The 143,793-nt window shown below is 49.3% G+C and overlaps 2 protein-coding genes across 2 annotated transcripts; both read left to right on the forward strand.

Moving 5' to 3' along the window:
* Window positions 1-13,543: 13,543 nt before the first annotated feature.
* On the forward strand, window positions 13,544-89,534 carry ANTXRL (ANTXR like). The gene is made up of 18 exons (XM_065407860.1): window positions 13,544-13,800; window positions 33,228-33,299; window positions 33,427-33,498; window positions 35,739-35,820; window positions 35,928-35,961; window positions 38,126-38,205; window positions 38,589-38,657; window positions 38,839-38,919; window positions 39,024-39,084; window positions 52,002-52,100; window positions 54,569-54,638; window positions 57,828-57,906; window positions 61,361-61,456; window positions 63,235-63,273; window positions 65,013-65,111; window positions 66,733-66,900; window positions 68,016-68,096; window positions 89,313-89,534. Exons 1-18 carry the CDS (start codon window positions 13,544-13,546, stop codon window positions 89,532-89,534), a joined length of 1,761 nt encoding a protein of 586 aa, XP_065263932.1.
* Window positions 89,535-111,911: 22,377 nt separating this feature from the next.
* On the forward strand, window positions 111,912-131,160 carry ANXA8L1 (annexin A8 like 1). The gene is made up of 13 exons (XM_065407728.1): window positions 111,912-111,939; window positions 113,970-114,016; window positions 119,322-119,412; window positions 119,685-119,779; window positions 120,687-120,800; window positions 123,033-123,123; window positions 123,849-123,928; window positions 124,554-124,613; window positions 124,938-125,031; window positions 127,323-127,418; window positions 127,633-127,691; window positions 128,643-128,765; window positions 131,101-131,160. Exons 1-13 carry the CDS (start codon window positions 111,912-111,914, stop codon window positions 131,158-131,160), a joined length of 1,038 nt encoding a protein of 345 aa, XP_065263800.1.
* The last annotated feature ends 12,633 nt before the right edge of the window (window positions 131,161-143,793 follow it).

A 143,793-nucleotide genomic window follows, 5' to 3' on the forward strand; every position in this document is an offset into this window, starting at 1 on the left:
ACACTTCATCGGATGCATGAAGTGAAAAATACAGGAGCAGGTATAAATACATGAAAGGCTGGGGGTTGCTTTACCAAGTGTGAGGTCAGTCTAACAAGATAAATCAATTAACAGCAGGATACCAAGGGAGGAAAAATAACTGTTGAAGTGGTAAGAGATTTATCTCGTTAGACTGACCTCACACTTGGTAAAGCAACCCCCATCCACAAGGACCCCTTTTTGTTTTTGCTGATACAGACTAATACGCTACCACTCTGAAACCTATGCCAAAGAAAGTTCACTAATATTAAATGGCAATTAGACCCTAGATACAAGTGCCTAAACCATGATCCTTTTGTTTTGAAGGTCTCCAGATAGTGTTTGATGAGCTATTGTGGTCCTAAGGGTGACAAGAAAAAACAAGGGGAAATGATTACTTAAACGGCTCGACGAGAAAACTGTCAGCCTGCTGCGGGGTGGGGGCGAGAGAGAATGAGAGTTGGCTAAAGATTCATGGAGGGAGGGAGTTAAGATAGGTTGTCTTTGTGGGTAACTTTCCCAAGGTGCCTTCTTTCTGCCCTGCGAGAGGAGAGAGGAGATCTTGTTTGCACAGAGAGATGTGCTATAAAAGAAGCACGTAGCTCTGAAAAAAACACTCCCAAGTGTAAGGGAGGTGAGCTAAGTTGATCGTCCTTCTCTGATCATTTCCCCTGCTCCCCACAAGTCACACACATCGGCCCCTGTTGAGATCTTATCTGAGATGCAGGGAGTTCCGCCCCCCCCCCCCCCCCCCACACACACACTGTTTTAGATGACTTAAACGGGCAATTCCAAGGAAAGGCCAAGGGAAGGGAAAAGCTTCAGAAGAGCAGCCCTCTGGCCCTTTCCTTCCCTGCCCCTGCTCAGTGCAGGGAGTCAGGGCTCGTTCACACGCTGCACACAGCCCTTCCCAACCCTCCTGGAAGACCAGGGTCAGTCCCTCGAGGAAGCAGCACCAAACCCCTCCTGATCCCGCAGTCCCAGGTGCGGGGGAGTTCTCCCTAGATTCCCTGATGCTCTGGCTGCTCAGCCGGGACGCTGCCTCCAGCCATGCGAGCCCCAGACAGCTGCCCCCTCCAGCGCCGGCAGCGAGTGAGACCAGGTGTCCCAGGGGCAGGCTCCGGGGGCTGATCCCTGCCGCTCGCCTGCTAGGCAGCTGCTCCGCACGCGCCCTAAGCCGCCCATCCCATGGGGCACTGCCAGCGGGTGGTCGCAGGAAGGGACCCGGACCCCCGCGGACCCCGCCAGGCACGGACACACGCTGCCATGCCCCGCGGGGAGCCCGGAGCGCAGCGCCTGGCCGGGGGCTGCCGCCCGCCCATCTGCCCCCTCCGGCCGCTCGCTTACCGGCTGCCGCTGCCGTTCCGAGGGGGAGCGGGCAGGCGCTGCCCTCGCAGGGCTGCCACTCAGCAGCGCATCCCGGCTGCAGTCCCAGCCGGACCGGGGAGCGCCACGGCCCCGGCCCGCAGCGCGCCTGGGGGAGCTGGGTGGAGCGGGGCTGCCGGGCGAGGGGCCAGAGCCAACGCCGTGCGCTCCGGGCGGCGGCTGCAGCCTGCGGTGCCTGCCCCTCGCTCGCCCTGCGCCGGGCTGGCGGCACTCAGCGGCGTGACAGCACCGGCCCTGCCCGCCCCTGCACCCGCCCTGGTTCCGGCCCCTCTCTCCTGCACCCGCCCCTCCTACTGGACACCACCTGCTCCCCCTCCCTCTTGGGACCGCCCCCCACGACACAGCTCCACCCAGAAGTCCCCTGCACCCGCCCCCCTACGGCACACCCCCTCTCCCCCTCCCTTCGCTGCATCCGCCCCCTGCACTCCACTCCCCTGTACACACACACACACACACGGCACGGCACAGCCCCGCCCCCAGGCACACACCTCACTTTCCCCCTGTTCCCACCCGCCTTCCCCCGGCACATCGCCCACCCTCCCCCTGGTCCCCACCTCCCCACTCCCAGGGCACATCCCCCTCCCACCTCGCCCCCCATGCACCACAGGTCCCATCTCCTGCTTCCCTAAATCTCTTCCTACCCCCATCTGTGGTTTCCATCTTCCCCACTGCCTATGCTCTGCCGTGCTCCCAGCCTCCTCCTGCCGCGTTGCCCCCCCATCCCCATGACCCAGTCACTGTGCTCCCCATCACCACCTGTGCCCCTCCCCTGCGCCCCATCTCCACTCCCACTGCATCCCGCCCTCACCCTACGAATCCACCCTCACCCATCACAGCTCCTCCCCGCCTCAATTCCCCCCGGCCCTCTCTGATTGTCTTTGTGCGGGAGGCGAGGTCCCCTCTACAGTCTCCGGACAGACGCAGGGCCACCGGGGACAGACAGATACTTCCCAAGGAGTGATCGCTGCAGCTGGTAGCCTGGCACTATCATCATCTCAAGGAGTTTGATAAGCATGGAGGTCCTCCGAGCCCCTTCCTGGCCTGATCCCACTGGAATCCCGGGACTCGCCCTTCCCAATACCACACCCCACTGAGAATCCCTGCCCCAGAAACACTCCCACGAGCTAGGGATTTCTCCCCCATATGCCCCTTCCCAAGAACACTGCAGCCTTCTCGCCAGAAATGCCTTCCCTCAGGTCCCCCCTCCTTCTCCCAAGAGACACCCCCTGGAGACCCACCTCTCCCTCCAGGAACTAGACTCCCCTACCTGCCCCCCTTCTCCAAGGAAACTCTCCCCCAAGAGCCTTTTACTCCTGGGGGAATTCTGCACCACTGCGCATGCACAGAATTTATGTCCCTCACAGATTTCTTTGCTTCCCCACAGAAAAATGACTTTCTGTCAGAGAACCAAAGGGAAACCACAAGAGCAATCATGCAACCATCCCCAGCAGTATGTTTTGGGGGCCCAGGGCAGCTGGCAAAGAGATAAATCACTATGGTGCAGGAGGTGGGACTGGGGAAGACCCAGCTGGTGGCTCTTATCCTGCGCTGTGCTCAGCTGCTAGTCCCAGCTGAGCTGAGGAGGCTGGGACTGCCTCTTCCCTTGCACAGCATCCAGGGCCAGGTCAGACTCACCCTAAATTTCTCCCTCAGCTGAAGGAAGCTCTGCAAACTTCCCCACCACCATCCGCCTCCTGCACTCATTGCTCCTCAGCTGCAGGGGGAGGGATCCTTGTGCAGGGAGCTGCTCCCACATCCACCCAATCCCTGTGCCTCCAGACCCCCTCATACCCAGACCCTCCTGCCGAGCCTCACCCCCCTGCACTCAGACCCCCCCTCCAATGAGCCCCACTCCCCCTGCACCTGGACCACCCCGACGAGCTACCCGCACCTGGATCCCCACCCCACCGAGCCCCAACCAGCTGCATCTGGACCCCCCCCCCCACTGAGCCTCCCACACCCAGACCCCCTGCTGAGCTCTATCTCCCCCACACCCAGATGACCCCCTGCTGAGCCCCAACCACTTCCACTCGGACCCCCCTGCAGAGTCCCATTACCATTGCACCCAGAACCCCCCAACAAGCCCCTCTGCATCCAGATCCCCCCCACACCCAGATCCCCCACTGAGCCTCCTGCACCCAGATTGCCCCACACAGAACCCTCTCAACCCACACCTGTATCCCCCCACACTTGGATCCTGCCTTGCTGAGCCTGCCTGCCCACACCTGGTGCATCTGGTACAGAGGGGCAGGGCCTTGGGGTGTTTCTGGGGCAGGCCCAGTCCTTGCACTGTGTCAGGGTTGGGTGCAGCCTCACCTCTGAGTCCGCATCCCCGGGGGGAGCTGCACAGTGATTTCCCACCTCTGTGCAGCCAGTGGCCTGTGCTCCCCAATGCCATGCTGGAGCCTCCACATTTATTTGACAAATACAATTTGCAGAATTTTGCAGAATTTCAAAATATTGTGTGGAGAATTTTTAATTTTTTTGCGCAGAATGCCTTCAGGAGTAGCCTTTGTCTATTACAGGATGCCAGCATACCCAGCCTTCCAGAGCAGCTCTGGGGTGTGCTGTCACATCTCCCCTGGTGCCATTGCTTTCCCCAGTCCTGCACTGGTTAGACTGTGTCCTAGGCACACACCTCTTCCAGTCTGCAGAAGATTAAGGGGGTTAGAAAGCAGGTGTTTATTAAATAGTTAACTCTTGTGGGATACTAGGTACTAAAAACGCTGCTCAATTCCTCTGGATGGGACTTGGAAAAGGGGGTTCGTTTGGGTGTTTCTTAAAAATTTCCTGTGAATCAGTCTCCCGCAATCTCTGCCTGAATGCTCTGATTTACAGGGCTATTCTAGGGACTGTGGACACTTCGGGTCTGATGGTAAAAAATGTTTTACAATAAAACAATCTTTGCCTCATAGGAGGCACTCACAAGAAAGAAAGTATGGATCTATTTGGGGTATCGAACGATTTCTGAAACAGCTGGTATGTAAAATATAACCATCAGCTGTCTTGTCATGATCAAATATTCCCTATATCTGGGCTAGCAACATTGCTTTTGAAAGATGTCGTTCCCTATAAATGCCTTTAACGCCTGGTAGAAAATTCTTGTGAACATGTTGACAAATGAAATAACCCGGGTTATTTGATTAACGTCCATGTAATCTAAATATTGGCTTGTATTGAGAAATGTCAACTTTGTAATGCTTTTGAAAGGAGGGATTTTCGCTGCAATTCAAGAGTAATCTTATACCAACAAAGGAAGTGAAACCTACACTACGCGAAATATATTGAAGGGATTAAAGAGAGGATAGAGCAGGGATTTTAACTTTCTTTAAGAATTCCGATCATGCAGAAAGGAACATAGATAATCTGGTAACGGGTCCAAGCATTACATACAGCTATTATTCCAGCGGCTAATCACCAATCAAGGGAGGGGTTTATCTGATGCTGGGGCCTTTTAAAATCTCTTTGGATAAATTTTCTGAAATTGGATGTATGTGGCACATAAATGAGATCGGCAAATTCCCATTGCCGGAGCTGTTTGTTTATATTTCGCAATTTACATGCAAATAGGTTAATAATATACAGGGAACGGGTTTTTTTTAAAAACCCACCTTTTGCATTAGGGCGCATGAACCATTACAAGAAAATGTGCTAAGATTATTTGTATCGATTCCCTAATGGAAACAGGATCTAGAGGTTACTGTCAGATGAGCTGATGGGACTGGATGCAGTTGGTTTGGTTTTATTTTGAGCAATGCATGAGCAAATGAACATAGGCGTTCTTGTCATTTTCAATCGTGCAGCTCCCCACCCCACTCCCTGTCCCCTCCCGCCCCCGCTACACCCCCTCCCCAGTTTGATTAGACAAAGGGGTTAGACGCCATCTCACCTACCCACCAGTAACCGGAGTTGTCAAGTTTGCACAGGGCATGACGCAATTAACTGGGCATCTCTTTATGCTGATGCTGATCTTATACCCTGAGAATGTGAACCCTGGAAATACCAAAATGTGAAACAAAGCTATAGCTCTGCAGAGCTGGAGTGGAGCAAGAATTAAGTCAAAAATCTCCTCTAACCACTGTGCTGTGCCCTGGCACACATTGGTATTTAAAGTCTGAAGAAATCATTACCGAGTAGTTCTGTAATATCTGGACACAGCAAAGGGGGAGGGGGAACAGACTTTTAATTCAGAATGTTCTTGATTCTCAGTTCAATAATTATAATTGCATGATTATTATACTATTCCCAATTTTATACAAGCCTTCAAGTATGCCCCACTGATGTGCTACAGGGTCCCAATGGGCATGAATAGATAGTCACTGGGGTGTTCTGTTTATTGTCTTTCTGCACGTGTACCCCGTGCATATAAAGGAGCAACGCAATCGATTGTTTATGAGGGATCCGGAATGAAAAAGTGATACGCTGCAGAACGGGTAAGAAAAATGGTGAATGTGCACGAGCCACTTAAATGTCAAAAGATACGCGATGCGTACTATAGTTTATTTCAGGTTGAAAAGCACGGTGTGGGGTAATGCAACACGGACAGGAACCAGATCTTTGTCAAGCACCAAAGGGATCCGAAGCGATGAGCATTTGGCTTTGATTTTAAAAGGCAATTCACTGGATTGATTTCAATGCATGTAGAGGGGTGGAAATCTGTTTCTGATCTGCGCTTGGCACATTTGCGCCTCGGACACGTCTGCAGCAGCCCGGGAAAGAGACATTTCCCCGCGAAAGGACGCCTAGTGGGCAGCACTGAGCTCTCAGCCTAGGGGCGGGGATTCTCATTGCCCTGAAGTCACTTGTTCATTTTTTGTGTGTCTCAACACATAGGATGTGGGTTGTTTTTATTTCCATCTCCATGATCTAAGTTAACCATTGGGGCTGAAATGGCCAGGGCAGAAAAAGTGGCTAACACAAGCAGTGCATTCAACTTCAGGCGGGCATGGTTTATAGGGGGCAAATTGTCGGCTAAAACCATTTGATCCTCTTTCTTGCTGAGCCGCCTACAGCCAGGGGCGGACTGATTTTCTGAACTGGGTCCAGCGAGGAAACGTGAAACGAAAACAGAGCCGGTTTGCTTGTAGCTTTAGCGTTGGCTCAAGATTTACTAGCAGTAACTTACACAACAGAGGGGGGAGGTGTGTGTCTGCGCCCATATGTGAGTGTGATTGTCTTACAAGTGTGTGTGTGAGGGTAGGGGTGTGTGTGTGTGTGTGTGTGTATTTGTATGTGTTGATGTGAGGGGCTGTGTGAGTGCGTGATTAATGTGTGTGTTTGAGTGAGCGGTGAGTGCATTTGTGTGTGTAGGTCGGAGGGCTGTGTGTGCAAGTGTAGGTGGGAGAACTGTGTATGTATATTTGTGTGTGGAAGAGCTAAACATGTGAGTATGAAAGCTGTGTGTGTATTTGTGTGTGTGTAGGCGAGAGGGCTGCATGTGTGAAAGGGCTGTTAGTGGGTAGGCGGAAAGGCTGTGTGTATGTGAGGGCTGTGTGTGTATGTGTATATGGGGAGGGCTGCGAGTCTGTGTGCGTGTGTGGGAGGGCTGTGTGTGTATTTGTGTGTGTAGGCAGAAAGGCTGTGTGTATGTGTGGGTGTGAGGACTGTCAATGTGTGTGTAGGTGGAAGGGCTATGTGCGTGGGAGGGCTGTGTGTGTAGGTGGGAGGGCTGTGTATGTGTTTGTCAGGGCCGGCTCTGGCTTTTTTGCCAACCCCGGCAAAAAAGCCTCCCGCCGCCCCCCTGCGGGGAGGGCAGTGAGCCTGGCCGGGGCCGCTCTCCCCAACCGGCCGGAGCGCCGGGAGGAGGGCGGCGAGCCCGCCGCCGCTCCCCTCTCCCCGGCGGCCAGAGCGCCGCGGGAAGGGCGGCGAGCCCAGTCGCGGCCCGCTCTGGGGCCTGAGCGCCGCCCCCCTGCAGGTGCCGCCCCAAGCACATGCTTGGTAGGCTGGTGCCTGGAGCCGGCCCTGGTGTTTGGGGGGGGGGTGTAGGTGGGTGGGTGTAGATGGGAGAGTTATTTGTGTATTTTGTGTGTGTAGGCAGAAAGGCAGTGTGTATGTGTAGGTGTGAGGACTGCCACTGTGTGTGTGTTGGTGGGAGAGCTGTGTGTGTATTTTTGTGTGTGATGATGGGAGAGGGGTGTGTGTGTGAAGGCTGTGTGTATATGGGGAGTGTGTAGGTGGGAGGGCTAGGGCTGTGTGTGTATTTTTGTGTGTTGGTGGGAGGCCTGTGTGTGTAGGTGGATGAGTGTAGGTGGGAGGGTTGTGTGTGTAGGTGGATGGTGTAGGTGAGAGGGCTGTGTGTGTATTTTTGTGTGTGTTGGTGGAAGGGCGGTGTGTGTAGGTGGATGGGTGTAGGTCAGAGGGCTGTGTGTGTATTTGGGGGGGTGTAAGTGGGAGGGCTGTGTGGGGGTATTGGTGTGAGGGGGTTGTGTAGGTACAGTTGTGTGTGTAGGGGGGAGGGGCTGTAACAGAGCCGGGGGCGGTACGTTTCCGAGCCCCGCCTATATCTGCGCGGTGCAGAGACTTGCTGGCCTGGTGTCCCAGCCTGGCCGGGCTGCGGCTGCTGGCGAAGGGGCCCGGCGTCCGCCGTTTTAGCTCGCTCCCCCTCTGCCCCGCCCGGCCGGGCCGGACAGTGCCAGCCCGCCGGGAAGCTGGGGGGAGGGTGTGGGCTGCTAGCCTCGCCCCGTCGCTGGCCGCCGTCCCGGCACAGAACTAGTGCTGCGGAGCCCCGGACCCGGCGGCAGGGGCGGGTGGCCCGGCCTGGGGCAGGCGGGGCCGCTGCTATGTGAACACACACACACACACTGCTACACCCCACATACAGACACACAACACGCACAACACATGTACCACAAGATATGCACAGAGTCCTGCACACACACAACACACACTCCTGCACATAACATCCCCCACATGCAGACACAGTCACATAGCACACATACACAGCAACACAGAGAGAGTCCTGTAAACACACAATTCACCCTCCTGCACATACACATCTCGTATACACAACACACTCCTGCACACACCTCACATACACACAAAATGCCCACCCCTACCACATCTACACACCCTCCCAACTACAGACAGACACAACACACACTCCTACACACACCATACACAACAGTCCTGCATGCACACCCCACATACGCACACAACACACACTCCTCTCACACACCCCTATACATACGCACCAAATATATACACTCAATACACACGTGCATGCTCCCATATGGTCACACCAAACACCTTTTGCTTCCCATCCATAGGCAAAGTCAGCCGCAAACATACACACTCTCTTGCACCCATGCACCTCACACAGAAATACACACCATGCTGCATAGAGGCGGCACTCATAGGTACACAAAGAAACACAACACATCCATACACATTCACACACCATAGATATACACCAGGTTCATATTTTCAATGGCAAATCTGCCCCCCACCACACACGAGGACGGGCATTGAGGCGGCAAGCAACAACACAGAGGGAACATGCCCTGCGTAGCTTCCCTATAGCAGTGGGTTTTGACCCTGGGGGTCCACAGACTATGTCTAAGATTTCCAAAGGGGTCCACACCTCCATTTGAAAATTTGTAGGGGTCTGCAAATGAAAAAAGTTTGAAAACCCACTAGATCAGAGGAATCTTTAGCTTGGATCCCGCAGGATTGGAGGTGAGAGGACCAAACTGCCCTTCTGATAGTTTCAGCACTAAAGAGGCAAGTATCAAGGGATCAGCCTATAACAGTGAGAGGGATTTAATTCCCACCCCAATGCACACTTCAGCTCAAAACTTTGCCTCTGGCGCTATCTGTTGTCCAGGACAGGAGATGCTAATGTGACACTGTGAAAGGATTGCTTTGGAACTTAAGAACTGCCATACTGGATCAGACCAATGGTCCATCTAGCCCAGTATCCTGTCTTCTGACAGTAGCCAATGCCAGGTGCCCCAGAGGGAATGAACAGAACAGGTAATCATCAAGTGATTCATTTCCTATTGCCCATTCCCAGCTTCTGGCAAACAGAGGCTAGGGACACCATCCCTCCCAATCCTTGCTAATAGCCATTGATGGACCTATCCTCCATGAATTTATCTAGTTCTTTTTTGAACCCTGTTATAGTCTTGGCCTTCACAACATCCTCTAGCAAGGAGTTCCACAGGTTGACTGTGTGTTGTGTGGAGAAATACTTCCTTTTGTTTGTTTTAAACCTGCTGCCTATTAATTTCATTTGGTGACCCCTAGTTCTTGTGTTACGAGACGGCGTAAATAAGACTTCCTTATTTACTTTCTCCACACCAGTCATGATTTTATAGACCACTATCATATCCCCCCTTAGTCGTTTCTTTTCAAAGCTGAAAAGTCCCATTTTTAATCTCTCGTCATATGGAAGCTGTTCCATATCCCTAATCATTTTTGTTACCTTTTTCTATAATTATTAGCTAAATTGGAAAAGATGGGGATCAATATGAAAATTGAAAGGTGGATAAGGAACTGGCTAAAGGGGAGACTACAAAAGGACATATTGAAAGGTGAACTGTCAGGCTGGAAGGAGTTCCTCAGGGATCAGTTTTTGGACCAATCTTATTTAATCTTTTTATTACTGACCTTGCACAAAAAGTGGAAATGTGCTAATAAAGTTTGCGGATGACACAAAGCTGGGAGGTATTGCTAATACAGAGAAGGACCGGGATATCATACAGGAAGATCTGGATGACCTTGTAAACTGGATTAATAGTAATAGGATGAAATTTAATAGTGAAAAGTGCAAGGTCATGCATTTAGGGATTAATAACAAGAATTTTGGTTATAAATTGGGGACACATTAGTTGGAAGTAACAGAGGAGGAGAAGGACCTCGGAGTATTGGTTGATCACAGGATGACTATGAGCCGCCAAAGTGATATGGCCGTTAAAAAAGTTAATGTGGTCTTGGTGGGGTATTTCCAGTAAAGATAAGGAGGTGTTAGTACCATTATACAAGGCACTGGTGAGACCTCATCTGGAATATTGTGTGCAGTTCTGGTCTCCCATGTTTAAGAAGGATGAATTCAAACTGGAACAGGTACAGAGAAGGGCTACTAGGATGATCTGAGGAATGGAAAACCTGTCTTATGAAAGGAGACTCAAAGAGCTTGGCTTGTTTAGCCTAACCAAAAGAAGGCTGAGGGGAGATATGATTGCTCTTTATAAATATACCAGAGGGATAAATATCAGGGAGGGAGAGGAGTGAAGTTCTGGAACAGCCTTCCAAGGGGAGTAGTGGGGGCAAAAGACATATCTGGCTTCAAGACTAAGCTTGATAAGTTTATGGAGGGTATGATGGGATAGCCTAATTTTGGCAATTAATTGATCTTTGATTATTAGCAGGTAAATATGTCCAATGGTCTGTGATGGGATGTTAGATGGGGTGGGATCTGAGATACTACAGAGAATTCTTTCCTGGGTGCTGGCTGGTGAGTCTTGCCCACATTCTCAGGGTTTAACCAATCACCATATTTGGGTTCGGGAAGGAATTTTCCTCCAGGGCAGATTGGCAGAGGCCCTGGAAGTTTTTCGCCTTCCTCTGCAGTGTGGGGCACAGGTCACTTGCTGGAGGATTCTCTGCACCTTGAGGTCTTTAAACCGCAATTTGAGGACTTCAGTAACTCAGACATAGGTTAAGGGTTTGTTACAGGAGTGGGTGGGTGAGATTCAGTGGCCTGCGTTGTGCAGGAGGTCAGACTAGATGATCATAACAGTCCCTTCTGACCTTAAAGTCTATGAGTCTATTTTTCCCAATTCCAATATGAATTTTTTGAGATGGGGCCACCAGATCTGCATACAGTATTCAAGATATGGGGTGTACCATGAATTTATATAGAGTTAATGTGATATTTTCTGTCTTATTATCTGTCCCTTTCCTAATGACTCCCAACATTCTGTTAGCTTTTTTGACTGCCACTGCACATTGTGTGGATGTTTTCAGAGAACTATCCACAATGACTCCAAGATCTTTCTTGAGTGGTAACAGCTAATTTAGACCCCATCACTTTACATGTACAGTTGGGATTATGTTTTCCAACATACATTACTTTGCATTTATTAACATTGATTTTCATCTGCCATTTTGTTGCTCAGTCACCCAGTTTTGTGAGATCCCTTTGGAACTCTTCGCAGTCTGCTTGGGACTTAACTATTTTAAGTAATTTTGTATCATCTGCAAATTTTGCCACCTCGCTGTTTACCCCTTTTTCCAGATCCAGGCTCCTCTTTGTCACTGAGAGCAAGGAAACAACCAGACCCCCTCCCCGTCCTCAGAAAGAACTTTGTTCTCTGCAGGGGGAGCATCTCTCTTGGGGTTGTGATGAGAGACAGGTTAGGAGTCCTTGGGACAATATAATTGGAGCAATTTGCCTTCTAACCCCCATGATCGCTGTGGATTCATTCTCTGGCAATGAACCTTCCCCCAAAGAAAGAGCAACGTCAGTTTCCAACTCTCTCATCCAAAGTGACTCTACTCGCATCCCTCTCTGTGGCTCTAGGCATTAATCAGGTCATATAATCCCAGTCCCTTCTCAGGAACTGTGACTGGTGGGCGATGGGGGGCGGGGGGAGAGAGTTAGTTCCCAGCTTGGAGATGGGCGGCTGGAAACTGCTAATTATTCAGATTTCATATGCCGCATCCAGATCAATGCGGGCGTTGGCCAGTTCTTTAAGGGCGATTTTTTGTGTGTGTGGTGGTGGTGGTGATGGTGGTGGTGGTGGTGATGGGAGGTTGGAAGTCCAAGTATCTGTTGTTGTGTAAAACCTCAATTCAGTGATTTATTTTAACCGTACCTACACTGTACCCACGTATATGACACCCACAATACACAAGTCTCTCTCTCTGTGTTCGTTTTTATCATTAGAAGAAAACATTTAATCGTGGGGTAAAAAAGGTGGGGGAAAGCAGCAACCTGTACTACAGCAACCGGGCATTTTCCTTTGCACGGGGATCGAAAAGGCGTGTGACAGGGGCAAGGTGGATTGATAACAACGGTGGAAAGAGGCACCGATTCGTTATGTTTGGGAAATTGCAAGGCTGCCTCTCCGATGTAAAATGTTCGCCCTCATCCACCTCCCTGGGAATTCTTTTCGCGACTGGAAATCGCGAGGCACAGAGGGTAATGAGCAGCTAGGGAGCGGAGGAGTTTACTGTTATTGACCAGAGGCATTTGGGCGACTAATAGATCTGAGGGCTATCTGGATTGTTTTAAAAGCAGCGCTTTAAAAACAATGGATAGCTCGGTAGGAGCCCGAACTGTTTTCATGACACTTGTGAGAGTGGGTTAAATCGATTCCTCTTTAAACAAAAAGGCAGCAGCTGAATAAACATCCGTGAAGCCAACAGCCCCTTTGCACTACTCGTTCCCAGTGATGCGGTCCAGACAGATCGCTACAATTCGTTCGCCTGGGGTCAAGACACATCGCTTCGCTACAATTCTTCCTCCTAGCCCTTTACCCTGTTGCATGATTCCAGAACTGCTCCCCGGCCGTGCCCATGAAATACACTCAATAAATAGCAAAGCGGTGACCGGTCCTAGTTGCTTTAGGGTCCCTAAACACAGAGCATGGTTGTAAAACCAGCTGCCTCCGACGGGAACAGGGAGGCTGCAAGAAGACTAGAGTGAGAGACTTAAAACAGATTTGCCAGCAAACGAATCCAGAGCTGACTCTCAGGGAGGGAGAGCAGGCAGACCCGAGCTGTACCCTGGGCATAGCTCTGGTGTTTTGGGTGTGGGGGACGGGTGTGTGTGTGTTTGGGGGGGGGGGAAAGGGGGGTGCATCTCTTGTTAGTTTGCAGCCGTGCTCTCCTTTCCCCGCTCTGGAGCCCGGAACAGGAAAGTCCCAGCTCAGCTTCCCCACCATAAGATCCTGTCTCCCCCTCCCTACGAATCTGTTCGCTCCCTATGGGAGGAGGCACGCAGGAAATTGGGGCTGAGTTGCTACTCTAGCAACTAAACCCTGTTAGCGAGGGGCGGGAGGATGGGGCTTTAGGTACCGTCCATCCGGACTCCGATCCAAGCCCCCCTTCCACACAGAAATCTCCCCCACCCCCAGCAGCAACTCTGCCCTTGCATGGACCAGTGGGGTGGGGGAGCCGAGATCTGGTTCTGCGCATGTTTGAGAGGAGATCGGAAACTTTTTCTTTGCTTCTGAACAGACTCCGAGGGCTGCGGGGCGGGGGAGGGGGCCAGAGATTGAGGAAGAAAATGGCGAGTCGTGGGAGTTGCGTGGAGAAAGCGGCTTTCCTCTGCGCCTTCCTGCTGGCCATTTGGAGCCTGGCGTCCTGCGCCCAAGCAGAGCCGGAGGAGGAAGGGCGAGACGACCAGCGGTCCTGTCACGGGGCCTTCGATCTCTACTTCGTCCTGGATAAGTAAGTGACAGTCCCATTTAAAAGCGGTTATTCACCCTTCACTGCCTTTGCCCTGCTGCTGCAGCGGGGATCTTTGCTGGTCTCTGGGCGGATCGCCGGGGCATGCCGCCCTCCCACGCTGCCCGCGCCCTGTACACAAAGAGAGCACTGTGCAAAGCAAAGGCACCCCCAGCCAGGGAAGCTCAGGTCACACACACGGGGCACAGGGCTTTTCAGAGTCTCGGTGGCCCAGCAAAGGCAGCCACGCTCGGGAGAGCCCGCTAATGCGCGGTTAGTAGCGCATAATGCGCGACTTGCGTTAATTCTGGGATGTTAAGGGATTTGGTCGGTTCTAGGCTGTAACCATTTGCATTTAATTAGTTCTAGGCTTGAATCCAAAGAATTTGCTTAGTTCTAGGCTATCACCCTTGGCCTTTGGTTAATTCTGGGGTACAGTATAGCCTGTGCATTCTGGTTAATTTAAAGAATCCAACAGTTGTTTGTCGCAATTGTTTACAGGCCTGGTTTAACGTATTTAAAAACGTGTTAGCTGGTCATGGTTAATCTCTGGGGGGTTGTCTACACTAGTGTTTAAAATATGTTAGTTAATACATATTGGCTAACAAATTTTTAGATACTACCTATTATCCTAGTTTAAATATGGCCTAAGGTATGTCTACACCGGAATTTGTAGATGTGTTTTAACACGTGGTACTCAAGTCAACTGTAAATTCTAGTGTAGACACTACACAAGTGTTAGAGGGCAGGGGTGCTCGTTCCTAGTTGTGTTTAACTCTAGCATGCAGCCTTGGGTTCAACATGACAAGCAAGAAATGTTTGTGTCCCGCCTACAGTAGAATTTACAGTTGTGCTAGTCAAGACGCTTTAGTTAGCACATGTTAAAACATGACTAAAGATTGGAGCTTTTTTCAATGTGCATCTGACCAGGTGATGGCTCTGTGTGTGTGTGTGTGTGTGTGTGTGTGTGTCTAGCGAGGGAATTGTTCACTCTATCAGGCCTTCTGCTGAGCTTTGGGCCAAAAAGCACCTTCTCAACAAAAGATGGTGACTTTGTTTTGCTCTGAAAGCAAAAGGATGGAAAGACTTCCTACGGCAGTTGTTGTTTTCCAGGAACATGCATCACAAAATACCCTCCTGCCTACTAAGGTTTATTACAGGGCTTTTTGACTCCAGCATCAAATGCACTTGTATCAAGATTTTGAATTGTTATTATCAACATTATCATGCTGTTCTCCAGGATGTAATAAAAAAAATCAGTAAAAATGGATATTGGTGTTTGAGATTGGGGTACTTTCTATGGCAGGATAGGACATGTATATAACTTCATACAATGTAATTTCCTTGCCTTAAAATGTCATTATTATATGCCTAGTCAAATCTAAGGCTTTAGATATTGGTTAAGGTACTGTCAAACCTATACATTGAAATTGTGATGTAACTTGATTCTCTGACTTGATTGTGATGGTGGTATAGATGATCTATGTGTAGGGTCCAATCCTGCTGCCATTAAAGTCAATGGCAAAACTCCCATCCACTTCAATCATAGCAAGATCAGGCCATGAAAGTCTGCAAGAGAATAAAAGCTGAACTGTTTGGAATGAAAAATGCGAAAGAGGTAATTTGGCCATTTAAGTTGAAAGAGTTTCTTGTGGTTTTAAGGTCTGAACTTGCTCCCACTGAAACCAATGGTGAAATTCCTGTTGGCCTTTCGGGAGTAGGACATTTACAAGAAAGAAATCTGCAAGGATTATGTGAAAGCCCCACAGTCTATGGTCTATGTGCTTCCCTCGTGCTGTAGCAGAATGTCCAGGGATGTCGGTGGGAGCTGTGCGTACAAACTGAAGTTGTATTTGGCCCTTACTGCTTTTCTACGTGACTGGTGGTATGGCAGCAAGGGGATTTCTGAGGACAGATCTCATGGATGGATGGATGGACTCTGGCTCTTGGAACAGTTTAGCAGGACAGAGCCAGATAATAAGTAAGAGTTGACAGGGTGGGGGGAATCTCTGAGTGTTGGAAGGGAGGATGGCCAATCAGAGGGGAATGGGTGAAACTGAGACTGTAACATACACATTTTTGGAATCACATTTATTCAGATGTGAATCAGGGAGCATTTCTGGGTCCAACTTCTAATGGGATAACCCCCAACAATATAGCAGCGCTAGACATTGTATGCCACCAAGTGGTGCCATCACATCCTATACAGGACATTGTGGATTGCCTTCCTCCATTGTGCCTGGCCAGTTTGGAATTAGAGACATTCAGTCTTAATTAGATGGATAACAATGGGGTTGAAATGTTGCCATTATATATGGAGATATACCTATCTCATAGAGCTGGAAGGGACCTTGAAAAGTCATTGAGTCCAGTCCCCAGCCTTCACTAGCAGGACCAAGTACTGATTTTGCCCCACATCCCTAAATGGCCCCTTGAAGGATTGAACTCACAACCCTGGGTTTAGCAGGTCAATGCTCAAGCCACTGAGCTATCCCTCCCCCAATGAAAAATCTAGGCTTGAGTCCTATGGCCTGTGAGGTCCGCTCTGAATGAATGACAGGGCGTGTCTGAGAAGTCAGTCTGGGTGAACCAGAATGACTTTAATAAGTCCTTTCTGTTACTTTGCTCCCTTGTGGGAAGATGTTATCTCATATCAAAAGCAGGCAGACTGAAGGAATACAACAAGTTTCTTCCCTTATTGGTGCAGGCACTGTACATTACCGCAATGACTTTGTCAGGGCATGATTTTCTTTTTCATCCTGCCAGCTGGCATCTGCAGGGATCAAATCCTCAAGACATCAGCCGGCAGAGGGGAAAAGATCATGCGCTGGTGAAGTTATTGGTATAATATATGGTGCCAATTAGAAAGAGAAACTTGCTGAGTTTGTGCAGTTTTTCCTCCTTCTGATGTAGATTACATCTTCCTGTATTAACTCTATGGGATAGGCAGCTTCAGAGCAAAGGGACTGAACCATGGGTATATGAAGGCCTGACATGGGAAAAAAGCAAAGACCTATCTCAGACCTCCTAGAGGGTGTCATTCCACACAAAGCAGAAGGTCAGGGCAAAGCTCTTATAGCTACCACAGGTAGATACAATCTGCCCTCTGTATTCTTACCATGGTATGTTGTGCTGGAGCAGCATTAGAATCATAGAATATCAGGGTTGGAAGGGACCTCAGAAGATCATCTAGTCCAACCCCCTGCTCAAAGCAAGACCAATCCCCAGACAGATTTTTGCCCCAGATCCCTAAGTGGCCCCCTCAAGGACTGAACTCACAACCCTGGATTTAGCAGGCCAATGCTCAAACCACTGAGCTATCCCTCCCCTGCAGCCTTTGTTGGTACTTGGAGGGGACACCTTCAAGTTATGGAAAGTGGCTCTGGTAATTCAGAAGGTAGGGCTCTTCTGGTTCAGACTGATGCTAGGGGAAATGTTGTAAGTGTAGGGCTCCCTTACTCCAGTGTGCTGGTTACAGGGGGCTAGGGGACTCAGAAATCAGAGGGCTGATCTCCAATTGCACTGATGTTTATATAGTAATGTCCTGGTTTTCAGAGATGCTGAGCACCCACAGTTCCTGCTGTAGGCCATGGGAGCTGTGTGTGCTCAGGAGTTGACACCAGACTGGTGCTTAGCCTCTGCTGAACCCATTGGCACAGGTCCCTCAAGTTTACTAATTCACAGCTTCTTGGGGTAGTGGCCTCCCGGCTGCTGCTGACAGCCCTCAGGCTGCATAAGAATCCAGCTGCCTGTCTCTGCGCTACATCCTCTGCTCAGGGGTTTGGTCACTTGACTCTGTTCAGATCACATGGTGACATCCTTATGTTGTGTTATCCCTCTCTCCTCTGCTACATTGCTGTTGACATCCACCTCTTGTTTGCCACTGTGTTGAAATGCACTTGCAAAAAACAACAACTGACCTCTAGTGTTTTCTAATTATAGCGGCGCCTGGTAGCATCACTATAATTGTCTATCAGTGCAGCAATTATAAGTCCTTAGTTTAAAGGGGTTTCTAACTCTGCCATGAACATCTGCTCCTGGCTAGTGCTTGACATGACAGGTCTGAGCCACATAGCTATGTGTATTTTAATGTACTGAATGTGAAAAAATCCTTTTGCTTATTTTTAAACTATGTGGACGGAGAAAGAAGGAACTTGAGATTTTCGGATATATTTCTGCATTCCTCTAACTGGGGCGTTTCACAAAGATCATTTATATTTTAAGCAATATTGAGTTGGGCAGACTTGGGGGTTGCAGACTTCTGTTTATCCACAGGACAGACAATGGCTGTGCAAGCTTCCCCTGCAGTGTCCTTGCCAGCATGCATCAACCCTGCTCTGGAAGTGCCCCGTCTCTGCGGTGAGATGGGAGATTGGCCTTCATGGCCCATTCCCTCCTTGGCCTCTCTGCTGACACTTCCAACAAGGAGACCAATTAGTCCTCTGGGGAAGTGATTAAGACTCATTACATCCAGGCCACACAGTCACCAGATGGGAAGGTCTTTCCGTAATTATTGCCCCGGGTCACTTTTGGACTGATGACCTAAAGGTTGCTGCAAGCTATTGCCAGTCCCCAGAGTCACCCAGTCTCTACACACTGGGTGCTTTATTTTCAAAAGCCCAGGTTGGCAAGGACATTGTATGTGCCAGGAAAGCCAAAAACCCCATCGTTTTGTTTTAAACGTTCTGAGTGAATGTAGTACTCACAAAAATGATGGAGTACAGGCACTGGCTAGAGCAAATAGGAACTGTGCAGGTTTCCACCCCCCAGTCCTCTCTATGAATCTTTGCCCATCTTGCCACATTCCCGCTGTTCCAGTCCAAGGACTTGACCTAAGCACAGGATATTGATCTGTCTCAGGTACTTCTGCCGCATCTCTCTGCAGGGGGTCTCAGCACTGATTGCTGTTCTGTGTGCTGATTGTGTGCACTGGATCAGAGGGAAACCCACTAGATTTAGGTCAACATTATTTAAAAATGGATGGCTAAATCCAGGCTTGGACACCTAGGACAGCGGCTAATGGGAGATGCTGGGATCTCAGCACATTTGAAAATCACACCACTATTTTAGGTCCCCCACTATGGACTCAGTCACCTAACTTTAGACCCCCATTTTTGAAAATATTGGCCTCATTTCGCTCGTGGCCTATGTCAAGATGGGAACCAACCTCTCTGGAAGACCAAGCACTCATATGCTGTACAGTAACTCCTCACTTACCGTCCTCCCGCTTAACGTTGTTTCAAGTTACGTCGCTGCTCCATTAGGGAACATACTCATTTAAAGTTGTGCAATGCTCCCTTATAATGTCGTTTGGCTGACTTTACAAGGGAGCATTGCACAAGTTCCTCTTCTCTGCCTCCTCCCGCTCCCTTCCTCCCTCCCTCCCAGCACTTCCCCAAACAGCTGTTTGGCGGCACTTAGGACTTTCTGGGAGGGAGGGAAGGAGCGAGCGGGGAAGCTGCCCCCTCCCCGCGGGCAGGGCCACCCGGAACGCAGGGGCTTTAGAGGCTGCAGGGACCTGTGATAAGGGGGCCCTGGGGCCCTGGCCTGCAGCACTAAAGCCCCTTTCGGAATGCGGCCCTGCGAGCACAGGCTGGAGGACTCAGGAGGAGCAAAGGCAGCCGCGCAGCCAGTGGCCGGAGAGAAGCGTCGCTTTTCCCTTCAAAGCGCCGCTTCTCTCCGACCGGCTTTGAAGGGAAAAGCACCGCTTCTTTCCGGCTGCTGGCTGCGCAGCTGCCCCTGCTCCTCCTGAGTCCTCCGGCCCGTGCTCGCAGGGCTGCATTCCGAAAGGGGCTTTAGAGCTGCAGGCCAGGGCCCCGGGGCCCCCTTAGCCCAGGGCCCTGAAGCCCCTAAAGCCCCTGCGTTCCGGGTGGCCCTGCCTGCCGGGTGGAGAGGGCAGCTCCCAGAATCGCGGCTCCCAGAATCGCGGCCATGGGGGCGGTGCTGCGCTGTACAGAGCCATCTGCACACCCCCTGCACCAAACAGGAGCTGCCCCAGGTAAGTGCTCTGCACCTCCTGCCTGCCCCAGCCCTGAGCCTCCTCCCGCACCCCCACCCTGAGCGCCCTCCCGCACCCTAACTCCCTCCCAGACCCCACACCCTCACCCTGAGTGCCCTCCTACACCCTAACTCCCTCCCAGACCCCGCACCCCACCCTGAGTGCCCTCCCACACCCTAACTCCCTCCCAGACCCCGCGCCCCCAGCCCTGAGCCCCAGGGGTAAGCCAGGGGCACCTCCCCACCACAGTACAGTACAGTACTGTACAGTATATATTGCCTTTTGTCTGCACCAAAAATATTTCCTTGAAACCTAATCCCCCGCATTTACATTAAATCTTATGGGAAAATTGGATTCGTTTAACATCGTTTCACTTAAAGTTGCTTTTTTCAGGAACATAACTACAACGTTAAGTGAGGAGTTACTGTACCGCCTAACCCTGATTCAACAGTACATCTGGGATCTGATCGTGAGATCCTGACGCAGAAAGATTCCACTGAAATCTGCGGGAGTTCATGTAAATAAGGAGAGCTGAGTTTGCCCCTTAAACTTAATTGATTATAGCAGGACTAAATTTCTGAATATGGTTGTAATTATCTATCTATCCACCCCATACACCCCATCTATCCATCTCCATACACCCCATCCATACATCTATCCATCCCCATCCACCCGATCCGTTCATCTATCCCCATAAACCACATCTATCCATCCCCATACACCCCATCAATCCATCCCCATCCAACAGATCTAATCTATCTATCTATCTATCTATCTATCTATCTATCTATCTATCTATCTATCTATCTATCTATCTCCATACACCCATCCATCCATCTATCCTCATACACCCTATATATTCATGTATCAATGCCCATGCATCTCATGTATCCATCAATCTATTCCCCTACACCCCATCTATCCATCTATCCCCATACACCCCATCCATCCATAGACCCATCTCCATACACCCCATCTATCCATCTATCTATTTGTCTATCTCCATATAACCCATCTATCTATCCATCTATCCCCATACACCCCATCCATCCATAGACCCATCCCCATACACCCCATCTATCCATCATTCTATCCCCATCCACCGTTCCATCCACCCATGTATCTATCTATCCCCATACAGCCATCTATCTATCACTCCATATATCCATCCCGATAAACCCCATCTATCTATCCCCATACACCGCATCTATCCATCTCTGTATCTCCATGCACCCACCCATCCACCCATCTATCAATCCCCATACACTATATCCATCTATCTATCCCCATAAACCCATCATCCATCTACCCATTTCCATACACCCCATCTCTCCATCCCCATATACCATCTATCTATCTCCATCTATCCATCCATTCATCTATCAATCCCCATCTGCCCCATCCACCCATCTATCTATCCACATAACCCTATACATGCATCTATCTATCCCCATACATCCCATCTATCCATCTTTCTACCATCATACACTCCATGTATCCATTTATTTATCTATCCCCAGACACCCCATCCATCCATTTACCCATTCCCATATACCCCATCTATCCATCTATCTACCCCAAAACAGCCATCCATCCATCCCCATACAACCCATCTATCCATCCCGATACACCCCATCTATCCATCCCGTGCACCGCATCTACACATCTATGTATCCCCATACACCCATCCATCCATCTATCTCTCCCCATTCACTCTGTATTTCTATCTATATATCCCCATACAGTGCATCCATTCACCTATCCATCCCCAAACGCTCCATTTATCCATCTATCTATCCCCATACACTCCATCCATCTAATTATTCCCATACACCCTATATATGCATCTGTGTATCCCCATCCATCCCATCCATCCATCTATCTATCCCCATAAACCCCATCTACTGATTTATCTTATCCCCATACACCCTATATATCCATCTATGTATCCCCATATACTGCATCCATTCATCTATCCATCCCCGTACACCCCATCTATCCATCTATCTATCCCCATACACCCCATCCATCTATCTATTTATCGATCGCCATACACCCCATCTCTCCATATACACCCCATCTCTCCATCTGTCTACCCCTTCATTCATCTATCTATCTATCTATCTATCTATCTATCTATCTATCTATCTATCTATCTATCTATCTATCTATCTATCTATCCCCATAGAACACATCTATCCAGTTATCTATCCCCATCTGTCTCATCCATCCATCTTTCTATTCCCATACACCTCATACTGTATATCCCATACACCCCATCTCTCTCTCTCTCTCTGCTCCAGCTCCAGGCAAAAACCTGCAGCTCCACTGCTCCGGAGCTGCTCCGTGCTCCAGCTCCGGGCTCCGCTCCAAAGCCCTGCCCATACACTCCATATATCCATCCCGATACACCCCATCTATCTATCCCCATACACTCCATCCATCCATCTACCCTTTTCCATACACCCCATCTCTCCATCCCCATATACCATCTATCTCTATCCATCCATCCATTCATCTATCTATCAATCCCCATCCACCCCATCTACTCATATATCTATCCCCATACACCCCATTCAACCATCTACCCATTCCCATACACCCCATCTATCTATCTATCTATCTATCTATCTATCTATCTATCTATCTATCTATCTATCTATCTATCTATCTATCTATCCCCATATTCCCCATCTATCTATCTATCCCCATATACCCCATCTATCCCCATATACCCCATCCATCTATCTATCCCCATACAGGCAGCCATCCATCTATCTGTCTATCCCCATACACCCTATATATCCATCTATCTATCCCCATACAACCCATCCATCAATCTATCCCCATTCACCCCATCTATCCATCCACATACACCCCATCTACCCATTCCCATACACCCCATCTATCTATCTATCTATCTATCTATCTATCTATCTATCTATCTATCTATCTATCTATCTATCTATCTATCTATCTATCCCCATATTTCCCATCTATCTATCTATCCCCATATACCCCATCTATCCCCATATACCCCATCCATCTATCTATCCCCATACAGGCAGCCATCCATCTATCTGTCTATCCCCATACACCCTATATATCCATCTATCTATCCCCATACAACCCATCCATCCATCTATCCCCATTCACCCCATCTATCCATCCACATACACCCCATCTATCCATCCCCATACACCCCATCTATCCATCTATCTAGCCCAGTGGTTCTCAAACTTTTGTACTGGTGACCCCTTTCACATAGCAAGCCTCTGAGTGCGACCCCCTCTTAATACATTAAAGACACTTTTAAAATATATTTAACACCATTATAAATTCTGGAGGCAAAGTGGGGTTTGGGGTGGAGGCTGACAGCTCGCAACCCCCCAGGTAATAACCTCGCAACCCCCTGAGGTGTCCCGACCCCCAGTTTGAAAACCCATGATCTATCCCCATCCACCCATCTATCTATCTATCCCCATACACCCCATCTATCCATCTGTCTATCCCCATATACCCCATCTATCTATCTATCCCCATACACCCCATCTATCCATCTGTCTATACCCATATACCCCATCTATCTATATGCACCCCATCCATCCATCTCGCTATCCCCATACACCCATTCCATCTATCTATATATCTATCCCCATGCACCCTATATATCCATCTATGTATCCCCATACAGTCTATCTATCTATCTATCTATCTATCTATCTATCTATCTATCTATCTATCTATCTATCTATCTATCTATCTATCTATCTATCTATCTATCTATGCCTCTCTCTCTCTGATTCTCATAATCTGACCTAGTCATTTATACCAAATATATCACTATGTTTGAGGTCAGATTAGATGATCACAGTGGTCCCTTCTGGTGTTAAAAACCCATGACTCAAGGAATCTGAATGCCCGCAGGCAATATTGTGTATTATTATCAAACCCTGATCTGCTGGTATTTTTTCCTATCTGTCTTTCTTCACTGGGGTATAGTGTAGCTGATGTTTAGATGTTATGTAACCATGGACAATAGCTGGCAAGTTCTGCCAAATGTTTGCTTTGTTGTGGACATAACTTTGTTATTGGAAGCAGGTTGTGTTTATTTGTACTTTGTCCGATATTACACAAGCAGAGCTGCCTTTTGGCAAAAAGAAAAAAAACAATTAAATCCAAAAAGGAAAAAGCGTAAAGACAGTACAAAGCGAACCAATGAACAGTGATTTTGTTATATGGCTCGTGTATAACTAAAAGAGTGAAGAAAAAAGCATCTCATCTGCAATATTTAAATAAAGGCATATATCTGTATGGAACTGCATTTTATATAGTAAGAGCCTGAGCCATAGCCAAGGAAGTAAATTGAAAGACTCCGATTGACTTCACTGGGTTTTGGGTCATGCTCCATAAGCATATAGTTGTAGGGAGTGAGTTATCACTTCTGGGTGTGAGCTTGCATGCCCTGAATCTCACAACGTGAATTTGCACAAGGCATGCAAGGACTGGGTCCTTTATGCACAAATGGAGAGAAGAAGCATGGCTGTTGCACATTACACTCAGCAGAAGTGCCTCATTTTGCTGCCTCCTGGTCAGTAGAAGTGCCTCCTGAGTGACGGAGAGCAGCGAGGAGTAAGGGCCTTGGCTTTGCTGAATAGAACCAGAACTGCTTAACTGTGTGTCTGAGGCCCTGTACTGGTAATAGCAAAAGTTCTAAGACCAGTAGTGGGCTGACTGGCTAAATTCCGTGTCTGGCTTTGGGTTTCCTTTCCCCGTGCGCTGCCCATTTCTGTGGCTAGATGTTGGGGAAGTTGCAGGAGGGAGCTGGCTTGGTCACATGGTCAGACTGATAGTGATCAGACCAGTGGCAGCATTTCGAGGGAGGCACACATAGTAGATAACAATGTGGAGCTGGGTAATTTTACAGCCATTTTATTTCATGGGAGAAAAGCTCTCAGTGAGGGGATAGTGTCCTGGCCTGGCACTGGTCCCACTCTTAAAGCCTTTTGGACACAGCTACCTTGAGAGGCAGTGTGCATCAGCAGCTAGCCTGCTGGCCTGGGCCCTAGAAGAAATGGGTTCGAATCCTGACCCTCAGCGAGTTGCTTTTCTGTGCCTTTGGTCCCCCTCCTATCCCTTGTCTTGTCTATTTACGTTGTAAGCTCTTTGGGGCAGGGCCTGTCTCCTACGATATGTTTGGACAGTGGGCAGAATAGCACAGTCGGATCTCAGCTGGGGTGTTTAGATGTTATTGGAATACAAATGCCGGTCCCTCTTACCTGGGTGATCCATCCACAAAGGGTCCTTTCCAGGCCAGTGCTCAGGAGAGGAGGAGTCTTGTCACTTCCGATACTCTGCTGGCTCAGGAGAACAGAGCCATGGGACGGATGGATGTGCATGTGCATGTCTGAAACCACAACAAACTCAGTGCCCTGAGGCTTTGCTGTAATTCCAGAGCCACTAATGCCGATGTGCAGAATTTCCCTGCTGTCTAGAATGTGGTTGTGGCTGCAATTAGCTCTCGCCAAATAACAACCAAACTGCAGATTTCAGAGCAAAGGGCTCTACTGAGACACATGTTCATCCCTGTGACGGGCTGGGCCAGCTTTAGCCCCGGGGTAAGCAGGCACTGCGCTCCGGGAGTGCAATGGCCCAAGCTAAGCCCAGCACGTCTATAGAACAATGGGTTAGAACGGTGGAGTCCGTTCTTGCTTTGAGACCATCCTGGAATTCTGCCTTCAGCCTGGAGCGCCTCCCTATCAGATATAGGCAAATAGGCAGAAACTCAGCAAAAAACCTGCTTCACCGCCCCCCCTCCCGTTTTCAACCTCAGTAGGGGAGAGCAGGGCTTTGGCACTGCCATTTATATGTATCTGTTGGCTGTAAATGCAGCAGGAAGAGGGACCCTTTAAAGTAGCACAAGAGGGGTGTAATTAGGAGCAATGGGATGAAATGAATCAAAGGAAACTTCAGGCACAATCTTCCCGGCATTGATATCTATTGTGCGGTGGAATGAACTCCACATGGAAGTCCATTGCTTGGGACATTTAAAACTAGCCTCCATGAAGCGCTGGGAATTACATGCCTGATGCTGCATTTACTGATATCTAAAGCAGATTAGCAATGGATTTTAACGGCAGCAGGATTGGGGATGGGATAGATGATCTGCAGAAACAGTCCCTGTTCCTAAGTGTGTCCTATTCGTCATAGATGATCAGATAGTATTGGAAATATTTACTAGCTAGCAAGACCCAGGGCATCCACTTTCACTGCTAAATTATGGAGCTTGTATGCACTGTACCCTATTGATCTACTTGGTCTCTTCAGGGCAGCCCCTGCCTCTATCTTGAGTCACATACGTTCCAGTGCAGATTCTATGCTGCGCCTCTCAGGAGAAGCAGAGGTAGAGGGGGGCAAAGATGGCTTTATGGAGAGGGGTATGGGGGCTGGAGCAGAGATCAGCCCCTCTGTTTTCTGCATGTTGCTGTAAATCGGCCATGAATGATACCTCTTCTGTGCCAGTTTTGCCCGCCTGGTTTCAGGTGGGAATCGGCTTACACCACCCCTTGAGGAGTCGCGCTCTTGTTGTGATCCACCCAGTCTCACACCTGATTGTCTCACAGACATCCCTAAGGTGTCTGTGATAACTGTCACCCCAGCTGTGACATGGATATAAAAACTACATTGACTTAAAAGGAGTCACTCCTGATTTACTGCGGTGGAAGCAGGAGCAGAATTAGGCCCTGGTTGTCACAGCTTTTCGGTTCACCCCTCTGAGATGCTGATTCACCTCAGCCCCATTTCCCCAGAGAGGCATCAGTGGGAAATTCAGGCAGGCAGCTGCTGCTCAGGGCTCCCGGATGGGACAGGGAGTGCATTCTTTGCTAGGCTGTGGTTTGCTGACTCTTCTTTTTGTGTCTTGTGTAACAGAACGGCGTTCCCAGCATGGGGAGCTCACTCACAGTGCATGGCTTTTGTGGGTTTTGCATTCGTTGGGCCTTATCCTAATCTGGTCCCGGCCGCATTAGCCTGTGATTTCATTGGGATCACTCTGGATTTACAGCAGAACCTGACCCGGAATGTCTCCTCCGGCATGTCACTGCCCACAGCAGCTGCTCGCTGCCTCATCTTCTGCTCCCCCATGAGTCTCAGCCATGGATGGGATGGATTGGGGGGAGGGGCAAGGCACCCCCTGTGCCCGACACATTGGGTAAAATGTTGCCTCCTGGCTGATAGGCTGCTGCTGCGGGTGAGGCCGAGTCTCCTCCCCTGCCCAGAAAGGCAGCGACATAGGAGCTCTGGTTGCTACTGCTACCAGCTGGGGGGGCACCGCTGCCTCCCTGGGGATCTCCATGTGCGGCACGTGGGGGAGGGGGGATGCTCTGGGCATGCTGTAGGGGAGGGGGCACACCAAGGAGCCGGCTCTGGGGGCACCATGGGGTGGGGATGCTGAGAAGCTGTCTCTGGGGGCACCACGGTGTGTGTGGGGAGATCCAGGAGCTGGCTCTCGGGGGGGAGGGAGAAGGCCCAGGAGTTGACACTGAGGGGTGGGAAGGCCCAACAACTATCTCTGGGGGTACCATGGGCGGGAGGCCCAGAAGCCATCTCTGGGGGGAGCTGTGGGGTGCGGAATGCCAAGGAGCCATCTCTGGGGTGCCATCGGGGGGGAGGCCCAGATGCCGTATCTGGGTGTGCCATTGGGGGGGAGGCCCAGATGCTGTCTCTGGGGGAGCTGTGGGGGTGGGGAGATGCTGAGGAGCTGGCTCTGGGGGCGTCGTGGGGGACGGGGCAATGGTGGCCTGGGGAACAGCATTGCCACTGCCAGGCCTTTTTTACTGATACGTCTCCATGAGCCACAGAGAATATCGACTTACTGGGTCACCACAGCTCCCTGTGGGGAGAGAGGGGGAGTCAATCAGGCCTGAGGCCTGGCTGATGTGACCACCTCACCTGGGCTGACACTTGAGTGAATCAGGGACCTTCAGAGCCAAAAGCATCAGTCTACAGCTTGAGCTGGAGACTCAGGCTGTAACAGACTCTCATCCTCTAGTTCAAGCACAGAGAGGGACCCAGAACACTCTGAGCAGTGATCTACAGATGCACTGTATGATCCACCACCAGTCCAAATCCCCAGGCCAGGGACTAGCAGGATTTCATGTCTGCTGCATCTCCGCATGCCTTCCACTGGGGTCTATGTGGGGCTAGGGACTGCATTGTTCAGCCCTGCCATCCGTTCTGCACGCTTAGCATTGATTGGCTCCATTGCCAGCGTTCAGGAACCTGACTCTGTCTTGGCTCTCTCCTGGAGGCCTGTGAGAACTGTGTCATTTCGCTGATGGTCTGGCGCTTGGACAGGCCAGGAGCTCTACCTTTCTATGAGGCGATGATGGCTCAGGCATTGCAGGACAATAATCCAGCCTCGTCAGTGGCAGTTATCCAGTGTTCATTTGCTGCTTATTTAACAGACTCTGATCCTGGCCTGAATGATTTTAAGGGACTGACAAAAACAGCCTAAAGCAACAACATTCCAGTGCAGGTCCCGATGTGCAAATGTCCATTTATACCCAGTGGCGCTGGAACATTTTTAGCAGAGGGGGTGCTGAAAGCCAGCCCCCTTTCCCCTTTCCACCCCCCTGCCTCCCCGAGCTGGGGCTGGGAGCAGGGCTGTGTCTCCAGGAGAGGGGAGATCCAGACAGGGGTAAGGGGCCAAGGTTGTGACCAGAACTGGGAGTGGTGTGGGGCCAGGAGCGGAGCTCCGGGCAAAGGCCAGCAATTGAGACCCCATGTGTGGGGCCAGGAGCAGAGCCCCGGGTGTGGGGCCCCGGGAGTGGGGGGCCGGGCATGGGGCCTCGGGAGCGGAGGCCTGGGAGCGGTGGGTGGGGCCGGGCACAGGGCCAGAGGCCGGGGAGCATAGTCCCGGGAGTGGGGCCCTGGGTGCGGGCCCCAGGCACAGGGCCAGCGGCCGGGGAGTGGGGCCAGTGGCCGGGACCCGAGCCCCAGGTGCCAGGTTGGGGAGTGGAGTGCAGGGCCAGCAGCCAGGTAGTGGGGCTGGCGGCCAGGGCCAGTGGCTGGGGAGCGGAGTCCCGTCTGAAGGGCCAGTAGCAGGACCCCGGGCGCGGAGCCAGCGGCTGGGGAGCGGGGCATAGAGCCAGCCCCCGGGACCCGAGCCGGGGAGTGGAGCCCTGGGCGCGGGGCCAGTGGCCCTGCATAAATCCTGGGGGTGCTGCACACTGCGCACCCCTACTTCCTGTGCCTATGTTTATACCTGCAGTACTCTCATTGATTCATAGATTCCAAGGCCAGAAGGAACCACTGTGATCCTCTCATCTGCCCTCCAGTATGACACAGGCCACAGAACTGCCCCATTATAATTCCTAGAGCAGAGCTTTTAGAAACACATCCAGTCTTGATTTAAAAGTTGTCAGTGATGGAGAATCCAGCATTCTCACTGTTAAAAACATACACCTACTTTGTGGTGCTAAGCATCTTTCAAAGGCCTGCCCCTTCACTATCCTCGGGCATCAGGAGATGGGTTCAGAATGGGTTTTGCTGGCCTCAGACAGACACTCTAGCTAAGACTTGCCTTACAATTGTTAGATGCTGATAGAAAAACGTCACTGATTCTGCAGAACTAAGGACCCACATCTGGCAGCTGCTGAGTACCGCAGTGATTTCAGCTGGAGTTGAGGGTGCTCAGGTCCTCACAGGAAGCACTCAGCACCTTGCAGAATGGGGCCTTAGTGCATAGTCTAGCAAATGTTTTACCATTGTAAGCCCTGTTCTTAGTTGTATTAAAACTGTCATTGATGACAATGGTGCAGGATCAGGCCTTTAGGGTAACAAATAAGGATATATATATATATATATATATATATATATATATATATATATATATATATAATACACACACACACACATCTGTATAGACTTACATATGAAAAAGCAAGCAAAAAGACATGGCAAAAACAATGCTATATAGGAAACAAACGGGTTCTTACCTAGCTCGGCCCTCGCAGACCAGCTGTCTGCTCCAGTCGGATTTTGGTGGGTCTGGCATCACCAATGTCGCCCATACTGGGGCATCACACACAGCAAGAGATGACAAGTCTGAACTATGAGGGGCGGAGTGGGGAAGATCCTTTGATGTTAACTTTGTGCTGAACACTCCTCTGGCGCTGTTTATTTGGAGGCATCCACCAGCTGATTTCCAAGCAGTTGGATTTCCTGACACCTATTTGCAGCCAGCCCGAGCGGTGCTTTCCAGGTGGGAGTGATGGTGTAAGGGACGCATTGTATGGAGGATGCCTCACACCCGCTGCCTTTTGGACCGCCTCCAGCCGATGGGTGGCAAAGCACAGGGATCTGGCACAAACCCCTTTTGGAGCATTGCCGACCTGGGAGCATCAAATATAAGGACTCCAGCCCACGACAGATCTCACTTGCTTTTCAGAGTTAATCCCCCCTCCCCCGCATGAATCTGATCACAGTCATTTCCATTCACATGCCCCTAGGTGTGCAAAACTCCAACTGGTGTTACATGCTCATACGAATTCCAGAACTAGGGCCTTCACTATAGGCAGAGCACATAGCAATGCCTAGCACTAAGGTTGCCTTGCTTAAGTATTTCTATTCTAATGGGCTGTTTTCAGTAAGCTGAAAAATTTCTCCAGCTTTCACCTTCCAGGCTGATATTTACAGGTCTGTTCTCTGCCAGGGGGTGAATTTTTTTTTAAGATTGAGCAAAAACAGTTCCGCTATTTTTGAGTAGGCAGTGGGTGAAAAAGATACATTTTTGGCACAATAAAGAAAATCTGTTGTGATCATTCTTTTCAAATCGCGCTAACCCCACAGCGGTTTGTGGGTAGAAACTTGAAATCCAGCCCGAAATAGTCTCTAAATTGGACATACTAATAATAGAAGGGATCATACCTAGCTCCTAGATAGTGCTTTTCATTAGTAGCTCTCCGAGCACTTTACAAAGGAAGGCAGAATCATTGTACCCATGAAGAAACTGAGGCATGGGGTAGGCTTGTTCCTTGCAAAGACCATTGGAAATCTTTTTTGGATTTAGCTGAGCTATCATCGCTCAGAGTGGATTTTCAAAGGAGCCTAATGGAGTCAGAAGAACATACATTTTTTAATTCTAATATATGGAGATAGACCTATCTCCTAGAACTGGAAGGGACCCTGAAAGGTCATCGAGTCCAGCCCCCTGCCTTCACTAGCAGGACCAAGTACTAATTTTGCCCCAGATCCCTAAGTGGCCCCCTGAAGGATTGAACTCACAACCCTGGGTTTAGCAGGCCAATGCTCAAACCACTGAGCTATCCCTCCAATCCACAGGAAAGGGTTCCTCCACTAGCACCACCCCACTGTTCTAGTGACACTGCACATGCATGTGGGGCGGGGGTGGAGTGGAATTTCTCTTTCGGCATGTAGGTCCCGTGTGGAATCTGATCTCGAGGATGCGCCGAGGCAGAGCTCCTAGCTTGGCGTGCCTCGTTGCAACATTTATTTGTATCCCCACTGTCCAACGTGGTGCCTGCTATTTCGTTTACTACATGGCATCCGATTTGTGCAGTGAATGAGGCAGGGGTCGCCCAGAAAACAATAGCATGTGATCATAGGGGCAGGGCTACATAAGGAGGCCCGTTCTGTCTATCTTAGGTAGTTACATGGCCCCATTACCTTGATAATGGATTTGTCTTCACATCACCCCTGTGAGATAAGACCAGTCTATTACCCCTATTTTACAGAGGGAGAACTGAGGCACAGAGAGACTAAATGACTTGCCCAAGATCACACAGAAAGCCTGTGGTGGAGTGGGGAATTGAACCCTAAATCCTAGGTGTGCACCCTAACCACTGGACCATGCTTCCTCTGTCAATGCCTGCTTTTTCCATGTTCTGGCAGAGCACAATGGCTAAGGTCAATAAGATTAGCACTTAAGGTAGAGAGCAGTTTATCATGTCTTGCTTGGTGGTGGTTATGCTTTAGTTTGGTTACCTCCTTGTATTTCCCCATTGCATAGCAGAGGAATTCACATGGTCTAATAAGCCCTTGCTCTGTGATCTTTCGGCAGATGTTGTTGTTTGTTTATGTAACTTTCTGCCTGTGGTTTGCATCTCCTCTGCTTGTGATTCAGTGCCTGGGACATGGAACTCATGAATTTGCCCGGCAAAGAGAGTGAATCCAAGTGTGATAGACAGTAGAGTCCAAGGCAGGGCTCCTAAACACTCTGATATCTCACCCTTCAGAGACTTTATAATGGTCTGAAAATGTTCATTGCTACAACATTGGGGCAAAATACTCCTCTCTGACCCATACAGTGGAAATGTACTTCTTATTTGCTTTACAGTAACACCTAGAAGTCCCACTGTGCTAGGTGCTGTACATACATTTAGTATGTCTCTGCCCCAAAGAGTTTACCGTCTAAATGGATGAGACACTGGAGGTGATATTATCCCCATTTTACAGATGGGGAGCTGAAGCACAAAGACTTTTAAGTGACTTGCTCAAGGTCATATAAGAAGTCTGGGGTAGATCCAGGAATTGACCTCAGATCTCCCAAGGACTAGCCCTATACATTAGCCACAATATTATCCTTCCTCTCCAGATTACTTTCAAAGTCCACTCTACCTAAATGAGCAGGAATCCATGGATATTTTCTCCCATACATGCTGGGAGAGCAGAAAATCAAAGCTGAGATTCTTCAGTGCAGCTCTGAAAGCAGAATTTCACCCTGGGAAAGCAAATCCTTCATTTCATCACAAGTCTTAGCAAAATAAAATAAAAAGAAATTACAGTTTTAATAAAGGGACAGGAATATTTATACTGTAAAAATGAATAAAAACAACTGGCAGAACACTCTCTTCATGGTGGCTTAAAATACGCTATGTACAGTAAAATAATTATGACCCAATCCTGCTTCCCTTTAAGTGAGTGGGAGTTTGCCGTTGATTTCAATGGGAACACGACTGGGCACATTGTTAAAATGTCGAATTGAATTGTTGCACTGTAGAAGGGTGTCTGGTGGCACCTTAAAGACTAACAGATTTATTTGGGCATAAGCTTTCGTGGGTAAAAACCTCATTTCTTCATGCATCTGAAGAAATGAGGTTTTTACCCACGAAAGCTTATGCCCAAATAAGAAATGAGGTTTTTACCCACGAAAGCTTATGCCCAAATAAATCTGTTAGTCTTTAAGGTGCCACCAGACTCCTTGTTGTTTTTGTAGATACAGACTAACACGGCTACCCCCTGATACTTGTAGAAGGGTGGTATTTTCAAAGGAGCTTCAGCGAGTTAGTTGCCCAACTCCCATTGATTTGATTCTAACTGCCTTAGAATATCCCATCCTAAATATTCAGTAGGTTGCAGTCAATTCCACTGCAGGGGGAAATTAGCCTAACTGGTTATAATTTGCATTTAGGTCTGGAAGCGTCAGAAACCACTGGACAGAGATCTACTCTTTTGTCGAGAGCCTGGCTGAGAAGTTTATAAGGTAAAGTTTTCACAAGAGGAAACTTGAGTTACAATATACATAGTGTTTCACCTGCTGCTTTCTTAGAGGCTGCCGAATATGCTGAGACAATCTTGTGTGTGATGTGGATTTGTTCTGTCTGTTTCAGTCCAATGCTGCGCATGTCCTTCATTGTCTTTTCCTCGCGAGGCACTACGATCATGAAGCTAACAGAAGACAGGTAAGTACTTCACCTCCTTCAGCCCAATAGAGCTAGGGACTCCTTAACAACTGCAAGAGCTCAGGACTGGCTAACGTTAGTCTTTAGTGTGGATCCGCTCCTGTGCCTATTGGAATCAATTGCGGCGCTTCCATTGGGAGCAGGATTGAAGGCCATATGTGGAACAGCCCTTTGATATCCCATTTGCAGCCTTGTGGCAAGCAGATAGCTCAATGCGCCGGCGCTCTATCAAGCTGCATTTCTAAGGCAAGCCCGGCGCTTGCAATCCGGAAGCCAGTTGCCCGCTCTAGGTTCACCAGCACCACCCCACTGATTTCAGAAGGGCAGTTCTGGGGTAAGAGAGAGCAGGCCCTGGCGCCGCGTGCAGAAGACACTGTGTGATAAAGTGCTGCAGTGTTCTCCAGGAGCAGTCCAAAGCATTTCAGCAATCAATCCTGCATTGTCCTGGACCACTGCTAAAAGATATGTCTGGGTATTGTTTTGCAAGAAGTGCTTCCTACTCGCACCATCTGCTTCGAACACCATGCTGCTGCAAAGCCAGCCAGAAGAGAATTCCATCCTGTGCACCAGTGAGAGAAAGGGGAGAAGCTGAGACTGCAGCAAACTCCCTTTTTCTGCCCCCCTTTGCAACCAAATTCTCTCTGTTGATTGACTTAGGGCTGAACTTTGCCCTCACACAGTCTGTTTCCCTCTCTCCTCCGCTATATCTGTCACACTGGCCATCTCTCCCTATGTGTCCGGTGCTGGTAGTGCTGTGTGCCTACATCAGTCTGAAGCACCTCTTAAAGGGAGGAGAGGGGGATTGGAATAGTCTAATCGACATCCGGAGACAGCCTCCCAGATCCTTCTTCTGCATCTTCTGGGGCCTGGCCCTGAAGCCTACTGGAGTGTTTCCATTGACTTCACTGGGCTTCGGATCAGGCCCCAAGTGGGTGTCTAGGGGCTGGAGCTAGCTTGTGTTTACCTTGCTCAGGTGGATTTGCCCTTTGCAAGGTGAAAGGTCGATGCTAACCCTGTGGCGATGTTGGAAACTGGCATTAAAACATTCCCTGATCTAACTCCCCTGCCATATGCTATTCCCCGAGTGCCATTTCAGCTCGTCTTACACTTTGAAAGGGCAGAATGTGCTCCTCGCCCCAGGGACGTCCCTTCTCAGAGCCTCAGATTTCACCTCTGTCCCACAAAAACTCACACTGCCTCGCTGTTTATTACTGTGCTGGCCAAATGGCTGGATCACCAAACGAAGGCTGGGGAGAATGTTCCGGGTGTTTATGAATGTTTCTCCACAGCATCTGACTTTTGGGCTTCCTAGGTCCTTCCTTTGGGGTCTTTGTTCCACACTGCTATTATTAGTGGCCTCAAGACAGGATCAGGGCCCTATTGAGCTAGGCGCTGTACATTCACAGACAGCTATGATTCTGATACCCTCATGTTGAGTGGCACCTTCCATGAGTGGACTTTGAGTGAACCCTTCATGGAATAAGGTGCTATTCAAGATGAGTGACAGTATCAGAATCTGTCCCAGGATAAGGAACAGTTCGTGCTCCAGATGTTTATCGGGGGAAAGAGGGTTGATCACTTTTCATTGGGCCAGATTAGGAAGCCCTAGGGTGACCAGATGTCCCGATTTTATAGGGACAGTCCTGATTTTTGGGTCTTTTTCTTGTATAGGCTCCTATTACCCCCCACCCCCATCCCGATTTTTCACACTTGCTGTCTGGTCACCCTAGCCAAAGCCCACAACATTCGGACGCTATTTTCATACACTTTGGCCTCTTATCGTTATTTTGGGTCAGACCATAACTCAAGATTTAACCAGCCCTGAGGGCTGTCCAAATCATGAGTTTTGGTTTGCACTTTATAGTGATTGGGGCCATCGGAATGAAGATTTCAACCCTGATTGAAGTTTGCCAGAATTTATATGTTTTTTCTTTTTAATTTGGTCTGATCCCTAATTACAATATACCCCCACTGCAACCACAGATCAGGATCCTTCAAATGTGTTTGCCATGACGTTATATCTTGGATCCATTTCTATACGCCATTGGGTGCAGGGCAGCTTTCAGAATGTTGGGTTGTAGTGATGCTGTTGGTTCCTGACCCTTTGGCTCATGTGTCTGTGGTGGTGCATTGTTCTATTCTGATCAAGTGCTCTCGGGGGCTGCATATCTTGCTGGGTTTCAGGAATGTCTCAAAGCAGAAAAATGAGATTTTTTTTTTTTAATTCTCCTCTTTTCAAGGGAAGCCATAAGACGGGGGCTTGAGATTCTTCAGTCTGAAATGCCTGGAGGAGATACATTCATGCATGAAGGATTTAAAAGGGTACACACTATGGAACCTTCTCGCTTTGATTTATACTTCTTAACTTCTGCTTCTCTTGCCCCTGTTGGACCTAAAAAGAGATAATAACTTTTTACTCTTTGTTGCAGGCAACTGAACAGATTTACCATGAAAACTATGGAGGTAGGGACACTTATCACTGCCATAATTTATTTTCATTGAGAAGCTGGGGAGGATGGGGTTGTCAGCATGACCTGTAATTAACCCGTGGGAGAAAGAAATGTTGGGGGAGGAGCTAGTATTACACTGTCTTTCCATTCCAGTTTGATTAAAGCCCTGCTTTCAAATTCATAGATTCTAAGGCCGGAAGGCACCACTGTGATCTTCTAGTCTTGACTTCCTGCATAACACAGGCCGGAGAATTGCACCCAGTACTCCGTGCAGTGAGCCTAGTAATTGTTCAGCTGATTGGACGCAGTGTAGAAGTATTGGGCTTTACATGTATCATTCCATTTTGAAGCACCCAGTCCTATCTGCCTGATGTACCCAAAACTCTCATTTGACCTTCAGCATTGCTGCGAGTGCGACCTGACACCCATTGCATTCAGTCGGAGATGTCCCATTGATTTCACTGGGCTTGGGATCAGGCTGTCTGTCCTTCTGAACTTAAAAGTAACCTAACGTGGGGGTGTGGGAATATGTTTTTGTCCTTTTTTGATTCTGTGCATAAAGGTGGCTTAACATTTAAAGAATGTATTTTTCCTGCTTGCTTTTTACCTTGGCTATATCAGGGATGTCAAGACTTTTCTTCCCTATGTTGCTGGAGGTCTCCTGGGAGGATGCAGAGATATGGGTTAGGCGCTCACTAGGCTCCTAATTGAATTAGTGGTGGGTTTTAACAAAAGTGCCCTTCTCCCAAGTGTTTCTCTGGTATTTGAGTTAAGCAGGTGTTTAGAAAAACAAAGATCTGAAGAGCCTGCATAAAAATGGCCTCTCCTCTCATTCAGTCAATGAACCTACTAGTTTTCCAGGAAAAAAAAGTGTCGACACGATAGCTAAAGTAAAATACCAAGAAGAAAAAAAAATGTAAAACATAAAATAACAGCAACGATCTTTCCAGCCTTCTTCAACTATTAAAAAAAAAAAGCGAGGTCAAGACCCATTTTTCCCAGCTGCAGGTCACCTTTAAGGCTTCATGTGTATGCCTATGACATGACATGGCAAGGACTGCACGGCATAAGAAACCTGTCAAAACTCATCAGGCTCTTTAATTTCCAGTAATACTGGAAAGACATTTGAAACAGAGAGAAATTATTGTAAAAAACAACATTCCTGGTCTCCCCCGCTGCCCAGAAAGCAAATGCTTGTATTGTAACTGCTGGACTTAAGAAGTGACATCAGATGTGTGTAATTGACTGAGCCACAATTTACGTACTAGTTGGGAGTAATTTTGCTAGAGCGCTATATTTGGCTGTATATTGCTCTGCTGTATACTGGGCTACTCACTGTGGCTAAAACTCGCCTGGAACAAAGCCGGCACAACCCTTAAACCCTATTTTGAAGATCTAGGTAGGATGTAAGGAGTGCATCAGCCATGTGCTGGATCTCCACGCATGGGTGAATTTTGTCCCCGTGGCCTGTTCCTGCATTCTTTGCACCCCTGGAATCCCCACTGACTTCAGGGAGCATTCTTGCACAAGGAATGCAGGAGTTCTCACACAAATCCTGCTCACTATACTCAGCTTGTGGGGGAGAATTGCTCCCCTCTGACCTGCAGGAGGAGGCGTTGGGATGGCAGGATGCGTTAGGGAGATCACCCCAGCTTGCTCTGTCATGGCGCAGGAATTGGCATCCCCTTCTATGAATGAACCCCCCTGAACCACAGATCCCTGCTGCCTTTCTCTGCAATGGCCACACTCAGAAATGCTTGTCAAGGGGCGATTCCCCCCTCCCCTCTCCCTCTGGTCTCACCCCACCACAAGGTTCACTGCAGGATCCTCAGTGGGATCCAAGCAGGAAAGAGGGCTGACATGAGGCAGCAGGTTCCAGGGAGGTCTGTGCATGGGTGCTGCTGGAGCAGTACTCTTCTGACTCGCACTGATTCCCTGGTGCTGCTTGTGTGATGAAGACAAGTAGGATTTGGCTCATAACACGCTGTTCTGGGTCAGATCTTCAGCTGGTGTAGATTGCATAACTCCATTGTGGTCATTTTAGATCAGCTGAGCCTTAGAGCTCTGTATTCATTTGTCAGCAAAGAAGGATGCATTGCCTAAACTTATTTATCCATTGTCAAAGCTTCTGTATCATCCATACCTACCCCCAGCCATTTTCACTCTCACCCCTGCAGGACTCCGGACAGCTAGTGTGATTATTGCTCTGACAGATGGGGAGTTGCAAGAGGTTCAGTTTTATTATGCAGAAAAAGAAGTAAGTCCTCATTGAGTTTACCCAAGTAGCTAAGGGTATGTCTACACTGCAATTAGACACCCATGGCTGGCCCATACCAGCTGACCTGGCCTTGTGTTCCCGGGGCTATTTAACTGCGGCATAGACGTTTCGGCTCAGGCTGCATCCTCAGCTGTGGGACCCTCCCACCTTGCAGGGTCCTAGAAACCGGGCTCCAGCCTGAGCCTGAACGCCCTTCGTTCAATTAAACAGCCCTTCGCCCGAGCCCAAGTCAGCTGGCATGGCCAGCAGTGGGTTTTTAATTGCAGTGTAGACGTACACTAAGTGGTTCGTGTCAAACTTGTGAGCATCTGCTCTTGGTTCCAGTTTACCTGGCTTTGCATGTAATGGTGTCTTTCATGTAGGCTGACAGAGCCAGAAGCCTCGGAGCTATCGTTTATTGTGTTGGAGTGAAAGACTTTAATGAAACTCAGGTAATTTTGGGACTTTTTTTTTGGTTCTCCCCACCCATTAACAGCATCAGATGAGGTCATTTACTTAATTACCAGTGCATGAATCCATACCTGTCAGAGCTCTGCCTGTCAGCAAATAGGCTCAGTTTTAGATGCTGCAATTTTGTTTGCCTTGTGCATTTATGATGGTCTTTCTTTGCAGCTGTCTACAATTGCTGACAGCATTGATCACGTTTTCCCGGTAACGGGCGGCTTTTATGCTCTAAGAGGCACTATTGATTCGGTGAGTAGGGTATTGCGAAAGTGAGAGAAATGCACCCTTTCCCACATTTGTTAAGTGCCAAAAGAACACCGATGATCAAAAATCCCATTATCTTCATCTCTTAGATTCTGAAGAAATCCTGTATTGAGATCCTGGCAGCTGAACCATCCAGTGTCTGTGCAGGAGGTGAGCTTATATTGAAATCAAATGAGATGGCAAATTAGAGTGAAATTACAAAAATGTCTCATAGCTCCCTACAAAAGCACCAGATCCAAAGCCCATGGAAGTCAATGGAAAGTCTCCCACTGGGCTTTAGATAAGGCCCAGTGAGTCTGTGCTCAGCTTAAGAAGGAAGCTACAAACATAGAGATAGGCTCAGCTTTTCAAAGCCACTGAAGGGAACTGAAATTAGTAGGAATTGGGGTAGTGTTTTCAAAAGCACCCAAGTGACTTAGGAGGCTAAGTCCCATTTTCTAAAGCAACTCATGGCCAGATTTTCAAAGGTGTCTACAGAGAGGCACCTAAGCACAGATCCTCAAAGGGTTTTAGGCTCTTTACTCCCATTGGCATCCCACCTGCATAGGTGCTTTTGAAAACCCCACTAGATGCCTGTTTGTATCTTTAGGCACTTATATGGCTTTGAGGATCTGGTCCTTAGGAACTGAATTCTAAGAGAAAGGCAAAGGGATTTAGGCTTTGGGTGGTTACGTCGTTTTGGGACCTAGATTCCTATAACCCCGAGCCAACTTTGAAAATTTCAGCCATTTATTACAATATTAGGATCTGCTCTTATAGCCCTCATATACATAAGCAATCTTTACTCACATGAGTAGTCCTAGTGACTTAAATTGGACTACTCAAATGAGTAAAGATTGCTCTGTCTAAGCTTAGAAGCCACACCCATCACTGTACTAACTGAGTCATTTTCAGGCTGCTTGTTCCCGCTAGCCCAGTTCTGGTTGCCTCCCATCCACAGACTGACGAAGGCCCAGCCTTGCTTAGCTTGAAAGTTAGGCATGAGTAAAGCACAAGGTGATATGATTTTGTATGCATCAAGGGAAGAGATTTACACAAGGAAGGGTTTGCAGAAAGAGGGCATGCTCAAGTGTTACAATCATAAAAAGATTTTGGAAAGTACTTTGCATGAAATTATAGTATCATGTGGCTTAAATCCTACAGTCATTACTCAGGAAAAATCTCCCTTGAAATCAGTAGATGTTATACCTGGCTAAGGACTCCAGAATGTATTAAGCTGGTTACGAAGGTCAAAAGATTGTGAACCATTTTTCAAAATTGTTTCTTAATTTATTATTTTTTCAAATTCAAACATTTTTCACCAGCAATATAACTGGTCAATTAACATAGGGACATTTAATGGCAATTTTGTTTACATTTTTCCTGATCTTTTTCCAGCATATTGAAATATTGTCAAAATTTCAAAATTCAAAAAATGGTGACCAGCTCTGATAATAATGAAAATAATAATGAAGACACCTCATATCTTGCCTTTCATTTGAACAATGCCAAGTGCTGCTTATTTTCTGAACAAAAGACCCACTTACTGTACCAATAGATTGCAACCTGTGTCACAGTTTTCAGGAAATATTGGAGTGTTTGGCTTATTAGAAACTGCAAGCAGTCAAAGCGATGATTTTATAAAACGTACACGGATGTTTCAGGTTTATGGAAAGATGATCGGAGCTTTACTGAAACAGAAATAATGAACTGCATAGACCAAGATACCTGGTGGTTTGTAAAGTGTTAGCATTTTGCATATTCATAATGAAAGAACTGCTAGTGTGTTTGGTAAATGCAAAGTATCCCCAGGGGAGCTGGTGCTAATGACATGCCTTTCGTGTTTAGTATATTGAACATGTAACCCTTCTGGTTTGTGTTAGCAATTCATTTGCTGTGTTTTTGTCTATTTAGAAGACTATTGCAGCAGAGTAATAATGACACCATAAGTTTGCTGTAAGGTATAATTTACAGCATGGTTATTTAGAGCTTATGCTACTGTCTTGCATTCATTTGCTTATACATTACAAAAATGAGTACATTCAAAATAGCAGTGGTGTATGAAAGCTGATCTGGAGCATGCCAGACCAAAGATGTAATTTGAGGAAAATCTAGTAAATATAGCAGAGAAGAGAAATTTTTGTTCAGTCTTCATTCCCACATGTCAATTGCTGGAGGATACTGCATTACATATTTCATTTTAAAACATCCTCTGGTGTTTCTGCTGTCTTCTGAATATTCCCAAAGGAGAAAAGGCGGAGAAGATATTTGCCACAAGACATTATCCATGAATTATTAGAAATGGAAGCTTACTGATTAAAAAAAAAAAGTCCTGGTAGAGCTGGTCAAAGAACAGGGAAACAACTTGGTGAAAAATCATGAAATTCCAAAGTTGTTTTCAATTCATAAGGGTTTGAAATGGACCCATTTTTTGTTTTATTTATTTTGCAAACATTTTCAATATAAATGTGTATGGAAATGGTTATCAGATTTGTTTGTTTGCTGAAAACCTGGTTTTTGTCAAATGAAAAATTTCAGTAACCATTTCAATAACATGCTTTTATACATTTTGATAAAACAGTTTTGAAAATTTAATGAAAAATGAAAGATTTTGCAAAGTTGATAATTTTTCTTGAACGAGTTCTCTCTCTCTCTCTCTCTCTCTCTCTTTTTTTAAAGCCATATTTCAAGAAAAATTTCTCCCAGTTCTCCTTCCTGTTTTATTAGTTCTACAACTTTCCCCTTTTTGCTGATGGAAATAGATTAAAAGATTAACTGAAATATATATGTGACTTTTGAGATGAGCAAAATGTTTAATTAGAGCCAAAATGATTTTTTTTTAACTTTTTGATTTGCTGAACATTTTGAAAAATGTTATTTTTGGGTCAGCCCGAAACACTTTTTAAAATTGTCAGCAAAACAATCAGTTATTTGCACAGTGCTGGAGGGTCGTTTCACTGAAGTGGGGGGCCACTGCTCGTGGTTCTGTATGAGCTCTGTGCCTATTAATAAATATTTGGAGGATCCAAAAACCTTGATAAAGTGGAACATCCTTACCTGCATCAATATCCCTGGACAACAATATACAGTTGTTATTTAGTTTAAACACAGTGTAATTTATACAGTTTATTACTTCATCTTCGTTAACGTCTAACTCATATATGCACACACACAGAGAGATATAGTACAGACAGTGAGATATATAGATACACACACATGCACTAACACACACACGCACTAGCACACACACACACACACACACACAGATGTGTTCATATAAATTCCTATCTCTAGATCTTTTGGAAGTTTCCTTAAACCAACAGTGAAGCTTGTTTGCTTTCGGCTCTGAAATATGCACATCCTGGAGCCAGCCATGCATTTTGCATGAAATTCACCAAAGTGGGGGCGTAGTGGTTAATTGGGGGCTTATTAATAATTCTTACTGACAATTTTAATATTTATTTATAATGCCAGGTTTTGTGTTACTAAGTCAATGGGACTTTTGCTTGAATAGGGACCACAGCAGGTTTTGGCCGGTTCATTATGAATAATAATTACCATTATATGTGTATTTACTATTTAGCAACGATCTCAGCTTCATTTTTGAGTTGCCAGTGGCTTAATAAATTGCTGAGGAAATGACTTCTACGTGGCGTTAGCTGAATTCTGACTAGTTCCAGTCTGGGGGTTGTATGTCTGAGATGGAGCTGGCTGGTACATCCATTTACAAATTGATCTAGCTGGGTTATGACAGCTCTCTGATGCTTAATGCTTTTTGACCCTGCAAATTTATAGTTCCTTATGTGGGGAAACGTACTTAGGTCTTTCTGTTCCCTCTGATTGAAAGTGACCAAGACATGCAGCCTGTAAACAGGCGATCAGTGTGGAATTGGAGGTGCCGTGTCTGCTGTTTGACAGCATCATTGCTTTGATTAGGCTCTCGGTACACAGATGTGATTGAAAGGTTTTGCTGGATGTGGCATCCTACTGGCCCCGTCAACTCCCAGGTGTGGATGCAAGCAGTCAGCTCCTCATCAGAGTCAGAGAAGCGAAGCCGACAGCACAGCCACCGCGCACCAGCTTCAACCCACCATCTCGCTGCCAGCGCTGCCCAGTTATTTCACTGCTGACCTTTTTCCCTTCGCTGTCTTGTCAAAAGCTACAATCTAGAATCTGACAGTAACTAAGAAAGAAAAGGACGCAGCCAGAGCCAGGGCCCAAAATTAAATAGAATTAGCCATTTCAACAGGCCATCATCCCGAATATATTAATGCTCCATAGCATCTGACGGGGGGACTGCTCAATAGCAACAACACAATCCAGCCTCGACTGTTTCCATTTCCATGCAAGACTGTTACTGAAACTATATTGTTCCCTTGTGCTCATGTGGACAGATTATTATGGGGGTGCTGGGCTGCTTTAGCAAGCATCTGTGCAAAGTTGCAGTGACAGTGAGAGGAAGGGCAGGACGGATAAACTGCCTTGACAAGATTAAACTTCCAGATGAGGCCGTTACTGTGATCATTTTGTATTCAGAGTCCTCTGTATTCACAGCGATGGTCGTTTTTTAAAAAAATCACTAACATTAATAGTAATTACATCTTTGTGGCTGCTTTATTTGAAAGCCTGTTCCTTCAGAAAAGCAAACAGCTGTTTCGTTTTAACATGTTGCTTTTATGTACGGACAAAAAAAATATCATCTTGCCCAGGTGGCGAGATCATTTTGGAGTTAGCGGGTGAAGAAACATCAGAGTGCAAGACTTGGTACGCAAGGTTATACCTGTACAGCTGCCACTAGAGAGTGCCGTGCGCCGAGAGGGGAATGTAACCCACATTCACATTCTGGGTCAAACGCTGCTGTCAGTTACCCTGGTGTCAAGGAGAAGGTTCAGATTCTGATCAAGAGTAACTGCAGTGAAGTAAGTTGGTTTACATCAGTGTAAACTGGTGCACGATATTAATTAGGCTTGGAGTAACTCGATTATCATCACTGGAGTTACTGCAGGATTATACTGGGGTAACAGATAGTTGAATTTGGCCCTCAGTCTGTTTTAATTTATTTTAAGGAGCATTGTTTGCTGATGCGAATTATGACATAATAAACAGGCCCAGTTCTGTGCGTTCAGCTCCCTGATTCAAACCATCCTTCTGCAGTAAAGCACCAAAGCACATGCTTAACTTTAGACATGTGCTTGAGCCCCATTGTCTGAAGCACGGTTTAAACTTCAGCATGTATTTAAGGGGGAGGTTTTCCAACGTGCCAAAGGGATTTAGGTGCGTCAGTCTCATTGGACTTCTGCATCTAAATCCTGTAGACACTCTGGAAATCCTCTCTCTAAGTGCTTTGCTGAGTTGGATGGGTTTAAGCCCATGCTTAAATTGGGGCTTGAGAGTACAATTTTCAAAGGTGCCTAAGTGACTTAGGGGCCTGTCCCATTGACTTTGAATGGGATTTGGACTCCTAAGACACTTAGACACCTTTGAAAAAATTGCCTTGTATGACTTTGCTGGGAGCAGAAAGTGAGTAACTGATGGTAGAATATGGGCTACACGCGTTAACACACAGCACTGAAGCTGCTGCAGGTATTTCCTGTGTGCAGCTCTCCTTTTGCGGATGGGCTATTCATTACAGGAGCTCCTTTTTCTCTCCAAAATATCTTTCCAGCTCTTCACGTTCCCCTAAATCTTGCATTGTCTCTGTAGAACACCAGAGCAGAAAACTAGTGTCCTCTCCTAGCATGCAGTCTTAGATCACGGAGTCCTGATCCACACTAATTCCTAGCAGTCACCTGAGCCACTGCCTTTGCAGATCCAGATGGAACTTGGAAGTAAGCACAGGAGTCCATATATGTCCATAAGGAAGTGTGTCTTTGGGCCTTAACCTTTTGGTTGCAGGGCTAATTTGCTGTCCTAGCTGAGGACCATTTGCATCTGTAGTTCTTGATACCACATTTGAAATATATTTTATATGAGACACCGGAGCCCCATTGCCACATTGCAAAGACTTAACTGAGGACAGGAGGGTCTGATCCTGCTCTTGTTTGCGCCGGGGTCACTTCATTAACTTCAGAGGAGTCACTCCTGATTTACTTCAGTGCAACTGAGAGCAGAATCAGGCCCCATGAGTCTGGGCTGAATAAGGAGATTGGCTTGGAGCATGTACGCTGGTTTGCAGTTGCTGACATAAATGTCCTGAGGAAATTGTTTAATCCATTAATAAATGTGGCAAACAAAGATATCTTGGGCCTGATTCTGATCTCACTCAGACTGGTGTAAATCAGGTACAACTCCACTGAAGTCAGTCGGCCTGATTCTCATCTCATTTACACTGTTCTGCCCCAGGGTGACTATTGGGTCCCATGGATTTAGCCCTGATTTATGCCAGTGTCACAGGAGAATCAGGCCCACTGATGTCAATGGAATCACCCTGAGCCTGGCAGGCAGATTCCATCCTCACCCCCCACCATGGCACCCCCTGGGCCACGCTTGGCTATCGTGGCATGGTGCTGCTTCCCCTGAGCAGTGTACCTGAGAGGGGGATAAGCTCGTGATGGGTTGGGGATTGGAGTTCCTGAGTCAGACTTCACTCCTACGCACCGAAGGGCAAACCATGGTGTAGCAATGGGATTGGTTGGAGACTAGAGGGAACGGTCTCATCCATGTCCATTTGGCTGTGGTTGAATCCGATCCATAGCCTCTGCGCATTGCGTCCTCCCTGTCACAACTGACGGCTCCTCAGATCTCCAGCCATTGCAATTCCAGCAGGAGCATAGACTAGTAAAAGGATAATTCCTGTCTCATCCAGGTTGATGCCCGTGCCAACCTGCTACACGGGCAGGGGAGTATAGTGTGGCGCTGGGGCCTTTCGCTTGTTTGTTCTGTGGATGAGGAGTATTTGCCATATTGGGTCTTAGCATTGGGATTCTGCCGCTAGCAATGGCCTGTGCTGGATGCATCACAGGAAACCCAAAATCACCCATTTGCAACCATTGGGGAAGAACCTCAGCTGGGGTAAACCAGCATCACTCCAATTAAGTCAGTGGAGCAATGCTGATTTACACCAGCTGAGGCTCTGGCTCTGAAATAAATTGTAGCAAACTGGTGCGTTTTTTCACCACAGAAGCTGGTTGCAGCTCAGACACTGAAGCCGTCCCAGTTGGTTTCATGTCCGAGCTCACAGGCAGTAGCACCATGTTACCCTGCTGGGTTTCTCAGCCTGCAAGGGAATGTTTGAGTGCACACCACTTCAGCTAGTGTGGAGGGCAATGCCGGGGTGGGCCACTGAAGGAGCTATGAGTTTCACAATTAAAAGGATTGAGGGGCCCTAACACCCCATGCGAACGGCACAGGGAGTTGCACTACAACCCTGCATCCTGCTCCTTCTCTGAGAGTTGCATTGCACCACTTGAACCTCATCGATTTTAAAGCCAGAAGATAATACAGGCCAGGGAATTTCACCCTGTGATTCCTGCCCCAAGCCCATATTCATCAAGGCATAGATGCCATAGCTTGGTGGTTGAGCTAGAGCATATTTTTTTAGAAAGAAACATCTCATCTTAATGTAAAAACTTCAAGTGATGGAGAATCTGCCAGATCCCTGGGTAAATGGATTGCATGGTTACTAAGTCCTTCCCTCCTGCACATCACCTGCATAAAGCCTGATTCCTTGGGTTTCATGCAGGAAAAGTGAACTTCACTCACTAGGTTTTGTAAAAACTTCTTTAAAAAATATAAAATAATCTCCTGTGTTTTAGGTCTAAACTGCTTGACTCCATTAAAAAAAAATCAGCATTTTGGCTAATTCTCTTTCCCCCGGCGTACCCTGGCTCAGAGTTTAGCTGCAGAAAGAATCTTTGGTGACAAGTTTGGGATTTTAGCTCCAAAGTCAGTTTCCATACTCATAAGAATGGCCATATAGGGTCAGACCAAAGGTCTATCTAGCCCAGGGGTAGGCAACCTATGGCACGTGTGCCAAAGGCAGCATGCGAGCTGATTTTCAGTGGCACTCACACTGCCCGGGTCCTGGCCACTGGTCCGGGGGGCTCTGCATTTTAATTTAATTTTAAATGAAGCTTCTTAAACATTTTTAAAACCTTATTTACTTTACATACAACAATAGTTTAGTTATATATTATAGACTTATAGAAAGAGACATTCTAAAAACGTTAAAATGTATTACTGGCACGTGAAACCTTAAATTAGAGTGGATAAATGAAGACTCGGCACACCACTTCTGAAAGGTTGCCGACCCCTGATCTAGCCCATCCTGTTTTCTGACAGCGGCCAATGCCAGGTGCCCCAGAGGGAATGAACAGAACAGATAATCATCAAGTGATCCATCCCCTGCAGCCCACTCCCAGCCTCTGGCAAACAGAGGCTAGGGACACCATCCCTGCTCAGCTTGGCTAATAGCAGTCCCTAGTAAACCCAAGCAGCAAGCGATAGTGTTACACTATTAGCAGGGCCGGCTCCAGGGTTTTGGCTGCCCCAAGCAGCCAAAAAAAAAAAAAAAAAAGCCGCGATCGCGATCTGCGGCGGCAATTCGGCGGAAGGTCCTTCGCTCCGAGCGGGAGTGAGGAACCGTCCGCCGAATTGCCGCTGAATAGCTGGACCTTCCGCCCCTCTCCGGAGTGGCCGCCCCAAGCGCCTGCTTGCCAAGCTGGTGCCTGGAGCGGGCCCTGACTATTAGGTGGGTCTCTCATTCCTATTTAGAGGCCTGCTCTCCCCATAGAATTTGCATTGTTATTATAATGGGGATTAATTTTCTCTCCTTCTGAGTGCACGACTGTCTATGACAATGAAAGTTTTGTGCGCCCAGCGAGAGCAAACTGGTCCTTTGATTGTGCAGTCTGTAAGCAGCTTCCATTTCTCATGCACACACTGTGAGCCGGTCCTGTGTTCAGTCGTGCTGTCCTGTGGATTGAAGTGGGAGAAACAAATGAAAAGAAAGACTGAAAAAATCCACCCTTCTTTTCCACTGCATTTAGTTAAGAGCGCTAAGAAGTAGAGATGGCTGCATGCTGCAGAACTTAGATCCAGAATTTTGGACATCCCAAGGTTGGGGAGGGTTTGGCTGGAGGTCTTGAGTCAGCGCCTTGTATATATAGGGGCCACTTGCAAGATCTAGAACTGTTTGTGCAGCTGGATTACAAACATCCTCTGAGATCAGGGGAGTTCAGGCTATGGGTGGGTTAGAAAACCTGACCTATGAGGAAAGTTTGAAAAAAAACCTGGGCATGTTTAGTCTTGAGAAAGGAAGACTGAGAGGAACCTGACAACAGTCTTCCAATATCTTAAGGGCTGTTATAAAGAGGATGGTGATTAATTGTTCTCCATGTCCACTGAAGGTAGGACAAGAAGCAATGGGCTTCATCTGCAGCAAGGGAGATTTAGGTGGGATATTGGGGAAAACTTTCTAACTCTAAGGGTAGTTAAGCTCTGGAATAGGCTTCCAAGGGAGGTAGTGGAGTCCCCCTCATTGGAAGCGTTAATCAAACCCCTGTCAGGGACGGTCTAGCTTTACTTGGTCCTGGCACAGCACATGGGGCTGGACTTGACTTCTCGAGGTCCCTTCCATTTCTATGATCCTATGACTGGGTTTAGCCCATTATAAAAACTGGGGCTGTCTGCAGATCTAGGGTTCCCATTTCAAACACGCCAAAGTCTGCGTGCCTTTCAGATCAGGCCCTGTTAGAAAACAGAGGCTGTTTATTCCCAAGAGATCTAGCTGGGAAGTTTGAAACTTCTGCTGCCTTCAAATCCAGGTTTGCTAATGGAGGAAGGCAACCCCCCCTTTCAGTATGTACATGTCCCTCATCACTGGAGTGTCTGAGCATCTTCCAGGCACTACTGCCGGGGAAGTGCGGTCCCCATTTTAGAGACAGAGAAGTGAGGCACTGAAGAAGCGACTTACCCAAGATCACGCCAGCAGCTTGTAGCAGAGATGGAAATGGATCCCAGGCCCCTGAGGCCCAGTCCAGTGCTGTGACCACTAGACCATCTTGCCTACCTTCTTCTCTGTGCTTGCTCAGGTGACAGGTGGGGGCAATTGAGCTGAAAAGACTGAAGAGGCATTTCCTGCCAACGGGAGCCAAGCACAGTTACTTATGAAGGAAAAAATCACAGGTTGTTTTTTTTCCCCCTTCACAACAGAAGCTGCACAAGCCAGAGCAGATGCTCCGGGGCAGCTTTAGCGTGTGCTAGCGCTCTGACCAGCAGACAGCTGGAGTACGTCTGATGTGGCTGGCCTTTTCCTGGACCACCGTTTGTTTCTGCTGGGGACAAGGTGCGGGAGGGAGGGAGAGAGAGTGTGAAGGAAAACGGCAGCTGCCAATCTATTAGTAACTCCCATGATGCTCGCACGGGTTGGCCCTTGTGTGGATAGAAAGGTCATAGGTTAGAAAAGGTTCAGAGGAGGGCAACTAAAATGATTAGGGGTTTGGAACGGGTCCCATATGAGGAGAGATTAAAGAGGCTAGGACTTTTCAGCTTGGAAAAAAGGAGAGATATGATAGAGGTATATAAAATCATGAGTGATGTGGAGAAAGTAAATAAGGAGAAGTTATTTACTTGTTCCCATATTACAAGAACTAGGGGCCACCAAATGAAATTAATAGGCAGCAGGTTTAAAACAAATAAAAGGAAGTTCTTCTTCACAAGTTGACTGTGCACTGTGTGAAGAAGAACTTCCTTTTATTTGTTTTAAACCTGCTGCCCATTAATTTCATTTGGTGGCCCCTAGTTCTTGTATTATGGGAACAAGTAAATAACTTCTCCTTATTTACTTTCTCCACATCACTCATGATTTTATATACCTCTATCATATTCCCCCTTAGTCTCCTTTTTTCCAAGCTGAAAAGTCCTAGCCTCTTTAATCTCTCCTCATATGGGACCCGTTCCAAACCCCTAATCATTTTAGTTGCCCTCCTCTGAACCTTTTCTAACCTATGACCTTTCTATCCACACAAGGGCAACCCGTGCGAGCATCATGGGAGTTACTAATAGATTGGCAGCTGCCGTTTTCCTTCACACTCTCTCTCCCTCCCTCCCGCACCTTGTGGAACTCCTTGCCTGAGGAGGTTGAGAAGGCTAGGACTATAACAGGGTTTAAAAGAGAAATGGATAAATTCATGGAGGTTAAGTCCGTTAATGGCTATTAGCCAGGATGGGTAAGGAATAGTGTCCCTAGCCTCTGTTTGTCAGAGGGTGGAGATGGATGGCAGGAGAGAGATCACTTGATCATTACCTGTTAGGTTCACTCCCTCTGGGGCATCTGGCATTGACCACTGTCGGTAGACAGGATACTGGGCTAGATGGACCTTTGGTCTGACTCAGTACGGCCATTCTTATGTTCTTATGTCATGTTTCACCAGGGTTTGTACCAAGGCAAACCTCTCCTCTCTAATCCACGTTGTGGGGGGGAGGAGTCTCCATTCTGCCATCTCTCCGGGAATGGAGCTGCTGCTGGGATAGAAGCGTATTGGCGAGGTGATCTCCCATGCGGGTCTGGGAGGAGCATTGTGCCCTGGGTTGTCACACGTAGGGCCTGGTGCCTCCCTCATTCACATGGGTGTCAACCAAAGTGGAGTTACTCGGGAGGAAACCAGGACTAGTGCAATCCAAATCAGACCCGTGATGTTATTGTAGCACCTTTCGTCTAGGCATGTGGCAGAGCCACATTTTCAAAAGTCACTAAATGCCAAACAGTTGGTCTTGGTACCTGGCACTGGCCTGCTAGAATCCTGGCCCTTTAAAGATCACCCTCTGGCCTAGCGGGGTGAACTCCATTGCATAGCACTGAGATCTTGTAGAAGGACCCTCTGTCCTGGTTGTAGTCCTAGTTGACATAGTCCACTGTCAGCAGTCAAGAGTCAGCTGGGTCAGGATATCAGGGATCAGAGGCAGGAGACAAACCAGAGATCAGAACCACAAGTCAGAGGTCAGGAGCCAAGCCAGGTCAGGACGCCTGGAAACCAAGCTGGGGGAGCAGAAGCAGGAGGTACCAGGTACATAGTCCAGAGCAGGGTGAATCCCAGGTGTTTGGACAGCTTCCTGTTGCTGGCTTAAGTAGGGCTGACGGGCCAATCAGCTGCTCTGGGACTCTGCTAACAGGACGTAAGATGTGGAGCCTCAAACTGGAGCTGGGCTTCATGTGTCCTGGTCAGCAGGCTGCCAAGTAGAGGGTTGAGGTCTGGCCCTGGGTTTGAGGCCCATGAGTCATGACACTCAGAAAGATGAACTAGGTGAGAAGCCTCCATCTTCCCTGACTCAGGAGGATCTAATGGCCCATGGCCGCCTTCTGCCGTGAAAAGGAAACAAGTTATATACATCCATCCACTAAATGAAATACTCAGCCCTCCTCTGCTGTGGGACAGAACTATCCTCCAGGTCTCCCCAGGCATTCTGAGTCCAATTAGCATCCGCTGGCTTAGACTGTCAGCTCCTTGGAGCTTGTCTTGTACAAGGTCACATGCAGCGGCCCTGACTCTCATGTACACCACTCCAGCAGCACACAGGGGCCTCAGTGTAAATGGGGCTCAGGCTTTGTGGGTGCTTAGCTAATAAGGATCTGGATGCAAAGCCCACATTTTGGATGAATATATTATAGGCTAGCTTCCCAGCTGGTGTAAATCAGGGTAGCTCTGTTGATTTCAATGGAGCTGTAGCAATTGACCCCAACTGAGGATCTAGGCCTGTGTTTGGACTGACATATTCTTTTGATCTTGAAATATTGGGGAGGAACAAACCCTGGGGAAATGAATTCACAGGAGGCAAAACATGACGCTGTTGAGAATGTTACAAGCAAATATCCCTTAGGGGACTAAAAAAAGTCTTCCACTATTCTACAGCAATGGTCCATAAACCACTAGTTTGCACTAGCGACCCTGCACTGCTTTGGGCTATTACTGCAGAGTAGTGTAGTCGTTTATAACAGCAGGGTCAGAATTAATCATTTGATTCAGACAGAGCAAGAATCAGCTGCTGTCATGTCGTACTTCAGATCCCACTGGGATTAGACTGAAATGCAGTCTTTGAGAGGGGAGAGGAAAAAGGTCAGTCATTTGTGTTCGTTCTATTTACCATTGCAGAATCCTTTCAAGTTGTGGTAAGAGGAAACGGCTTTTATCACGCAAGAAACATCGATCAAGTTCTCTGCAGCTTCAAGATCAATGACACCATAACAATCAGTAAGTTGATGGGCTGGCGATTTTATGCCGTAAGTTGCACGAGGATCCCAGCTCCTCTTGGAGTCAATGCGAGTCTTTGCATGGACTCTGGTGGGCGTTCTTTAGGGCCCTAGTCCCATACTAGGGGTCAAATTCATCCCTGTGCAATCCCAAGACCTGGGAATCACTTAAGTCATACTCTGAAGTTAGTGCCCAGGCTTTGTGCTGGGTCTTTCATCCTCACTGCAACAGTGGAGATGGTTTGACTTGCTGTCCACTCAGATACAGCCCGCCTGGTACTGTGGGGGGGGAGATGTGAAATTGCCCTCCACTCTCGTGTCTGTTAATAACACAGACTGATGCTGTCCTGATCCTGGGATGCTGTGCTCAGACACATGTCAGTTTCACTGGCTCAGGAGGAGTGACCAAGGGCTGGTGCCATTGGAGGCCTGTTCAGTCCCTCTGTGAAATGAGTTGGTCTAAAGTATCATAACACAAAACCGAGCACAACTGTGCTAAATTGAGCCCCTTGCGGGCAGTCTCGGCACACAAGCTAAGGCTTGAATGGGCCAAAGAGATGCCCCTCTCCCCACCACGTCTAGAAGTTGCTTAAGTCCGTCATGAGTGATGCACATGAGTCGGGGAGTTTGCCCACTTCTGCTCATACCATCATTATTGGCTGAACACAGTAGGGACTTTTATACTCTGTGGCTGTCAATCAGGTGGCTGCCTTTCTCCAGCAAGAAAAAACACATAGATTGCTGCTCCTTTTCCTCTTCTGGCTGTGTGCTTGGACGTGGCGGTTCAGGAAACTGGTGGTCTCCATCCCAGTCCACTTTCAGATGCCCTGGGCCTGAGGCAGTCTGTTTCCTGTGGGGTTCCACGTGGTGCAGATAGCCAGATGTCGACATCTCTCGGGCTTTCTGACCATTCCCCCTATTGATGAAGCACCTCACCTGTTTGTATTTGATCCCGGCAGAGCTGGTGCTGAAGTATGCATAAAGAAAAGCACCCTACCTCTGCATCCCTTCACTGCTGGGCTTCCCTTGGGCCAGGCCCTCAGCTAGTGTCGATTGATGTATAGCCACACTGATTTATCCCAGCTGGGGGTCTGCTTCTTTCTCTGCAGTCAGCTTGGCCCTAAAACTCAGCAACATTATTTCCCCCTTGGAAGACTGAGCAGGGAGGGCCAAGGAGCACATGGACTGTGGAGAACACAGTTCCTCTCTCAGTTCCAGACAAGTAGGATGTTGCACGCTGGCCAAGGGACTGTGTGGGGAAACTCACACAGCTGCTGCTGCTGCTGCTGGGGCTCATCCTCCCCTGTGGACAGAATTTGGCCTCCAGGATTGGGGTAGGCTGGCACCCCATGCTAACCCTAAAATCACACTGGCTGGGAGTTCCCCTGGGACTGGTGGTTGGGCTGCTTTCTAGCCAAGCCTGGTTCCCCTGGGTCTCTCTCTGGCCATACACCTCAGCTGCTCCCTGGGCCCCTCTCCTAGTTCTGAGCTCAGGCTGTGTCTGGGCCTGCTGTGCACCTGCAGACAGCAGTACCAGGCCACCTTTTGCAGGCTCCGCCCAGCCCAGCAGGCCCTCTTCAAGGGTATCCATAAGCCAGCTGGTGCACAGAAGACCAGGTGGCCTGTAGCCAATCATCTGTCTTCACTTGGGCTGGCTGACCTACCCACCGTGGAGTGGCACTCCCACCCTCCGATGGGGAGCTGCAGGGAGTGCCAGATCTCTGCTCAGCTGCAAAGGAGGAGAGGACAGCTGCTCTCCTCTGGCCATCCTCTCACCAATCAGTGCCGAAGGGGCAGAGCTGGCCCCATCACAGGCATGCTTTGCATGTGGAGTGGGGGCTCCAGACACAGAGCCACCAAAACATGGAACTGATACCCTTAATCTGCTGCATCTGCCATTGCACACGCCCACTGGGTGGTCACTGTAGGACGGTGGCTGGAGACTTCTCCATGACAGCATGGGACTCCTCAGAGTGGTACTGGGATAGAAAGTAAGAGGATTTGATTTGGAGGGGGCAGTTAGATGGACTTTGCAAGCAGACGAGATGCTCAATAGAGTGACAAGGGGAGTGAGGTCACATCTTTTATTGGACCAACTTCTGTTGGTGAGAGAAACAGTCAAGAGATTGCCCAGTAAAAGATGTGACCTCACCCACTTTGTCCCTCTAATATCCTGGGACCAACCCAACTACAACAACACTGCGTTCAAGATGCACAATACTAAGCCAAACATGTAGGTGACCCATCCTGAGGGTGCCCTTTGAATGTTTTGAGCCGGCGATGTCACAGCTGTGATCTGGAATGACAAGTAAAACCCCTAAAGACAAGGACCTGTTCTGAGCCATGTCCACACTGGGCCTGATCCTGCACCTGCAGCTCTCCTTGATGTCAACAGCAGCCCTCCGTGTTGAGCCCATTCAGGAGACACCGCCCTTTCCGTACATTACAGTCTGTCTTGTTTCCTTTTAGATGAAAAACCGACTATTGTTCAAGACACCTATTTGCTTTGCCCTGCACCAGTAATAGAAGACATTGGACAGTAAGTACAGCTCTGAAGCCTGGGCTGAAGGAGAGGAGGTGTTGGCTGTGGGATCAGCAGGTGTTTTGCCTAAAAAGGACTAAGCAAGGAGCTCAGGCATGTGAGGCTTTTCAGATGTTCATTGGCAGGTTCAGCACCATCCTGATGGACCAGACCCTCCCCTGGGGTATGTCAGCATGGCTCCATTCAAGGCTGGGCTCAGGCAGCGCGGGACCCTGGGCACACTTCAGCATGGGGCCCCTCATGGCCCTGCTGCCATTTGAAGTGGTAGTGGTAGGGGCTGCAGCCTGCCCCTCCGGTCTATATTCCATAACTTGCCAGTGCACTCGGTCGTCGTGATGCCTCCTTGAGGAGCTGGACCCTGCAGTGCATCGTGCAGGAGGGACAGGGATCAGACTGTGTGATGCTTCACCCAAACACATGGGCAGAGCATTGCATCTGGGTCCGCTGGTAAAAAGAGAGTTGAAAACAACATATCGGGTGTCACAGATCCACAGGGTCGGTGCTGCAGCCCCAGCTTTGGAACAGTCATTGGGAGGAGCCCTGCAGTGTGCCAGACCCTCTAGGGGGTCTCACTCTTCCCCCAGGGTAAGCCACTGGCTTCACCACCTCCTTAGATGGGACCTGTGGGCCTTCAGCACTCCTGCTTTACACCGGGAGCTCAGCAAGTCCCACTGGGACAGACCCCTGAGGGAGACTTGTGCAGTCTTAGGGAGCAACGCACCTCCTCTGCTAGCACCTGCAGGGACACATCCAGCGTTGTCACACTGCCGGGTTTATTAGTCAGCTGGAACGCACATAGGAAGGCCTTGGTTGGCCCAGAGGAATGAAGGTTAAAGCACAGTCCAGAGCCCAGCCAAGCTGCAGTGAACCCGACTGTTCAAGCTCTGTCTCCCCGTCTGTCTGACATGTGTGCCCCCACAGCCAACGCTTAATGTCCACCTCATTCCCGGTCCCCCCCAGTCCTTTGTTCCTGACCTGAGGAGAGGCGGTGGAGAGGCGGGGCAGTCCATATCTCTCTGGGCCCTTGGTTGCTAGGTGTCCATGCCCAGGCAATTGGCTTTGCCATTGTCTTCTCAAGAGCTCCATTGATATGGAACGTGAGGCCCCAGACAGCTAGGCCCCATTCTTACCTGTGTCTTAGCCTGATCTGAGAGCAAACATGCCCTTTTCACCCACTAGGTAGCAATGCCGCATATAGGAGAAACTGAGGCACACATATTCTTCATACAAATATTCCAAAAAAATTCCCACTTCGTCACATTGGGTTTGAAAGTTACGGCTTCCACATCAACCCTACCATAATCGCCTGGGGCACATTTCCATCACCGCACACAACTTCCTGCTGTTCATGGGCATGCGGAATAGTAGGGGTGCATGAGGGGACTGAATTTCTGGCCATCCTTCTGCTCTCATGTACGGTGGTGTAACTCAGGAGTAACGAATGAAGTCTGGCACTAGTGTGGAATCAGTGCAGTAGGGTGTAGAATAGTTGCATTCAGGAGCTCTGATCAATGCCTCATAGTGAGTTTCACCAGGGCAAAGAGTGGGTGTGAAATGCAGCCATTCTTAGCTGGTGGCATGTTACATCCACTCTGCCTAGGCAGAAAGGACCACACAAGGTGCAGGGCGAGGGGGGGGATTGGGCCCATTGATCCTTTTAATGCATTGTAAATAAAATCCCTACACATTCACACCAGCCTAACTGAGGACAGAATCTGGCCCTCTGACTACACGGGCAAATGGCCGCATTCTCCTTAGTGCAATGCCATTGATGTTAGTGGTGCTGCACCAGGACATGTGAGTTTAGTTCCTAGTCATCTGAGCGGGATGCAAAGCTGCAGATCTCAGAGGTTCGCTTTGCAGGGGCCTGTACAGACATTTCCTTCTGCTTTTCTTTGGGTTGGTGCAAACAACTGTAAAATCCAAAAGCAGAAAACTCCCAAATATTACCTTGTTTGACTCTGAAACTGCAAATTACACCGGGTACCATGGGAACCACGTAAATCCACCCACGTCTGTGAACCTTTTAGTGCATCCTGGGCTCGGCTTCAAATTTGCAACAAAGCGGCGCTAGGCAAACTTCACATGGTTTCAGGTTTCATCTCCCAGAGTTCTAGTCAGGCATTTTGTCTGTCTTCCTGCTTCACGGGAGGTTTAATTTAATTCTCCCTAAACAATCGCTGGTAGCCGAGAGACTAATCTGTGTGAACTAGACTACTGAGCAGAGAAGGAGGAATTGCTTTGAATGTTGAGGATGTGCTCCATCAATTTTGAATATCAGCAATTCTGAATGTATGTGATGTCCCCTCCTCCCCACATTTTGCATCTAACTCTAGAGCGGATTGAGATTGTATTGAATTTCAAGCACATTTCACATTTTGACACCCCTGCCCCCCAAGAAAGAGGGGGGATGGATTTCAAGTGTCTTTATTTATGAATCAAATTTAGTTTCCTGTGTTTGGATATTCTCTGCTCTTGCCAATGATGGTGACTCCTCCACCCACCTCAGCAACTTGTTTCATGACCCAACCCCCTGTTAAAGTTAAAGGGTTGAATTTTCCCCCATCTTACCCCCATGCAATCCCATTGTGTGCTCAGATACTATAGTGAGGGTGGCTAGATAAGTATTTAAATAGCTAGGTGGGGTTTAAGCAGAATTAGACTCTTAGGCACGGGTGCTAAACTGGTGTATGCCAATGACAATGTACACCAGCTGAGAACATGCCCTCCAACCTAAGGCCAGATTCTGCTCACAGTTACCCTGGTGTAAATCCAGAGGAAGTCTGTTAACTTCGGTGGCTATGCTCAGGGTTCATCCCTGTGAAAAGGAGAGCCCAGTGTGACCCCACAGTATTCCCTGCTGCAGCTTAAACCTGTAGCTTCCCATTCTAGCACAGGTCGTATTGCAAATGTCTGAGACGTCGCATTCTAAGTCACTGAGCTCGTGCCCTGTACCCCCCAGGGAGAATGGAGTCGCTTAATAAAGAACATATGCCCCAACTCAGTTTAGCCAACGTTACAATGTTGGCTTTTGGGCAAGGAAACAGTCAGATGCAGGTGAGCACCTGCCGTCACATAACTGCATTGACTAGGCAGGACATGCGTTCAGGAGCCAATGGCCAGGAAGAAGGGGAACAGTGGGTATAAAGATGACACTAAAAATAAATGTATCTGTTTGTGCTTTAGGGTGGTTTTCCTCCAAGTCAGCATGAACAGCGGGCTAACGTTCATCTCCAGCTCTGTCAGCATCACCAGCACACAGTGTGTAAGTATGGGACACAGCCACCAGAAGCACCTTGAAAAGAAAGGGCTGCTCTCCAGGGAAGGGCTCTTCTCCGTCGCGATTGCAGAGCCGATCCCGGCAGTGCACTAAAAAGCAGCGAGGGCTGGCTGAGAGCAGTTCATTAGTGATTGCAACCCATGCCTGGATCGTGACTAATAAATAAGTGCAAGAATATCTTCCCCCACCCCAGGAAAGAGAGAACTGCAGATCTCAGACCTGGGCTGGGAGGGGCCCATGGACCCCCGGAGGAAGCCAACCCCCCCAGAAAGTATTGGCAGTCCACCGCTATTCATCATCTGTTCCCCTGTCTCATTCCCATTCATTAGGGGGTGCTGTTTGCCACTGGAATGAGGTGAGGGTTGGCCTTCCTGGCATGGGGAGGAGCATAAAGGGACAGTAGCCCCAAGTGCTGGGATGAGCTTTTCCTGGAGGGGCTGTTCTGTCACCCAGCCAAGGGAGAGTTTTCTGTGCCGCTGATACTGATGGGAGAGGGGGAGAGAAATGGCTGGGCTGGCGTCTGTCTGCCATGGGGGAGCAGGACAGGAGTCAACAGCCCCAAATAACCTTTTAGGGAAGATTAATTTTAGAAGCAATCAAATAATCCAAGCTAGGAAGCCAACTATGATGAGTGATCTGCTCACTGCACCTCAGGGGAGAGAATAGGCCACATCCCCAGCTGGTGTAAATCAGCAGAGAGGCAGTGGAGCTACATCAGTTTACACCAGCCTAGGATCTGGACTCATGAGTTGAAGTGACAGGAGGTTTGCCATAATAGCTGGATAACAAGCATTTTACACCAAGGTCATAGGTGTCAAGGTGAGCTTAGTTCTGCTCAGTGTCGGTGCGGCCTGATGGCTATTCGAAGGGGTTGATGGTTACAGGCTATGTCACAAAGCTGTCATCACACATAGTATTCCTTCATTGGGCCCCTTTGTGGCAGCGTCAGCGCAGAGGCCATGAAAGGAATGGGTGCCGAAATACATGTGGCGGAGGTGTCTGACTTTTTCAGCAACCATGCTGGGAAATTAAATCCCAGAGCTGTGGGAAAGTCACAGTGTTTAGTCACTTGGAATTGAGCAGGGACATTTTTTCCATTTCACCTGGTTCCAAAACCCCCTCCAAACTTTGCAAGGATTGCAATGAGATGGGGATTTTACACCCAGACAACACGCATTTTACACCTACGTCCCCTTCAAAGCCATCTCGGGCTGCTGCAGCAAAACCTTTTGCAATGATAGGCCCAGTTTTGGGTTGGTTATGGACCGTGAATTTTAACTCACTGTCATTTGGTTACCGGTGCTTCATGCGCTTCTAATGGAGATTGAACTCTTAGCCCTAGCGGGGGTCCCTGCAGGTCAGAGCTCAGCCAGGCTGCTGGGGAAGGCATGCATTGCCATTGCCTTGGGGTAAACAGAGGACTGCAATCTCCAAGGCTGTCAATCTGCCACTTTTCACCAGCACTCCAAGTCACTTGTAGCTTAAAAACAAGCAAGACCAGGGGCCCGATTCTCAGCTGATGAGCAGCAGCCTAGCTCCATTGAAATCAGATTGCACCGCTGAGGGTCTGGCCCACTCTTTGCAAATATGTTTTCAGGCTTGTGTGGAATCTCATGCATTCAGTTCTTTCTTTATCGTTTTAGAGGATCCTTCCATTTCCTTTCTCTCCCATTTCCTTTGCTGTGAACGGCAGCAAGCTGGCCTCCTCGGCCCTCATTCTCAGCTGGCTCCTCTGTCCTTTTCTGTACAGTAAGTGTCTTTTCTTCCCCTTCCTCCTGAGGTTTCCTCTCCAGCCCCTCCACCAACCTATTTCCAGTCTAAGGCTTTGTCTTCACTACCCGCCGATCCGGCGGGTAGCAATCGGTCTATCGGGGATCGACTTACCGCGTCTAGTGAAGACGCGGTAAAATCGATCCCTGATCGCTCTGCCGTCGACTCCGGAAATCCACCTCGGCAGGAGGCGGCAGCGGAGTCGGCGGCAGCGCGGCAGCGGTCGACTTTCCCGCGTCCTCACCGCCAGGTAAGCCGACCTAAAATACGCAACTTCAGCTACGGTATTCACGTAGCTGAAGTTGCGTATCTTAGGTCGGACCCCCGCTGTAGTGTAGACCTAGCCTTATATTACCTATTTCCTAACAATCTTATCTAATCTGCTCCTAGCCCCTCCTCCATTTCACTCCCAGGTTTTGCAATTTTTCAGCAGGTTGGCCCTGTTACCCTTATGACACTGAGATCATCCAACACAAACTTTGATATAATGTAATTGACTTTGAGGAGGTTTCCATTAGCATGGATAATAGGATCACTAGGGCAGCAGGGCTAAAGTTTTACTGCTAGCTCTTAACATCACCAGCTGGCCTGATGCAGCCCATGGAAACTACAGATCCTAGCATGCAACATTCCATCTTGTAGCAAGGGTTATTTTTTGTCAAAAAGGCTCTTTGTTCCTTGAAGAGGTTGTGTTGGGCTGCAGACAGTGCACAGGGGCCTGTGTGGTGTCACTTAGGGTGAGTGTTTTATTACAAAAATCTGCAGAGGGATACAACTAGTGATTGGTTTCGCAAGACTTTCCAGATTAACCCATGAAGACCAGAATTTTCAGAAGGGCTCAGAACTCACAGTCCAAAGAGCTTGGCTCTGATATAGACACCAAAACCAGTGGCCGATTTTTCAGAAGTGCTCAGTGGCTTTGGGTGCATGTCTGCACAAGTGTCACAGTGAGAGCCGCTGGGTGTTGGGCCCTTTTAAAATCATAGCCCCAATTATGTGTGCTGAGCACTTGACAATGTGGCATTAAATGCCTACCAGGCTAGAACATTGTCTACATCAGGAAGCAGTTTGAATACAGGAGGCAAGAACGTAAACTCTTCGTTCCAAAGATTGGCACAGTACGGATGTCAAACATGTCACCTGCGCCTAATTTATTACCCCATGAATGAGAGTATTGTAGCAAAATGGCCCATTTGTACAGTTAAGGGATTGGAAGATACAGTCAGTCATGGCTCGCTGCATGCCTGAGTATCCATAGAACGATCCTGCAGTCGGAAATCAGGCAAAATGCCCCACCAGAGACACTGGGGAATGTTGTCTTCAGGATCACATCCTTGGGTTCCGATTCAGCAGATCACTTAACCACGTGCTTGAATGCCATTGAAGCCAATGAGACACAAGCATGTGCATAAATGCCCTTGCTGAACAGGGATGTGTTCCTGTATCAGGGCTTGAAATATTAACTCGTGTCCCTGAGCGTAGAATCCAGTCCCAATGACAATAATCACTAATTCTCTATTCTTTGTATAATCTGATTAAAATCTGTAGTGAAGCAAACCAGCTCCTCTTCTCCAGGTCTAACAGTGCAGCCATGGGGTCTCCTGCTGGTGTTAGCCTGCCAAACTTGTGGCATATTAAGGTAATCTGGAAACAATTGTCTTGTTTGCAGCTCAGTGGGACGATCCTTTTCATCGCACTCTTAATTCTGTTCCTGTTGCTGGCCTTGGCGCTGCTTTGGTGGTTCTGGCCTTTGTGCTGCACGGTGGTGAGTATGGACTTTGATCTTCGTGGCTTAGTTTCTTCTGCTCTCTGCCGGAAGCTGGGGTTAAAAGCCTGGAGAGATGCTCAATAGACAATGAGAGGAGCAGGCATGAATCGTCTTCATCTTGGGATATAAACTGATGTATCTGTATGGCCCCGATTCAGCAAAGCACATAAACCTGTGCCTGGTCCCATTGACGTCAATGGGACTCAAGTACATGCTGAAAGTTAAGCAGGTGATTAAGAGCTTTGCTGAATCTGAAGTGAGGCAGCAGGGTCGGTTTGTTAGAGTATAGGACTAGGAACCAGAAGGTGTGAATTGCATCTCCAGCTCTGCCACCAAGCTGCAGGGTGACTTGGGCAAGTCACTTCCTCTCTCCGTGCCTCCATTTCCCACCTGTATGGAATGGGGTTAAAGATACTGGTTTTCCTGGTAGAATGCTGTGAGATCTTGGGATGGAAAGCGCTAGATATGATGAGGATGTGTGTGTGTATGCTCTTACTTCCATTGGAAATGCATTTCATATGATGGACATTTCAACTCGTGGGTTAATGTTTCGCAGTAGCGTTGGACTCAAATGACCTGTTCAGTTAAGGGAAAGTTTGAACTCACAAAATCTGAGTCTATATTATGGGTGATTCAATCTGGTGTATAAGCAGGGCTGCCCAGAGGGGGGGGGCAAGTGGGGCAATTTGCCCCAGGCCCCGGGCCCCACAGGGGCCCCCACGAAAATATAGTATTCTATAGTATTGCAACTTTTTTTTATGGAAGGGGCTCCCGAAATTGCTTTGCCCCAGGCCCCCTGAATCCTCTGGGCAGCCCTGTGTATAAGCATTGGTGACTCATCTACGCCAGTTTGACCACAGTGCCACTACACTGGCTTCAGTGTCATTATTCCTGACTGCTGGCCCAGGGGAAGTGAAAAGCAAGTCAGGCCCAGTTACGTGCCAGTCTAGATGGATAGGGCTGGCTGGTGATAGCTCAGTTCATCAGCAGGCAGGAGAATCTCTGCGATCCCGTCTCTACCAGCTGGCGGAGATCACACATACCGCACTGCATGCCAGCCATTGTCCCAAAGGAAAGGTGCCAGCTATCCTGTTCTGTCAGCGGTCTCCTGCCAGCTGATCTGTTCAGTGGCACTAAAGGTCACTATGCAGGGAGCCAGCCCTTCCTGCTGAATGCTGTAGCATCACTGCTGGGAGAGAGAGGACAACCGTAGATACAAAGATGGGCGCCCACCTAAAATTAGGCTTGGCAGAATTCAATTTTTATTTTTTATAATGACAATGGATATCAATGTTTATTTTTAAGCTTTTGTTTTTATCAATTTAACTTTTCACCGATGCAGGAAACTTTTCAAAGTTGGGGGGGCAGACAATGGAGGGGAGGCAAACAATGGGCAGGGGTCAGACAATAATCCTTTAATGACAGTAGACGTTGAGATTCAAATAGTTAAAGCTTTATAACCACTAAAGCACAACTTGTCAACATCACACATCAAAATATACAAAGTAAATATCCTTAAATCAAACTCTCAGGTAGCATTGTTCTCACTTTGTCTCTCTGTACATTTCAATGATTATCAATGGTAATATTTTTTCACCGGTTTGTGTGTGCGCGGTGAAATCGACGTTTACCGATAAAAATCAAATCCTTCTGCGCCAACCTGTAATGTGAGCCCAGGGGGACAGAGAAGGACCGAGCCCAGGGGGACACAGGCAGTGACAGGGATATAAAGTGTACCTTTAACTCCGATTCTTTCCATTGCCTGCATGTCGTAGGTCATCAAGGAGCCTCCGCCACCGCCGCCCCCAGAGCCTGTAAGTATTTTATTTTTCAAACCATAATACTACTGTCTGCAGCCACTGCAATGCAGAACGTTGGCTGGGAACTTGGTGGGAGTCATAATGACAACTCTGAGGCTGTCTCCTGGGATAGGGTTATCTGTGCCTTCAGGTCCATATGCACACAGATGCTCTACCTCCATGGAAAAATATCTGCATAACCCCCAGCAAGATGCCTACAGAATCACTCTTTCGGTCAGACCTATATTTTGTTCCATGCTGCTGTGCATCACGCACAAATGAAAAACCGTATTCCCAGATGCTGTGCTCAGTGCTCCAGTCCTGGCTCAGGCAAAATTGCCATTGTTCTCAATGGGAATTTAACCTGAGGAAGGAGTAAAGGTTAGAGTCCATCATCAGGTACAAGGCAGTGTGGAGGCTGTTGTCTAGTGGCTAGGTCACTGGCCCAGGACTCGGGAGACCTAGAGATTCTGTGCCTGGTTCTGCTACTGATGTCACTTCCTCTCTCGCCCTTTGTTCGTTTCGATTGGACGCTCTCCTCGCTGAGTGTGTGCTCAATGGGGCCCTGATCTCAGGTGAGGGGGAGCATCCTGCCTGTTTCCACTCCTTACACGCACACACACAGTTAATCCGTGGCAAAAATAACTGCCTAACCCACACAAGCAGGCTGCAGTTGGCTGCTAACTTGCTGTAACTTGGCATCCATCTGAGGAGGGAACCACAGCTGCCATTTTGAGGTTGCCAAAGGCCACCATTACTGTCTTTGTGAGCCTGTGATTTGTCCCGAGCAGCAACTCTGTGGCAATTTAACGTGAGGCCTGAGGGTGGGGGAGGGGGTACTGTGGAGAGACCTTGCTGAGCCCTTCTCTGTGTCATACACATTCTGTGCACCAGCAGCAGGTGTCGGGGTCAGACCTTCAGCTGGTAGAAATCGGCCCAGCTCCACTGAAATCCGTTCAATGCTCTGCAGGTGGGGTAAATTGAATTGGAGGCAATGAAGCTCCAGTAATGTACCTCAGCTGAGGACCCTGCAACATGTCTCCTGGGATGTCGGTGCAGGATCATTCACCAGCACTGAATTAGGTTAAGCGAGGAAAGAACAATGGCTCTGAAAGAGAACCCAGATCTGGACTCCTTCACATGCTGGGTTTGCTAAAAAAACAGCCCCAGTCTTTATGATGGGCCAGATCCAAGCCCCGAAGGTTCAAAATCCAGTGCCTGATTTGAATGGTTGCAGCCTGAGCCCGTCGCTGCAAAGAACCAAACAGGGCAGAGGAGCCGGGTACAGCTGCGAGGAAAGAATGGTCCGAAGTGCGTGTTAGTGAGCTCACAGGGATTGCCTTTTCTCCTGTTAGCAACTTACAGTTCCCAAAGCACAGCTAAGAAAGGGTTTCATTTGGTGAAGTGTTGGACATAGTCTATGGAACATAGCAGCAAGGCCAGTATAATGTGCAATTCATCTCCACTGTGCCTTCTACCCCCTTAAAAGGCAGTTGTGATTTTTGAAGCTTTACGCATATTTGACCGTATATAAAAGCAGCCTGAAGAGACGAGAAGAAGGGAACAGACAGTCGGCTTTGGCTTCTCTAGGAGAAATTGCAGCTGCAAAGACAAGAGGCTTTTGTTTGGTGTCAGCACATAAATATAACATACAAAGCCAGATAGCCAGGGATAGGACCGAAGGATGTTCACTTGTTTACATCCCATGCTGTGTGCATGAAAACAACAGCGATCACTCTCCTTCTTTCCCGCAGGAATCAGATGATGAAGATGGATTGCCAAAGAAAAAGTGGCCAACCGTGGACGCATCTTATTACGGAGGCAGAGGTGTTGGTGGAATTAAGAGGATGGAGGTATCAGGCACTTTTGTTTCCTGAGTCGCAGTAAACAATCAGAACCTTTTTAATTGAAAACCACAGCAAGACATTTTTAAAATGCTTTTTACAGAGTTATCATGATGGAATAGGGAGGTTGGTTTTTAATTAGGACCTATCTACCTAATCACACCTGCCAGCCCAGGAGTCAGCCATCCAGCTGCCATCGTTTGCATCGTGCAATTAGTTGTGTCTGGAAGTATTAGCGATTGCAAATTTGCAGGTTGAGGAATGGGATGAGGACCAAACAGTTTCACTTTATTGGATCAGATCCTCATCTGGTGTAAATGGGTCTTGTCCTATAACTTCAATGGAGTGAGGCCAATTTATACCAGCTGAGGGTCTAGCGCTAATTGGCCAAATTGAATAGAAGTAATTGCTCCTTTGCTCAGGGGTTAGGATTTTACAATCAGGCACTGAAACCTGATGCACAGTTTGCCATGGGAGATTCTGACTCTTGAAATCAAGTGGCTAAGCAGCCGCATAGGGCAAATCCTGCCCTGGGATGCATTCACACAGCTCCCATTGAGGTCAGTTGGAACTCAAGGGCAGAATCATAAAACTATAGGGTTAGAAGGGACTGCAAGGGTCATCTGGTCTAATCACCTGCCAAGATGTGGGATTTGTTGTATCTAAACAAACTTGCAGGTTTAAACTAGTGTAAATGGTGGATTCTCTGCAACTTGAAGTCTTTAAATCATGATTTGAGGACTTCATCCTCCTTTTGAAAACTTCCAGTGGAGGAGCTTCCACGACCTCCCTAGGCAGTCTGTTCCACTAGACTACTGTTTGTACAGTTAGGAAGTTTTTCCTGAGATTTAAAAAAGGTAATCTTCCATTATTGACATGAATTGAGATGTATTATTAGGAGAAATCCAGCCCTCTCCTACGCACTTATGGAGAGACCTTTGCTGAGGAACCTAGTCTAGTGAACTACGACTAACTGCCCACCAAGTCTGAGAGCCACTGCTCAAAAGAACCCTTCAGGGCTCTTTCTCATTCCTGGATACTTTTGTCACCTCTAAGCTGGAGGGCTGCAGTGCCCTCTTGGGGCTATTGGTGGAGACCACTCAGGAACGTTAGCTACTCCCCTGCCATGGGAGACCATTCATGGCATTTGTGTTGACAGAAGATGCAGACTCTGGCAGATTGCTGCTGGGCTGTTTTCAGTGCAAGATCTCTGACTCTGGAACCTTGATAGACCATGTCTGATGACCTTCAGGGTCTAGTGCAAGATGCATCTGACTACCCTAGATTTCACCCAAGTAAAGATTTGGATGGGAGGCACCTGCTGGCTAAACAGCTGGCTGGGAAATTGGGTGGGGAATTGATTTTTTGGAGTTTCTTCTTTATGGTGATTGTTGGTAATTAATTAGGGGATTTTCCTTCCTCACTAGTTAGTGGCTGCATGTCATGATGGATTGTTGTGACAGTAATTTTGCTTTCAAGAAGGTCAGTTCTCCCAGAGGCATGAGCAATGGGTGCATGTTTCACAAACACTGATAGAAACTAGATTAAATAATAGACGTGTCTAGTTAAGATGTATGCCAGCACTGCTCACCGAAGCTTCTGCATCCACAATGTGCTCTTACTACTTCAGGTGAGGTGGGGAGACAAAGGATCAACGGAGGAAGGGGCCAAATTAGAGAAGCCCAAAAACGCCGTCATCAAATTGCCAGAGCAGGAGTATGAGCCGTGGGAGCCCAAGCCAAAGAAACACAACGTGAGGAAGCCACCTTCCCAGAGGAAGTGGTACACTCCAATCAAGGTAATGTGTCTGCACATCAGCTTTAAAGCATGGGTTGTTTATGTTACCAGGCATGTTACCACGGACAGGTTCCTGAGCACAACATTTCTCATGGTTGGCTGTGGGGTGGGAGAACTATTGTAGGGGTCCCCATTTCTGAGACTAGACATCTCACTAGGCAACAAAGGCTTGGGTAACGTCTTTGCCCCTCTGCACTGATTGGATTCCAGCATGAAATCCCAGAATCTGTTCTCAGGACAGCACCGGCTCGGCGATGCACACCCACGAGGGGGCAGACGATGTAGAGGAGGTGGGAAAGACGGCCGTGTAGTTACGGCCCTGGACTGGGACTCACAGATTTCAGCTCTCTTCCTGCCCAGCTGTGCCAAAGATGCAGTATGCGCCTTGGCAAAGCCAGTTAGGGTCAGGTTTTTAAAGGTCTTCAGGCACCTAACGGTGCAGAAAGATACCTAGAAGGCTTTTCAAAAGCACCATTGAAATCAGTGGGAGTCAGGTGCCTGTCTGCATCTCTAGGTTTCTAAACACTTTTAAAATCTTAACCTGTCTCAGTTGATGCTGCTGATGATAATGCACCTTTAACTCCCAGGGCTGGTTCACCGATATCCGTGTCATACACTGAAATCCTCGACGGGAACGGCCAGTGAATTTCAAAGTGTTATGAAAATTGAATAAGCGATCGTCTTTTGGATGCTTATCTATGCCAAGTCTGTTCTCTTCTCCTTTATGGGTCCACCCATCATTAGACTTCCACAAGCTTCTTTGGTTCTTCGTCAAGTCTTTTCTTAATGCTGTCTAACCCCGTTCACCAGAACTGCACCTGCTGATCTATGTTAATTGTTCATATTAAACCAGATGCATCCTTGATGTAACTCCAGTCGGATGGATTTGTTCCATTGTGTGCAATGGCTGGTTCCCCTAGGCACTCAGTATTACATTGATGGGCATGCTATAAATACACAGACAGATAATAATGAGTATACAAAGAGCAGCGGCCTCCGGGCCAGCCTGTGTGCCGACGGTTAAACACACAGTAATATCACAGCAAGTCGACTGTCGTTTAATTTCACATTGTTCTCTCAAGCATTGTTGGTCATGTCACGTATGTTTGATTCCAGGGCAAACTTGATGCGTTGTGGGCTCTGGTTCGACGAGGCTACGATCAAGTCTCTCTTATGAGACCACAGCCAGGGGATAAGGTAAGTTGTCATGGACGCACTGTCATGTCGATTCTTTGTTGTCGGCAGTAATGCTCATTTTTTCCCTCTTCTTGAGAGCTTGTCTCTCTCTGGATTACCCTGAGGGTAAAATCCATCACTAGTTCCTGAGGTTTAACGATGAGCTAAAATGTTTGCAGTGGCATCTGTTTAAAAGCATTGCCCCTAATGGTCAATCACTGTCTCTCTGGTGCTGTCCTTTGAGCAGAGGCAGGTAGAGACTGGGTCATTTGAAGATGCCGATTCATCTCTTGACTGATGTTACTTCTCCATGATGCTGTTTCTTGCCTTCACTTCCGTAAGCAGAGATGCACTGGAATCAGGGGTTGGGCTTTTTCATTTGTGCACTCGAATAGATCGTTGTGTTCTAGTTTAGTGCAGAATAGTAAGTGTTAATAGATATTGGATCCTGCATACCAATGGCTCACAAAATGTTTTACTCATTCAATAGCAGAATTAAATGACAGGTAAGAGAAATCATAAATCACACAGTGTCCCACCCTTCTGGGAAAATTCCCTAGAATTGAACAGAGAATAACCTTCCTGTGGGATTATAGTGCTGGGCTATAGTTCTCTGCCACAATCCATAAGTGGCCTTTAAAACTCTAGAGAGAGGATCTCCTGCTTTGTTCAGTTCCATGGGCCAGATCCTCAGCGGGTGTGAATCACAGCTATGCCAATATACACCAGCTGAAGATCTGGCACTATAGGATTTATAGAGTATAATTTCTGAAGGACCCTGTTGGTTTCACCCGTTACATTCTGTAGGACTTTTCTGTAAGGCAAGCAGGCCTCTGCAGGAATGATCCACACAGGGGATGTTTGCACTCATGGGTTTTCCTTCTTGTGGAAGTGACAGGGAGTTCCCATACCCAGATCTTGCCACCAGCCCAGGCTATTGACACAGGTGCCCTGTGCCTGCATACTGCCTCCTGGTTTCCTTGGCAGCAGTTTAGTCAGGATCCAGGCACCATCAGGCCCTGGTACAGTAATACCGGCTCTGGCAGGGATCTTCTGAGGGGAACCACTGCCCAGACACTGGCTGCTCCTCGCCTGGGCCCTCCCACCCTCTGATCTGGATTTGTGCAATGGAGCTTTAGATGGGCTGCAAGGAGAAGACTGTGAAGCTATTTCTCCCCGTTTCTGTGCCCCTCTCGGGCCAGCGGCCCCCCCAGCTCTCAGTGGGAGTGTCTGGGTGGGAGTTGCCGAATCCTGCAGCAGAGTTACATCCAGTGCAATAGTAATCCGCAAGTGCCTGTCACGGGGCTGAAGTGGCCTCATGCTGGGCTTCCACACATGGGTGAATTTCACCCTTAGTAATCGACAGAAAAGGTGGCTCCGATTTTCTTTTAAAGCCAATTAGGTGCATCCCTCCTGCTCATAGCAAGATGCTGCTGTGCCCTGGACCAGGAACAGCTGAGCTCTCCCGCATCAGTATTTAGTCTTCAGCGTTCTCCACTTTTCCTTTGTGCCATAAATGAAACTCAGCTTCCTACGCTGCTCTGTAAAATTGCCTTTTAACTGGTTTACCAGGCTGCGTTTCCTTAGGCAGCTGCACTAGAGTCACTTATTTACTTCTTAAGCACGGCCCTGGGCTTCTGAATAGACCATTGAGGCCCAGCTGTATTTTGATAGCAGGCACATTGTATGGTAGGATTCTATCCTCCACCTTCACTTGTGCTGCTGGTAGGTTTCTATCCATGCAGAGCACAGTCCTGCCACTGTCAGAGCAGTCAAGAAACATGCAAGGGGCTGACTCAAAACAGGGATTCTCAGTTACTTGCCTACAACCCTGCTGTGTGCAGAAGGAAAAGAAACCAGCAAAGAGACTATTTAAAATGGAGCGAGCTGAAGAATTGTTGTATTCGGGGGAACATTAGAAAATCAACCGTGCATCTGGGGAAATAGGCTGGAAAGAATCTCATTGAGTTACATTCAGTGGAAGAATAAGGATCATCTCTGTTCTATGGACTGTGAAATTAACTATCGCTGAAGAATGTTGAAAGGGAAACAAGAAAATGACTGGGCATGGGTCTGTTTTCCGAAAAAGGCACTGGCGGAAGTTGCATCTCAATCCTTTTATTTCATTGCAAGAGCCAGCATTGCAGGGAGCAATATTATTGTATATTATTTGTATTCCGGTAGCTCCTACGAGCCCCCGACCGAGATGGAGGTCCCATGCAAAAATATACACCCAGCCCCTGACCTGAAGAGCTTACAGCGTTGCAGGACTTTTCATGTTGATAGACGTTGTGTAAACCTCTACCACGCAAGCTAAAGGAATGACACAATTAGATGTGAGTCAGTAGCAGGCTCTTAACCTCACCTGAGCCAGCCTCTAGAGGGAGACATGGTCATTCTCTCACTCGTATGCACGCTGACAGTGCTAAAACGATGTTCTCATTTCATGCTCCCCCAGCTCGTAGGATGGGCTTACCAGGCATCATGGTTAGAGCTGGTCTGAATTTTCTAAATTTGGAATTTTTCACAAGAATTTTGACAGATCCCTGCTCCCTCCTGCCCCGCATTTTGCATTGTTTCCAACTCTCATGGCTTTATCCCGAGTCTCACGATATTTGGTGTTTTTCTTTAAGCCTCAGCTCCTGGAGTCAAGTGATTATGCGAGAATCTTGGTTTTCTTGTTTAAAAAAAAAAAAGAATAAATTTCTAGCCTTTGTGGTAGCAGAGAAAAGCTTGAAAACACGAGCCCTACAAGCTCAATACCCAGCAGGGAAAAAGAACACGACATTGATTTTTGGTTTAAAAAAATTTCATTATTTTTTTAGCCAGCCTTGTGATTTTGGGAGGTTTGGGGTTGGTAATGCTGTGTTTTGTGAGCAGCTTGAATCACGATGTTGTGTCTTGAATGCACAAAACCAGCTTGGACTTTGAAGGAAGATTGAAGGTTTCTGTCCGTCAAAGATCTAACTGAATGCACGAGGCGTGAGTTTCTGGCCACTGGGGTGTGTGAAACACGGGGATATTTTTTAATTAAAAAAGGAAAGTGTTTTGCGTTTTGTTTTAAATTTTCAAAAAGCAGCCAAATTTCCCCCTCCTCCCCCCCAAATCCTTCTTTTAATTGAAATTGTAGGGTTCTGTTGGGGGGTGTTTTGTGACCTTGTGTGGTTCTTCTGTTGAGCAAAACAAATGTGGTTTTCCAATTTTCCAGTTCCATTATTCCTCGTAGGCTTTGTCTGCACTTGGAGCCGAGTGTGTAATTCCCAGCTCCCGTAGACATACCCACGGCAGCACTGCTTCTCCTAGTGCACTAAAGCTAGCCGTGGAGCTGGGGGGAGCACAGGCGGCAGCTTGGGCCAGCTGTCTGAGTTGGGGCGACGGAAGCTCCTTAAAAGTGGGGGAGTCACTGGTGCCCGAACTGTGTTCCTGCCCCTCCACGCCACCCCTTACCCCTGAGTCCCTGCCCTTGCACCACCCCTTCCCCTGAGGCCATGCCCTGCACCACCTCTTCCCCTCAAGACCCCATCCCCCACTCAGTCCTTTTCACCCCCTCCCCCCCAGTTGCTTGCCCTTATGGCCGGTAAAAAGTGATGGGGCCATGACTCCCTGGGCCCCCCTGTTCTGGCGCCCCTGGTCTGAGTACAGTGCAGCCTGAGCCCCTGGGTATGTACTCGGCTGGCTAGCCCCAGTCACTGCCTGTACTATCCCAGCGACGCTGCTATTTTTAGTGTGCTAGCTCCAGCGGAGCTAGCGTGGGTACATCAGCGCAAGTTGGGAACTGCCATTCTTGGGAAACTGTTGAAAAAATTACAAAGAAATAAAATGTCATGGCAGAGAGAGTAAAAAAATGTTCTTTTTTTTGCGGGGGAGGAGGGGAGGGGGTGTTATGAAAAATGGCTTTTTGACTCAACAGAAATTTTCTCGAGGAAATTTCCATTTTCACCCACATTTTTCAGGTTTTTGTCAAAAAATTGAAAACATAAAAAATGTTTCAGCATTTTCATGAAAAGCTACAAAAAGTTTTAAAAAAGAAACGTTGATTCCCCCCTCTCCGCCCCGCCCCCCCCCCCCCCCCGCCCCAGCCTGGAAAATACACTGCATGTTTTAATGAGTCCATGGCTTTTTTGTGGCTTGTCTTACAACTCCCACGGCACAGAGGGTGCCCGGGTCAACAGACTTGATCTTGCCGGGCTCGTGCTTAGCTATGTAGACATTGCAGCTTGGGCTCTAGGGAGGGGGGCAGGAGTCAGAGCCAGGCTCCAACCTGAGCCGCAGCTTAAAAGTGCTGTCTACACAGCTGTGTTTAGCGCCGATGTGCGAGCCCCTTAAGCCTGAGTCTGTTGAGCTGGGTTGGCGGCTCGCTGCCGCTGGCTTTGTAGACGTACCCGAGGGGAGCATATTAGGCATCACCCCTGGTTGGCCTGTTCACTGTCCCATCCATGTGGCCCTCTTCCTCTCCTCCCTGTTCTGGCAACGCCGGAACCGCCAAGCAATTACCGGATCGCCAGCCCCAGGCATTCAGAAATCATGAGTGGGGTTACGAGATCAGCTTACCACCCATGCGATTTTTTTAAAATTAAAAATCTGTGGGAGGTAGGTTTATTTGCCTGGTCTCTTTTGAGCCTTGTTTGGGGAAGCTGCCCACATCAAAGTGTGCGTGAGCATCTTTAGGGACAAATTCAAGGTGACAGCTGAGGCAGAAATACAGAGCGCCTCGCTGGCTGCTGGGAGGGGACTTGCCGCCTCCTCTGAGAACCCAGATGCCTCTCCACTCTCCTCCTTCCACACTATCCAGTCTCCCCGTCTGGCCCAGTCCCTACAGTCACCCGCCCCCGCATTTTCCCTTCCCTTTCCCTTTACAATATCCTACCCCTGACGCTTTCCCTCTGCCCCCCCCCATTCCCCTGCACCCTCCTCAAGCAGCCTGGTGCCCCCCCCCCCACCTGCGCTCTCAGATCCCCTGCCAAGGATCCCTGGGGTGGTGGGAGCCCCGCCCCACAGCCCCATTCCTCAATATGGTTCCAAAGCGGTGGCTCTAGGCTAGCCCTCTGTAGCCATAGCAATAGAACACGTCTGTGGGAATCAGCCCTGGCCTCTCGGTACTGAACAGGTTTCGAAGCGTCCCAAGAGGAATCAGCATCTTCTTAAGAAAAATCCTGGTGCTGGGTGATCCAATGGCACTGAGTCAAACCCATCCCTGCTGTAACTCCACAGACTTAGACCGGGGATGAATTTATCCCTCCTCTCCTAAGATCAGTGAGCAGAGTGGCACAGTCCTGGAGTGACCACAGTGGCAAAAAGCCAAGTTTGCTGCTTGGTAAGATGAATGATTATAAAACATCCCTGTATTCCAGTAGCACCTAAAGGCTCCTGCCGAGATCAGGGCCTCATTGTGCCAGGTGCTGTGCGAACACATGGAGCGGCTCCTCAGCTGGTGGGAATGGTCATAGCAAAATGGAGCTAAGCCCAGGTCCACCAGCTTAGCCTCTTCTTCGGAAGGAGAGAGATCCCTTGCCCCGCGGAGTTCACAGTCAATATAGAGGAGGCAGCCAAAGATGTGGCAGAAAGGAAGAACTATCCCCATTTCACAGGTGGGAACTGAGGGCCCCTCTACCTGAAGCATCCGTTGCTGAATGCACTGCTCACCCAAGTTCCCTGCCAGAAGCTCCTCTTCCCTAGGGATCGGACAGCAAGGGGGAAACACATGCATGGTGTCAACCCCTCATTACCAGGCAGGCCGTTGGTTGTGGGTGGTTCTCTAGAGGCAGAGGAGGGAACAGAGTGTGTGTGGTTTAGGATCACTCCGGAGCTCTCCTCAGCAGTCTGGCCATAGAGGGGCCCTGCTGCTGGGTTTGTAGTTACTTTATTTTAGTGCTGGCGAAAGGTGCCGGCTTGACAGCCCTGGGGACGGAGATCCTTCTGATCCACACAGCTGGGAGTGCCAGCTGGCCTTGTCAATGAGGAGGCGGCATGGCCCTGCAGATAGGGCATCAGAGTCAGGGTGCTTGGGTCCTATTCCTCACTGTCATTGATTTGCTGTTTGGCCATGGGCGGCTTGCTCTGTGCCTCAGTTTCCCCACCCAGGGCCAGTGCAACCACTAGGCAAACTAGGTGGCTGCCTAGGGCGCCATGTGGTTGGGGACGGACAAAAGCGCGCTCTGGGGCGGCGGTGGAGTGGAGGTGAGCTAGGGCAGGGGGGCGCGGGGAGGGCCGGCTGCAGCAAGTAAGGGGGGGGCGTGGCACACAGGGGACCCGCTCCCCACCCCAGCTCACCTCTGCTCCGCCTCCTCTCCTGAGCACGCCGCCCCGCTCTGCTTCTCTCCCTCCCAGGCTTGCGGCGCCAAACAGCTGATTGGCGCCGCAAGCCTGGGAGGCGGGAGAAGTGGAGCAGCGACGGCGTGCTCAGGGAGGGGGAGGAGCAGAGGTGAGCTGGGGTGGGGAGCTGCCGCACAGCTCCCTGGGCCGGGGGGGAGCTGCCGCGGGGAGGGGGAGCCTCAGGGCGGGTGGGGGGGGAGCTGCCGCGGGGGGGGTGCCTCAGGGTGGGGGGGATGGGGAGCTGCCGCAGGGCTTGGGGAGGAGGCAGAGCAGAGGTGAGCTGGGGTGGGGAGCTGCCACACAGCTCCCCGGGCCGGGTTTAGGGGAGCTACCGCAGGGGGGGGGGGCGCCTCAGGGCAGAGGGGGGGTGGGGAGCTGCCGCACGGCTCCCTGGGCCGGAGGGGTGGGGAGCTGCCGCGGGGGGGGGGGGGCGCCTCAGGGCGGTGGGGAGCTGCCGCAGGACTCGGGGAGGGAGCAAGGCGGAAGTTTTGCCTAGGATGTGAAACATCCTTGCACTGGCCCTGTCCCCACCTATAGCATGGAGAGAAGGACACCCCTGCCCTTGGACAGCATGAGTGGGGGGGGTGTTACATTAATGTCAGCAAAGACATAGAGCACTGTCTCCCCTGCAATTCACACATACTGCTCTCGGTCTGCAGGAGGAGCATTCAGAGCAGCCCCACGGGTCTGATCTTTCTTGCTCCTTGTGTACTCGTCTACACCAGTGTGAAGTGGGTGTGAAACATCACGACTGGTGCAAGGTGGGAGAGGAGGGGATCTCCTATGGGCTTTGCACAAGTGTCCAGGATGCCCCAAGGTGCAGGAGAATCCAGTCCCCTCAGAGGAATCCACTGGTCTCCTTTGGGATGGGGCAGCTGGTGGAAAGGGGTCCCGCTGCAGGCGGCTTCCCATGGGACCTGCAGAGCCAGCAATGGTAACTCTGACGTCCCCGCCCCCTCCTGGAGGAGATCAGAGTGGGTGGGGCTGGAGGGGCAAGTAGTTGGAGAACAGTACTGTTCCCTGCCCCCGCTGTCCTGCATCTGGTGCCATACAGGTCATTGCAGGAGGGGGGTAAATTAGAGCAACCTTGGGGGCTGCCCTAGCCTGCACCAGGGGTCACACCAGCTCCCAGCAGCCCCTGGGTAGGGGAGGAGCCAGCCATGCACCCTTAACAACTGTGCTGGCATCATGGGTCTGCGTTCCTGAGCTGGGGATGTTACAGATGTTGGCTCCCCACCCCCTTCGCTCTGGGATGATGGCGAGGTGCCCCATCCAAGGGCTGGCTTAGTTGCTGCTTTCAGCAAATCCACTCTGGTTTGCAGTTCAGCACATACTGTGCCAGGAAATTCTCCGCAGCTCGGTTTACCAAAAACCTCGGCTGAAAAAAAAGAGGCATTCTTTTTCCCCAGCCGAATGGCTCTGGTTTACTTGAAGCTTTTAGAAAATGATCTTATTTTTGTCTCTGAAAATTACGTGCAAGGAGGTGAAATCTTACACCAGACTGGCCGCATCCTGCCCTCACTTACACCTGGGGTGACCCCAGTGCCTTCTGCTGTGAGTCAGTGAGCCTTCCCCAGCAATAGCCAGCAGTTTGCATATTCAAGGTTCATCCCAGGGGAAAGGAGTTAGCAACTGACTTCACAGGAGAACCGGAAAGCTGAATTTAGCCTGGATTTTTCTCATTCCTCAAAATCAGAGGAACGCTTCACAGGCATCAAAGGCTGGCGGGCTAGGAATATAGTAACTGGCAGCCAGGACTCCTGGGTCCCATTCAGAACTTAGCCATTGACTCCCTGTGTGAACTTGAGGCCAGTATTTTAAACAGTGGCCTGAGATCTTGTGAGTGTCACTAGCTGGGTCCCTGACTCTGTCCACCAAGGAGTGGGTTACAAAGGGGCCAAGCCCCCCACTGACTTGGATGGAGTGGTGCGTGCAGAGCATTTCAGGGACTCAGGCCAATTGGGCAGTTGCTTTTGCTGGCTTTAACTGCTCTGTGCCCCAGTTTCCCCACCTGTAAAATGGTTACGGGATGGTGGCAGGCTTATTTAGTTAATCGCTATCAGGCACTTAGGACCCATCAGGTGAAAGCTGCTATAGAAAGACAAAGGATTATTAATTGCTAATAATTATTTCCAGGCTGCTACCCAAAGGTGGTCAGCAGGTTGGATCCAGCCTGTGTCTGGTGGCAGCACATGCCTGTCAGGCCTCGCTGGCTGCCTGCAGGACAGTGCTGTTTGGAGCTCATTCTAATTAGCTCTTTTTAAGTCCCAGGAATGGCCTCTAATGGGATTGGAGCCTGATTTCCTGCCCCTTGCTGGGCGACGCTGTAGCCGCCCCAGTAGCGATTGGCAGAGCTACACAAGGTGCTGGAACTGCAGAGTTTGCCTCTTTCAGACCACATTCGTCAGAGATCTCTGCCTGGATCTGGGGCTTGCTTTCTTACCATAACCTTTGCGGAGCCAATTACTTTCATAAGCTGCTGAAAAATTAAAGAGACAGGAGACGTCGCCTGCCACGATAGGTGATCTCGCATTGTCAGTTCCAATGAGCGTGTGGAGCCCAGGTAACTTTTCGCAGTGGTGACCGATGTCTGTAGTGCTGGGCTCAGCTGTAACAGGCACCGTGGGAAACAAAGATACACAGCGCATGGCCAGTTGCCCAAGTGCTGCCACAGCTGTGCAGATGTGCTGCGCTCACAGCTAGAAACATCTCATCTGTGACCTAAGGAGTTTCCTGTCCTGCAGGGAGCTCCCACTCTGGCACCACTTCTCTCAGGCCCTCTTGTATGATTTCTGACTTGGAAAAGGAATCCACAAGTAGGCTTGGCAGCATCTATCTGTCCTGGGTATATCTGGGGCTAGCCAGCTCCAGAGCCCAAAAGCACTCTTCGTAATAACAGCTCACGGCTGAACCTGCTGCCTGCATTCTAGGGCGAGAGAACAGAACCAGGGCTGCATCTACGCTGACAGCAGTACGCCCCAGGGGAAGCCAGGCTGCATCCACATTTGTCACTATGGTGTGTGGCTACACACAGCAGTGAGTGGCTCTGCCAGGGGCAGGCAGCGGGGAATAGCTCAAAAATAGCATCGTAGCTGTGGGAGGCACTGCTTGGGCGTGTACAGAGCCCATGTAGGATATTTGTCTTCGGATTCAGAGGCTTAGGGCACCCTACTCTCCTAGGCCGTGCCGCACCATCTACACTGCTAGCTGGGCCCAGCACGGCTATACTGTACGCACTACCCCAAAGCATGAGCCGGAAGGGAGGAACTTGTGGGTGAGGCGGTGTGCTTGGAGACCCCAGTTCAGTGCCTGGCTCAGCCACAGACTCCCTGTGTGACCTTCACTTCACGCCTCCATCCTCCCTTGCGGAACTGGGATAATAAAATATCCCAGGAGCGCCGAGAAGATCATCCCATTGAGAATGCTTGTGAGGCACTCGGTTACTTCGCAGAACCGTGGTCTGTCTTTTTAAACCTCTGCTAGCGCAGTGATCTTTATAATACCCAACGGGCCTCACTATGAGGAGCCAGCAGACCGGAGTCTGAATGCCCCCAAACAGCTGGGCTGTGGAGTAGGACGGTCCCTTATTAACTAGACCCCCCCACACTTTAAAACGTCTGCTAGCATCGAGAACCCCCAGTAGCTCATTGGGTCCCAGCAGGCCTGCACTGCAACTGTACAATCTTACGCCTGCATTCTTTAGTGCAGCACACACCAGCAATAGTGGGTCTGATCCTGAGCCCATTGATATGAATAGAAAGACACTCCCACTCCGCACCACTTGACTATAGCGGGCTTTGGAGCGGGCCTATAAATCAAGACACTCCGGGGCCTGATTTTTAACAAAGCTAGACTCATAAATGCATGTGCATCTGCGCACCACATGCAAATTAGGTATTGGCACAGGCATATGGCCAGTTATGCATCTCACTGCTCACACAAAGTACCCAGCGCAGATGCATAGTCATAGTAATTGCACGTGCAAATTAGGTGCACAATTACACCTGCATTCATGTGCACACATTCCCAAATGCGAAAAAGACCCTCCGTTTAGAATGACAATCCCGCAGAAACGGAGTTCCGTTTACATCGGCAAGGCTAGCCTGTGGGTGTCTTTTTCAATACACTGCTGGGGTTGCAAGTCCCTAAAACTTGCCTGGCCAGTTTTGCATCCAGACTCTGTAAAATTTATAGAATGGTGTGATCTGAGGTCATATCTATAGCCTGGGTTGGTGACAAATGCTGTCTGGTTTTTGTTTGCATTTCTGTGTTGCCTTCCAGTTGAGGCTTTCAAAGTGCAGCGTGGCCTAGTGGCTAGAGCAGGGGAGTGGGACTTAGACAATCTGGGTTTTATTCCCTGTGGGAGAGACCTTGAGCCAATCACTTCACGATTCCGTGCCTCAGTTTCCCAGTATGTAAAATGGGGATAATGCTATCGACCTCCTTTGTGAAGCAGTTTGAGATCTACTGGTGAAAAGCTCTAGATAAGAGGTTTCTAACCATCAGAGCAGTGAAGTTCTGGAACATGTTTCCAAGGGGAGCAGTGGGGGCAAAAAACCTAATTTGTTTTAAGACAGCTTGATAAGTTTATGTTGGGGACAGTACAATGAGGTTGCCTACTATGGCACATGGCCCATCCATGAATGTTATTAGCAAATATCTCCAGTGGCCAGAGATGGGACACTAGATGGGGAGGGCTCTGAGTGACAACAGAGAATTCTTTCCCAGGTGTCTGGCCAGTGGATCTGGCCCACATGCTCCAGGTCTAACTGATTGGCATACAGTATTTGGGATCAGGAAGGAATTTCCCCCCAGGTCAGATTGGCAGAGACACTGGGGGCTTTTCGCCTTCCTCTGCAGCACGGGGCACGTGACACTTGTTGGTATGAACTAGAGTAAATGGTGGATTCTCTGTCACTGGAAGTCTTTAAGTCATGATTTGAGATCTTCAGTAACTCAGCCAGAGGTTAGGGGTCTGTTACAGGTGTGGTGGGTGAGGTTCTGGGGCCTGTGATGTGCAGGAGATCAGATGATGAGTCTAGAGAAACTGGGCCTGAATCTCCAAATGATACTTAGCTGTACCTGGGCCCAGTTTTATTTATTTAGGGCTGGTCCACACTAACCCCCCAGTTCGAACTAAGATATGCAACTTCAGCTACGTGAATAACGTAGCTGAAGTCGAAGTATCTTAGTTCGAACTACAAGGTACTTACCGCGGGTCCACACACGGCAGGAAGGCTCCCCCGTCGACTCCGCGTACTCCTCTCGCGGAGCAGGAGTACCGGTGTCGACGGCGAGCACTTCCGGGATCGATTTATCGCATCTAGACAAGACGCGATAAATCGATCCCAGAAGATCGATTGCTTGCTGCCGAACCCGGAGGTAAGTATAGACGTACCCTTAGTTAGTTGGACTCTTCCTGGCTGTTTTGCTGCTTTACTTTCCTGTTGATCTCCATTGGCCAAGGAGCTTCCCGCTGGGCCTGATCCTCAGTCACTGAAGGCAGCATTGGGCCCTGTGTTTTCAGAATCCTGTTTGATGGTGTGAGGCACAAGGAGGAAAATGACTGCTCCTTTGATGTTAGTAAATGGAGCAGCAGCACGTGACCTCATCAGCAGGGCTCCATGAGCAGCAAATGGGGAAGCCAAGCCATCCTCTAGGTTCTGTGGAGTGGGCCTCAGGCGAGCTGGGTCCAGTTTCCAGCATTGCAACAGCCCTCGGGCCAGTCAATTTTATCTCTCTGTAGACGGGAGATAATTCTTCCCCCACCCTTTGTCTCTTTAGGTCCTGACTCGGGAAAGCACTTAAGCATGTGCTACCCAGAACATGGATGCTTTCCTGAACTGGCGCCTTAATTATAAGGCAGGACTGTCTCTTACTATCTAGGGTGTGTCTAGACTAGGACGATTGGGTGTATTTTGAAATGTGTTAGCCAGAGCCCTGCTCTCAGTCGTGGCAAATAGGTGCGGCTGTAATGTAGATGACCAATAATAATGTGTTGGGTGGAAATACTCACATTCCCTTACAGATCGCCTGCGAGCTGGTAGGCACTGGACATTCACCATCTTTCATTTTTCTATTTGAATCTACCTTAGGTGCTTCTATGGTTTCCCTCTACTGTAGTATCTGAGCTCCTCGCAATCTTTAAGGTACTTATCCTCACAGCACCCCTCTGAGATAGGGACCTGCCGTTATCCCCGCTTGTGTTCTGTGAAACCAGCTCCGTTCATTTAGGAAGAGGCCCAAGATGAGAACAAACAGTTAAGAAAGGGGTGAAATGGATTTATTTTTCAAATGGGGGGGGGCAGCGCAGGATCACATCTTCCTTGTTAGATATCAGCACCTACTTTAGCGTTGGTGTTTAAAATTCCCTCATTCCGGTCCACTTCTGTTTATCACACCATTTCATAATTGGCAATGGCTGGGAGCCACCTCCCCAACCATCAGAAAATCATTATCCAGGAGAAAATACTTCTTATGTTAGGAGGTATTTAAAACACGCAACCTCTGGGTGGACAGGGTTAAAAAACCCCAAACCATTTGTGGTGATTATTTTTAATGCTCCAAGTTGAGACATAAAAACTGAAAATGCAAAAAAAATTATCAAAAGCGCAATCAGCAACCAAGTTGCAGCTATTTTAAACCTCTCGCATTTCCCTTTATGTTTGATAAGCTTTTCTGTCCTTTAAACACAGAATCAAAGCCCCAGCCGTGAATGTAGCAGTTTTCTTTAGTAAGAGTTATTCCAATCCTGCCTGAAATCCAGGCGTACTTGGTTGAAGTGACAAGGAGTTTCACTGCTCCACTAATTTCTAACCCTAACACTACGGGGTAATCAGTGCAATTGCAGGGACAGCGGGGAGGGTTTTAATGAGCCATGGCGTGTTCAGCCCACAGTCAGCATTAAGCGATGCAGTGCAAGGAAGCTTTTGGCAAACACTGATTCGCATAGATTGTGGTTCCTTGAAACCGCACGCTATCGGCCCGATCCTGACGCCATGCCTAGGCAACGTGAACAGCACATGTTCAGCACCTCTTTGGATCAGCTCCTTCCTTGTAAAATGATTACACCCAAAACGATTTTGGTATCTGATCCATGAATTAATCAATGTAAAGCAAACCATTCATCTCAGTAGACTTTGGATCGGGCTCTGATTGTATATTTTGATTTGAATTTTTAGGGAGCAAGGTTCAGATGCTGCCAGCTGGAGGGTTCTTGTTCCCTTAAATCACTGTTCCACTAAAGTTTCCCAAGAATTAACTTCTTAACATTAACTTAGGACCCACAAAGGTCAAATGGCTGAGACCTCCCATTGATTTCATTGGGCTTTGAATTCGGGCTTCCGTTCAGTTAAATTGAGCTTATGCATCCAGTCTCAAATATCTCATGCTTTGTAAGTTGCCTGTTCTCTTTTTCTTTGGGGTTGGTAGATAATATTGAGTCACCGTTTGTGTTCTTTTGACCTGCCTATTTGTGCTTTCAAACAGAAATATCAATGACATTTTATTTGTTAAAAAGCAGTTTATAGAAAGTGAAGATGAATGTAGACAAGCTGTGCATATAAAATAAATGTACCCTCAGTAAAAACCCATTGACATCAATGAAGATAAAATAGTGATGAATTTGGCCCATTTATTTATAGAGACCCAAACGAAATTACATTATTCTCAGTTGTTAATTTCTTAAAAGTAGCATTTTGGTTGGTTTTTTAATTATATTTATACAGATTATATAGATATACCAACAGATTGTTTTATTCTAGAGTGACTAAACTTTAAAGGGATGTTTTCAATTTAAATTTTACCCTAAAATTCAAGGGCAAAACAAGATTTTATAAAGTCTACGCCCCTCAGAAATGTTCTCAGGGCTTAAAACAAAAATTCTGATGGAAACAACTAAAACAAATGAGTATTCCCTTCCCCAAAGTCAAAATTGCATACTAAGAATCTTTAAGTGAAATTGACTATACATAAAAATTAAACTGACTTTCTTTGCTTTTCATTCTGCAAACTGAGAGAAATGCAAGAAGTATACAAAAGACAAATGGAGTAGACTTTTAAACTTCCCCTTTTAATAATCAAAGATGTTGTTCGTACCATAGGGAAAGGCATTTGTTTGTGTACAAAGCATGATTTTTAAGTTGTTGGTGTCCCTTTAAATTGTGCTTCCCGTTTTCTTGAAGACTTGTTGAGTAGCAGATGAAAGAAGCAAACAGTGGGAATCTAAACACTCAGTACTATGCTGAGAATGACCAAGAAACATGTCTTAGTGGCTTTCAAAAGTTTTTTCCCCCCTGATAACCACAGACAAAAAACACGTCCTAGGTGGTCAAAGAGGCAAAGCAACTGAATTACACATGTGATTGTTACACTGGGATAAAAGCTGCTTTGAATTGCCCTGATTGATCTGGCTAGAGTCAAAACAAGGGCAGATCCTGCAGCTTCAGTATTTGTACCTTTGAAAAGCCAATTTGGCGAACAGCGTAACAAGAGACTAACAAGTGGATGGACATATGGGAAGGCAAAATAATAGTGTATTATAAATACTGTGTAGATGTGAACTGAAGTAAGGGCATAACTCCATATGGCATATTGCTGATCTTCAGTTGGTCCATGAATGACAATAAGATTTACGGGTCAGACCATCTGAGCAATTTCATGCCAGCAGTGAGGGTGGAACAAGATAGAACTGGATTTATTCAGATCACCTGCTTCTTAGAAAACAATAAAGCAGCTACCAACAGCTGTCAAAGTTGGGATCATTGTGGCATTACCACAGTTGTCAGCTCTGATAGCTTCCCTTAAAAGATTTAATGCTGCCATACTTAAGGGGAAAATAATACCAATTCCACCACTGGCGTGATTGCGGCTGTCAATCCCTATTAATCAATCCCGTTGATCACACTACCTTGAGTATAGGTGTGTGTGGGTAGAAACCTGAGGAAAGAATGCAAAAGCTGTATTTAATTTAATCTTTGTTCAAATGCACTTTGCAAGCTGTTGGGGCGGGGGGGAATACTTAAATCAAATGTAGGGTATGAAAAAACCCTATAATTTCTGTCTCATAATAAATGGGCTTTTTGTTACTTAATGTGTATACTAACCCTGGGCTGATATAGGACCATGTAACAAACACAAGGCCCTCCAGTCCTTACTCACGTGCATAGTCCTTGCCCACAGAAGTAACCCCCTTGGCACCGCTTGTTTATGGCTTGCAGGATGTGGCCCATAGCTTATTGCGAGGCTGAATCCCTCAGCACCGGTAAAACACTTTGAGATCTTAGGAAGGTGCAAAGCATGATTGATCAGTAGTGATTATTTGCTCCTCTTAGTCTCTCTGTAATTCTAATGCAAGGCATCAATTCAGCTTTGATTTATCAATGGCTGCTGCAGGTGCTCGGAAGAATTTGCTTTAGTATTAACCAATTGTTGTTGCCATGAGATCGGAGGCGTGCACCGATAATCTATTGTGAGGAAATGTCACAATATATACATCGATCATCCCAATCACTCTCTGTCAAACTCCAAACCCAACAGTATTTTTCATGACACAATGCGATGCGTGGCCTTTAAATTACCCAGCTGTCTGACAAATCCAAGAGTGTGGCAGAACCTGGCAGCTGTTTGACGTTGTGTATCACTTTAACTGAAGTGAAAGTAATGCAAACAGATTTCTGGGCTCCCCTTTGATTATACACTATGAATACCTTTGAGACTGATGTTTGGGGGTGAGGAAGGGCACGGGGCAGGGAAGACTTGTAGGCAAAAATACTGATGTGCGTTTGTGGCTTTGCACTTACAGAGGGGAAGGGTTTTTTTATTTCATTTTGTATCTGACTTTTGAGTAAATAGACTTCACTCACAAAGTGATGCTTCTAAACCCTCTTTTTTCCTTTTTTTTTTTAACTCCTGGCAAATGCACGACCTTGTAAATACAAGGGCAAAAGCATTTGTGTACTGAAGTGGATTTGTGGGGCACGCTGCATGGCTGTAGATTTTGGTGGCTTTATCAGGCATCATTTACTAATCTAGCAGGGAGCAGATTTTGAATATAAAGTAAATCAGTGGAAAAGAAGACACGTGGCCCCTAGAGACAAAGAAGGATGATGCAATGGTTTGGGTGCTAAACCTGGGACTCGGAAGACCTGGGTTCTATTTCCTGATCTGCTACAGGCTTCCTGTTTGACCTTGGGCTTGTCCTCACTGAAGAGTAAAGCCAGGCTCTTTGCTGGGTGTTGCTCCTGTCCGTCTACAGCAGTGGTTCCCAAACTGGGGTTCGCAGAACGTTACAGGGGGTTCGCCAGAAAAATTTCGCTAATGGCGGACAGAGGACCCCGGGCATTGGAGACAGCAGGTGGGACCCGGTTGCAGGGCAGACACCCCGAGCCCCAGGGAGAGTGGGGCCGGGCAGTTGGGGTTGGCAGCCCAAGTCCCGGCGGTCAGCGCGGGAGCTGGCAGCCTGAACCCCAGCGCTCCGCGCGGGGCTGGCAGCCCAAGCCCCAGGGAGAGCGGGGCCAGGCAGTTGGGGCTGGCAGCCTGAGCCCTGCCCCCGTCAGCGAGGGAGCCGGCAGCCCAAACCCCAGCGCTCTGCGGGGGGCTGGCAGCCCGAGCCCTGCCCCCATCAGCGGGGGAGCCGGTAGCTCGAACCCCAGCCCGAGCCCGAGGAAAAGCGGGGCAGGCAGTTGGGGCATCCATCACACTGAGGAAATTTAAACTTAAATCCCTGAAAATATTCATTTTTAGGAGGGGGTTCACGAGATTTCACAATTTAGTGAAAGGGGTTCGCGGGCTGTTAAAGTTTGGGAACCACTGGGCTATAAAGTAAAGACTGAGTGTTGCTTTCACCTGGCCACTTTGCAGTGAGGATGCAGGCTAAACCACTCAATGCTGATAGCCCTCCAGTGCCTTCCCACAATTCCCCTGGGTGCCCAGAAGGGCAGGAAAGTTCTCCCACAATTCCCTGGGAAAGAATCACAAAGCGGCTCAGCTCAGGGCAGCACAAACAACTGAAGTCCTAGCACCTCCTCTGGGTGAGCACAGCACTAGTGTGGCTGCTCGTCCCCAGGCAGGAACACCCAGGGTACAGATCCCCTCCGTTAACTCTGCAGCGCAGACATAGCTTTAGACTCTCTGTGCCTCAGTTCCCCATCTGTACAATGGGCATAATATTCCCACTCTGCCTCATGGGGTTCACAAGGATAAACACAGTGATGATTGTGAGGTGCACTATAGCAATGGGTCCCCGGACAGAGAACTGTATGTATATACGTTTAAACATATCTGCCAAGTCTTGTGCAGCTCCAGGTGTGATATTCAGATATTTAATTAACTAATTGGCATAGAACCCTAAACTTCAGCTTCAAGCACTGGAGGCTTTAGTACCGGTGAAAGGCATTGGTCCTTTGTCTGTCTACAGGATAGCAGCCAGGCAGGCTTCCCGCATGTGCTGCTCTCAGCCCTGGTCTGGGAGTAGGGGTTTGTCTAAAGGTAACAGGTGCAGATCAGTCTCCACAGCCCGTTCAGGACTTGGCCTCTCTATTCCCTCGGCCACTTAATGCAAAGCCTGGTGGTGAGTTTGTGACAAGGGAGACAACTGAGACCTGCCAAACTCATCTCATGCAGGGGCTACCTGGAGTCCATCAGAGGGGAGCAACTTTTAATCACTGTTGAGCTGGGCTGGATTACAGGGCTCGGAATCTCATTAGCAAAGCCTGGAGCCAGGTAGACAAGTGTAACATTGCCCCATTTGGGTCACCAGCAGGGATTGAGCCTGGGAACGTACACACCTCCAATGTAGTTATACCCTAGGGTTACCATATTTCAACAATCAAAAAAGAGGAGGGGGGGAGAGCCCCGCCCCCATCCACTCCCTCCCACTTTCCGCCCCCTGACTGCCCCACTCAAAACCCCCAACCCCTGTCCTGCTCCTTGTCCCCTGACTGCCCCCTCCTGGGACCCCTGCCCCTAACTGCCCCCCCAGGACCCTACCCCCTACCTAAGCCTCCCTGCTCCTTGTCCCCTGACTGCCCCCTCCTGAGACCCTCCCACCCTAACTGCCCCCCTAGGACGCTACCCCCTACCTGTCCCCTGGCTGCCCCAACCCTTATCCACACCCCCACCCCCAGACAGACCCCCGGGACTCCCACGCCCCATCCAACCACTCCCTTCCCCCTGAGAGACCCCCCCAGAACTCCCGACCCATTCAACCCTCCCCCTGCTCCCTGACTGTCCCCCAGGACTCCCCTTACCATGCCCATGCCGCTCGAGCCACTGGTGCCACGTGGAGCCGCTCGAGCTGCTGGCTCCACGTGGAGCCGAACCAAACAGGCTGCCGCGCTGCCGAGCGCACAGCCCCTCCTCCGCAGAGTGCTGAGGCAGCGGGAGGGGGGGAGCGGGGGAGGGGCTCTGGCTGCTGGAGGTCAATGGGAGTGGCTCAATCAGGCCCAGCCGCCCTATCAGCCGCGCCGCACTCTGCATGGGGAGCGGAGGGGGGGGAAATCCCAGACCTTTCTACCTTATTACCAATTCCTCCCGGATGGCTATTTAAAGACGAAAAAGCCAGACATGTCCGGGGAAATACGGACGGATGGTAACCCTATTATACCCTATCTCTGCGGTCCCATGCTTGAGTTCCATCCGGGCTCTCATGGGTGATTTCAAAACCCCTCCAGCAACATGGTCGTGCAGATCACTTCTCGAACAGCCGGGCAGTGGGCGGAGCCTGCCGGGTTGAATGTTCTGAGGCCTAGAGCTGGGCGGGAAATGGGTTTCCCATGCCACGAACATTGCTGAGATTTCAAAAAACAAATTCCTGTGCTGCAGAGGGATGGAACCGAGACCTTTTCTGCAAGGGGACTCACATGGGAGACCTGGAGTCAAGCCTCTCCAAATCAGACAGCTTTTGGGGTGTGAACCTGGGTCTTCCACATCAAATCCTCTGTTGGAGGGATTTGATCCTGAGTCACCTACATCCCAGCTGAGTGTTCTGACTGTTGGCTACTTGGAGGTGGGGCTGGCTTCTCATACTCATGGGCGGTGTCAATCCTGAATTTTCAGAGAGCCATCATATCTAGCCTTTTGTTTGATGGTGAGGGGCCTGTCTCACTCTCAAAAGCACAGACTCTTGCCAGGTTTAAAGCAACAACTTTGCTGCAAAACTCTCCCTCCCTCCCCCCAAAACCAGGAGGATGCAAGGCCAGATCCGCAGCTGCCGAGTTTAGCATTGGGACATTGGGAATCTGCAAAGGATGTAATGAGTTTCCCCAAGCAGCGGCAGGGGGTAGGATGGGGAGCCATGCAAGACTTGGCAGCTGCGAAGCTGGGCAGGTCGGGAGGTAGGGGAGCGGCTGGTGTGTGTCTGGGATTGCTGGGTGGGCTCTGGTGCTGGCAGGGTGCTTCTTTCCCTCTTCCTCTCTGAAACTTGGCTGAAGGGAGCCTGACAGAGCTCTGCTTTGGCTGGGGGAAGCCCTGTTGAAAATGTGTGTAGCCCTTAAAGAAGCAGGACATCCTTCAACATTTCTTTCTGTTTCCTCTTTGTTTCCCCACCCACTACGGTGTTGAAATGCCACCTAGGCAGCTCCCGACAGCCCAGCCCACGCAATAGGCCACACCCATTTCAAAATCCCCTGAATCGGGAAACATGTTACGCTATCACATGACTTGCTGGTGTTCTCGGTGTGGGACCGGAGGGCTAAGGACCCTAGGCCATGTCTTGCATAACTCTACCAGCAGGGCTACGGTGAGCATCACAGTTGGGCCTCTTTTCCATGTAAACCATCTGCAGACCCTGCCTTAAGGCGGCTGGTTTGAGGTCCAAGAACTGCGTTGTTTTTGAATGCTAGTGCGTGTGATGTGCATGCACCCCGTAGGGGTACTTTGCCTTACCCTGGGCACCCTCAGGGGCGGCTCCAGGCACCAGCGCAGATCACTTCTCGAACAGCCGGGCAGTGGTTGCTGTGAGGGCGGCAGTCAGGCTGCCTTCAGCGGCATGCCTGTGGGAGGTCCGCTGGTCCCGCGGCTTTGGTGGTAATTCAACGGTGGGGACGCTGAACGCACGGCACCGGCGGACCTCCTGCAGGCATGCCGCCGAATCCGCGTGACCAGCGGACCGCCGAAAGCTGCCTGACTGCCGTGCTTGGGACAGCAAATACCATAGAGTCGCCCCTGCTGGGCCTTGTCCAAAGCAGGACTTGGACTAGTTTTGGGGCAAGGTATGTTGCCTTCTCCCAGGTCAGGGCCATCGTGCTTTCTCCAGCAGTCTCTCATACGCACAGAAGACGGGGCGATGTTAGTGTAGAGCTAAATGGAGAAGCAAAGCAAGATGTGGGACTCCTCTTCATTGAGCGTACATTGACTTGTCCTGTATATATCACCAGTCCTTAGACACAGTGATGTCTAGTGGTTAGAGCAGGAGCCTGGGAGTCATGAAACTTGTGTTCTACTCCCACTTCTGCCCCCCGGCTCATTGCTCTGCTTTAGACAAGTCTGCCCCCTCTCTGTGCCGTCATTTTCCCAGCTGTCAAATGGCGATACCTGCGGGAGAAGCTTTGAGATCTGTGGCTGACAAGGTGCAGAGGAAGTTCAAAGTACTGTAGCATGACTGTGATAGAGCCACCCACTCAGAGATCCCTTTTCCAAACACCTCTGGGAGACTTCAGCGCAGTAGCTGAATTTCAGAATGGGTCTTTTTCTCACTAAGAGGCTCAAGCAAAACCTGTGTCAGAACCCCGCCATGTTTGATAAAGCGAAGGTCTGAACTTTGCTGGTGGGGGCCCAATGAATGTCCCGTGGATGAAGATCTATAGGTATTTCCATAGCAAAAAACAGCGTTACAGCTCTGCTGTCTCCGATCCCATTGGCACTGGCCTTGCTAGCTGCTGCAAAACACATGTAGGTTTTACAAATAACGATTTTTCTTTTAACCAGGGACGATGCATAAACTTCACCCGGGTGAAATCAGATGGAAGCACAACCCCATACCACCCACCGCCGAAGCACGACGCCACCCCCCTCAACAACACTCCAAGAAGCACCTCGCCTTCGGCCTCTCTGCAGCCTCCTTCCAGGCAACCGCCTCCTGGACCACCCCCATCCCGAGTGCCCCCGGGACCTCCTCCGGCGCGCCCGCCCCCACAACCCCTGGCTTAGAGTGCGGCAAAAACCAAGATTGCTCTCTGCTGAGCATGGCATATTTATTGAGGCTTGGTTTACAGTCGAAAGATAGCGAAATTTGTTGCTGGTCAGCAAAAAAAAAAAAAAATTGCCAAGTGTCAGTTTTACTGTATAAATATATTTATGCCACACGTGCTGAGTAAACATTCAGTGGATAATTCTGGAGCTACTGGATGTAGAACAAAACCGAAACAGTAGCAGTGTTTATATAGATATATATACACACACACACATTCTTCGGATTTATCCACACATGACGTTTGTATGACATTATATGTCCTATCATACATGAAAACCCGAGCCAGATACACATGCATCAGTCAGTCGAAAGGTGCCACCTGCAAATGAGTTGGGTAAATGTAGGGAATTGAAAGTTGCTCTTCTCCCCACAAACACAACGTGAACAGGGAGCTGTGATTGCAAGGGAGCATTCTCCTTGGTTTGTTCTGCAAGGGGAATTTCCCTGGGTAATGATAACGGAGCAAGGTGAGCTATTCACCATGCAGTTCCAGTGATTTAGGGTGTGGAATCTGCCCTGTGTTTCCCCCCCCCCCAAGAAGCTCAGTTTTGAAACCAAAATCTTTGATTTAACTAGATTTGGCCTTTGTTCTTAATTTCATCAGACACAGGCCGTAAAGGTTAATTTGGGGTTCTGAAAACCTCAGACTGGGGCAGATCTTTCCAAAGTTCAGGGGAATGTGGAAAAAAGTTTCTAGGTTTTTTGCATTTTTTAATTTTCATTTATATAAAAAGGCCTCCCACATGGAACAGAAGTATATGTCCCTTATATGTGACTGCTACTGTATATAAGTAGCATGTCTGATACATCAGACATACGTGGGAACACACAGGGACTGATCCCACGTCTGCTTCCCATAGACTTCACTGCTAGCAGGAGTGAAGAATTGAGCTCTTTTGTGATTCAGATGAAAACACATCTGAGTCCTTTTATATATCAGAGACCCCCGTGCCCTCAATATGAAACATTACTATCTATCTGTGTGTATAAAACACACAGAATCTGATCTGTCAGCATGGGCTTTCCTTTTGGTTTTTATTCATCCCAAACCTGTGGGACTCCTAAACATTGATGAGCCTCAGTTGTGTCTGACACTAAGCAGAGACACAAGCGCATGCACGTAGGTGGGGAATATCTGACGTGGGATTACGGGGTGCCTCATGACTGGGGCTTGCTAAATGCTAATGCCTGAGTGGTTTGTACCCAGCTCATCCCTAGTGAAGCAAAATAACTCATGGACTTACATTGCTCGCCCCATCCTATATTATACTGCATCAGAAAGGGTGTCTTCAGATCCACATGTAAATGGTATTACTGGAGTCGTAGAGAGGATGACTATGTTGCATCTTAGAATCGTAGGACTGGAAGGGCCCTTGAGAGATCATCTAGTCCAGTTCCCTGCACTCATGGCAGGACTAAGTATTGTGTCTTATTGGCATGGTCCATCTATTTCTGTGGGGGAGCAGATGCAACCTTGCACCTGTTCTTGGCCATATAATCCCAAGAGGAAACTGTAGTAATGCCTTGCATTTACTCTCACTTTATGGCATCTGCACTCCTGGTGCGACATGAAGAGGCCTTAGGGTAGATGAGAATCAGGCTTGTTTTTTCCAGTGGAAACACCCAGTTGCAGAACCCAATAACTAGCTCTCACCATTCTATGCTGATCATCGTTACAGGCTGTGTGTACAGAACAGGAGATAATAAAGGGCCCAACAAGGCCTAATTGGTAAAGACACGCAGCGCTATGGCATGCTATTGGGTCATAAACTCAGCTCACAGGAATCAGCATAACTCCACTGTGAAGTCAGAGGAGCAGCACCCATTTACACCAGCTGCGGATCTGGTCCCATTGACTACACTGGAATTGCTCCTGGTTTAGACCTGAGACAGCAAAGCACTGAAGAATGTGGTTAACTTTAGGTCTATGATTAAATTCCATTGAAGTCAATAGGATTATTTGCATGCTCAAATTGGGGCCTCACACTGCACTGAGAGGAGAATCAGGTACTTATAGCTTGGTCCAGTCCTACCTTCCTTACTCCACATGAGTGCGGTCTGCCAGGTTGGCCCATATGTGGCAGAGACAGAGGGAATGGCTTGTGGTGGGTTAACATCTCCTATCTGGATTACTCCCCCTCCATTTAAAGCATTTGCTTTGAGAGCAGCACTCCCACATCTGCAGCCAGTGTGACGTCTAATTAGTCAGCAGTTGTTTGTTCTCACTGCTTTAAGTTGAAAGGCAAAAATAATGTGTCTTATTCTCCATTTCAGTTATGGCGAAACTCCACTGTCTTCAGTGAAGGGGACTGGATGAGCCGGGGGAGAGTGGGAATGGGCTGCCAACTTTTCCATGGCAAGACCATCCATTTAGCCCAGACTGGTAGTGACTGGACGTTGGTATTGCCTGATATCTCTTTGGAGGCCTTTGTGAAATGAGTTTGGTGGGTCTCAGCCCAGCCCCTAGCGGACAGGTGTCTACATCACAATAAGCAGTTGGCATTAACCACCCCTCTTGTTGGCAATCTCAGCGGAGGCCGATAATTGAAATGACAAAGGATACTGAACATCCCTCCCAGCCTCAAGCGCTGTCATTGAGATCTGGCACATTGGTGGCGAAGCTTGTGCGGCTACTGCCTGTGCATATAGAAAGGACATTAGGGTTGTCAGACCTTTCACCAACACTTAATTCACCACCAGGGGGGATTGAGGTACTATGGAGACCCACAGTGCTGGGAGCAGATAACAAGCAGGGAAAATTAACTTACAAAAATTGGTTCTATTTATAAAGTTTTTCTTGATGGGCCAGGACTACTGTTAGCCAGTGAGAAAAGCAGCCAAATTCTGTCATCACTTACTTCTGTGTAAATCCAGAGTAGCTCCAATGACTTTTATGGGGTCACTGCAGATGTACACCCAGTGTAAATGCCAGCAGAGTTTGGCCCAGGGATCTGTGTTACATATGCCAATGCCTAAAGGTTTTTCACAAGCTATTCAAACAGCTGACTCATCTGCAGATTGACAGGTATAACAATACTTTTACCTTTGCAAAAATGTGTCTAGTCTTGGCTGTGCAAGGAATCCATCTTCAATAAACTCATGTGCACAGCTGGGATTGCAGTTGTTTGGGATTCCAGATGATGAGCTCCATTCGCAGTGCTAAATTCACTGCTGCATTACTCAAGCTTTACACTGCTCTGACTCCATCTCTTCTAAAACTACCCCAGCATACACCTGGAGGAGGGCAAGGTGTTTCCGTGACTATCTATAGCTAGAGAGTTAAATTCCCAGGAAATCAGCTTTTGGTTTGTATTGCAAACCTGCCCCTGCAGTGCCTGCAACCCAAGCCCTACAGCATTGTGTGAGAGCTGGACAGTGAAATTGGTGAGAAGCAAAAGTGAAACTGACCAGTGTATTTTCATTGTTCAAGCTGAATGCAGCACTAAATGTAAACATAGGGCACTGGCTGCAGAAAGGACATTTGGACTTGTACAAATCTTTTCCATTTTGATTATTTCAGGAGTTACAATAACACAGGTGAAGCAATTTGGCTTTTTTGTAGTCTATTGGGTCAGAGCCTCCGCTGATTTAAATTGGCGTTGTTCCATGGACTTCAATGGAGCTATGCCACTTTGCACCAGCTGAGGATCTGGCTCAGGCTTTTTAACTTGACGGTGTCCCTTTCCCTGGCCTGACAGTTGAATATGCTATTGTTATTTTCATCTGTATGTTTGGCCAATTGTGATTACAGTGCTCCATAGCAAACACTGTAAGGAAGTGTTTCAAAGGGAACGATTCGCCAGTACCTTGGAGCCTCCCGTCTCATTTTTACCTGTGCACCGTGAGTGTCTAATGCTTTCCCTGGCATGATTAGAGAATCTGGATTTGGGAGCATCTGGCACACACTTAACACTGGTGTAAACAGTAATGCAAAATGCAAAGCAGTGGAGAATCAGACTCCAAGTGATCAGGATTCATCCAAGACCACTGTGGTTTAGCCTATTAAGGGCTGTGTACCAACCTCAGTTCATGATGCATCAAGATCAAGGCTGTGGGTCAAACAGTCCTAAATCTAAAAAGGTCAGCTCCTCTTATTAGTGAGTGAGCTCAGTGATGGATTGATTCAGGAACTGTACCAATTCAGATGCACATGCACCTGTTGTTCTCTAAGCCTTTATATTCTTGTTATGGCTTTTGTCAATGTGATCGGCACCATCCTTTGACTTTTTCATTTAAAAAAAGCATTTTCCCGAGAAAACAGCCCAGCTTCTGTAAATATAGAGAGTTTAACACAGAGGAGACAGGACACTTCTGAACTTTACTGCTGGACAGTTAGAGTAATTTATTAAAAGGGGCTTAAGGTGAATAAATACAGGTGGCCCAGGATGCTATGCATGGGAGTGTGATAATACGGTATGGTATTCTTAAATTGTTCTCTGTAGCTTTGGGAAACAGGAATTATTGGGTACTGCCTAGTACATTTAGACATTTGTTACTGATCTGATGCTTTTGAGTAACGCAAAATGTAGGAAAACCAGGAGATTTCTAACGTTTAACAATGCTTGAACAGATATGTAGATAATGATAGATTTACATTTTGGGGAAGAGAGAAATTGCTTGGTTTATAAGGGAAAACAATGTACTGTACAAATATTTTCTAGAAAGATGTACGCGCTCAGAAGTAGTGGGGATGTGGGCTGACATGACAGCCATAAAACGTTGGGGACAGAGGAAGTTGATGGAACGTGTTGGATTTCTTATTGCTAAAGTTTAAGGGGGTTCTTCATGGGGGTTTGTTGCCGGTACATGTGGTACAACTTTCTGTAACTAACATGCTGCTTCCATGTTATAATTGTATAACCTTTATGCATTTTGTGCGCCTGCTCCATTTCTCTGAAAAACCCTGCGACAATAATATCTACATGCAAATGTGGGAAATGTAGCCAAAATCTCATAATCCAACGTAATGTAGTCTTAATGGATTTTAAATCAGCAATAAAAGTGCTTAACGGTTACACATTAGAGCGAATGATTTCACTCCAAGGGACGTTTTAAGTGGCCGCAAGATTATCTGACCCTTTAATATACTGTTCCTCATTAGTTCACTCATGTTGTGGGTAGAGCAAGGAACTGGGAGTCAGGACTCCTGAGTGCTAGCCGGTGCTCTGCTGCTGTGCAAAGGAGTGTCCTGTCTCTGAAGGGACGGCCAGGTGCTCACAACCACAACAGGAGATTCCCTGCTTCACCCTAGGACTGACTTATTTAAACCAAACCAGGGAGCTATAAGCTATCCAGGTTGTCAGGTGTGTGTGATCTCCCTCTCCCTGACTACAGGAGACTAACCTGAGCAAGCAGAGACTTTCTCTGAGGACTTGGGCAAGGAGCTTTGAAGCCTGAGGCCTCCGAGCTGTGATTACAAATGCTCCTGCCATGAGACTTTACTAAAGGAGACACACCTATTTTGGTTGGTTGTTTTTGGCTTCCCTTGGCCCTGATCCTTTACAGAGGGAATATTTTGATGCACCAACTGGAAAATAAGATGGGGTTTGCCTGCAGTGCCACATCTGATCCCATGTGGGGTGTGGAGGAAAGGCCCACCCCTTTACATACTGACCCAATGGGCAGCTGTGTGCCAGCTGCTTGTTCTGTGACCCTCTTTTCCCATTCCTGAATGGGAGTGACAAACCTTGCCTACCTTGCAGGGCTTAATTACTTAGGAGCACGTTCTGATCTCATGTGCATGGCTGAAAATTCAGAGTAATTCCACTAAAGTCAACCACCACAGCAGTTCACACTCAGGTCACCACTGCAAGGGTGTTTTGCTACCTTGAGGGCTTGAGGTATATTTAAACCAAAAAAGAAAGCTGAGATTGTGGAGCATAATTCTGCAGCATGGTGCGAACTCTAGGGCAAATTCTACAGATGTGGGATCACAGGACACACAGGGCTCTTCCTGTGGGGGAGATCTTGCATTTCTTGCTCAAGCAAAGCTCCCACTGATTTTGGGAATCTTGCCTGTGTAATGACGGAGGGATTGGTCCTGTAATTTCCCATCCCACGCAGCCTAGCAAGCCCTTTATTTTCTTGCTGGGAGCATTTCCTCTGAATCTCTTTGCGTCCCCATGGGGCTTTAGCAGAGACGCAGCGGAAGTGGAGAGGTCATGGGGATAGGCCACAAAAATCCTCAAGCCAGGCAGGCCACAATGACTAGCGACCAAGGCTGTGGCAAAGCTGCACACGGTCCGCATGGCATGTCAGCCACAGCCCCGTATGGAATGAGATGGGGGAGGAGAGTGGCCAGGAAGCTGATGCATGCAGATCTGAGTGGGCAGATGCAAGCACACAGCCAGCTGGACAATGCGGAGGCCACAGGGAGGGAAAGACAGGGAGCACAGAGGCAGATTCATCCCTATGCTGGCCTGGGAAGTGGCCTGTGCCTTCCCTATTCAGGGGCTGTAGAGGGGCAGTCTTGCTTCACAGTCCAAACAGGACTTTGCTGAGGCACAGAATCTTGGAGGAGGCGGGGGGGGGGGGGGAGGGAGAATGCCCTGACCACACCCCCTTCCCGCCCCTTCTATCCCCACCACTCACTGACTACTCTGGCCTTCCCTCCACTTCTGCAGAACCCCGGGGTGTAGGGCAGAGGTGGGCAAACTACGGCGGCCCGCGGGACCCTCCTGCCCGGCCCCTGAGCTCCTGGCCCGGGAGGCTAGCCCCCGGCTCCTCCCCTGCTGTTCCCCCTCCCCCGCAGCCTCAGGCTGGCACAACACTGAGCGGTGGGGTTGTGAGCTCTTGCCTGGCAGCACAGCTGCAGAGTCGGCCTGATCCAGTGCTCTGGGAGGCGCGGCTGTAGCGCCGCCAGCCACCAGTGCTCCAGACAGGGAGCGGGGGGGTTGGATAGAGGGCAGGGGAATTCGGGGTGGTGGTCAGGGGGCGGGGGTGTGGATAGGGGTCGGGGCGGTCAGAGGGTGGGGAACAGGAGGGTTGAATGGGGGCGGGAGTCCCAGGGGGCAGTCAGGAAGGAGGGGAGGGTTGGATGGGGAGGCCAGGGGGCAGTCAGGGGCTGGTGTTCCGGGGGCGGTCAGGGAGAAGGGGTGGTTGGATGGGGCAGGGGTCCCGGGGGGGGGGCAGTCAGGAAGGAGAGGCGGGGTTGGATGGGGCGAGCAGGGGGCAGTCAGGGGTGGGGAGTCCGGGGGCGGGCAGGGGACAGGGAGGGGTGGACGGGGCAGGGGTCCCGGGGGGGGCCATCAGGGGACAGGGAGCTGGGGGGGTTGGATAGAGGGAGGGGGCCGGGCCACGCCTGGCTGTTTGGAATTTCAGAAACCTGATGTGGCCCTCAGGCCAAAAAGTTTGCCCTGGTGTAGGGGCTCTGTAACCCAGGGCAGGGCTAGACACCTGACCTACGACCCCTTTGCACTGTAAAGGGGCTGCAGGCTAAGGGTCAGTCAGGCTCAGGGAATTGCATCATGGCCAAGCCCAATCCTGCTCCCCAGGAAAGAGCTTGGAGTTGGCTTAGTGGATCTGAGTGCTGCATTAAGTCATTGGACCAAACCAGCGGCAGGCTCAGGCAGGCAGAACCTATGCTGTGGCCGAGTGTGGGGGCTGTTATTCTGCTCGTCCCTTTAACCTGAGCCAAGAGCCCCAGGAGCTGCATCCCTTCATCATCAGCATTGTTGTTTCTGACAAACAGCCTGGCACAGGACACAATTCACCCAGTTGGGCTGCGTGGCCTCCACTGTTTTGCCCAGCTCTAACTAACATTGTGCTGTTGGGGTGTTACGGGAAAGGCAATCCTGAGCTCTTGAAAGAGTTCAGATGCACAAAAGCTCTCCCAGAGCCAGTAACAAACACCAGATGCTCACTGCAGCTGTTGCTGGTTAGTATTCTCGTAACACTAGCTACAGGCCTGAGACACAGAATTCAGCTCTGACCTGAACTCCTCTAACCATCAGGAATGTTTGGCTCCAGGGTTCTGGTTCCAGCCTCTCTATAAATAGCCTGTTATGCTGATTTAGCACCTTCCAGCCCAACATGCTAGCTCAGGAGTACAAGCTATATTATAGACACAAACTTACCCTAGCCTGCTGCTCCTGAAATCACTGGCAGGACCCTACGGGCTGCAGCATTTGGGGCCAGGAAGTGAAAAAGACTGCCCGCTCCTGGTGGAATGACAGGCCAGCTGTAAACTACTGACACCGGCAGCTTGAAAAACCCTGTGCTGTGATCTTGAATGAGCACAATGCTCTGGCCATTGTGAATTATAACTCATCTGAATCTCAGCAGCTAAGCAGCACAGTCCCTCTAGCTCAGGGGTGGGCAAACTTGGGGTTCCAAAACTGTATGGAGTGCTGGGTGTAGTGTATTAAATTGCTCCCTGTAGGAATGTGCTACTTACAGTGTACTACTTATGGCTGCCAGTCCTGGTGCTCTGTAAGTAGCACATTCCTACGGGGAACAACTTAATACACTACACCTGGTGGCTCTCACAGCCATGCTGCCTGGCAGGAGCTCGCAGCCCCACTGCCCAGAGCGCTGGCGGCATGGCGAGCTGAGGCTGCAGGGGAGGGGCTGGGGACTAGCCTCCCCGGCCGAGAGCTCAAGGGACGGGCAGGACGGTCCCGCGGGCCGGATGTGGCCCGCGGGCCATAGTTTGCCCACCTCTGCTCTAGCTCCATGCAGAGGTATTGACTCAGCACTATTCAGTGAGAGCTGAGCAACCCGCTCCATGCACTGCTCTGACATTCCCTTCAGTTCCCATCCAAGGGTATGTCTATGCTTCTTGACTTTATCAAAGCTTTTGATACGGTCTCCCACAGTATTCTTGCCAGCAAGTTAAAAAAGTATGGATTGGATGCATGGACTATAAGGTGGATAGAAAGCTGGCTAGATGGTCAGGCTCTACGGGTAGTGATCAACGGCTCAATGTCTAGTTGGCAGCCGGTATCAAGTGGAGTGCCCCAGGGGTCGGTCCTGGGGCCGGTTTTGTTCAATATCTTTATTAATGATCTGGATGATGGGATTAATTGCACCTTCAGCAAGTTCGCAGATGACACTAAGCTGGGGGGAGAGGTAGATATGCTGGAGGGTAGGGATAGGGTCCAGAGTGACCTAGACAAATTGGAGGATAGGGCCAAAAGAAATCTGATGAGGTTCAACAAGGACAAGTGCAGAGTTCTGCACTTAGGAAGGAAGAATCCCATGCACCGCTACAGGCTGGGGACCGACTGGCTAAGCAGCAGTTCTGCAGAAAGGGACCTGGGGATTACAGTGGACGAGAAGCTGGATCTGAGTCAGCAGTGTGCCCTTGTTGCCAAGAAGGCCAACGGCATATTGGGCAGTATTAGTAGGAGCATTGCCAGCAGATCGAGGGAAGTGATTATTCCCCTGTATTCAACACTGGTGAGCCCGCGCCTGGAGTGTTGCGTCCAGTTTTGGTCTCCCCACTACAGAAAGGATGTGGACAAATTGGAGAGAGTCCAGCAGAGGGCAATGAAAATGATTAGGGGGCTGGGGCACATGACTTACGAGGAGAGGCTCAGGGAACTGGGGTTATTTAGGCTGCAGAAGAGAAGAGTGAGGGGGGTTTTGATAGCAGCCTTCAACTACCTGAAGGGGGGGTTCCAAAGAGGATGGAGCTAGGCTATTCTCAGTGGTGGCAGATGACAGAACAAGAAGCAATGGTCTCAAGTTGCAGTGGGGGATGTCAACGTTGGATATTAGGAAAAACTATTTCACTGGGTGGGTGGTAAAGCACTGGAATGGGTTACCTAGGGAGGTGGTGGAATCTCCATCCTTAGAGGTTTTTAAGGCCTGGCTTGACACAGCCTTGGCTGGGATGATTTAGTTGGTGTTGGTCCTGCTTTGAGCATGGGGTTGGACTAGATGATCTCCTGAGGTCTCTTCCAACCCTGATATTCTATTATTCAAATGCTACAGCCGCACAGGCAGCTTGCAAGTCCAGGCTCTGATGTGGTCACTTTTGTCCTCGTAGATCATAAGCCCAGCTGGCAACTGAGCCAGTGTGGGTCACAGCTGTGGGATATATATCAAAGGAGGAAGGCGAGTATCAGTGCGGGGGGAGGGAGGGGGAGGGAGGCTGACTTGCTGTCTCATCACAGTAGATATCCTACTGCTTTCCTGCAGCCACAAGGTGCTCAGGCTGCCACCTCTGATCCGCTGTTTCCCAGGAGAATGTCGAGACCGAAAGCCCATTTGTGCACATGTTAAGGGGGTCGTGGCAAAATATAGAGATAGAAACTTGTGTAGCACAAACAATAAACCCTGCATCTTCTCGCCAGTCATGGTTACTTAGTGCATACTGAGCGCAGGGGAATTGATTTCATTCTCTGTTCTTTACAGTTTAATGAGACCTCAGTCTTTTAAGGCACATTTTGCACCAGAAACCCTTAGAAAATCCCAGGGGTGAGCCATGGATGCGCAGCCTTTCTGAAGACTCAGGGGGGCTGTGGAAACCCTGCTTCAAGGGGATTTATTTTAGGAGCTGGATTAGATTAAGTAAATTACACCTTCCTTCCCCTACCCTGTACATTTGTGGGGGAATATTGTTTTAAAGCTTCTTTGCTGTGAGTAGATTATTTCTGGGACCCTTGGAGGGAAATTGAGGTGAGGGGCTGTAGGACTGCTCCAGGCCATGCGGGGGGTGCTCTGAATGTGGTAACCCTCTTACAAGCCCATTTCCCTCTACACTTGGCACTGAGGAGCAGCTGATCCCATTAATGTATAGGGGAGCTCCCAGCGGGATAGTGTTCTAAGTGATCCCAGGTTGTGGGGCTGGCAGTGCCCCCTGAAGGATGGTTACAAAGTAGCAGCCGTGTTAGTCTGTATCCGCAAAAAGAGCAGGAGTACTTGTGGCACCTTAGAGACTAACAAATTTATTTCAGCATAAGCTTTCGTGGGCTACAGCCCACTTCATCAGATGCATAGAGTGGAACACACAGACAGAAGATATTTATACATACAGAGAACATGAAAAGGTGGAAGTAGCCATACCAATTGTAAGAGGCCAATCAATTGAGATGAGCTATCAGTAGCAGCAGAAGAAAGAACTTTGAAGTGATAATCGAGATGACCCATAGAAGGTGAATTCCCCCCCCCCCATGTTAAGTTCTCCTCACACCTTCTATGGGTCATCTCGATTATCACTTCAAAGTTTTTTCTTCTGCTGCTACTGATAGCTCATCTCAATTGATTGGCCTCTTACAATTGGTATGGCTACTTCCACCTTTTCATGTTCTCTGTATGTATAAATATCTTTTGTCTGTGTGTTCCACTCTATGCATCTGAAGAACTGAGCTGTAGCCCACGAAAGCTTATGCTGAAATAAATTTGTTAGTCTCTAAGGTGCCACAAGTACTCCTGCTCTTTTTCCCTGAAGGATGATGGGTTTGAGGTGATCCTGCTTGGGTGGTGTTTGCTCTGGGTCCCTGGATGAATTACTTTGTGTTCCTTTATTTGAGACATTTGCACAGGCTTTCTGTGCCCTACAGTCGATCTCCTCTTCCTGCTGTCTCAGTAGCAAGGCAGGACTGTGCCATCTGACGTGAGAGGGGATGGATTCACCCAGGCTGCAGTCTGGCAAGGGGCCAAGCTTCAGAATCCAGGAATTGCAGGATTAGAGGCATCTAGTCAGTATCCTGTCTCTGACAGTCACCAATGCTAGCAGCTTCAGAGGAAGGAGCAAGAAGCCCTGCAGCAGGGAGTTATGGGATGATCTCCCCATCCCTGGAAAATTCCTTCCTGACCCACAATAGCCAGATGTCCACTCATGCTCTGAAGCAGGTGGATTTATCCCTTCCAGAACTCTTCAGTACATTTTAGTCCTTACTCTGGATATTCTTGTTATCCCTATAAATGATGCAGGTGAGCGGCTGTTTCAGTTGTCTCAGTGCTAGCAAGGGGTAGAGTAGAGAGGGCCCTGAGCAAAAACCCCCTCTGAGCATAACTGTGGTGATGAACCTTTGGCCCCTGTGGCCATCATGGACTGACCCAAAATCCTAGATCTGACCATCAGGCATCTCTGTGGCTCAGACTCATCTTACGATCAAAGCTGTGTGTTCCCCCTCTTCCTAACAGTGAGTCTCTCCCCCGTGGAATGGTCTGGGGATGTCTCTGTTTCCTACCTGCGTTCCTTTCCCTGAATTTCAGCAGATGTTGGCCTAGCATCAGGAATACTTTCCAGCCCTAAACTGCCCCAGTTACATGGCAAATTCTGCCCTCCGCTAATAAATACATAGGTGCAATTCCTATGGCCTTCAGTGGAAGTTGCACTCCTTTCAATAAGGACAAAAATGGGCCTCTTACATCTGGGACACTGATGACTGAAACAGTGCTATTTTTAGATTAGCCACTGGAGGCCAGTACATGACAATGTATTTCCATCAAACGCACAGCAACGCCCTGATGTTGCGGTTCATAGATTCCAAGGCCAGAAGGGACCACTGTGATCATCTAGTCTGACCTAAACACCTGCCAGAGGCACCACAGGGATCTGAATCCTGGATTGCCAGTTTATTAGGCAGGCACCTTAACCAACTAAGCCACAGCACCCTCTAAAAGTGCCTTGCTGATTTTTTGCTATCGGATGTGTTGTGCCTTGCTAGAATGAGTACAGTTGGGTGGAAAGTTTCCAATAATGTTTTTCTGTTGGAAAATGCGGATTTGATTAAATGGACATACGCTGCAGGCATGTGTCGATTTCAGTGAAATTCCTCTGGAAACCAGGCAGATTTCTGGCAGACTCCTGCCTGCCAGACAGGTTTGCAAACCTACCTGGTTTCTCATAAGCTCGCCTTCCAGATCCTCAGCAGCCTTGTTCTCCCAGGGCTCCCTGGCTCCTCAGCAGTCCAGAAGCCACAAGAGCCTGTTTCCAGACCCCTGAGCTGTCCAGCTCTTTGTCTAGTAGGCTGCCAGGGCTCCAGGCATCTCTCAGGAAGCCTTGGTTCCATTTCAGAACAAAGTGTGGGGGGGTTAATTTTGAAATTGCCCACTGAATGGGGTTTCCAGACACTCTAATAATGACCTGCCCTCTTCTGGGAGGCAAGCATTTAAGGAGATATTGTCAAGGGTTTTTTGGGGAATCCACAAACAACTGTGACTCTTCGATGTTTTTAAAACTCATGGGCGCTTGCAAATAACATATTGCCTCACCAATACTTTCTACCTCTGTGCCACCATGGCAGCACACTGAGAAACAGGGATTGTATATGCTGGATTGTTGTCATTGTAGGATTGCTTATTTAATGAATACTAGATCTAAGGAACCAAATTCTTTGCTGGAGTAATCTGGTGCAGTTCCACTGAAGTCCGTTTCTCCCAGCCCACACTTCTATAGGCATATCATCTCAGAGGTGAGTTTATACAGATGCATTTGTACTTAAATACATCTGTACATGTCAAGAGAAAGTATTGCTGTTCTTTAGTTATGGAGAATTTATAAATCCCCTTGGCTAAAAGCTAGAGGAATATTTGTTTTCCTTATGTGGCCTTAAGAAGCAGCTATAGTGTGTGTGTGTGTGTGTGTGTGTGTGTGTGTGTAATATGCTCCTTGCTTCACTCCCACAGGAATCGCATTAGTCGCTGAAGTACAACACTGTGGTTCTCAAAAGTCTGAACAAGCAGAATGTATCAATAATAGCAGACTTTACAGATGCAAATACCAAGGGTATGTCTACACTACGAGAGTAGTTCGATTTTACTTAAATCGAATATGTGGAATCGATATTACAAAATCGAACGTGTGTGTCCACACTAAGGACAGTAATTCGACTTTGTGAGTCCACACTAACGGGGAAAGCGTCGACATTGGAAGCGGTGCACTGTGGGCAGCTATCCCACAGTTCCCGCAGTCCCCGCTGCCCATTGGAATTCTGGGTCGAGCCGCCAATGCCTTCTGGGTAAAAAAATGGGTCGAGGGTGCTTTTGGGTAACTGTCGTCATCCGTCCGTCACTCCCGCCCTCCCTCCCTGAAAGCGCCAGCGGGAAATCAGTTCGCGCACTTTTCTGGTCAGTGACAGCGCGGACGCCACAGCACTGCGAGCATGGAGCCTGCTGCGACCATCGCTGCAGTTATGGCCGTTGTCAACACCTCGCAGCTTATCATCCACCTTTCCCAGAGGCAGATGCAGAGAAATCAGGCGAGGAGGCTACGGCAGCGCGGTGAGGGCCTGAAGTCTGAGAGTGGCACAGACCTGTCAGAAAGCACGGGACCCCGCGCCGAGGACATCACGGTGGCAATGGGTCATGTTGATGTTGTGGAACGGCGATTCTGGGCCCGGGAAACAAGCACGGACTAGTGGGACCGCATAGTGCTGCAGGTCTGGGATGAATCACAGTGGCTGCGAAACTTTCGCATGCGGAAGGGGACTTTCATGGAACTTTGTGAGTTGCTGTCCCCTGCCCTGAAGCGCAATGACACCCGGATGTGAGCAGCCCTGACTGTTCAGAAGCGAGTAGCCATAGCCCTCTGGAAGCTTGCAACGCCAGACAGCTACCGGTCAGTCGCGAACCACTTTGGCGTGGGCAAATCTACCATGGGGGTTGTTGTCATGCAAATAGCCAACGCAATTGTTGAGGTACTGCTCTCAAAGGTAGTGACCCTGGGAAACGCGCAGGTCATCATAGATGGCTTCGCCGCGATGGGATTCCCAAACTGCGGTGGGGCTATAGATGGAACTCACATCCCTATCCTGGGACCGGACCACCAGGCCAGCCAGTACATCAACCGAAAGGGCTACTTTTCAATGGTGCTGCAAGCACTGGTGGACCATAGGGGACGTTTTACAAACATCAACGTCGGATGGCCGGGCAAGGTTCATGACGCTCGTGTTTTCACGAACTCAGGTATGTTTAGACGGCTGCAGGAAGGTATTTACTTCCCGGACCACAAAATAACTCTTGGGGATGTGGAGATGCCTACAGTCATCCTCGGGGACCCAGCCTACCCGCTAATGCCCTGGCTCATGAAGCCCTATACTGGCGCCCTGGACACTGAAAAAGAACTCTTCAACTACCGGCTGAGCAAATGCAGAATGGTGGTGGAGTGTGCTTTTGGCCGTCTCAAGGGGAGATGGAGAAGCTTACTGACTCGCTCTGATCTCAGCGAAACCAATATCCCCATTGTTATTGCAGCTTGCTGTGTGCTCCACAATCTCTGTGAGAACAAGGGGGAGACCTTTATGGCGGGGTGGGAGGTTGAGGCAAATAGCCTGGCTGCTGATTACGCCCAGCCAGACAGCCGGGCAATTAGAAGAGCCCAGCGGGACGCGCTGTGCATCCGGGAGGCTTTGAAAGCTAGGTTCCTGAGTGAGCAGGGTAACCTGTGACTTTTAAGTTTGTGTACAGAGAAGCTGAACCTGCCCCCGTTTCTTTACCCACTAAATGTTCAGTATCCTCTCCAGTTACATACCCCGTTCCCTCCCTTCCAACACACGTTTAAAAATAAAATCACTTGAATTTTGTTAATGAACACCGTTTTCTTTATTACTGTTTTCGCGGGAAAGTGTTGAACCTGGGACGCAGACTGTGGTGGGGAGCGGGTGTAGTGTAGTGATGCAAATGACGCTTCTAAACTCCAGGAATGACAGGCTCCGCAGTGGTGGACTGGTTGTTTCAACGGAGCCTGCCACCCCTCCTGTTCGGGACTCTGTGTGCGTGGGGGCTATGTGACTTTGTGGCAGGGGGAGGACGGTTACAGATCCCCTGCTGCGTGGCTCTGTGATCCAGGATAAGGACCGCTGCATAAGATCTCTAACTGCCCTCCCCCGCCACAAAGTCACAGAGCAACCCCCACCCCCCCACCACAGAACATGAAAACCACCTCCCAGACTCACCAGGGTAACTAGTGACTGCAATGTGTGTGTGCCCTGCTGCTGAACCTGCCCCCGCCTCTGTACCCTGGTAAAGGTGACTGTCCTGTCCAATTACCAACCCCCTTCCCCCCCTTCAGACAGACTCTCCTCTAAAAGAACATGATGGAAACAGTAATTAACAGAAACGTATTTTTTATTAGCAACTACACATGAAACTGGGGGGTGAAACTTGGACGGGGGCTTGGGTGTGGCGGGAAGGAAAGGACTTGTCAAATTTTGGGGAATGAGAGCCTTCTAGTACTAGACCAGTCTGCAGGGGTGGAGTGAGAGTTTTCACGGACTCTGCCGCCCCTCCTTCTTTGGACTTTGGGTGAGGGGGGTATGGGACTTGGTGGCGGGGGAGGGCAGTTACAGATAGACTGCAGCAGGGCTCTGTCCTCCTGCCTCCGGTCCTGCAGAACATCCACAAGGCGCCGGAGCGTGTCCGTTTGCTCCCTCATTAGTCCAAGCAGCGTTTGAGTCGCCTGCTGGTCTTCCTGCCGCCACCTCTCCTCCCGTTCCATGTGTGATCGGTGCATTTGGGACAAGTTATCCCTCCACTGGGTCTGCTGGGCTGCCTGGGCTCGGGAGCAGCCCATAAGTTCCGTGAACATGTCCTCCCGTGTCCTCTTCTTCCTACGCCTAATCTGCGCTAGCCTCTGGGAGTGTGATGCCAGGCTAGGTCGGGAGACAGTCGCAGCTGTGGGAATGGGAAAAAGAGAGTGAATTCCTCAGAAAGATAAATTTAGTTGTGAACAAAGAACATAATCTTTCTCTGTGAACAAGACCATGCACAGCACCTATCACATGCGTACTCAGGACAAGGTCGAATTTTCGGCCTTCGCATTCAGTGCCTGGGATCTTGCAGTGCAGATCAGAGAAGCGGGGCAGGACACCGGAATTTGTGTAGCAGGCCGACATGGTAAGCCGTAGACTTGTGGCTGCTTAAAACTTTAATAGTAGCACTGGCCTCCTTTCACACTGAAAGCAATGTCAGTCCCTGCTGCCAGCAATCCGGCAAGCATGAACTCTGCCCCTGTCCCACCCCCTCGCGGCTGTCCCAGGGAAAAATCCCTGTATGCTGCCCCTCTCCCGCCTCCACCGCGTGGCTGTAAGCCGCCGGTTACAGTTCTGTAAAGGAACAGGCAAGCAGTCCCAATACTAACATTCCCCTACCTAATTCAAAGCAGGTCACCATGAGCGACATCACTCTGATGAGGATTTCAGAGACGGAAAAAGAAAGGCTTCGGGAAAGCCTGCAAAGACCAGGGCCATATGCGGCCATGCTCTGCAGGGCAATGATCCCGGAGTACTTGCTTGTCTCCTGGCGCGGAAATGTTTGCTACTACGGAGGACCCAATAAGGCCGCTCTCCCCAGGAACCTGATGCAAAGGCTTTCCAATTACCTCCAGGAGAGCTTCGTGGAGATGTCCATGGAGGATTTCTGCTCTATCCCCGGACATATAGACCGGATTTTACTGTAGCTGCACTGGCAGGGACTAAACAGTAGAGCGGCTTGGGCAGAACAATCATGCTAAACCGGACATTGTTAGATTTTTTTCAGCAGTTGCACTGCCAGGGACTGAACCGTTAAGCGCCTAGGGCAAAGTAATCATGCAAAACCCATTGTTAATATTGTTAATATTCCTGTTCTGTTAAAAATAAATGTTTAGGTGTTTTAAACACTTACTGAGTGATCCTTCCCCTGATTCTGTGTCCGGGTTAACGGCTGGGGACGGTTGGTAGGGGATCTCTGTAAGGGTGATGAAGAGATCCTGGCTGTCGGGGAAATCAGCGTTGTAAGCGCTGTCGACTGCCTCGTCCTCCTCATCTTCTTCCTCATCTTCCCCGTCCGCTAACATGTCCGAGGAAGCGGCCGTCGACAATATCCCATCCTCAGAGTCCACGGTCAGTGGTGGGGTAGTGGTGGCGGCCGCACCTAGGATGGAATGCAGTGCCTCGTAGAAACGGGATGTCTGGGGCTGGGATCTGGAGCGTCCGTTTGCCTCTTTGGTCTTCTGGTAGCCTTGTCTCAGCTCCTTGATTTTCACGCGGCACTGCGTTGCATCCCGGCTGTATCCTCTCTCTGCCATGGCTTTAGAGATCTTCTCATAGATCTTTGCATTCCGTCTTTTGGAGCGCAGCTCGGAAAGCACGGACTCATCGCCCCACACAGCGATCAGATCCAAGACTTCCCGATCAGTCCATGCTGGGGCCCTCTTTCTATTCTGAGATTGCATGGCCATCTCTGCTGGAGAGCTCTGCATCGTTGCCAGTGCTGCTGAGCTCGCCACGATGTCCAAACAGGAAATGAGATTCAAACTGCCCAGACAGGAAAAGGAATTCAAATTTTCCCGGGGCTTTTCCTGTGTGGCTGGTCAGAGCATCCGAGCTCGGACTGCTGTCCAGAGCGTCAACAGAGTGGTGCACTGTGGGATAGCTCCCGGAGTTATTAGCGTCGATTTCCATCCACACCTAGCCTAATTCGACATGGCCATGTCGAATTTAGCGCTACTCCCCTCGTTGGGGAGGAGTACAGAAGTCGAATTTAAGAGACCTCTATGTCGAACTAAATAGCTTCGTGGTGTGGACGGGTGCAGAGTTAATTCGATGTAACGGTGCTAAATTCGACATAAACTCCTAGTGTAGACCAGGCCCAAGAGGATGCTGCTCTCCTACAGTCACTGCCGTGACTCGGCAATGAAAAAGAAAGCTACCATCTCCTTATCATTGGACAACATTTTCAAATGTGGGTGCCCACACGTGGGCATACAAGACACCTCAATCAAAGTGGTCTGATTTTTTTCAGAGCTGTTCAGCTCCTGGCTAAGCTAATGAAGTGGGAGGTGCTCGGTATTTCTGTTGGTCTACATGGGGAAATTCATCAGCAGAACTACACTGGGATAATTATATCACTAGAGTTATACCATATAACTCCCCAGGTGGACATTCACTCCAGAATAAGAGTGTCCACATCATAGGGAGCTATACCAGTATAACTTCAGCAATAGAACTATCCCAGCATCTGACGAAGTGGGTATTCACCCACGAAAGCTTATGCTCCAATACTTCTGTTAGTCTATAAGGTGCCATAGGATTCTGTCGCTTTTTACAGATCCAGACTAACACGGCTACCCCTCTGATACTATCCCAGTATAGTTCTGCTGGTCAGCTTTCCCCATATAGATAAGCCCTGAATCTCAGGCCACTTTTATTTGGATGCCTAAATGTGGTTTAGCTTAATTTTAGGCTTCCAAGTTTGAAACATTTGGACATTGCGTACAATACTTGTGATAAAATTAGAGCAGAGAGAAATTCACAATTTTTGTTGTTGTTTTTTCATTTCCCATTACTTACTTTTGCAATTGGTGCAATTTTTGCAACCCTTTCAAACTGAGGAGGTCTTGAAGCTAAGGCAGTGGGCTGGAACCCAGGAGATCTGGCTCTGATTCTTAGCTTGCCCTCGGACATTGTGAGGATTAATGTTTGCAAGGTGTTCAGCTATTATGCTATTATATTATATCAGTTCCAACCTTCCTTGGAGGTTTTTAAGGCCTGGCTTGACAAAGCCCTGGCTGGGATGATTTAGTTGGGAATTGGTCCTGCTTTGAGCAGGGGGTTGGACTAGATGACCTCCTGAGGTCCCTTCCAACCCTGATATTCTATGATTCTATGGTGATAGGGCTATATAAGGATGCACAATTTATGGTAAACTGGATTATTATTTTTTAAGCAGCAAAGCCACTCTTTGCTCTTGCAGAAGACTTTAAAAAAATGTCACTTTATTAATAGAATTTTTTTTGGCCTATTTTCCCTTATGACTAGTGCACAAATTATTTGTGCACCATGGCAACCCTCCCCCCCATCAACTCCCCCTTTTTGTTTTTTGGGGTTTTATTTTTGCTTTATTTTTTTTTTTGCAAGTTCACTATAAAATGTGGAAAACCCTATATTTCAAGTAGCTTTGCATTTGTCCAGATGAAAACCAGTACTCAAGAGTTGCCTCGAACAGGACTGTCTGGATTTGTTTGTTCTACAAGTAAGCTTCCATATTATCAAGAGATCTACTGTGGAGAACTACCCAAACCTTTGAACTGCAGGTTGAGCTCACGGTACTGCTGTGCTGGGCCTACTAGGTAGAAAAGAAGCCATTACCATTGCAGGGCCCAGTTCTCCAAGCCTTGTTCATGTCAATGAGTACTCTTGCAAACAGGGCTGGCTCTAGGTTTTTTGCCACCCCAAGCAAAAAATTTTTTGGCTGCCCCCCACCCCAGCCCTGGGCTCCCCCCGCATCCCCTTGCCTCCCCAGTGCTGGGCTCTCCCCCCCACTCCACCCACACCCCCTGCCACCCCAACCCTGGGCTCTCCCCCCACCCCACCCGCACTCCCTGCTGCCCCAGCCCTGGGCTTCCCCCCACCAGTGCTGACTCCGCTGACTCGCCTCCAGCTGCTCCGGCGCTGGCTGGGTCGGGGTAAGCAGCGGGGCTCCCGGACCGTGCCTCAGCCCAGGGTCCCTCCAGCCAGGGCTCCCACCTCCAGGACCGGCCGGGACCCGGGAGGGCAGAGCTGGGGGACCGCCCCAGCAGAGGGTTGAGGAGCCGGGGCAGGGTAGCCCCAGAGGGAGCGGAGCCCCGGAGAGGGGACACGGGCCCCGCATGGCAGCGCCCCGGGCACCGGTCCCCACTATGGTCCCTCTGCTGCTCCTGCTGCTCCTGGCTGCCCTGCCGCAGTCCCTGGGCGGCTCGAACCGTTTCGCCCAGCCCCAGCTGTGGTGCTGGGGGGTGGCCGCCCTGCAGCACTTACAGGCAGCTCCGTGTGCCCTGCGGGGCAGCCCCCAGCCCAAGTGTCCCCCGCTCGGAGCCCGCCCAGCCATAAGGTGTGGGCGCTGCTCCCCGACGCGAACTGCAGCGGCCCCAGGGCGCCCCCCGTGCAGGACGTGCTGCTGCTGCCAGGGCCGGCTCTAGGCTTTTGCCACCCCCCCCCCAAAAAAAGAGTCTGGCTGTAATGCCGCCCCTGAAAATGTGCCACCCCAAGTACATGCTTGGTTTGCTGGTGCCTGGAGCCGGCCCTGCTTGCAAAGTGTCAATGGGACAAAGGTCAATCTGACTGAAGTGAGGGTTGCAGATTCAGCATCAGAGAGAAAGCAGCAGCGTGTGTCTATTTATTCCTGCCTCCCATTGCCAAAGGCTTTTGAGAATCATTTATCAGGGAAATGCTATTGCCATGATCAGCAGAACATCTAAATGTATAAAACTGGAGGCTGGATTCTGATCTCCATGTAAATGGGGCATAACTGCACTGACTTTGATGAAGTCGATCTGGTTTTCTAGCAATGCAAGTAATGAGAATCTGGCCCCCAGAGCTTAGGGTCTGGTCCAACACTCTTTGAAGTTGGTGCCTCTCTTGACTTCCAGGGGCATTGGATCAGGTCCTCAGAGTCAGGGAACATGAAGAAGTAGCTGCTAAAACAACTGATTAAAGAATCTGTCTGTAATGTTTAAAAAGGCCTGTTTCTTCTGCTGAAGACATGAATTTATATAGCATCTTATTAGATTGTCAGCTCTCTGGGGCAGAGACTATCTTTTTGTTCTGTGTTTGTACAGCACCTAGCGCCTTTCCTGTTATAAGTTTGTCGTTGAGTTCACCATTATCCTAGGCTATTGAACGTAAGTACTCCAACTTCTGTACCTTTGGTAGTGGCTAGCACTATAATGCTGGAGTTAGCCCCTATTTTTACCAAAGGGATCCTCAGTGACCACATAGTCTTGGTGTCTCCTCTCCTCTTCTTTATTATAGACTGTTACTGACAGTGTAATAAATCTCCTGGCATGTAACAGTAACTTGCGTCCCCATGATCATTTACCATGTATTAATACGCTATTGTTTCATTTCCAGTATCTTTTTTTAAAGGTTCTCTCTTCAGATGGATCAGTGCAAATGTTAAAGCGATGCTGCTAGATTGCATTTGGGTTTTGTAGAAACATGGGGGCTAATTCGCTTCCCACTTACGTCAGTTTACATTCATGGCTAGCCGTTGACTCGCTCCTAATTCTCACCAATGTGAGAGTGGAATTGGGTGTCAGGTTTTTACTAAGCCTTTTGTTTCCATGCTTTCTGAACTTTCTTCTATCCTGTTTGCTGCCCTAACACAGCAGTGTCTGACTAGCCTGTTGCAGTAGCCCAGGAGAGCAGGAAAGTGAGTAACTAGAGATAGGCCATGAAATTCTTCACTGTGAAAAATGCACAAAAGCCAGCAGGGAAGTGAACAGCATGGATGGTGGAACGGAGGTACTGTAATCTGAGTTTAAAAAAATCATTACAACTGAAAATTTTAAAACATAGCAGCAATGACAGCCTTCTGCAAGCTACAACCAGCACTGTCCGTTCTGCTTTCTGCAGGCTAAATCCCCCATTATTTTGCGCAGACACACCCACATCCTTACATAACAACGACAGCTACTCCACCCGATGATCTCAGGTGCTCTTAATATCAGAGGTAAGGAAATTTTGTTTAAAAATGTGGTGTGTTTGTTTTAAATGAATGACATGTGGGGTCACATCTTCCCATGCAGCCAGATGGCTAAATGGGCATTTAGGGCTACCTGCTGGTATAGGGGATGTGGTTGGTGGAAGGGGGCATGACTGTGCTGTCCCTACACCCTAGTGATTCTTCACTGGCCTTGGTATCCTTCAGATTGTAGCAGGCTGGACCAGGTCAAACAGAGCAGCCCTAAATTTGAGAGGGCAAAGGTCTCTTAAAGCAGCCTTAGCACCTTCCTCTCCTGAGGCCCCGCCTTTTAAAAATATATTTTAAATCTGTTGAAGTTTGAGCAAACTCTTGTCAGTCATTCTTGAATTCCCCAAAGCTGCCAGTGAGGAAATCAGCACAGAGTTTAAACACCACAACCCCAAACCTTTGGTAGTCCTGACAGCAGAACTGAGAAAACCTGAGCACAGAGCTAACCCCAGGGGTGGCCCAGAACTCCAGAGACCCCCGACAATCTGGGACGGCTTGCACAATAGGCCAGACTCTGGAAACTTCTGCGTGATCCTCTGATCATCATGGGGAAACAATGTGAGGGGTGGAGCTGCAGCTGGCAGCGTTATTCGCTAACTCAGGGTGTGGATGTTGCTCTCCAGAAAGGAATGTTACTGAGACAGTTATTGACCCCGGAAAGCTGGGCACTGCTCTGGGGCGTGGGAGGAACCACTCCCTTACAATCTGTTTTCCAAAGCCTTGCAATAACTGTAATTCCCCCAGGGTGACTTGAGCACACGGTGCCTGGGCACAGTCTCTGAAGGGGAACAGGGTCTAAAGCGTAGATTGGTCTCTCCAGGTTGGGCTGGTCTGCCTAAGTCAAGTTGGCCTAGGCTGTGCGAGTGGGAGGGCTGGGAGGAGCAGCCAGTCCCTCACTAGAGGGGCCTTACAGTTCATAGTAGTCCAGTCCCTGATTTTCATTGGGCTGCCTGGCATTTTGAGAGCCGTGGGCCCATTACACTTGTATCCATCTTGCTCAGGATGGGCTGATTCCCTCCCCCTCCCGCTCCCCCCAGGAAGGCACACATAACCAGGTCTGTGTATCCCACCGAAGGATTCGGAAAAGCCCCAAAGCGGCCCTGTTTGGCCAGCTTTAGTGTGGGGGGGAGAGGGCTCATGGGTCCATCACCCTGAGAGTAGGTGATAGAAATGGAATCTCCACTGGGCTACATCTAGTTGCTTTGGGCCTGGCTAACAGACCACTTCCCACCTCACATCATTCTGGTGCTGCTGTGATTGTCAGAGGCGCTTGATTTCCCAGACCTTGCTACGACAGAGAGGGTGCGTCTCACAGTGCCTTCTCCACACGTGGCTCTGGAACACCCTTCCCTCCTGAGTCTTCACAGCCTCAACATAGTGAGCTTCGGTGAAAGCTGTAGGGCTCCTTTTTTTCTCCTAGGCTTTGCTGGGAGGGATGGGGCACTGGGTGGGGATTAGCTGAGGGCATTAGTGTCTTATTTCGTTAGGGTACATGTAGAGAGAGTCCTTTCATAATTAGAGAGCAATTGATCTGAGTGTTGTAGGGTCCTCTGGGCCACACTGGTAGCTTGACATTATCTGGCTGTAATTTCCATGTTGCACAAGCCCCTGGCGCTAAGGCAGGCACGTTGTAAAAATCAGAAAGGGAAATTCCAACTTTAGTCAACCAAGTTTGAATGTGAGGCTCTTAACCAGGGAAGTCCTGTTACTAAGCAACCGCATCTCTGCCAGAGAGATCATATGTACAAAAACCGGTTGAACCATGTCTTTAGGGTGTTGCCTTGTGGGGTTTATAGAAAAGGAAGGCGCACATGTGTACATTTTTGGAGCAGAGGTGCCAGTTAGACCCTGCAGCGGTCAGTGTGAATAGACCTCCAGAGAGCAGAATAATTATTTTTTCTTATTTTCTAGTGGTGAGTTTGCAGGAAACTTTTTTGTCTTTCCAGTTCACATGTGCTCAAGAACTTTAACTTTCAAAAGATCTAACATGTAACTTCCTTTATTTACAGGAAAAAGAATTGCTTCCAAGTGTACCATGGCGTGGTGGAAGGGCTGGGTAAGTAGAGAAAATACTGGAGTGTGAAACTCTCTGTACATGATTTTAGAGGCATATTGTCATGCCTCAGACAATATATAAATTCTATGTGTAGAGACAGAGTAAAATCCTTCCACTTACAAACTGACCACACCTGCTGCATGATCACTCTGTGTGCATGTGTTTGATTGAGGAATTTGTTAAATATGTTTGATGGTTTTTAAGCAACAGGCTAGCACTTTTATTGGCTGTTAGCTTATGAGAGGGGTTAGGTGGGTGGAGAATTTACTGAAGGACAGCTAAGCTGAGGAAGTAAATTCTGCATTTAGTTCTGAGAGCTGTGAACAATTTGGTCTGTCTTCTCCCTTGTGGGAATGAGTTACATAGTCTAGGTCCAGCTCCTGCAAACATTCAACCTCCCATTGTCATCAACCTCTCGATTGGCTACCAGGCTGATTGCTCCAGCTGCGGTGGTAGGCCCTGGTCCTGGAAGGAGATGTGGTCTCAAGTAGCTATGCCATTGCCATGGAGGGTTTTGAATATCAGTTCAGGGAGCTAGACTCAATGGGGAGCCAAGACCACAATGTTCCTTTAAAGTTCACATTACTTTGAAAATGTACGTTTCAAATCTGGTCCAATGGCTGAATGGCTTTCACTGAGGCAGACCCATTCTGTACCTAAAGTCAAAGTACGGAGGGCAGCAACTGATAGTGTGTGTAATCTAGGCCCCACTGAAATTAATGGCAAAATTCCTGTTACCTTCAGTAGGTTCAGGATTCCACTCTGTGACTTTGTATTGATTTACCAAGAGCTGGAGATAAAGAAGAGACCTACATGATGATGGTGTGCTGGGAACTGGGAAAGAGTTTCCTTCCTGACCAGTCACCTACCAGCCACCAGAGTTACCAGGAGCCCTGTACGCAGTAGAGTGGGTCAGAAACATTGTGATGACACATTTTCATTTGTTCCGTTGGAAGCCTATCTGGCTTCCTGCCAGCTGAGCCATCCAGCTCCTCCAGAGCCCACCTGGCAGGCTAATGGGGAGCCAGGGAGATCCAGCTCCGACACTCTAAGGCACATGGCTAGGTTCTTGCAGCTTCCAGGGTCTTTGGCTCTAGGGCAGCCCATCAGGCAAACTGCCCCAGAGCTGGGCAGAGAATAATTCCCTTCTGCAGAGAACTTCAGAGCTTTGGCTTTTGTTCCAAACTGGAATGAAACCAGATTCTGAAATCTCAAAATCCTCCACAGAATGGTGGTCCAGTTCTCCACCCAGCAATGGCCAGCCGTGTTCCAAACACCAGCGCCAAACAGTCATTATCCTTATGGGGTTTGTTAAGCTGTCTTCCGTTAACTGTTTTGTCCCAAGGCCTCCTCCTCTCTGTATTGCCCAGTAGTTGGGCTCTATGGTTCTCATGTGATACAGATCAGTGTACACCTCAGATCATGTATCTCCTGGTGCTTTTACTCTATCCAGTATAAAATATGGAGAACAGTGAGGGCCAGGATTCTACTTCAAGTGGACAAAACATTTGCTCTGGTTTTTGACTGTGATTGTTCCTGGTAGAGTTGGTTGGAAAATGGACAAATCATTTCATGGAAAAATTTCAAATTTGTTTCCATTTTGCGGGGTTCAAATGCAACAATTTTCGGTGGGTTTTTTTTAATGTTTTCTCATTTTGCCCCCCTCATTTTTCTCCATGAAACTTTTGAAACGCCAGCATTCCTTTCCCCCCTTTCACCACCGGGTCCAAGAAGATGAATAATGGGTGGAGGGGGGCATGACTTTTTCCTTTTTTTTCCCTTTTTTTTTTTTTTTTTAATTTATTTTTAATTTTGCTGCTCTGTCACTCTTCCAAAGTTGGAGGCACTTTGAAAAATGAGAGTGGAAAGAGGAAGCAAAGCACGGAACCATGACCACTCCAGAGCCCAGGAGATTGTTCTTTCTAATCAATAAAAAAGTGGGGGAGGGGAGCAAAGTTTGAATTTTCTTTTAGTTTTTGAAAAACAGAGTTGAAAATTTCAATTCAAAATACAAAATGTTTTTTTTTTTTTAGAAACTTTCCATTAAAAAAAAATCCAGGCAAAACCCACATTTTCCCATGGAAAACTTAGGTTTTTGGACAAAACGCCACTTTTCAATTTGGAAAATTGTAACTAGAGATGGTCACAAGTAAAAAAGCCTAAATTAGGAGCATGTCAGGTGGAGTAGATTCCTCTGCTTGCCTGTCTAATGGTCTTGCTCATTATGGCAGTTACTCATGCATTGACTCATTTCAGTCAACTAGCTATGTGGAGTCACCTGGAAACAGAAAGCCAAATGTGTCTCAGACAGATTCTTGTCCTAACCTGATATGGCCACACCTTTCTCTCTCCCAAGGCTATGACAGCCAGAGAACACAAATAGAGGACCTGGGTGGTTGTGAGTCATGCATGATTCCTTCTAGCCAGAACTGACTCAAATCCCTGATTGGGATTTTTTTTAAAAAGGATCATTTAAATTTGTCTGCCTTGCCACAAAACCCCTATAAATTAAAACTCTCCTTTGCACTCCCCCAATCTCGGAGTCACGGTGCACCAACCTGGATCACTCCCCAGGCTGCTCTAACTCACACCCAGGCTGCTAACAGCCTGCAGGGACTGAAGCTGCAGCCAATAGTGGGGCATCCCAATCTTGCCTCCTTTCTTTGTCCACATCCCCTCTGCTAGTAGCAAGGAGCAAGGGGCATGGGAGTCTTGATGTTGATTATAAGCAATGGTGCGGTGATCCTTCCAGGGTCAGGAATGCCAGCCGGACTGCCACCTTCCACCAGAAGTATAGCACACAGTGGCAGCACCTCACTTGAGGATCTGGCCCTTCGCATGGCTCCGGAGGGCTGTGAAAAGGAGGACAATGAATTTGAATTTCATGCAGTGGAGAAGTGTGAGTGGGAGGACTGGGGAGACAATGCAATCAACAACAGGGAGGAAGATGTTTAGCAGGGCAGCTAACTTTGGGTGCCCATGGGGGGGTTGATGTAGGTATGAGGACGAGGATAAATAAAGACAGAGAAACAGCAATAAACCTAATATTCAAACTATGGGCTAAGTAAACCTAACCCCAGTTAACTAAATCTAGATAGAGGAACCCCCTTGGCCCCTAATATAGAAGGAACCAAGCTTCACATACAAGGAAAACTATGCAAGTAACTCTCACTATTCCAACTGCTTCCAGTCCTAGGCTGTGTCTCAAAGGGAGCTAGATACAGTAGCATGGATGTATGCAGACAACTTTCCATCCACACAGATGTTTTCCTTCGTTTCTTCTGCATAGAGCTAGGCCACCCCAACAGCTGCTTTCAGGCAAATGTAGTCAGCCGGCAGGAACCTTCGTTTCATAGAGAATAAGGCCCGAAGGGACCATTATGATCATCTAGTGAGTCCGACCTCCTCCTGCATGACATGAGTCATAGTATTTCACCCTGTGGTTCCTGCTTAAGTATGAATCCCTTCTGCTATTACCACTGGTGCGGCCTCCACACCTCTTTTCCTAGAGAGTTACCAAGCAGTCCAAGTTCTTCCCACACACAATCCCTCTGCTGCCCACATCCTTCCAGCCCACGGCCATCTCCAAGTGAGCCTTGCCAGGTAGAAGAGCTTGAGAAAGATTCCTCCAGGACTTGCATGCCTGGTTTCCCGTGAGATTTTGCAAGGTCACTAGCATGCAGCTCCGCCCTAGCGTTACTATGGGCATGGTTCCCAGTCTCCTACCCGGCAGATAGCGCTAACAAAAGCCGAGTAGGGGTGACTATTGGTTCCATTAGCTCTGCATTGGAAAACTGAGTCCAAGGTTGGCAATTGCCTCTCATGGAGAAAAAGAATACAAATAAATGCATCTGACTAGTCAAAGAAGACTGCTGACTTCCCTTGTAAGGTTCGGGATAGGCTTGGAGGCAGATGGTCTGAAAGTCTAGCAAGATATGACATGTTGCTTTCACAAAAGCAGTCTCCTAGACCTGAGTCCAGCTGATTGGAGACTTTGGGGTCGTCTATGTGGGCAAGCTTCGCCAGTTATATTGAAATGGCTATCCCATATGGACTCCTAGTCTGGCATGAATGCCTCTTTCAGGTTTAGCTTCAACCCTTTCCCAAGCAACATAAACTAACCTGAAAAGGCCTTCTTATACTGGAATAAAGCTGTCCACCAGGGGGTAATACCAGAACAACTGTATTGGTGTAAATTCACACTTTTAGTTTACATCAAAAATCTTTCCCATGTAGACAAGGCCTAAGGCCCCAAATTATCTGGAGTTGGTGGGTAAATCGAAACCTGTCCCCAACTAGCTCCATTAGGTGAACCCTACGCTGCAAGGCTGGGTTTGGGATGTTTGCATCACAAGGTTGGGATGTGTTAAAATGCTACCACTTAATAAACAGTACAGGGAGGAGAGGGCTGGCCATTTCCCTGTGGCTTGCCCAGAGACCCCCTCTAAGCCAGGACCCCAGGCTGTGCATGAAGGAAAGAGATTCTGGCTCAAATTTGCTAAACCTGAACTTCTCCAGTTTCATCCGCCCTTGCAAAATACACTGGTTCCTCTTGCATGGCCTGTAGCACTCCTTTGGGATGCCACACCCTGTGAAGCAAGTCACACCCAACTCCACCTCAGTCAGGAGCCAGCCAAGTAAAGCTGTGGCACAGAAAAGCCCATGTTTTCAACAGGGATATGCCATGGAACAGATGAAGTTATGTATAAAACTATCCTGCATGATAACACTCTGGTTATAGCAGAGGTATAGTATCACACACAAATACTCAACCCTGCTCATGATTTACGTGGTGCCTGGAAAACTGTGTTTAAAATGGCAAGCTATCACTTTAAGATTGAAGGGTTTCCAAGTCCTGCTTGCAGGCTAGGGGCTCGGTAGGGAAGCTTGTGATCTGGGGCTTGCAGAGCCAGTCTGCAGAAAGGCAACCTAGAAGAAGGTGGGGTGAGTTGTGCCGCTGTTTTAGGGAGCAGCCTGCTTTATTTCTTTCTGTTTGGGGTTCTTGTGTGTTATCGTTCTGGATTCTAAGAAATAAAGTTGTGTTACATTGCAGCCTTTCCAGCAAGAGTATTTTGTGTGTTTATCTAACTTGTGCGCGTATATGATGTGAACATTACAAGATACCATCTTTCCAGGCAACAGGAAAGTCCAGTTTCAATAGTCAGGTCTTTCTGCTGGGACTGCCATTAAGGAGTTAATGAGCACCTATTGCAATAGTGTAATTTGTGCTCTAGGTCCACGGGGACCTGGACTGAGCCCTATCAAACTAATTTCACATGGAATACATAGTTGCCTTTTCTTACAGCGTGATGAAGATGGCAGCTCAGTGAGAGGCACCCTGAGCTTTGACCCCACACCTGATGCCCAAGTTTTGTATAAAGCCATGAAAGGACTGGGTGAGTTGACTCTATCTATTACCAGCTATGTATTTAAAACATTCTACACTTCAGTTATAGCATTAGCACAATTCCCTACAGAAAACTACAGCTGTTTATGCCATCACGCGGGGATTCAGAATCCAAGCTGCTCCAAAATGTGCCTAAATTCCTTCATTGTCAGGGCAGTGAGTTTGGGAAGGTCGGATGGGTAATACCCTTGGGAGTTTTAGACATGTCTTGCCTTATTCTCCTGCACAGTGTGTTTACATCCTATCATTGTTCGTTTCCAGGGACAGACGAACAGGCTATAATCGACGTCCTCACCAAAAGGAGTAATGCACAGCGTCAACAGATTGCCAGATCATTCAAGGAACAGTTTGGAAAGGTTATCCAGAGAAAGGACGTCTGATAAACTTTCTCTTTGCACTGCATGATGCTTTTCTTGGAAAGGGAGGTGTCAGAGACCATGGGAGCACTGCCCTCTGCTGGATGGAATGTCAGATGTTGCGTGTTTGTGTCACCCATTGGTCTATTGGCACTGGTGTTGTAGCCATGTTCGTCCCAGGATATTAGAGAGACAAGGTGGGAGTGGTAATATCTTTTATTGGACCAACTTCTGTTAGCAACAGGGACTAGCTTCCAAGCTTGCACAGACCTCTTCTCTCTCACCAACAGAAGCTGGTCCAATAAAATATTCCCTCACTCACCTTGTCTCTCTCTAGGTATTTTATGGAAGGGTACAGAGGTGACGGGCACTGACACTACTACATCAGTGCAAGTCTACCTTCTTAATGGAGGCCTGTGTTCTTGGGACCAAAGGTTCTATCTACTGCAGATATGCAGTATAATTAATGGCCATGATGTTCTGCAGCATCCAGATTTCTTGTCCAACACCAGTCCCCTGATTTATTACCAGGCCTGGGCTGGCCAGAGCATGTGTGCATGAAGAGCAGAGCCGGTTGGAAAGCCACAAGCTTCCCTATGGGAAATTTCAAGGGTTTGGGTTTGTGGAAGGGTTTTTTGGGATGAATTCTAGAATGTTTGTGAAGTGCCCAGATATTGCAGCTATTGGCGGGGGCACTACAGAAATACCTAGACAGAATCCACTCATAAGGGTGGCCTCCTGATCAGCCCATAGGTGCTTTTATAATAAACCAATCAGCATGACACTGTGCATCAGCTTTATTGCTGTAGCTCATGAGGGTTACAAATGGAGATTCAGGGAAAGTGACATGCAATGCAGTGAGCATTGGATGCACTCTTCCCTTAATTAGATCTTTCGTGTTTAACAGGATCTTATTGCCAGCTTGAAGTCTGAACTGAGTGGCAAGTTTGAGAGGCTCATCGTAGCCCTTATGTACCCACCATTCAAATACGATGCCAAGGAATTACATGATGCCCTGAAGGTAAATCAATGACATGCTGATTATTAAGTTGTAGCAGGAACACTGTGCTAATTTCCTGTGCTAATACAAGTGCTTAGTAACTGAACTGGATGAACCCTTTCCACGGTATCGTTTCTCAGAGGCCAATGTTTATAGCAAATATTTGGTTGGATACGCTATTACAGTACGTCTTTGGTGGAAAGGGCACCCTGTAAAATATTATTTATGCCTTTGACTTGAGGCCAACTGCAGAACTGTGTAAAACTCCTTATTTCTGGTGAAGAATGATTGCTGAAAATTACAGATCTCTGGTTTATTGCCACTTCTTGCTCTATAAAATTCCAAAGATCCGCTTCTTTCTGTCCAGACAGCCACGGCTCTCATCTACGCCCTCCTCTGCTGTCTTGACAACCATAATCTCCTTCTCTCTCGGGCCTTCCCAACAATGTCAGGTCCCCACAAAACACAGCTGCTAACATCATCATCCTCACCATCAATGACCACATCACCACATTCTTTGAATCCCTCCAATGGCTCAAGTTCAAAGTCCTTGTCATCCCCTTCCAGGCCCATCACATAAGAATGGATATACTGGGTCACACAAAGTTCCATCTAGCCCAGTATCCTGTCTTCCAACGCTGGCCAATGCCAGGTGCCCCAGAGGGAATGAACAGAGCAGGGAAACATCAAGTGATCCATCCCCTGTCACCCATTCCCAGCTTCTGGCAAACAGAGGCTAGGGGCACCATCCCTGTCTGTCCTGGCTAGTAGCCATTGATGGACCTATCTTCTATGAACTTATACAGTTCTTTTTTGAACCCTGTTATAGTCTTGGCCTTCACAACATCCGCTGACTGTGTATTGTGTGAAAAAATACTTTATTTTGTTTGTTTTAATCCTGCTGCCTATTAATTTCATTTGGTGACCACTAGTTCTTGTGTTTTGAGAAGGAGTAAATAACACTTCCTTATTTACTTTCTCCACACCAGTCATGATTATCATATTCCCCCCTTAGTAGTCTCTTTTCTAAGCTGAAAAGTCCCAGTCTTATTAATCTCTCCTCATATGGAAGCCGTTCCATACCCCTAATAATTTCTGTTGCCCTTTTCTGAACCTTTTCCAATTCCAATATATCTCTTTTTGAGATGAGGTGACCACATCTGCATGCAGTATTCAAGATATGGGCATACCATGGATTTATATAGATGCAATGTGGTATTTGCTGTCTTATTATCTATCCCTTTCTTAATGATTCCCAATATTCTGTTTGCTTTTTTGACTGCTGCTGCACATTGAGTGGATGTTTTCAGAGAACTATCCACAATGATTCCAAGATCTCTTTCTTGAGTGGTAACAGCTAATTTGGACCCCATCATTGTATATGTATAGTTAAGATTGTGTTTTCCAATGTGCATTACTTTAGATTTATCCACACTGAATTTCATCTGCCATTTTGTTGCCAAGTCACCCAGTTTTGCGAGATCCCTTTGTAATTCTTCGCAGTCTGCTTGGGACTCACAACACATCCCCTCCCTGCTTGTCCCCTGTTGTCTACTGAAGCCTACTCATCAAATCTGCTCTGCAAGAGAGGCCATCATCAGCCGCTCATTCATCAGTTTCTAACACCAACATCCCTGCACCTCCTCCCAGCCTGTCCTTTGTGCATGGGATGCCCTCCTTGGACCAATGCATAAGACTACTCCCCTCTCCTCTTTCAAATCCCTAACCTCTGACATGAAGCCCATAAGAAATCAGCCAGTGATGATGACTGGAAGGGCAGGATAGGATAATGTCTTCTTCCAGGTCAGAAGAGGTTGGTATGGGATGTTTGCATCCCAAGGTTGTGATGTGGGACTTTATTTCTCTACTTCTAACAATTTGCAAAATTACCAGTGAAGAGCAGTTTATGAAAATTGTATGTAGGTGGATAGATTTGATTGCATCACTCTCCTCACACCCTTCTTATGCCACTTGTCATCGAAAGCCTTGATGAATGCATTGTACCTGGGCAGAGCCCCATAAAATCAACCTCAGCTCTAGGATTACTCAGAGGAGGGGTGAGCCTTAGCAAACAAATCTGTACTGAAACCGAACAAGTTGCGTGTGGTTCCTGGTTTCACAGTGACAATTTATCACAGCTCGGCACAGAGCCTATGACAACCCTCAGACACTTGAGGCCTACTTTTCTAAAGATAGCTTTAATTGCATGGCAAAATATTTTCTCCCAGTCTTTTTATTCTTTTCCTCTTAAAGGGTCTAGGAACAAGTGAAGGTGTCATTATAGAGATCCTGGCATCACGGACAAAAGTGCAAATTAAAGAAATAATCAAAGCTTACAAAGAAGGTAAAGCAGCTTTTGCTACACTGTGTGTGATGGAAGCACTGCAAGGGGGTTTTGTGCAAATTGAATTAACTGCTAACATTTTGTGTAGTAAGGCAGGATCTTTAAAAGAGCTGAGTGTTGACTTCCTAATGGAGTCAATGGGAGTTGGGCCAACGCTGGCTGCTTCTGAAAAAATCCCATCTTTAAATGTCCCATCTAGTAACAGGCAAACCTCAAAGGTGTCATGGGTTTAGTTCATGTGGATAGCAAGCAAACCAATGTTGGTGTAATGGAATCTTCCTGTCTATGGAGCATTATTTGTTCACCGGTTTTCGCTTTACTGGGACATGCCCCAGTTGGGAATCTGTCAAATTTATGTCCATGCCCGTCCTTCAGTCCCTCAAGGCTCCAGGGCAGCATTTGGCCTTGAGAGAGGGTTTCAGAAAATAAGGCCCGGATTCCATAAGGTACTTAATTAAATACATGCTTGGCTTTTGAGCATGCGCTTGGCCCCTTGACTTCATGGAACTACTGATGTACTTAAAATTAGACACCCTGCTGACGCACCTTCCTGAGTTGGGACTAAGTGAGCTGCTCACAGCCATGTGTTTCCCTCAGGTTACCTTCTTGGGGCCTGCCAAGCATTCATTTGTCTCTGGAAGGCATGGTGACACCTCAGTCATTCACTGTGCCTTTCAGTGAGCACACGTCACCCCCGCCTCTTCTTGGTCCTCTTTGCCTTGCAGAATATGGTTCTAACCTGGAAGAGGACATCAAATCGGACACAAGTGGCTACTTCGAGCGGATATTGGTTTGCCTCCTTCAGGTAAGGTTGTGATGAAAAAATGGGGAGCCAGGACTCTTCATCTTCCCTTCTTCCAATTGGGGTTAGCAGTGAGTACAGGCCTTTTATTGCAAGCCCACCTGCTGCAGGTAGCCATCAGAGTTACTAGATAAATCACCCACACAGAGAGACCCCCGATCTAGATCTCTGCTTTAAAAGCTGACGCAGAGTCGAGAGTTCCTTTAGGCACTAGTAGTTAGCCTCCAAAGCTGCTTCTGTCAACTCAGCCACTGGGGGCACTATCCTATACACCATCCATTCCTGTACAGCAACCAGGGCATTGCTGTCCAGCTAGTTTCAGAAGTGATGTACCCCAATTGCATTGTGCCCCCTTTCCATATCCTGCCCCACAATCTTCAGAGAGCATCTCCACGCATCAGAATTATTGACCTGAGTTAACCAATAGCAACAGATTGGCTTCTCATCATATGAATGGTCTCACCAACCAGGATTTTTCTCTTGTATTGTATGTAACAATATGGCTTCCTACCTTGCAGGGATGAAGGGCTGGGAAGATGAATTAATCCGTCTGTAAAGTGCTTTGAGATCCTCATATGGGCAGCACTGTAGGAAAACAAATAACCGTGTTTCCATTGTACCCTCCTAGGGTGAGAGGGATGATCCAAGATGCTATGTGGATTCAGCGATGGTGCTTCAGGACGCACAGGTATTTCTATAAAGTGACCGGTCCTTTACCATAACACTGATTCTTATGGTGTGACCTGGTAGGGAATGGAATTACTCACCCTGCTGTAACAATTCGTTACTGTCCCAGTTTAAACAAAGGCAGAGGTTGTGGTGTGAAAGGTCTAGCTCGCCTGGCAGCAAGTGGCACTGTAGAATCGGTTGTCCAAGCAGCACAAGCAGTGCCCCAGCACACATCCAGCGGGAGCGGAAATGCTGCTTTGCACCAAGCCGCATGAGCCCCTCCTCTGTGAGATCCATGCCTCCAATGTCACTGGGAGCTGTAACTGATGTGTTTCAATCACAGGCTCTTTACGCTGCTGGGGAGAAGATACGGGGCACTGACGAGATCCAATTTATCACCATCCTGTGCACCAGGAGTGCCACCCACTTGCTGAGAGGTACAGAGCAGGGGGATGCATTCCCATGCACGGCAACGGCTTCCAAAATGAGAAAGCATCCCCCACAGAAAGCAGAGGCGAGGCCAGCCCAGGCCAACCGGGATGCCCAAAGTTAGGCAGCTAAATCCACATTTAAGCACCTAAATACATGCCCTGACTTTTTTTCAGAGGTGTTGAGCATCCAGAAGCTCCCATTTGCTTTGGTGGGCGATCTGAGCACTCAACACATCTGCAAATCAGTCCATTTACTGAAGATTCAGGTACCATAGAGACTGGTGTGTTAGACAAAGATGGCTGGAGAGAGAGACCAGGTGGGCAAGGTAATATCTTTCATTGGACCAACTTCTGGTGGAAGGCACAAGTTTTTGAGTTTCATGGAGTTCTTCCTCAGGTCTGGAGATGGTAATCACCCTTGTCACCTTCTCCAGACCCGAGGAAGAGCTCGGTGACACTCAAAAGCTTGTCCCCTCCACCAACAGAAGTTGGTCCAATAAAAGATATCACACCAGAGAGAGAGTGTGTCACTTTCTAAAATGCATTACAACATGCTGTTCATACCTGTGGCATTGTTCTATGTTGAAGAATCACAAAACACTCAGGTGGAATCTCTGCACCATGCTCCTAAGAACATGATAGGTATTAGTGACAGAGGGAAATAAGACTTCAGACCGTTCCCTGAGCAGCGTAGAGCTGCCAGTGACCACAGACTGTTCAGCCAAACAGGCTTTGTTACATTGGCTGTTGTGCCCAGGTTCATAATAGGCCAGTCACCCGGTGCAAAGTTGGACCATGTGCCTACAGCAGGTGAACCTGAACTTGGCTTCTGTGGCCTCTTGCTAGGAATCTGAGGCCAACTCCCTCTTACATTTCCAGTTATAACCTCACAGAATCCGTTCAGTATTGCTGACCTCGAGAGATCAAAAATCATGAGGCAGATCCCCAAAAATCATGAGTTAAAAAAAAAATCAAATCATTGATCAAAGAAGGGCTGGAGGGTAAATAGTTTGAGATCCACTCACCTAATTAAATGCATCATGATTCACATGCACACTTTGCACTTATGTTACTTTTTAAGGTCATATTAAAGAACATTAAACCTCTATCAATCATTCATATAAGTATTAATGTCACAGTAAAAACAATATGGGTTTGGTTTGGCCTTTTGCAAGAAGCAGCTTTTCCCTGATTTCCCCCTACTTCTCTGAGAGCTGAGTAATGGTATCCATTTAAAATTCAGTTTATTTCAACTCTGTTCCAGCTCAACTTATTTCTGATATAGGCCTGAGCTGAGAAGGTCATTTCCAATCTGTTAGTATCTTTCACTGTAGTATCTAAGCACTGAGGTTAGAGGAGATAAGCTTGAACGCTGTTGAGGTTTAAATTTGAAGCTCACTGTTTTACATAGAATCATAGGGTTAGGAGGGACTGTAAGGGTCATCTAGTCTAATCCCTGCCAAGATGCAGGATTTGTTGTGTCTCAACCATCCAAGACAGATGGCTACCCAGCCTTGTTTTGAAAACCCCCAGTGAAGGAGATTCCATGACTTCCCTAATACACAGCTCTTCTTTAATGACTAGCTCTGTATGCAGGTCTAGGAATCAAACTTGAGGCTTAATAATTCCGCACCTGCAGTGTCTACATTCTACATAGAGAGAAAACAAATCTTCATACATGTAGTTGAACATGAACTTTCTGCAGGAATCTGAGTAAACCCAAAGATCTTGGAATTTACCTCTATATTTTTGCTTATGGTTTTCTCACTTAATGGTTTGTTTCTTTTTGCATGGAGGAAAACAACAAGTTCCGAGCTTCCCCTGGTGTTTTTCCCCATCCACGAGCAACCCAGATCCTGTGTTAGTTCAGTGTTCCTTCGGCTCCCTGAGCCAGTGACAGCAGCAAACACAAAACTGAATGCTAGAGCCATGCATATCCCTCTGGAACCTGATTTAGATCAATAGCCAAAGATAGGGATTAAGGGCCAGATTTCCAAATGAACATGCAATGAGCAAACCTGTATTTCCAAATGCAAGCCAGTAATTACGTATACCAGTGCCCATCTTTGTGCATTCTTACCCATCATATGCACATGCGGATACTTACTTGGGTTTATGTGGTGCCAGCATTTTTGGACCTGATCTAAAGTCACAGAAGTCAATGGGAATCAGGCCATTCACTTCTATGGGCTTTGGGTCAGGCCCCTCAGAAGCGCAACCAGTGGAAAGAAGGCACAAAATGCCTGGGGAATTGTTTGGCCTGGATTTAAAAGTCCTTCGTTTGTTGTTTCCCACAGTCTTTGATGAATACCAGAAGCTCGCCAGTAAAAGCCTAGAAGACAGCATCCAGAGTGAAACCCATGGCTCGCTAGAAGACGCCATGCTGGCTATTGGTAAGGGACACAGGACACCCTTACTCTTGTCTACGCTTCTCTTCTACTGCAATAGTGGGCTAAGCACATCCATCCCATAATACCGGGGCACTTCTTAGCTGCCATGATCCCATGGGACGGTTTAGAGAAGGCGATAGGGAGTTGAATTACTATCATCTGCTGTCCCTGGGTTAGACTGATCCTGAGCACTAACTGAACCTTCTCCTGTGTCTAGTGAAATGCACGAGGAACATCCACAGTTACTTTGCAGAGCGGCTGTACCATGCCTTGAAGGTAAGACTGTTATAGCACAGGCTGTTCAGAGCGGGCCTGCTTCTCCTCTCACTTCAGTCTGAAGCACTGAAGGGGCAGTGGGGTAAAACTGGTGCAAATGAGAGCAGAGTCAGGCCTGGCCCCTTTGGAAGAAGAGGGACATGTAGGGTTGAAGTCCTGAAGGAACTTGCTTCTGTGGAGTTGAGACTGGCACAAGGAGTCCAGTTCCGCCCTCAGCTGCATAAGTGCAACCCCCTCGGAGGTCATCGGATTTGCACTCGGTATAAATTCGGGCTGGGTTTTGCCCCTAGTGGTGGTTAAATTGTTCTGGTACCAATACGTTTGCTGGTTTTTAGGATGCATTTTTCTCAGTGACATTAAAACAAACAAAAGAAGTCTAGGGGGAAGTACATGAAAATCCCTGAAGCCTTTGAGGCTGAATGTGTCAGTGCTAATGGGGCTCTTTAGCCCACTGATCATAGATGTAACAAAGAAATGTGGGGCCTATGCAGTCCCCCTCAGTGGAAGACTACAAATGAGAGAGGCTTCCCCCAAGTGTTTTGCTACCCTCATCTTCATAAGGGTAAAGGACTAAACAGATTGGCTGGAGCCCTGGGCAGATGCTCTGTAAAGCTATCATGCTTAGCTGTGCTGTATGCACCAATAAACCTCCGTTCATGCTTGCAACCCTGCAGGTCTTTGGCTCCTGAATTTTTCATGCACAAAGATTGGCAGTCACACCAAACTGCAGGATGGGTTTTGTGACATGAATAGTGGGCCACCAGGGTGAGAGGCAGAGATGTGCTAAATTCAATCCCAGCAGCATCTGAAACCTGGTCTCTTCCATCTTGGACCAACTTGCAAACACTAAATCTGCCTTCTCTTCTCCCCACCCCCATCCCCAAAAAGAGAGAAAATGAGATCATACTAATACCTGGTGGCACTGCCAAAGTGATAAATGTGTCATTGCAGGGGGCAGGCACTTGTGATGGGACCCTCATAAGGGTCATCGTTTCCAGGAGTGAAATTGACTTAAATCTCATCAAGGCTGAGTTCCTAAAGATCGCAGGCAAATCCCTCTCCACCATGATTCTGGTAAGCAGCAGTTTTGTTGTTGTTATGAATCACTGACATGCCTTTCTGGTACATCCATCACCATGGTGTCTGGGTGCTGTCATAAGTGTTCTGGGTGAAGGACTACCCCCCAGTAAGATTGTGACTCTCCCCTCCATAAGTCCTCCGAAAAGCGTCAAACTTCAGAGGGAATTGGGGATCCCTCCTCGTCCATTAGGGAAACACCTGCCTGAGCAGGTGAGTCATGGAATGTGACCTGCAGGTGATAGGACTTGTGCTCAGACTAGCTGCTGATGGAAGCTGGCTCTACTGCCATAGGCTCTGCACCAAGCAAGCTCTGCTCCCACATGCTTTGAGCTCAGCCAGCTGAAGCACTGTGGTTGAACGCAGCTGCTGTCCGCTGTCCTAGCTCCCTTCCCAGCCCCGTGTGCTTCAGCACACATTGCCCATTCGGCCCTAGTTCCTCTGTCAAGCTGAACACCACCAGCTGGCCTAGCAGAGCAGTTTGGAGCCAGCAGGGGCAAAACAGTCACCCATTTAATCTCTGGGGTTTTGCAGCCAGGGGATGGCGCCAAGGGCGGGGTTTTGCAGAGGACCGTGGCCCTGTTTGGATTGGTCAGAAATGTTGCAGGCAGAGCTTTCTGCCTGTCCTCTCCCATGCAGAGCCAAGAGGCATGGAAATCTCTTGGACCAACTCCTCCAGGGGGATTACAGCCATGTCGCTCTGTCATAGATCCTAGCGAGCGCCCCGTCCAGCCGCTCCCTAGGGCTGCAGCAAAGGGAATGCCAGGTTCTGGATTGCCCAGACTTTTAAGTCCCTGGAGCCTAAACAGAGTCCAACCATTGCCCCAATGCTGGGTTCCCTAGGCACACTCTTGGAACACAGATCCTCTCTCTGGCACCTCCTGTGGGGAGCTGGAACCGGCTGTCCCGTTCCTCGCCCCTGGGCACAACGGTGACTCTTCAGACTCCAATGTGTTTAAACACGCCCTGTCCCAGAACGCCACCCCAAAGGTGTTTGGCTTAACTCACTCAGGGGCACGCAGCAGCTGTGAATGCACACTTTGCACAGAGTCTAATGCATTGACGCTCTTCTCCTTAATCATGTAAAGCACAAGAGGGCACAGATCATATAAAACAATAAACACCAGATGCTGGTCCCTGCCTGTTTCCTTTCCACTCTAGAGCGTTCTTTGGGCTGGAGGAGAGACCCTTGCATTGTCCAGAGGCCTTCTGGGTGGACTGGAGGAAAAATGGCTATGGTGATTTACACTAACTGGGGATCTGGCCCATATACTGTGTGTGACAGGTCTAGAAACTGAACATTTTCCAACCCCCCATCCACCCACCGAATGCTTTGGAGTTGGATTCTTTTGGTTTCCAAGCTGGTTGCTCATCCCTAGTAAAAAGCCCCATTCTACAAATCCCAGCGTTCTCCCATTCTATCATTATGGTTTGTTCCCTTCCCCTGTGCAAATAGCACAGAGGCCCCCCCGAGCAGTCCCCTGGGAAATCTTTCTGTAATTAAGGTCCCTTCTTCTAATCTACATTGTCAGTATCTGTCATGTTGATTAATGATCGGTCGTCGAGAGTCCTGACTGAATAATAATTCCTGCTGAGACGTTGCAGTAGGTCCCCCAAAATACCCAGAGAGGATGAAATGAGCATCTCATCACTCTCTCGTTAACACTCCCCTCGACAGAGACTGAGAGATTTGTCTGTTTCCTAAAAACTTGACTTACGAAGCACATTGACCAAGGAAGAATTCTACACTGCCAGCGATCACGGGGGCACTAAAACCTCAGTGGTGCAATGTGATAATCAGTGATGGATGTAGATTGAGCAGCCAGTCAGACCATTTTAAGGATGCTCTGTAGGCCCTTGATCTGTAAGCAGCAATGTTCTATGCCCCTTTGGGATTTGCAGTGGCGATGATACAAATTTGATGCTTCACAACTAAGTGCTCCACCCTTTCTCTGCCAGTGAGTGGGGAGAATGGTGCGTAAATGCTCAGGCAGTTTGAACCTTGAGTACAACGGGCTTGAGTCTACTTTTCATTAACATGATTTTTTACTTCTGAGTTACTCCATTGACTTAGTGGAGTTCGTCCTGATTGGTTGCAAACCAGTATAAGTGAGAGGAGAATTGGGCTCAATATATTACACTGAGGGGAAAACCTATTAGGTCTGTTTCTCCTCTCACTTACAATGGGGTGTAAATCAGGAATAAATCCATTGAAGTCAATGGAGTCTGTCTTTCTCAAAGCCCTTGTCAGATGTGAGTTTATCCCCTATGGAGCTAGAATGCTAGCATGGTCCTCCACGTTCCATTCTGTTTTTGTTCTTCCCTCTGTCAGGAGGACACGAGTGGTGATTACAAGACAGCCTTGCTGAATCTCTGTGGCAGTGATAAATGAAGAAATCTGAAGGGAAAAGGCAAGATGTTGAAATGGAGGCACGGAAAACGAAGTGTCTGGGAATGGATGTCTAGAAAATCCCTAGCACTGAATAAATAGAAAATGGAAAATCTGCTTAGAGGCTAAGATTTTTAAAGGAATCTATGTGATCTGGGTACCCAATAAAGAGCTGGTCAGGAATTTTTCAACAAAACATTTTTTCCCAGGAAAATGCCAATTTGTCAAAATTGAAACTGTTCACAAAACAGTGTCCATTTCAACTCAATTATTTTTTAATTTCAAAGTTATCAAAACATCCCATTTTGACACTTTCAAAACAAAAGTTCTGGTGTTTTGACTTGAAATTGCTTTTTTTGTTTTGAAATTGGGGTAAATTTATACTAAAAACAGGTTTAAAATCAAAATGAAACATCTTGGAAGGCTGCAATTGACCTGAACCATTTCCCCCCACTTTGTCGCTTCATGAACATTTTTGAGATTTCAACTTTGTTCTCATTCGGGATGGGAAAATTTTCAAATTCTCAAATACTCACAGGTCGGGGGCCCCATTTTCTGCCCAGCTCAAGCCCTATATCCATAAAAACCAATGTTCCCTAGGCACCTTTAGAGATCTTACCATTAGTGTTCTAATGCTTTAGCTTCCCTTCTCTTCTACTGGGAGCCCTTCACTCCCCTGGACTTCAAGTGGGTGTGTGGATGCTCGGGCCATGATCATGCATGCTGCCAAACATGCAGTAATCCCACTGCCTTCAATAGGACAGGATCAGGCATAATCCACCCATTAGCTCTTGCAGGATTGGACTCAGAGTGAATCCCAAACCTGCAAGGGGGCATCAGAGATTGGCTTTGAGAATTCAACCCTAGGGGGCTGGGTCTCACAGCCTTTATTTGCAGGAGGAGGCTCTAAGGTTTCAGCGGGACTGCTCCCAGGAATAAGGGGTGCAGGAGCGGGTGGGTGCTGAATGCATAGTTACAAAACCAATGGAGTTGATTCCCCTCTTCCTGACACCAGTGGAAGCTGGGATAACTCAGCTGAAGACAATGGAGTTACAGCAAACTAGTGTGAGTTGAGAATTGGGCCCAATATGTTGTTTTCTGTGAACACACATGTTTAGCCACATTCTGGGCTTAGTGAGCCTCATTCTGCTCCCAGGTACAGAATCACTCCATTTATCTCAGTGAAGTTTTTCTGCCTTTACTCTGCTGTGACCGAGAGCACAAAATCTGGCTCAGGAGCCAGACAGTGGCACAGGGAGAACAAGATCAAATGTTCCTGCAAACTCTGTTCTCCTCTGACCAGCAGTTCACCCCGCGGCTCCTTCCTTGTTCCGAGCAGGCAAATTAATGTGTAATTACCAAAAGCCATTATGTGCAAACTGGTGATTTTTCTGATAGGGCAGAGGAATCTGCCTGCGGAAGCCAGTCTCCCTTTTTTTGCGCGCCTGAAATTAACAAGGAAATGTGCATTTAGGATGGGGTGTTCAAAGAGGCCTAGATCCCCTTAAGCTGGGCCCCCAACTCGCTTAGGAGCCTTTGATGATACCATCCTGACACATGACACTTCCCCCGCCCTGACATCCCCAAGGTGGTTGTGCTTGAAGATGTTCAGGTAAGTCACATGAACTGCAATGAATCAACACAATCTCCCTAGATTGGTTTCTTCATTGTAAGGTTTCCATCTAGCTTTACAAGTGGGAGGAGAGTCAGGAGGATAAGGGGATGTGCTCCCAGCCAGGGTGACACCCCACTTCCCCAGGAAGCTCAGCACCACCTCCAAGCTGTGTGGGCTCCATGTGACTCGCAATCCACACTACGCACCATTGGAGTGTGAGCAGGAGCAATCACACAGGTGTTTCAACCTGTCGGGTGGGGGGCAGGGAAGGACCTCATGACCTGCCAGCCCCCCTGCAGCTGCAGCAACATGTCTCTCTTCCTCAGATATTTCCCTTCCTCGGGGAAGCACTGTGGCAGGAGATCCGTGGGTTTGTGTTCACTCTTTGTGTCATGGGAATGCCCGAGGGGTTTGCCAGCTGGCAGGGATTAAAAGTCAGGGCTTGCTTTCAGGGGAATGAATGGAAAAATCTAGAGGGGTTGTGGATGCAGAAATGTTACCCAGCCCTCATAGGCCTCTCAATGTGAAACTTTTCCTACCACCTGGCAACGGGGAAGTGACGACGTTACACAACTCTGCCATTAGCTGTGCAGTGCTATATAGCAGTTGGTAACCCATTGCTTCTACTCTGTTCTCCTGGTCTAGAGGTCAGAGGCGGGGGAAGGAGGTTGTTAGACCAAGAGCCCTGTGCTCTAGTCCTCACTTTGCCACTGACTCATGTTGTGACCCATGTTGTGGCGCTGGCCTCAGTTTCCCCATTTGTTCAAGGGAGGTAATTACACTTATTGGTGCTGTGGGACCTAACTCCTCTCTGTAGAGTTCTGTGATATGCTCAGGAGAATTTCTTCTGAGGTGTAGGGCAAAGCAGTGTAGGTCAGACTGTGCTGTCGGGGTTCATGCCCTGTGGTATTCTGCCAAGCGGGGGAGAGACAAAGAACCAGACAAAAGAGAACAGGGCCCTGCAACAATGCCAGGCTTGCCTGATGCAGGTGAATGGGGCTGTTCCACCAGAGGCACTTTCCCCTGCTGATAAACAAGCAGGGGCTGGGGGCCTCTTACCAGCACAAGATCACGGTTGTGCAACTGGCACTGAGCAGCTCATGTCTTCCCATTTGTGTGACCGGGAATCTTTTCCAATGGCCATGTGCACTGTCGGGGTCACGTCTGTCTGACCCACACCTCTGTGCTCCAGCTGGGATCAGCGCCAGCGGTCCCAGCCGTGCTCCACTCCTGGACTGCTCAATGTATTCACTCCATTAAAGTAAGCAAAGCAAGGACAATCTCATCTTCCCCGGCTGCTGGTGCCAAATCAGGAGGAGGGCTTGAACTACACACCTCTGCAGGACAGGGGAGTGAGAACTCCCCCCATGCTTTGCACTGGCTTCCTGGAACTGGGGTCCGACTGCAGAGGGGTAAGCAGGTACTGGGCATGCACGGTCCCTCCTCAGCAGGATGGGGTGGAGAATGAGTGGAGTCTTGGCTTCAGCCCCCCCTGCTTGCTGGCCACTCAGTGCCTGTCCTAATTTGTCCCTGGTATAAGCCAGCAACATTGTTAGTGGAGCAAGGGGCAATCAGAGAGAGGAGTCTGAGCAACAGACCCTCCCCACCCCTGCTACGGCAGCTTATGCACCATCCCTCGCTCAGGGGTTGTGACTAAAGGCACAATAATCTAGCCCTAAAATTATAACCTTTGTACTCTGTCACTTTAAACCAAAGCACTGCACAACAGCTGCAGTCAGGAAGGAAGAATGGACAGGGCCAGTTTAAGCAAATGTGGTGCTCTCTAGCTGCAGGGCTTAAAATTCAGGCCTTGCTCCTGCAGTCGGATTCATGCGGCCCCACACTGGAGCTCAGTGCAGGGGTCCAGACTGCAGAATCAGGGCCTAGAGGTGTAGCAGTAACCTATCCCCACCCTCATTGGCCCCAAGCTCTAATGCCCCAATAGTTGGTGGGCTCAGCTCTGGAGTGAGGGGCTGTATGATGCGTGTGCCACCTCCACAGGGCTACACGCATCAGACTACGCAGGACAATGTATATCTTGTGCTGTGGCAGAATCAGCTGCTGTTTTTTAAGGGACGATCCTGCTGTCATTGAAGTCGACGGCAAACCTCCCAGTGACTGCAACAGGGCAGGATCAGGCCCTTCACTTTCAAATAAATGAGTGAAAAACCAATCTATTTCTCGGAATGAGACAGAGAGACAAGCAGGTCCGGAATGCTGGATGCCACCAAACAAAACTGGGCTTGCAGCACCACCTTGTGGCTCACTGGGAGTGGGGGAATAGCCCAAGTTAGAATGAACCAGAGATGTGGGGTGAAATCTTCAAAGGGATCTGGACTCCCTGGTGTCAGGGGCGGCTCTAGGCACCAGCAAAGCAAGCACGTGCTTGGGGCAGCCCATTTGCAGGGGCGGCAGGGATCCAGCCTGGGAGCTGAGAACCAACTGCTGCCTGTCCCCCGACTGCCCCCCCAAACCCCTAACCCATCTAACCCCCCCTTCTCCCTGCCCCTGACTGCCCCCTTGAACCTCCGCCCCATCTAACCCCCCCTGCTCCCTGTCCCTTGACTGCCCCCCCGGAACTCCCTACCCCTTCTCCAACCCCCCAACCCCCTTACCGTGCCACTCAGGCCAGCGTGTCTGGCTTCGCGCAGCGCCAGACACGCTGCTGCATACATGCTGCCGTGCTCCCCTGCGGAGCCACAGGTCCCGCCCGCCCCCAGCACCTGCCTTCCAGATTTGAACTCCTCAAAATTCAGGAGTGCTCAAGCTCAGTTTGGGCGGCTGTTACTTCATTTCTCCCAAATCAAATATACTGATCCACTGTAACTTGCTATAGAAAAAGTAGGATAAAATTGAGCAAGAAATGCTTCCCAGTGGTTATTAGGACTGGAATTGCTATTTTCAACAGCCATTGCCTTTTTTTTGTTTGTTTGTTTAAAAGGAAGACAGTGATATTGCATTGGCAAATTCCCCATAGAAAGAAAGAGTGGAACAAAAGAATAATAAAGGCACCTCAACTTTTCCTCATTTATGGAGGATAGTCTTATAATATGCATCCAGATATCCTCCAATCACAAAAGCTGAAAATTGTTCCACTTTACTGCAGTTCTGTAACCATATGGGAACCAATCCTGTCTGTGTTCTGTGCACATCTAAAATTCCTGCTGAATGACCCGCCCTGGGAGCGAGTTACCAGTGACCCAGGGCTGCGGCGGAAGGAGGGTGCGGGGGGGGGGGGGGGCAGAGCCCAGGGCTGGGGCGGCAGGGGGTGCGGCGAGGAGCCCAGGGCTGGGACGGGGGGCAGCCAAAATTTTTTTTGCTTGGGGCGGCAAAAAACCTAGAGCCAGCCCTGCTTTTAACCAACACTCTCTCTCTTTTCTTTTTAAATAAATTTTAGCTTAGTTAATAAGAATTGACTATAGCATGTATTTGGGTAAGATCTAAGTTATAATTGGACCTGGGTATGTGGCTGATTCTTTGGGATTGGAAGAACCTTTTCTTTTATATGATGAAGTAAGATTTTCAGTAATCATCATTATATCTGACAGGTGTGTCTGGATGGAGGCCTGAGGCTGGGCACTTTAAGGGAACTGCGTTGTTTGGACTTCTAAGTAACCAGTGAGGTACTATAGAAGCTGTTTTGTGCTGGTTGGTAAATCTAAGTATTGGAATATCCACCAGCGTTTGGGGTTTGTCTGCCCCGTTTTGTTTGCAGTTCACCCTGATTGAGTGACCTTAGCTGGCTCCAACGGGCAGCACCGTCACACAGGGCTCCTCAGTCAAGCCCTGACAGACACGGAGCGGTGTGACCCTTCTCTACCACCCCTGCGAGCACGGGGCGGGGGATCTGACACCCCTGGGGCTTTGCTCCTTGCCCCCCTTCAGTGCTTGGCAGCCCCGCGTGCCCCACTCAGATCTCTCCCTCCTGCACGGGCACGGCCTGGGGACCGCAGGGCAGTGCACTCGGCTCCCCCACGGATTTCCTGGGCTCCCACGCTCGCCCGGCGCGGAGGCTCGGCCCCCGGCCGCTCTCTGGTGAGCCGGACCTGCAGGCAGGGACGTCGTCGTGTGTGAAGCACCCAGAGGAAAAGGGCTTTGAGCCCTTGCTGGGCGACCAAGGTAAAAGGCAGCTAAAGATCAAACAAGGGAGCGGCCGAGCGGGGCGTCTCGGTGCAGCTCCGTCTGCACTCGCAGCTCGGGGGCCCGGAGAGGAGGCACGATTCTTGGCTTGAAAGTGATAAAACGAGAACCAAACAGTGACACGAACCTCCGAGCGATCAGTCAGTGACCTGCCCCTGGACTCTGCGCTCTGCATCCCCGAGCCTCCGACTGTCCCCAATGGCCATCTTCCCTGCCTGTGCCCCACTCAGTCTCCGGTCCCTCCCCCCTGGGCTCCCCCGGCACCTCTCTCCTCCACCCACCCTTGGACCCCACCCCGGGACCCCCCCGTATCCCTGGGACCCCGCGTCCCTCCCCCCCCGGGATGCCCCCTCAGCCCTTAGACCCCTGGACCCTCCCCCCTGGAACTCCCCAGGACCCTCCCCCACCCCAGGACACCCCCCCATATCCCTGGGACCCCCCGTCCCTCCCCCCTCCACTCCACCCCGGGACCCCCCCGCCCCAACCTCAGCCCTGGCCCGGGACCCCTGGGACCCTCCCCCACCCTGGGACACCCCCCCCATATCCCTGGGAGCCCCCGTCTCTCGTCCCTCCACTCCACCCCGGGACCCCCGCCCTCCACCCTGGGACCCCCCCTCAGCCCCTGGACCCTCACCCCTGGGACCTCCCGGGACACCCCCCATATCCCTGGGCCCCCCAGTCCCTCCTCCCTCCCCTCCACCCCGGCACTCCCCGGACCCTCCCTCAGCCCTGGCCCCTCCACCCCAGCCCGGGACCCCCCAGATCCTCCCCCTTGGGTCTCGCCCAGACCCCTACCACCCCGGGACACCCTCCCCATATCCCTGGGCACTCAGAGCTGGGGTGGGGTCTCGGCCCCCGTTGGTCAAATCCCAGGTCAAATCCACCCCGCTCCCTGCTCCATCACACTCATTTTCACTGGGCTGGCTCTGGAGGTTGGGGTGCGGGAGGGGGGGAGGGCTCTGGTTGGGGATGCAGGCTCTGGGGTGAGGCCAGAAATGAGAAGTTCAGGGTGTGGGAGGGGGTTCCAGGCTGAGGCAGTGGATTAGGGTCCCCGGGTGAGGACTTCAGCTGGGGGTGCAGGCTCTGGGGGGAGGCTGGGGATGAGGGGTTTGGGGTGCAGGAGGGGGCTCCGGGCTGGGGCTGAGGGGTTTGGGGAGTGGGAGGGGATCAGGGCTGGAGCAGGGGGTTGGGGTGCAGGATTTAGGTGGCGCTTACCTCAGCCAGCTCCTGAAAGCAGTGGCATGTTCCCCCTCCGACTCCTACGCGGAGGCACGGCCAGGGGGCTCTGTGCGCTGCCATGTCCGCAAATGCTGCCCCCGCAGCTCCCATTGGCTGGGAACCATGGCCAATGGGAGCTGTGAAGCTGGCGCTTGGGGAGGGGGCAGCGTGCGGAGCCTCCTGGCTGCCCCTATGCGTAGGAACTGGAAGGGGGACATACTGCTACTTCTGGGCACTGCGTGAAGCCACGGCAGGCAGGGAACCTGCCTTAGCCCCGCTGTGCCGCCAAGTGGACTTTTAATGGCCTGGTCAGCGGTGCTGCCCGGAGCCGCCAGGGTCCCTTTTTGACCAGGCCTTCCTGTCGAAAACTGGACACCTGGCAACAGTAGTGCCAGCCACTAGACCCTGCCCTCCCCCCTGCTGCTGTGTCGGGCCCCAGATCACTCCTGCAGATTGCACGCAAAACAGAGTTTATTAGCCAACTGCAAACCCTAACCCTAACTTTCGTCCAAGGCCAGGAGGCGGCTCTCCTCTTCGGAGGCGGCGCTGTTGAGTGACGGGGACAGCTTCCTCCACCGGGCCTGCATCCTCTCTTGCAGGGCACACAGGTGCCCACGGCACTCCAGGTTAGATGCTCCGACTGTCCCGGATGTGACCTCAGTGGCTCTTTCTCCCAGCTGGCTTTTCCGGCCCCTCCTGCGCTGCAGCCGGATGTTCATTTCCCGCCGGTGTTCCTGGTCGGCAGAGATGGCCTGGGAGTGTATGACGCAGGGCGGCAGGATGAGGGAGCCCAGAGCGTTCTGCGCCAGGTGGAAGTCCAGCCGGTATGCGCCGGCCCTGTTGGTGTACAGCGGCCGCTCAGCTTGCCGGGCCGCCGCGTTGCACAGGGCGCAGTCTGCGTTGTCACCCAGCAGCTGGCGGATGGAGCGGCGCCCGGGGGCTCGGTGAGCAGGGCTTGGGGGGTCCCGGCCCACCCGGTCACGCGGCTGCTTCCCCCGCTGCTTCTTTGCACCTAGAACAGAACAGCAGAGAGGGCTTCTGAGGAGAGACAGGGCCTGAACTTAGTGGGGGCCACGGGCACCCGAACCGTGACCCCACCCACCCGTACCGCCCCAACCCCGAATCCCCACTCCCGCCCCGCTCCTAACCCCGAGGCCCCGCCCCATGCCCGCCCTCCTGTGATCCATTCCCCCCGAGGCCTCGCCCCCACACCAAGCCCCGCTCCTCCGCCACTGCTTCACTCCAAGACCCTTCTTCTCTGCACCCCCTGCCTCCCGTTGCTCGCCCTTACAGCCAGTCAAAAGTCAGAGGGCATGGCCCCCCGGCCCCCTCATTCCAGTGCCCTGCCCCCAGGCCGCTCTGCACTGCTGCTCCAGGACCTGGCATGCTGAGCTTGTGAGAGCCCGGGGCCCGATGAAACACTCCGCCAGCACCACGCCAGGCCCCTCTCACACACTGCCAGGGCTGTGAACCTGGCCAGGGTGAAGTCCCAGCACCGTGAACCCGGCCAGGGCATCGTGCCAGGGCTGTGAACCCGGCCGGTGCGCTGTCCCTGTACCAGAAACCCAGCCGGCGCCTTGCCCTGGTGCAAATAACCCAGCCGGTGCCCCATCCTGCAGAAATGGGTCTCGCCAGTGTGCGGGATCCCAGGAAAACTCTCTGGCAAATGCCAGGGGCTGGCAGCACCTAGCAGCCTTGGCCTTGCAAGCCCTGGTACGATGCACAGCAACGGAGTGCCAGGGGGCTGCACCCCTATCCAAGACAGAGCAGACGGGGTGAAAGAAAGACAAGTTCTGCTGGGCAGTGGGCAGTGCCTCCTGCTGGCAAAGCTGCCCTGTTCTGGAGGCTCCTGGGAAGGGCAGGTAGCCCCTCCCCCCCCCCCCCCGATGCTCACCATTAGCCTGCACAAAGCCCTGGAGGACATGGGGACAACCTGCCACAGGGGACAGACAATCGGGCAAATGCCTCCATCAAGGCAAAGGCCCCAGACGACGGTTCGTTAGCACCATGTCAGCTTATCCCGGCTCCAGTCAGCACCTTGGCTCCCGCTCTCATCCCCAGGGGCAGGCCAAGCCTGGGGGGCCTCGTGTGGGACCCCTGGGCCAGGGTGGAAGGCTTGGGAGAGGCCCTGGGATTCTGAGCCCGGGAGCCAGCAGGGAGCGTGAGGCAGGACTTTACCTTCTCCCTCGCTCTCCGTCCCCCTCCTCCGGAGCCTGCTGACCCGAAGAGCCTGCGGGAGCCAAGGAAGCAGCAGAGTTACGTGGTTCCCAGACTGAGGCCGTGCAGTGCCAGCCTCCCACCCAGCCCAGCCCAGTGCCAGGGGTGCCCGCGCTTCCCTCTGTCACGGAGTCCCCAGGCGATGCTGTGGAACTGCTCCCCACAAAGCCAGTCAGGACTTTGGGGAGCCTCCTCTCCCATGGAGCAGACTGTCTTCAGGGCAAGGAGCTCACACGGCTTCACCTCCTGGGTCTGACCTTGGAGCATTCAGCATATGCCCCTCCGTGCGCTTCCCACAGCAAGTTCACCCTGGCGGGGTCCTGGGGAAGCCACAGGGTCCTGCACCCCTTCTTTGCAGTCAGACGTGACTCTTAGCCAGCCAGTAAAACAGAGGTTTATTAGATGACAGGAACACTGTCTAAAACAGAGCTTGTAGGTACAGCGGCGAACGGGACCCCTCAGCCGGGTCCATTATGGGGTTCAGAGATCCAGACAACCCCTTCTGCCCTCCCTCCCCATCCCCAGCTAGCTCCAACTGAAATCCCCCTGCAGCCCCTCCTTCTCTGGGCTTTGTCTCTTTCCCCGGCCAGGAGGTCACCTGATCTCTTTGTTCACCTTTAGCTATTTCCTTGCAGGGGGGAAGGGCCCTGGCCATTTGTTGCCAGGGAGATAGAGTGTCAGTGATTTATGCACACTGGCCTTTATCCCACCTCCTAGAGACTTAAGAAATGCATAGGGGAAACTGAGGCACGCACACAGTATTCAGAGGAAACATTAAGAACAGTCCCACTTCGTCACACCCTCCACCTCCTGCAGCTGGAGAACTCCAGGCTCCTTCGGCCACGCCCCGGGCTCCCCACCCGAGTGTCATTGGAATAATCCTGGGTTCCCCCCCAACATCGGGGCATCGCCACATCAGCGTCACAGCAGGGCCCTGGGAGAAAGGCCAGGCTGTGCCCACAGCCTCCGCAGCCACGCCCCACTGGAGCCAGCTCACCCCGAGCGTCTGGGCTGTTCTGCTGCCCCCGGACCCACACGCATGGGCCCCAGCTGCCCTTGGAGCTGGCAGGGTGATTCCCAGCTCGCACAGACAGATTCATGCTACATCCCCTCCAGCTAGCACGCTAAACCGAGAGATGTAAGCGTGGTTTCACGCACAGGCTAGTACAGACCCGTCTGGATGCTGTGGGTACGGACGGGGGCAGCCACATGCCAAGGGGTCCCTGGCTCGCCCTTGCCCCTCACCCAGCCCATGGCCATACGCCAGGGAACACAGGCTGGGGGGAATGCCCCGGGCTCCCCTTTCTATTGCCTGGGCACCAGGCTGCCCCTGGCACGTTCTCAGCCCCTTGAATTCCAGGCTGCCCCCGTCCTGGGTCCAGCTGAGCTGCGGATTACAGACTCAAGAAACCGAGGCTGTAGAAGCTGCCGCATCGCCCCCGGGGCTCTGGGGACCCCGGCACCAGGAAGCCCAAGCAGGGCTGTGTGCTGGGATGTTAGTTCTGGGACTGGGGCCGGCTGAGCCGTTCAAGGCCCGGTTGTTTTGGGGAGCTGGGTGACAGGCACAGTCACTGTAGCCGGCTGGGCACCCTGCCCGGAGCCGAAACGGCATCAGCCGCAGAGTAACCCGGGGGGAGGGGCAGCAGGTTCCTCCTTCACTGTCCGTGGGCCCTGGGTCTGACCCTTGCGGGGGGTGATTTCTGCCCCCGGTGTTATGAGTCAAATGGGGACTAGGCCCGTGGGCTTCACAATGTGCTCTGGCTTCCTCTTCTCTCCTCTGGTTCCCACTGCAAGCCCAGCTCCCCAACTGATCTGGGATGGAGGCAGGACTCTGCCCGCCCGAGGCAGGATCCCCAACTGACCAAAGCCAACGGCTGTCCAAAGATCTGTCCCGGCTTCCCCCTTTCTCCCCCTACCCCCCATTGCCTGCCCTCTCCCTGGCCGGCTGGAAGGCCAGGGACCCAGGAAAGCTTGTGGCTTTGGGAGGGAGCTGGGAGGGTTTGTTGGTCAGCTTCCCCGAGCGTAAGGGAATAACTGGCCAGAGCCGGCTCAGTGCCGGGGTGCCAGGGAACCACAAGGGAGAGCCCTGGCATTTCTAGCACTAGCTGGGGTGGTCAGGGCAGTAAGGAACAACCAATGAATGGAGCCACGAGCTCGGTCTGTGGCCCTGTCTCTCTCTGTGGATGTGTCCTGCCAGCCCAATGGGGCCTGGTCAGAACAGGGGCTCTCAGGCGCTCCCACCCTCCCTCCCTTCCATGGGGCTGTGTCCAGGCAAGCTCTGCTGAGAGTGTAGGACGGCTGCAGGGGGGCTGGGGTGGGGGGTCCTCCTACCTTCCTGCTTCTCCTGGAAAAACTGTGCTGGATCGCCATGGCCACCCAGATGACCAGGACCAGAAGGACGCAGGTGTCCAACACCCAGGAGCTGTCCCAGCAGGCAGAGAACAAGCTCTGCGTGATCCCCATACTCGTGCTGGGGAGGACGGTCTGGACACTGGGCTCCCTGCTGGTGCTGCAACTGGATCTCTCCCGAGGGGCTGTTTGTTCCAGTGACGCACCATAAAGGGCCAGGACCAGGCGGGTCCCGACATCACAAAGGGACTGCAGGCATCAGAGGTGAGCAAGATCCTCAGCTCCCTACAGCCCCTCCCCAGTGTTAGGGGGCTTATTTTTTTACCCTTTTACTGTCCTGGTTCTTCTTGCATGAACAGAGAGCAACAATACCCGAAGTCCAAAGGTGCAAACAATTTGATGTTTATTGGGGTAAACTTTTAGCAATTTTAGTTGCTGTTCTATTTTCAGGTACCATGATAGCTATTACACAGGTGCTGGCCTCCTCGTTGAGCATTTTGTGTTTTCGTACACATTTTCCACCCCTGTCAGCCTTTTGAAGCCATCCCCCACCCACGTCATGCTAGCAGTGAGACAAACACCACAAAACCTAGATCCATGGTATTCTGGGTTATTCTTTCGCTGGTGCCAGCATGCTTGTAGAGTGTCTGAAAAACAAAAGAAACAATTTTTACCTCTTTGGTGGGGACAGATTATTGCTTAATAATAATACCAATTCCTTTTACAAATTTCCTTGCTAATAGCAGGAAAAACAGAAGAATTACCTTAGGCTGTTCTTATTTTGTTTTATAGTCAGGCTAGTGAATTACCCCACTCACTGGTCATTTATGAAATTTATGAGGTGGTGTGCCTCAGTTTCCCCTCTTGTACAACAGACCAGGTTTGCAATAGTTTTTTGCTGTACTAAGCTTTACGTTTATTTTCAGGTAATAGCTGAGAGACAGCTTCAGATTTCTGCTCTGCACACCCCCCCCCCACACACACACACACCCCTTAGGGTTAACCTGTCCCCCTTATTTTCAGGCTTGACTTGTTTTTTCACCTCCCTCTTCTGGAGGGCCATAATCTGAGTCTTCTAGTAGCTTGTTTGCTGACCA

The sequence above is a fragment of the Emys orbicularis genome, chromosome 7 (assembly GCF_028017835.1).
Source record: "Emys orbicularis isolate rEmyOrb1 chromosome 7, rEmyOrb1.hap1, whole genome shotgun sequence".
Taxonomy (NCBI): domain Eukaryota; kingdom Metazoa; phylum Chordata; order Testudines; family Emydidae; genus Emys; species Emys orbicularis.

Coding starts and splice junctions, on each gene's coding strand:
- ANXA8L1 (XM_065407728.1), top strand. CDS start 111,912: ATGATCTCAGGTGCTCTTAATATCAGAG. Junction 111,940..113,969: donor AGGTGCTCTTAATATCAGAG/GTAAGGAAATTT, acceptor CTTTATTTACAG/GAAAAAGAATTGCTTCCAAG. Junction 123,124..123,848: donor AATCAAAGCTTACAAAGAAG/GTAAAGCAGCTT, acceptor TTTGCCTTGCAG/AATATGGTTCTAACCTGGAA.
- ANTXRL (XM_065407860.1), top strand. CDS start 13,544: ATGTTTGAGAGGAGATCGGAAACTTTTTCTTTGCTTCTGAACAGACTC. Junction 57,907..61,360: donor GCATCACCAGCACACAGTGT/GTAAGTATGGGA, acceptor TCTTGTTTGCAG/CTCAGTGGGACGATCCTTTT. Junction 68,097..89,312: donor GACCACAGCCAGGGGATAAG/GTAAGTTGTCAT, acceptor TCTTTTAACCAG/GGACGATGCATAAACTTCAC.